Source organism: Eumetopias jubatus, unplaced genomic scaffold (genome assembly GCF_037043125.1).
Source record: "Eumetopias jubatus isolate StellerSeaLion01/CBP00866 unplaced genomic scaffold, mEumJub1_p1.0 scaffold_12, whole genome shotgun sequence".
NCBI lineage: Eukaryota > Metazoa > Chordata > Mammalia > Carnivora > Otariidae > Eumetopias > Eumetopias jubatus.
The window spans coordinates 35,606,147-35,709,712 of NW_028274818.1; the positions used below are offsets into that span (position 1 = coordinate 35,606,147).

Genomic DNA, 103,566 nt, shown 5'->3' on the forward strand with positions numbered 1-103,566 from the left:
TCTTCCTTACATCTTCATGTGTCTTGTTCCTCTATAACATTTACAAGACCCAGTTTAATAGCTTAGTGCCTTTTTTTTTTTTTTTGGCACTCACTATTTCTTCTTTATTTGCTGTTAAAGTAATAAGTGTACGTTCCATTGCACTTGCCTGAGAGTCTTGAACTGGTCTTGGGTTTCCCGCCATCTGGGTTCTGGCTGGCTTGCATTCCCCTTTGATGTTGTAATACTTGTTCATTGAACTTGAGTGTGGGGCTTATAGGGCTTGTTTGCTATTTTTTCCCCCCAAAATGTGCACATTATTTCCTTCAGCTTATTTTTCTGTTTTGTGCTGTTATTTTTAATTGCTTCCGACTGGGAGGTGGGGCCAAGAGTGAGATTTGGCTTGAATTTGGCTTGAATTTGCTATTACTCACATTTCCCCAGAAGCCCCGCACACACTTTCTCTCTGCCTTTGACATACCACTTTTGAAAGGCCGTTGATTCTTGGCATAAGTGGTGTTAAGAGGAAGATGGGCTCTGGGTAGGGATGTTCAAGAATCCAGTCCTGTACAGTCATGAGCTTGGCCATCTGGAAGTCTCTTCTTGCTCAATGAAATGGAGTAAACATTGTCCATTATGAAATCCACCACACAGGCTGCCAGGGACGAATGGGATCCCACCCAAAGCCAATCGCCGCTCTGACAGGGAAATTGGCTAGCACTGCCTGAGACTACTCCAGCCTCCCCCGTCCCTGATGTCACAATTCAGAGGCTGCTGCCTGCCTAGGAGGTTGTAGAAGGCTCTGTAGGTTCTCTCTGTGTGTCCTACAGGGCTCCTCGGGCCAGGACTCTGTCTGATGGCTTTTATGAAAAAATATCTCCCCCCCATTCTGGGGTTCTTCTTGGCCTACTACTACTATTCTGCGAGTGAGGAATTCAGACCAGGTAAGTACGAATGTATCTAATTTTGGAGGAATAGATAAAGAACACAGGGGTGGCTGGAGTATTTCTGAGTATCCAGATGAATTCCTGATCCCCAAAGTTATTGAACAAGAGGAACCCTGAGGTGGGACTGTATTTCTGTGTCTTCCAGACATGGGCTATGGGTAATAGCAGTGTGGGGAGGGGTAATCATGTAGCCAGCAGATTGCCAAATAGTCCATGCTTTATTTGGCACACTCAATGGAAAGCAATTTCAGATTCCCTACAAAAATGAGGGTAATTCCAAAATTTACAGCACAGCCAGATAATTGGGCTCTAAGGAGAGACTGATAAGTGGGAGACAAGAAAGGACTCTGGAGTTGATGACTGAATAGAAGTGAGGGAAAATCCCTGGAATCGCTATGAGCACATATGTTTTGATGACTTTTTTGAGTTTTATTTCAATTGAGTAAAATTGGATAGTCCAGAACTGTCTCGAACTCCAGTGTCTTAGCTGAAGCCTCTGTCTATGGACATTTTTAAGAAGGACAGCAAGAAGGCTTGTTTTGAGCAGTCAAGCTAAGCCTCCCTTTCAGAGCATGTTTATGAAAGACTTGAACCATTTCTTCATTGATTTATGCAGTTTGAGAAAAGTTGATCTGGGCTCATAACCTTTAGACATTGATATAAGTTTGTCCACATCCAGAGTGGAAGGAAGACTGCTGCTGAGTTGGGTATGGTCCTCACTTCCTTTTGGGTTTCACAGAGATGCTCCAAGGAAAGAAAGTGATTGTCACAGGGGCCAGCAAGGGGATCGGAGAACAGATGGCCTATCATCTGGCAAAAATGGGAGCCCACGTGGTGGTGACGGCAAGGTCTAAAGAAACTCTAAAGAAGGTGAGGGTTCTGTGCCCACAGACACATGTACCCCCTCATGTCCCATACACACACCAACACACGGAAGCTGGCACATCCATACACAGATGCAAACACACACACACAGGTTCAAACACCCACAGGAATATAAAAGTACGGCATTTAAGCATTCATCCTATGCGCACACACATCTAATATCTGTATCTATCTGTCTATCCATACTCATAGACATGCCTATGTACACATATTTACACATGGAATCACGGATATATAGATGTGTGCTCGAATACCAAAATTCTGGTACCTACTCATGAATTCATATTCTCATCCCCATTCAGACTCTCAGACACATGCTTTCTCATATACTCAGACTTACAAACCCAAGGATGCAAACATTCACAAACTTAGGGCTACTCACGTGGAAACTAGCATCCATGCCAATAATGAATTCAGGTACATCTATTCACAGAAACTCAGAAGCATGAGTCATGAACTTAAACCCCAGCACAGTGATGATTTCTTTATTTACACCTTACCTGAAATACTTAAGACAGAGGACAAAGATCGTGTCAGGTTGCACTTAGCAACACACACACACACACACACATTCACTGAATTCAAGCTCACGCGCACATATCCCACCATTCTTCTCAAAACAGGGCTGTGAGCAAGTTCTCATTTAAACCCCCATTACTTCTGAGATTGCCCCCAAAGTCTGCAGCCGCTGCTGACGCCATTGCTGCTATGCCCCTGCAGGTGGTATCCCACTGCCTGGAGCTTGGAGCAGCCTCAGCGCACTACATTGCTGGCTCCATGGAGAATGTGACCTTCGCAGAGCAATTTGTTGCCCAAGCTGGGAAGCTCATGGGTGAGGCCGCTTCTCCTGCCTCCTCTTCTGGACTCTGCTCTAAGGGTCCACCAGGGAGCTTTGGGGAGGGGGAGAATGAGAGGAGAGGTAGCCCCCCAGATGGTTTCTCTCAACACAGCCATCTCTTGCAGGGGGACTAGACATGCTCATTCTCAACCACATCACCAACACTTCTATGAATCTATTTAGTGGTGATATCCACCTCGTGCGCAGAAACATGGAAGTCAACTTCCTCAGTTACGTGGTCCTGAGCGTTGCTGCCTTGCCCATGCTGAAGCAGAGCAATGGGAGCATTGTTGTCGTCTCCTCGAAGGCTGGTGAGTGGGGCAGGGAGCAGTATGGAAGGCAGGAGTGGGAGACGTGCCAGGGATGGTGGTGGGGGCTCTGCAGTGAATGTGAATTTTTATCAGTTCCATGCAGAGAAGTAACGCAATATAAACTAGCATTTTAAATGTTCACAGCGAAAAATCAACCAATCAATCTTCCCAGTGATATTAAGCAAAAACTGATTCACAGCTTGCCCCTGTGCATGAAGAGGCAGGCGTAGGAATGTGCAGTTTGAGTGTGTAAACTCAATGAGAAGCATGCATGCCGAGTGAAAGAGACCCTGTTAGAAACAAGTGGGACCATAAGAAATAAGGGGCTGTTCAAGGTAGATGGGCTGCAAGATCCCTGGAAGTAACAGAGAAAGAGCAGTAATTCAGAGTGCCCACGAGAAACTTGGTGGTTTGTGATCTACAAATGGAAGTCTAAAGGGACGTGGAGAGATTGTGGAGATACAGCTCATCCCGATCCTAAGGGAGAGACCTGGTCACGATGGATAAAAATGATTTTGCTTCTGCCATGACCAAAAGCTACAGGCTGGTGAAGTTAGCTGATGCAAAGGTAGAACTGAGAAGTGGAATATTTTAACATACAAGTGTCTGATATGTACGTTAGGCTAAGGCAAAATGAAATGAAGAACAGAAACAAATACACCGTATTAGCAGATCTGCCTAAATTGGGAGTGTTCTCCAAAACCTGAACTTAGTACCTTAAAGTCCTATTGAAACACCAATGGGTAGGGAGAGTGTGTACAGAGATAGATTCATGAAGAGAACACTGTGACCAAGAAAGGTCGTTGACTCTGGATGGTGGTAGTATCAGAAGTTATCACCAATAAAGAGCTAGAGAGTTTCCAGCTAAAACGGGGGATTTGTTTTGTCATGGGTCCAGAGAGATGTCCCACACCTATTTGTTGATTAGTCAGAGGATGTGGCAAACACCGGGATTAAAATCTGCAATCTAAATGTGGTTCTTGGCAATGTAAAAACAAATAACCTGCAGACTTTGTAACTCTTAAGTATTTCACAAACTATTACGAGCTATTACTGTAACTAAGAACACCATCTATGTTGTAAAGAATTCTATTTCCTGGACAGGAAAGGCCTGCATAGTGATGGGATAAAAGGGCAGTGTGTCTGTGCTACCCGCCAAACAGAGTGATTGATATGCATCCCTGTGCTTCCCAGACAACACAGACTCCCTACCCCTCCCCAGACACAGCCTCTCTCCAGGCTGAAAGGAAGGGAGAGCTTCCGGATGCATACTGAGTGGGAGGGTGCTGGGCACATCCCCAATCCATCCTAGGCATTGGCCAAAACCCTCACATCAGTCATGGTGTAGGTGGCTTTAATGATTTAAGTTGATTAAATAATATATCCACTCTAGGTAAAGAGTGTGCTTCATCTTTGGCTAGAGAAACGTAACTTTCTATAATGCACATGGTGTCTTAATGGTCTCAGAAGGAACAAGAATTACTGTAGAAGTCCAAGGGCCTGATGGAAAGTCTGATAACCCCTGCTTCCACACATCTTCTACACCTACCAAAAGTCGCTTCGTAATGTGTGTGGACTCAGAGATGGAAATCTAGTTGAACGACTATCCTTCACATCTGCTGTTTGTATAGCCCAAAGAGTTCAGCCTGTTTGCTTTGAAACATGTCTGTGAACTTGCGAAGTACAGACACTGCTTTCTCTCCCTAGCTGATGAAGTCTTCTGTTCTATGCTATATTTTTTTAAACATTCAGCAAGCACATTCATTAATCCTTCCTCCTTAAAATCTGAATTCCACAAATGTGGGATGCTAATCCTCAAATTGATCCTAAGGTCAGCCAAAGAGTATTGGGATAGATTTTTAATCATTCCTTCCAGGGAATGCATTAAGTCATTTATTGAATTATGGTGATAAGCAATTGTTTTTTATCCCCAGTGCATTTCCAGGTATTGCATTACATAGAAATCCTATACTTTTAATACATTCTTAAAACCTCAGCTTTAAATATGCTTTAGCATCGAGACACTATTGCTGCCTCTGGGAGTTTCCTTACGGTCCACATCTACCCACGTTTAGGGCACCTACTGATCAAGTTTCTATGTATATATAATATCTAGTTACATTGATTAGTCTCCCCTCCTTCCACCACGTGCTAGTTTGGCTATGAGTTGAGCTACTATAACAAACACCCATATTTACACTTATATAAATCAAAATCTATTTTTCTTTCATAAAGCAGCCTGGAGTAAGCAGTCCAAGACTGACAATGGTAGTTCTGTCCCAGGAAGTTGTCCAGGAACCTCTCTGTCTCAGAGCCGTCATCCCTGGGGCGTTACCCTCACCTGTATGTCCAGGATGGTTCATTATTAGCACGAATCAGAATTCTAGCTACAGAAAATGGAGAAAGAAGGATACAACCTGAAAGCTGTAGACTCCTCTTCTGCCACAGCTGGTGGCCGTTGTGGTCTTTATTCAAAGTGGATTTGTGTCCAGCTGAAAACCAGGGGTTCTAGTTCTGTGAAAGACACCGATGTTGATAAACAACTAGGGGTGTCTCCCTCGTCACCCGTGCCAAGACACATATAAGATCAGAGGGCGGTAGTCCCTCCAGGCCACCCCATGTGCCTACTGCACACCATACACTCACACTCCAGACTTGATCTTTCCAGATTCAAGGTCCGTCATACAAACAAAACCCCTTCCATCAGGCAGCAGTGCGGGACACAGTGGGGCAAGGGGAAGTACAGAAAGAGAATGCCTAGATGGTATTTGTGAAACAAATGGAGACAGAGATATTACTACTCCAATGTGACTGGAAAAGAAATCACTTTGAATTGGGCAAAGAACAGTTGAAAACATCTGGAAAAAGTTTATCAGCCATTAATCAAAATGGGTCATCTTGACTTAGGTTCAATTTTCAAAAAAGTAAAGGCCACCGCATTTTCATACCCCTTGGCTCTGTGAACCCTGTAACCAGGGCCCATCACATCAGTCACATGCATGACAGCTGCTTCTCTGCCCCTCGGGACTCCTGGACAAAGCCTGCCATTCTCCCGCCCCCTTCTCTTCTCGGGGACCTCACCTCATATGAAGTCCTTGTGAGTTCTCGCCAGACCCTTTCCTTTTCCTCTTATCCAATACATTTTGGAAAACCTTTAAAATTCTACTTCCTCCCCCTCTCTCTTTTTTAGCTTTATTGGTGATACAGATACTACTAACAATTACAATACAAAGGCTAACCGAACCAGGCCAGCATTAAGTGTAGGGATACTGATTCTTCTGTATCAAGAAAAACGTAAGACATATTTTGAAGTGCAACCGCACATAATAAAATCCTGGGTTTCTTTAAATACTCAAAATGAAAAACTAAAGGAATAAGAGAACCTTGCCGATCACCTCGGAATGCCCAGAGCTCTCTTTCTGAGCTCCATAAGTGTCTCCGGTTACCTATTCATTATTTTCCAAGTCAATTCTCTTTTGAAAAGATCGACTTTCTGTATGTACTTTTTAAAGTCTTATACAAATGTATTCCTTTTCTGGTTTACTCATTTCCAGCATTGCTTCATATATTTTTTTTACATAGACATATAATATTTCAGGCGTATTATGAGATGACTAGCCAGGGGCAAATACCTCATAAGACAATGCTTTTGTGGGAAAACTCAAACCAGTGTATGAAGTCACTTCTTGGACCTTAACCTGTTTGTGGGTTACGGGCTGCCTGTGTGGTCTAAACCTACTTCAAGAATTCAACATTACAAAGAGGGGGGCAAAAAATAAAACAGGTTTCTCAACTACACATATCAACTAACAGGATTTGGAATACCCATAATGGTGTTTTGTATCAAGACAAGAATATACAGATGTTAATCTCATCCCCGCCTTCAGCTCTGCATACCCACTTTTTCCTGAAAGGCAGACAATGCCTCAATGTATGGATATGCCTTAGAGTGCAGTGGGGAGAGGAGGGGCCAAGGTCAAGGTCTTGGATGCAAAGGGGCCTAGGAACTAGAGTAGGAAGGGGTGGTTTATCCCCTCACCCAATTATTTTATATTTTTCTAAGATGAATCTTTGACCTTAAATCCAATAACCTCAGAAGTAATTTTCAGGAACCACACTTTCCAAGGTGAGTGGAAATGTTTATACATGTGAAGAGAGGTATTTATGTAGGCAGGATATAGGTGCTGCTGCAGACTTGGACTATTTTGAGGAGAATGGAGGGGAGACGGGAGAGATGAGGTATGTGCATTTATAGATATGTCCCCTACAGGGTCTGGAAGAAGGCCAAAAAAGAGATTCAAGGAAGAATCAACAACCTGTACATAAAAATTTCAGGAGCCATGGTTTCCTAAATTCAAGAGGTTGTGTTTAGGCAAACCTGAAGGATTGAGACAGAACCTGTTGGACTCATCTTCGGGTTCATTGTTGTACCAGTCCTGCAAAAGGGGCAAGTGGAGATTTGCAAGGGGGAAAGATGACTCCCTACTGAAGACAGTAACAATTTAGTACAGGTTGAGAACAAGATAATGGTATCCATGACAACCATTGGTCCACCTTTTCCCCTTGAAAGGCTGGTTAGAGCTTAAATAATCATGTCTACTTAACCCTGCTAGACTATTGCTTTTGTTCCAGTGCATTTCTTGGTGAAAATAGGAGGGTTCTACCATCATGTCTTTACATTTACTTACCAAGGAGTTTGAGAAGGCTTAGAACAAATACACTCTATTTGCAAATATACAAATAGAAAACTAGATCTTAAGAAAAGAAAAATATAAGACCTGCTGAATCACTATGTTGTACACCTGAAACTAATGTAACATTTTGTGTCAACTATACTTTAATAAACCCGAAAAACAAAAAAAAGTATTTAAAAATGCCAAAATTAGACTCTACGCAGATGCAGTGCTTAAGTTTCGCAATTTGCCTCTTGAATTTTTTTTTAAAGATTTTATTTGACAGAGAGAAAGAGAGCACGAGTCGGGTGGGAGCAGAGGGAGAAGGAAAAGCAAAGCAAACTCCCCGCTGAGCAGGGAGCCCAATGCAGGCTCGCTCCCAGGACCCTTGGATCATGACCTGAGCTAAAGGTAGATGCTTAACCAACTGAACTACCCAGGTGCCCCATACCTCTTGAATTTTCTTAACAAAAAGAAAAAGAAGAGGGTCAGTATATAGATAAGATTCTATTCAAAAGAAGGAGGTACTACAGGAAGCAAATAATATCTGAAATAAATTTCTCATAAAAGACTGTGAAGTACATGCACAAAGTAATGAAAAGACCAATGCCCCCAACAACTTTCTTAAATGTTTCCATAATTTGAAAATTCACACACACACACACACACACACACACACACACACACACTCTATGAATATCTGAAAAAAAAAAGAAAAGTATAAAACTGAAAGTAAAAATCATCCATAACCATGCCAATATTTTGGAAAATTTCTTTCCAGATAGAGATAGAGATATAAAACAATTATTTTCCTATTGCCAGACGTTTAGGTTCCTTTCAGTGTTTTGCTATTTTAGAAATACTGTAATAAATGTCTTCTATGTAAATGTGTGGCTGAGATGATGATTATTTCCTTGATAAATTCTTAGTACTAGATTTACTGGGTGAAATGATAGAAACGTTTTGAAGGCTTTTGGTACATATTTCCAAACTGCTTTAGATAAAAGGAAAAATAAAAGACTAGACTTTTTTTTTAAGATTTTATTTATTTATTTATTTATTTATTTATTTGACAGAGAGAGACACAGTGAGAGAGGGAACACAAGCAGGGGGAGTAAGGGGGAGAAACAGGCTTCCCGCCGAGCAGGGAGCCTGATGTGGGACTAGATCCCAGGACCCTGGGACCATGACCTGAGCCAAAGGCAGACACTTAACGACTGAGCCACCCAAGCACCCCAAAAAGACTAGACTTTTTATTTTTATTTTTTATTTTTTTAATATTTTATTTATTTATTTATTTGAGAGCGAGAATGAGATAGAGCATGAGAGGGGGGAGGGTCAGAGGGTGAAGCAGACTCCCTGCTCAGCAGGGAGCCCGATGCGGGACTCCATCCCAGGACTCCAGGATCATGACCTGAGCCGAAGGCAGTCGCTTAACTAACTGAGCCATCCAGGCACCCACCAAGACTAGACTTTTTAAATATGCAAAAATAAAAACAAATTTAGATGAATATGAGCATCATGCCACGTTCCCACCCTAAGTATAGACATGAGTGTTCCTCTCACACCTACTTTGTAGAGTTCACAGAGTTTTCGACAATTGACAAGTTTGTCGGTACAAGAAAAAGGTGTTTAGTAGTCATAATTTTAATTTCTTTTTTTTATTTGTGACATGGAATGTGAGGTCCCTGTCCCTTTGAGAGCAGTGGTGTTCTATTTTTTTATTCCATGATGTCTTATTTCCTACAGCGGCACATGGCCTATAGTGGATATTTAATAAAAGTCAGGCCAATAGTGAATTAATTACATTTTCATGTGTTTATGGGATATTTATATTTTCTATTCTGTGAATTGTTTTCCCATGCCCCTGCCCGTTGAGATGTTAGCAAAACTTTTCTAATAATAAATACACCTAATTGATTTCATATGCAGCTTCTTGTTGCAAATGTTGACAAAGGCATATCTTTTAAACTCAGCTAAGTATAAAATTACTAAAGTGAAAAGTGAATTTGACATGGTATACATATAGACCTTTAGACGGTTTGAACCAAGGGGAATTCCTGCTGAAATAAGTATTGATTTAAATAAGTAGAGGTCCATTTAAGATATTTCAAGATGAGGAAGGCTTGGGGAGAGAGAGCATAACTTTACATCTGAGAAATTTATTCTATGCATAAATTTGCAAAAGTGTTCGCGAAATAGTCATTCATTTATTCAAAAAAATATGAATCGCGGGTCCACTCTGAGCCACACACAGTGCCAGATGCCAAGGCTATGGCAGGGAACAAGGAAGGCAAGGCAAGGGGGAGTGATGCAAGGGGCATCATTGTGGAGACCCCATTCCAGTGTAAATGATCGTTACATTGTTTATAGTTATTAAAAAACTGAAAGCAATCTGAATATCCATCCCTAGCGATAGGTTTCTAAATTACAGTGAAATGCTATGTAAGTTTTTACACATACTGACTATAAAAATAATATTTGAAAGAAAAGTAATTTAGAGAACAGTATATATAGTATGAACCCAACTGTGTTTAAAGAAAGGGGCTTTTACCTTTCATTTTATAGACTTCAGAGCTGTTTATTACACAATGAGCTTGGGATAATTAGAAAAATTAGAATAGTTTTTTTTAAAACAAAAAGTAAGGGTTTGGGCTCTATATGGTAACTGGAACCAAAATATTTCTCCTCCCATAATGGCGGACTTGGGCGGGGGGAGGGGAGGACAGAGATTGTGCTCAATCTCACAAGTAAACAAGCAAATTCAAGTGACTGAAACTACTGCATTACCAAATTCAAACTACTAAATGCCATGGTGGGAGTGGAGTGTTGATTTTTGTTGTTTTGTTTGGGTGTTTGTTTGCCTACAAAGTTGTCAATTGCTGAGAACTATGTTCCCTCCACAGAGTAGCTGTGAACTGGACACTCTCATATACTCCTGGTGGAGAAGAGTATGTTTTGTTTTGTTTTGTTTTGTTTTAAGTGGTTTCCACCACTGATCTTTAAAAGCCTAGTTCCTCATTGTTCATTCTGTCTAAAGCAATTTGGCAATATGTATCAATAGCCTCTGAAGTGCTTCCATCATTTCATTCAGCAGACATAATGTGGAGAATCTATCAAGATATAACTGTCAATCCAGTCACAGATGTATGTAGGAAAACATTTCCTGGAGGATTTTTTCCAGGTTGTCTACCAATCTGCAAGCAAAGCTACCAACACTGAAAACAGCCCACTGATGTGTGCCTGAAATCGGCCATCACAGCCAACTGAAAGTTCAGGATCCATTGAATGCATAGTCCATTTTATTATACAGGTTTTAAATTATTTGCTATTTCCAGAAAGTTGTCTGGTTCAGGAACTCCCATGTAATAGGTGCATATATTAAATCCTTTATTTCTAGCATTAGAAAAGCAAGTAACATTAAATAAAGATTAAACAATATTTAAAGAATATTATTTTGAAGGGGGGCCAGATCACTGGCCCACATTGGACATACACCTGTCTCAGCCCATCCCTGGGGAGGTAGCTGGCCTTATGGCACCTGTAGCTGAGACACTGCCAGGCAGTCAGGCCAGGCCAGGCTCTCCCAGAGATATCATGGCTCTGCCATACCTGCTTGTCTCAGCACACCTGCTCGCCTTTCTTCTCCCGCCATTAGCCTCTGCTTCATTTGGCACCTGCTTCAACATGGCTGCCACAGCCCTTTCTTCAGCCTAACAGCTCTTGATATACTTTGAACTTCTGCCCCATGGCCAGCCCTCCCAGTCTCTCAATCTCCCAACTCCAAATCCCCCCCTTCCAAAAGAAGAGGTATCTTCTGAATTTCATAAGTCAATCTGGAACCTGGAACCATTAGGACATTCAAATAAATAATGACAATAACAGATTATAACCTGTAAGATACAATAAAAATCCATGATGAAATAAATAAATACATGAACAAATGGGGAGTGGAGAAGGCATTTCCATATAGTGGAAAGCTAAATGAGAAATATTAGGAGGAGTGATGAAATTAGAAATAATTAGTAATAATTTAAAAAAATAGTAATAATTCAGCCAGAAAGCATCAATGGATGCCAAAACTAGTAGGTAAAAGTTTAATAAGAACACGGTATTTATACAGTCTTAAGTGCCACTCTACTCAACAACAGAAAAACAATGATTCAAAAATGAACAAAGGACTTAAATAGACATTTCTCCAAAGAAGACATACAAATGACCAATGGGTATATGAAAAGATGCTCAACATCACTAATTATCCGAGAAATGTTGATCCAAACCACAATGAGATAGCACCTAACAACTGTTGGGGTGGTCATTATCAAAAATAAAAACAAAACAACTAAATAGGGTGATTGGGTGGCTCAGTTGGTTAAGCAACTGCCTTCGGCTCAGGTCATGATCCTGGAGTCCCGGGATCGAGTCCCACATTGGGCTGGCATCTGCTTCTCCCTCTGACCCTCTTCCCTCTCGTGCTCTCTATCTCTCATTCTCTCTCTCTCAAATAAATAAATAAAATCTTAAACTAAATAAAAACAAAAACACCCTACCACCCTACAAAATATTGTAGTAGGTTGAATGGTGACCCTCAAAAAGATGTGTCTATGTCCTAACTCCCTGAACCTGTATTCAGAAAAGTGGTCATTGCAGCTATAATTAAGTTAAGGATTTTGAGATGAGCTCATCTTGGATGACCTGGGTGGGCTCTAAATCCAATGGCAAGTGTCCTTAGACAGAAGAGAAGACATGGACAGAAGGAGAGAGCTGTGTGAAGGGAGAGGCAGAGTTTGGAGTGATATAGCCATGAGGACTGCTGACAGCCACTAGAAGCTAGAGGAAGCAAGGGAGGATTCTCTCTCCCCTAGAACCTTTGGAGGGCATGAAGCCCTGCCAACACCTTGATTTCAGACTTCTGGTCTCCAGAACTGTGAAAGAATAAATTTGTGTTCTCTTAAGGCAGCCAGCTTGTAGTAATTTGTTACGGCAGGTCTAGGAAACCAATAAATTACTTTCCACATTTTGATAGTTGCATTGTGGTTTTGTCTGAGAATGTCCCTCTGTGTAGGAAATGCACACTAACATACTGAGGGCCATGGGACATTGGGTGAGCAATTACCTCAATTACAGCAATTACTCCCAAATGGTTCAGGAAGGGGAAGGGAGAGGTCCTTTGTACTATTCTTCCAACTCTTTAAGTTTGAAATTATTTCAAAAGAAAAAAAAATCCTGGGATCTAGTGACTTGGAAGAGGTATGAGGGTGGATTTTGTGGGGCTTTCTCATGGGGTCCTTGGAGATCTCCTGTAGGAGATGTGCTAATACTTCCTCCAGCTCACTCCTTTTGGCTTCCTCAGCTCCAAGGCTTTGATCAGCCCATCCCCCTTGGCCCAGTCCACCCCACCATCCCTGGGCAGGTAACCCCAGGCCAGCTCCTCTCCACGGGCTCCACATTTGGTTTCTGAGAAGCCTGATGCTTATCGATACACTTGATCCCACAATGCACTCAACTAGTTCCCAAACTCCAGTGGACACTTGCAAAGTCCTCCAAATAATCTTAAAGGCTCTTTTGTGATGGGAATGCAAATGCCTCCTTGACCCCCAGTGGATGAACACACATGATAATGACATCTCTCCTTTCTCCAAGCACAACTATTTAGGCTGGATGTGGGTGATTAGGTAATGCCAGTGGAACTAGTAGGGCCCACCCTTCAACTGTGGGGGCTCTTGAAATCTACTCTTTTATTCTCATCTTGGGAGATGCGTTCATGCTCAGGACAATAGGAGGAACCACATTTCATGGCCTTGTACCTTCACAGAAAAGCTTGTGCCTTGAAAAACCCAGTTAACAGGTTTACCTTACTTATCTCTGCTGCATTTTGCACTGTTTCAACACCACATACTCCTCTTTTGTGTTCAGCCAAACCCCCCCACCCCCCACAGTCCCCCACCTCCCCCACCCCCACCCCCGGCCCCGGGTGTCATGTCCTCTGGCCACCCTGAATGCCTTGTCTCAGTTCTTCATCCCGAAGTCTTTTTTTTTTTTTTTTTAAGATTTTATTTATTTATTTATTTATTTATTTATTTATTTATTTAAGAGAGAGAGAGAGAGAGAGAGAGAGAGAGAGAGAGAATGAGAGAATGAGAGACAGAGAGGGAAGAGGGTCAGAGGGAGAAGCAGACTCCGGGAGCCCGATGTGGGACTCGATCCCGGGACTCCAGGATCATGACCTGAGCCGAAGGCAGTCGCTTAAACAACTGAGCCACCCAGGCGCCCCATCCCGAAGTCTTACTGTGGGTTTCCTTAAGATTCTTTCCATCTTGAGCCCTCTTCCCTTCTCACTCAACATACTCTCTCTGGGCATCGCCATTCATGCCCATTGCTTCAATTACCACTGGGCTGTGGGTTGTCTCACTACTTACAATGACACCCCAGGTTCTCCAAAGCCTGGAGTACAAAAATGGATTTATCTTTAGAACCCAATTCAACCCAAACAACTAAAGAGGTTAGACCCTGAGGGGCCAAGCTCAGGACATTTTTTTAGGAAGAGCTGGATAAAAGGGGCAGAATCCAGGATGAGTTCCCAGCCTCGAAGCCACCAGGGCATGGTGAACCCCAATTTGGGGCTCGCTCAGTAGAAGACGTGGCACATTTGCCTGGGGTCACTCTGAAAGTCTGAAGGCAGGCAGAAATGAAGCTTTTACATCCTGCACACTTTCTTTGGAGCTCTCAATTCAAGCAGTTTAAAATCTGCCTTTGAAATGGAAATACTGTAATTTCAAAATCTCAGCGGGGCAGTTGGGGATGGAGGGTGTGGAGTGGATGAACAAAAGCACTGAGGCCTGCTTTTGACCTCTTCTTCTCCACTAACAAGCTCCAGCACACAGCTAAGCTGCCAGCCCTCTGGCTCTTGCTGTTCCTACAGTGGCGAAGTCCCAGCGTTTCTGGGACAGAGCTAATTGCAAACAGTATGTCCCATTCATCACCAAGTCTGCACTCTTACTTGTCAGACTCCATGTCCCATATTTTGCTTCAGAAAATATGATCGCCAGAGCTCTGTTTCTCTGCGGTCTAAAACTTCCCAGGAGAGAAATGGAGCTGACATAGATCTGTTCTGCTGTGATGACTCCATTCCCCCCGCCACTACCCCCCGTAAACAAAACTTAACCTTGGGCAGAAGCACTCAGGCTTCTACCCCCTCACTTTCATGACAGTTTCATGCAAATTAGTACATTTATTTACTTGTTCATTTGATTTCATTAAGCTCATACTCTGGCATGTTTTCTAACTGGTAGTTGAACAAGTGAATCTTGTGGGCTGCAATCGGAAAACAACTTTATTCGTTCCCGCAGACCCATTTATGGGTTAGCTCATCCCTGAACCTGGATGTGATGGCAGGCAGATGGCAGTGCTCTAGGATCATAAAAGATCCTCTGGCTGCCTCTAGTCTCAAGAAAGGTCTCACTTCAGTAATTAAAACGTCCAGTCACAAGTAATTTCACTAAAGCTTCTCCCCTGATCAAGCTCGAGCCTGCCTCTAGGAAAGAGAGATGGGTTCAGCTTTTCCTCCCGTTCCCTATCTCCTCCTCACTTACCAAGCTCCCTCTAGCCCCTCTTGTTTGAAAGAAAAGAGGGGGGCACAGGGAAGAAGGGAGGTTCAGGATAGGTAAGGCCTTACGTGGCTGGCACCCGGCTAATCTACCACTGAGCTCTAACCACAGCAAATGTTCAAAGCTCATGCTCTCTGAACCCGACTCTTGCATGGGTGTTTTTGTGCGTTCTTTAGGAAGCCCTCTGCTGGAACACTGCTAGTTCTCTTGTGATTTGGGCAGCAGGTGCTTATGTGATGTCTTTCCCTCAGAGGCCCTGGGAGTTCAGTGGGAATACAGGGGGATACACTCACCACTTGGGGCTGTCCTTTGGGACAGGATTGGAAATGACTCTGGGGAAGAAGGGACAAGCGCTAGGACAAAGCCCCTAGGGTGGCGGCAAGCAGAGTTGTGGGCTGGATGGAAGCCTTCCTTCCCTTCTCTATGACACAGTTTGGCACCCGCTCTGTAGTGGCCTTGCCCATTGTAAGCGGAACCTCTCAGGTTGCGTCAAACCCCAGTCCTTGGTGCCCCTCAAACTCCTCGGGACAAGCTCTCCATGAGCTGCCCTTGGAGCTTCTCTCACAAGAACGGACAGGAGGGGAAGGCCCACCCTTTCTCCTTGGAAGGTCACTGAGATGTGGGCTCATTTCCTCCCCCTACTCCATTCCCTCTGGCCTCTGCGCCTTCAGGCCCTTTCTTCCCTCGAGGTGGTTGAGGGTCTACATGCTGCAAACACATTTTTGGTTTTGCGGTTTTTCGGGTTTTTGCTTATCTGTGTTACCACATACTGTGTAAGCACACAGGCAGTCTGGAAGCTCCCTTCAGAAGATGGAGGCATTTGCCAGTTTGCTCTCAGCCTTTGAACCTCGGCTAAAACTAGAGCAGGGGAAGTCAATTTTTAACATCCTGTTACATGTTATTTATTCCATCTTGACCAGGGCCCCTTAACTCACAGAACCTTTCTAAAAAATAAAAATCTGGGTTTTTAGAGGGGCCTTGCCCTTTTCTGTTTTCTGAAACTTCTAATTATATTTTACATATAGCAGAATGCAGAGGTTCCCTCACACAAGCGAAACAGCATTATGTGGGAAAATGTTTAAGAACAGCTCCGTGAATAGAAAACAGACTTGAATGAAACGCGCCAGGGTTGTTTTTGGAATAGCAAGCACCTAGGAGTGTTTCTCCCTTCTTATCTCTTTTTTCTACTTTTTGACATGTTTCAGCTTTTCTTTAGTGAGCCTAGACTGGTTTGCAAAATCCTTTATCTGCAACTCCAAAATCCAAAAAGCTATGGGCTGGGGGTCAGGGTTGGGGTTGGGGGGAGCTCAGAACACTAAGGATTTTTTCCCCATAATTCATTCTCTATAGTTCATTTAACTTGAACTGAAGGGAAGCTACTTAAAGCTTTTATCTCAGTGTGAACTTTCAAATATTTTAGTGCAGAAATAATAATGTGTTTGCTTACAGCATGCCTCCCCAGACTCTACTGGGAGTGTTATGTAATATACAGTATAAACCCCATATCACCTCCTAAAATCCAAAAATAATTCTGAATTCCTTAACACATCAGGCCCTATGGGTTTTGGACAAGTGCTTATTAGCCTATACTTTCAAAGAGGAGAAAATATAATGAACTGTGTTACTATTTTTCTTGTTCTACTAGCTTCTCATTGGAACTAACTCATCCCCACCTCTAGTCTTTGTACAAGCCATCCCCACTTCCCTGGCCCTTCTGTACCTTCTGTCATCAAAGCAGAGTTCACAACCTACCTCCTGAAGGTGAAGTCTGAAGTTTCCTGGCTAGTCCAATATCTTTCTTTACCTAAATATCCAGTTTAGATTTGGGACACATGGTTTCCCAGGTCACACTAGTTTGGGCCTTAAAGAGATACAATAACTCATAATTTAATGATAACTCACCCAGCTGCTATCATAAGACTTCAGCCCCTTCCAAAGACCTTCCCTCCCCCTTTCTTCTGGGAGTTCCTAGATCAGGTTCAATGAGTTTATGTCACCATGCATCTCCTGCGCCCACATCTACCCTCAAAGCCCACCATAAATATGCTTTATGGATAAAGACCTTCAACGCAGCCCTCACCCAAGAATACAGACTAGAAGACTCTGGGAGGGGAATAAACTCAAATCTGCAGGTTCTTTCCATATTTGGGTTTGTTTGTTTTTTTTAAGATTTTATTATTTTTAAGTAATCTCTATACCCAACCTGGGGCTTGAACTTACAACCCTGAGATCAAGAGTTGCGTGTTCTACCAACTGAGTCAGCCAGGTGCCCTATCTCTCCATATTTGAATATGAGAATTACTGGTTTAAAGGTTTGCAGATCAATGGCAGGTCACAAAATCTAAGAGATAAAATTTGGTTATAATGAATGTCAATGACAGTTGCAGTGTACTTCATGCATAGTTTTCATAGTAAAGGTTAAAGAGTTTTCAATAGTCTTTGTCCAATCTTGACCTTTGTCCAATAATTCAGTATTTTTCTTCACCATTTAAAAATATTTTTTTAGGGGCACCTGGGTGGCTCAGTCGGTTCAGTGTCTACCTTCAGCTCAGGTCATGATCCTGCGGTCCTGGAATGGAGCCCTGCATCGGGCTCCCTGCTCAGTAGGGAGTCTGCTTCTCCCTCTCCCTTTGCCCCTCTACCCACTCGTGCTCTCTCTCTCTTTCTCTCTCTCTCAAATAAATAAATAAAATCTTTTAAAAATATTTTTTTAAACCATGCATCTATCTGGTGAATTTTTCAGGAAATTTTCTGCCATGTCCTGCTGTTTCTCTACCTCTCTCCTCTCTTCCTCTTTCCCTTTCTCTCTTCTCTCACCCTCCTCTCTGGAACAAAAAACAAACAAAACACCACCACCAACAAAAATCTCTCCTCTTCTTGTGCAAAACAATTCAAGATCTTTTTTGTGCTTTGACCATAACCTAAGGCATAATTAAAGACAGAAAGTGGGATACACTAAGTTCCCATAGTGGGACAAAAATCACTGCTACAGGAATTCAGACTATAGGTTCACATGGTCTCTTGCTTCTGCATCCCTGTCGCTACCTGGACAGATACATAAAATACCATAAACAATATCTTTATTATCATCTAGAAGGGCATAGTGAGCTGATATGTCAGCCTGGAACCTGTGAATATGACCTTATATGAAAAAAAGGTCTTTACAGATGTAATAAAGGTAAGGATCTCAAAATGAGATCATCTCTGGTTATATAGGTGGGCCTAAATCCAATGGCAAGCATTCTAATAAGAAAAGTAAGACACAGACAAAATTGGAGAAGGCCATGTGAAGATGGAGGCAGAGATTGGAGTGATGCATCGCTAAGCCAAGGAATGCCTAAGACTGGCAGCAGCCATCAGAAGCTTGCAGAGACAAGCAAGAATTCTCCACTTGAGCCTTTGGAGAGAATATGGCCCTGCTGATAGCTTGGTTTTGAACTTATAGTCTCCAGAACTATGAGAGAATAAATTTTTGTCTCCTCAAGCCACCAAGTTTATGGTAATTTTTTATGGCAGCCCTAGGAAACTAACACAAAGGGACTAGTAGTGAGTAGCCCTATGGGTAGCCTCATCTGTCAGCTTAGAAGTGAAAATAATAACACTATTCATAAGTTTTGCCTATTTGGGGGCTTAATTGTCAAGCAGAGAGAATCTTCACCAACTCAGGAATGGCTGGATTTAACACATGGCTTTTGAAAAATACTCAAATGAAGAAGAGTGGCTTCTGACTGAGTGATGTATAGAATTGTTGAATCACTATATTGGACACCTGAAACTAATATAACACTGTACGTTAGCTATACTGGAATTAAAATAAAATAAAATAAAGAACAGTGGCTTCTGGGGTGCCTGAGTGGCTCAGTCGTTAAGCTTCTGCCTTTGGCTCAGGTCATGATCCCAGGGTCCTAGGATCGAGTCCTGCATCAGGCTCCCTGCTCAGCAGGGAGCCTGCTTCTCCCTCTCCCACTCCCCCTGCTTGTGTTTCCTCTCTCGCTGTCTCTCTCTGTCAAATAAATAAATAAAATCCTTAAAAAAAAACAACAATGGCTTCTATTGAGAAAATATCCCTTATTGTTTGAAATTGTGAGCCACTAGAGTCAAATTTGAATCCTGATTTGACTCCTGGTTCTCCTACTCATTAACTATGCAACTTTAGGCAATTATTTAGCCTTGAGACTAGCACATAAGAGCTAAGTAAATGTTAGCTCCTATTTAGCTCCAATTTTTGTGATTATTTTGTTTGCTCTATACGGCTACTTCTCTGTTTGCTTATCCTTTTCCATGGCTGGAAATGGCTACCCCAGTCCCAACCTTACATGACTTTTTAGTTCAAAATCTAACAGCAGCTAATTAGAATCCTTGCATCACTTATTTCAATATCTTGAGAGAGATCATGATGTATGTTCAAGCCATTGTGCATATTGGCTATCACTAGCCTGACCTTCTATGGCTGGGAAGGCAAAATCTTTTTGAAGGGTATGTGTGTAGGAAGGCAATGGTGAGCATTTCCAGAACTCTGAAGCCTTTTAAATTTTATATATTTGAACTTACTTATATATTCTTTCATAATCTATGGCTTTAATTTCATGCTTTAAAAAGTATCTCTTACCTTGAGATCATATGTTGACCCTCATTTTTTTACTTTACTTTCCACATATACTATCTAATATAATTTGAATTTTTTTAAAGATTTTATTTATTTATTTGTCAGAGAGAGAGAGGGAGAGAGCACACGCAGGGAGAGTGGAAGGCAGAGAGAGAGAGAGAAGCAGGCTCCCCACTGAGCAGGGAGCCCAATGCGGGACTCGATCCCAGGACCCTGGGATCATGGCCTGAGCCGAAGGTAGATGCTTAACCGACTGAGCCACCCAGGCGTCCCTAATTTGAATTTTTTTATTAGAAGGGCACTTTTTTTTTAAGACAATATCATTCTTTTTTTTTCCTAAGACAATACCATTCTTTTTTTTTTTTAAGATTTATTTATTTATTTTGAGAGAGAGAGAGAGAGAGAGAGAGAGAGGAGGGCCAGAGGGAGAAGCAGGTTCCTCGCTGAGCAGGGAGCCTGATGCGGGACTCAATCCCGGGACTCCAGGATCATGACCTGAGCCGAAGGCAGTCGCTTAACCAACTGAGCCACCCAGGTGCCCAGAAGGGCACTTTTCTCCAAGTAGCCTCTTTGTCCCAACATAATCTTTTGAATAGCTCATACTTTTTCACCAATTTGAAACATGAATACTAATAACGATCGCACATACTACTTTCTATGTGCCAGAGTTTGCACTAAGTATATTACATGGATTATTTCAGCTTAGTATTATTATCCACATATAACAGTTAAGAAATGGCATACTTGGGATTCACACTCAGGTCATCTAATTGTAGAACTCATACTTTTAACCACTATGCTACTCTTATAAATAATTTGGGTCTATTTTTAGCTTAAATAATAGAAAACATTTTTGACATAACTGGAAGTCCAGATTTAAGGTTGACTTGGCTCGAGCTCAATGTCCCCATGATTCTCTTGGCTCTGCTCCCTTCCATGTGTGACTTCATCCCCAGGCTGATAGTGAGATAGCTACAGTAATTCTAGCCCCCATACCCATGCACAAAAATTCCAGTGGAAGAGAAACAAAATGACTACTTTAAGAAACTCTCCCAGAAGAATAAAGAATTTTCTCAGACTCTCCAACAAAATTCTCCTCAAGACATTGGTCCAAAATGGAGCACATGCTCATTCCTGTGTCAATTATGGGCCAGGAGATTGCATTAAATCAATTATACAAACCCACCCCTAGTGTTAGAGATAGTATCAACTTTCCTTTGGAACATGGGCAGCATAAAAGTAAGAAGGACTATCAGTAACGATTAGGTTCAGCTCTCTAATGCAGAAAACTTAAAATAGAAGTAGATTAAATAAGTTAAAAGGTAAATCAATCTGGAGGTAGGCAGTACCCTGGAAGTAGGGCCAGGATGGATGCTCCATGGTTACCCAGTTTCCCTCCTCTCTCAATGCTCTGCCATTCTCAACATGTGGCTTCTACTTCATGATAATTCTGGAGCCACAGCCATCATATCTACCTTAAGGCACCAAGAAGGAGGAAGGAGTGGAAGGAAGAGACTGATTTCTTCTTTTAAGGACATATCCCAGAAATCACATAATACATTTCTGTTTACAACCCATTGGACAGCATTTAGTCATTTGGCAACATCTGGCTCAAAGAAGCTGAGAAATGTGGACTTTATCCCAGATAATTATTTGTCCAGATCACATCAGAGATTCCACTACTAAAGAAGAAGAGGAAAAGATATATTGAGAGCATGCTAGCAGTCTCCACAACAGGTGGAAACATGAATTCAACTGGGGTTCAGTTACAGGGGAAAAAAGGGGAACTAAATTCTGGTTAGGCAACCAACAGTGTGTCCTGAAGCCCTGATGGAGTCTTTGGTCCAGTCCTAGACTAGTCAACAACCCAGTGGTATCAGATACTCTGGTTGGACATCTTGTGCCACACACACACCCATTCCTGGAACTTGACTGTAGAGTCATTCCAAGCCAAAACTCATGATTGAGCATGGAGGTGGAGTGGTTCCCTAAAGAGATTTGTTTGTATTTTTCTTGAAGAGTTAATACATGAAGAATTGAAGTTCAGATTGAAGATATTAAACTTCTGTTACAAATTGTTTTCTAGTTTATCATGTACCCTTTACCTTTATTTATTTTTTATTTTTTTAAAGATTTTATTTATTTATTTGACAGAGAGAGACACAGCGAGAGAGGGAACACAAGCAGGGGGAGTGGGAGAGGGAGAAGCAGGCTTCCCACCGAGCAGGGAGCCCGATGCGGGGCTCGATCCCAGGATCCTGGGATCACAACCTGAGCTGAAGGCAGACGCTTAACCACTGAGCCACCCAGGCACCCCATACCCTTTACCTTTATAGTGATGTTATTATAGCTATTGCTTTCACATACAGAAGTTTTACATTTTATATCATCAAATATTCTGTGCCTTTACATATTTTTTTTTTACTTTTCTGTTAGAATGATCTTTCATAACCAAGGATCTGATAAATATTCTCCTGTAGTATCTTCTTTCCTGTTGAATTATTTTTTATCAGTCAGAAGATGCATTCTGCTACACATATAACAAAAACTCACTTACAATCACTTAAATAGGGCTTCCTTTTTCTCAGGGAATAAGTTCAGGGTTGGTTTGGTGGACTTACTATATCTTCAAGAATCCAAGCTCACTCCACATTTCTGTGCTATAATCCTTAACATGTAGCTTTTCCTCAAGTTCACAAATGACCACTGCAATTCTAGGCATCACATCTGAAGTACATTTAGGATGAAAGAAGAGAGGCAAAATGTAAAAACTGCATGCCACCTGAATCCACCTATTTCATCAGGAAATTAATATCTTTCCTGGAGACCCCCCTCTGTTAGATTTCTCATTGGCCAGAACTAGATCACTTGGCCACACAAAAGAGCAAGAGAATCTTGAGGAAATAAATATTTTTATCTGAACACACTGCTGTCCTGAGAAAAAATCATATTTTTTTTCCTTTTTCCCTTTTTCCTTTTTGTTAAAAAGAGGGAAATGGATATTGGGTAGACAATAACATCTGCCATACTTTCCATCTAGAATTTTTTGGATATATGATATAGAACGAGGAGCTAATAATTTTTTCCAATGAGTTAACCAACTTTCCCAGCATCTTTATTGAATAAGTCATTTTTTTCCATTGATTTGGCAAGCAACTTCATTTAAGAACTTATAGAGTTTCCAATTCCATTAATGGCAGAGTGGTACCTAACAGATCAGCCGGCCCCAGATCAAACTTTAGACAAAATATAGAAAGCAACCACTGAAAGCACTGGAGAGAAAAAGCAAAAGCTGACAAAAACTGGAGAGTTGTTGACACTTGAAAAGGGGAAAGGGGGAACTGACACTAGGTGAGTTTCCCAGTTTTATAACTTATGCCTAGGGGCAGTCCACAATCAACACCATATCTGGGATAGACATCTGCCATCTTACTACCTTAAAGAACCAGAAAGAAGAGTTTAGGGTTTCTGTAGCAGCCAGAAAGTGGAGGGGGAACATCCTGGAAAGGCAAGAGCCACAGTGGAAGAGTACCAAATTTTATATATAAACTCTAACAGAATCTATTTTTCCCTCGAATTACTCATGGGTAATGTATATACCAAGAAGTCAATTAAGATTAAATAATTCAACAGTGATTTTAGCTGGAACCTACTGCAAGAGACAGAGGGTTTCAGCCAAGTTAAATGCTGACCTGAAAAAAACACAAACAAAAACAAAAATCAATACTCTTTGGAGGAATACGACAGAATCCAGAGACTCTACAATGTATCATTCACAATATCAAGAATACATTGCAAAATTATTCCACATACAAGAATAGGAAATATGACTGATACTCAGGAGGAAAGGCAATCAATGGAGATCAATCTTTAAATGACCCATATTTCAGAATTAGCTGACAAGAATTTTAAAGTAGCAGGCGCCTGGGTGGCTCAGTTGGTTAAGTGACTCCCTTCGGCTCAGGTCATGATCCCAGAGTCCTGGGATCAAGTCCTACATCAGGCTCCCCCCTCAGCGGGGAGCCTGCTTCTCCCTCTAACCCTCTCCCCTCTCATGTTGTTTCTCTCTCTCTTAAATAAATAAATAAATAAATAAATAAATAAATAAAATCTTTCAAAAAAAAAGAATTTTAAAGTAGCTATTATAACTCTTTGCTCAGCAAAGAGTCTAAGGTCTCACGCCCCTTCTAATCCCTCCTCTTGGAAAGGTTATAATGAATAGGTCACCCTATTAGGCATATGTCCACATGTCCTTCCCAAACTGGCTGAGAATTAACCAGAATGATGAAAGTAAGAAAAGCACTTCTAAGCAGAAAAGCAAAGACAAGGATTTCCATTTCCCTTGTATAGAAAGACAATAATAGGTTGCTGTGTTGGCAGAGAGCTCTTGCCAAACCCTAAGATCTCTGCTGTCTTGGGTCAGAGGTAACAGAGTTAGCGGCTGTGGGATTACATGGCTCTTTTGTAGTCCCACTTATTTACCACCCTTACTAAAGTCTAACCAGTCTTTCCTCAGTGAAGCCTTTCCTGCAGCCCACCCCACTTCGCACCCCAGTCTCTTCAAGGGGAGTTTCTTTGATACCTTAATAATCTTTTTTTCTTTCAGAAATTCAACATAGCATGATAATCTCTGTAAGAGTAAAGAGAAACTGTGCCTCAAAGGGTAAAAGGAGTCCATAGGGGTCACAAATCCTACTACAGATAAAGCAAAGATCATCTCTGTAAAAGCTAAAATGGGTCACCTTCTTAACCCATTTCCTTATTATTTAGGGAAAATGGCTAGTCCACTTGTTGCACCCTATTCTGCAAGCAAGTTTGCTCTGGATGGGTTTTTCTCCTCTATCAGGATGGAACATTCAGTGACCAAGGTCAATGTCTCGATCACTCTCTGTATCCTCGGCCTCATAAACACAGGTAAGGTGAAGAGAGTGGAATAAACAGCCTGCAGATGATTGCCTGCCTTACCATTGTGGGTCAAGAAGGCGTTGAACTCCTTGACTCGTGTGTAATGCACTAAAAGCCAGTGAGAACACCAGTCTCCACTTAAGGAAGCACTTCTGTCACTAGGAGAGCCTCTGACTATCCTTTGACACTTCTTTCCATTCTGACCACCAAGGGTGCCAAGTGACACCAGACTCATCACTTAACCCTATTCTGAACCCTTCATATCCTCAAGAACACTCAATGGCCATTACTTTCCTTTTTGAGGCTTATCAAGTACAAGTTTGTTACTCTTAATACCATCACCAGTAATAAGAACTATTGATATCATGAACGCTTTTTTTTTCATAAGTAATCTCCATACCCAATATGGAGCTCAAACTTAAAACCCCAAGATCAAGAGTTGCATGCTGTATTGACTGAGCCAGTCAGGTGCCCCTCATAAACTCTTTGATATGATGCACTGAGGACACAACATCATTTTTGTGATATTCTTGCCAAAAATGCAAAACCTCACTCCAACCATCAGAAAAAAAAATGGACAGAGGCACCTGGCTGGCTCAGTCAGTAGAGCATGAAGACTCTTGATCTTGGGGTTGTAAATTTGAGTCCCAGTTGGGTGCAGAGATTACTTAAAAATAAAATCTTTTTTTTTTAAAAAAAGAGAGAAAAATGGACAAACCTAAACTGACATTCTACAAAACAGTTGATCAATACTCTTCAAAAGTGTTAAGGCCATGAGGGACAAGGAAAGAATGAAGAACTGTCACAGATTGGAGAGAAAATAAGAAGAAATGACTGCTAAGTATACTCCTGGCTAAGATCCTGGAATATAAAAAGGATGTTAGTGCAAAAAATAAGGTCTGTGTTTTAGTTAGTAAAATTGCCCTAATTATATTGTACCTTGACAATTGTACAGTGGTTATGTGTGATGTTATAATTAGGGGAAGCAGGGTGAAGCCTACAAGGAAATATTCTGCACAAGTTTTACAACTTTTCTGTAAGTCCAAATGCAAGTTTATCTAGAATAGGTACAAGAAGAAAACTTTATTGAAAGAGTAATTGAGTACATTGAGTAGTAGTTACAGAACAAGAAAGAAAGACACACAGTGAAACAAGGATAGAAAGAGAAAAAGAAGCTGTGCCAGAAGGATATGGAAATTTGGAAGAGATAAAGTAACTTCCCTTCCAAAATCAAAGTGGTTCGTGTTGACAGAAAGCAAAGGCCTGGATTCTTGTCCATTTCTTCCTTTTACAAATTAGAAAATTGTTGTCATACAGCACTCGGCTTTGCCCACTGACACTTTCCATTAGCTAGTGGGTCTTGATATAACTTCTATCCTCATTCTGCTCCCCCATATGACTCCCTCACCCCCACCAAAATACTCAAGAGAGAAGCATGATTTAAATCTCGCAATCACCTCTAACTGCCTCCCTCCCGCCCCAGATCTTCATCCAGGAAGACAGGGCCCACATTAACTCTAAGCCTCTCTTTGCACAGCAGGCCCTAAATGTACCCAGTCTCCTGAGAGGGCCCGTGGGCCTTGTAGAACAAGTACTGGCAAACAGCCCCTAACAGTTAAGCTGTTACTGTCTGCAGACTTTCCACCTTGTAGACTCTACTGGTCTTGGATAACCCCACTCTTCTCTCATAATTCTACAGACACAGCCATGAAGGCCGTTTCTGGGATACTCAACATCGATGCGTCTCCGAAGGAAGAATGTGCCCTGGAGATCATCAAAGGGGGAGCTCTGCGTCAAGAGGAAGTGTACTATGACAACTCAGTCTGGACAGATCTCCTGCTGGGAAACCCAGGGAGGAAGATCCTGGAATTCTTGTCCTTAAGAAGTTATAGTTTGGACAAATTTATAAACAACTAAGCACTTCCTTAACGTGGGGCATGGTAAGGGAGCTTTGGGACTGTTCTGATATTTATCTGAGCTCCATCCGTGAAGGCATCTCCAAGGAGAGACAAATGGGTGTCCCCAGAGTGTTGTAAGTCACACATCACATCTCATAATTTGAAGGAGTTCCTCTAACACTTGCACAGTGGAAACGTAATTATAATGAATGTCATGAACCACTGCAACCTGCAGTTGTGAAACTGATAGTAACCATAGGTATAATTAAAAGGTAGTTCTATCAAATTTACCTCATATATAATATTATGAGTAATACAATATTAATTATAATAAAGGTCATATCAATGTTGTAAATTCATGGTTAGTAGCTCTAAGTTCATTTCATTCAGTATGGTCCTTTAAAACCATAACCTATATGAGTGAAAATTTTCAGTGTTCATTTCGTATTTTGTGGTCTGAATCTTTTCTCTGTTCTTGAGTTGAAGAAATCACCCTACTCTTCATTTAATGGACATCATGTCCATACCATATTGTATATTTCAGATATTCTATATTATTTTATATTGCTCCTCTGGGAAGGAGGACACCTTGGTGGGTATAAATCACCATGTAAGTGGAAGTCCCTGGGAACTTGAGCCACAGAACAGACACATGTTTATTGCCCTCAGACTGTATCAGGTGTCTCCATTTTACGTGTGAACTCTCAACTGTGTGTTAGAAGCCTGGAGAGAAGGGAATGGAGTTCCATCCTGCCACTTACACATTCCATCAGTTCATTCAACAAACATTTATCAAACAGTTGCCAGGCATCACCTGACTACAACCAAACAGGAAACAGAAATCAGCTATATTAACAACTCAGCAAAGCCCTGTGTTGGTTAGGTCCCCTCCAGGTTATGCTTTAATAAAAAGGGGGTTGTTTACAAAAGTGTGGACAAGGTCATAGGGCAATCACAAAGGATAAGAAAGTATCTTGGGGCTAGTCCCACCTTAGGGACAAAAAGAACGATTATGAGAATCTGGAGATAGAAACTGTTTGGAGAGCATCACAAAACAGGAACTATGACATTCAGTTACGGGATGCCACCAGCCCAGCTAGGACCATGCAGGAGGGATCTGGGGAAATAAACACCCCAGCTTCACTCTCTTCCCTCCCTCCAACTTCTTGCTAATATTTTCTCTTAGCTAACCAGAAGGGCAAGGGAGCAGACTGATATAAACCACACACGTCAGCTTCCTCATAGACAGAAGGGTAGGAAAGAATGGAGAGTGTTCTGGAGGGACAGATGGGATATATCCAGCATGAACTCAACATCCCCAGATGCAGGGCTTCCATGGTAAGAGATACTAGGACACGAGACATGGGCTTGGATGCACAAGGGAAATGTCCTTTTCCCATCGCTTAATCTAAGTGACCAGGCAGCAGAACAGACTGGAATCCATTGAGCCTGCCAACCATCTAGACAAGGAGCTAGATCTGACGGTGAATATGACTGGGCTTTTCTTAGAAAGAGATTCTTCCCAGCCTGCTCAATGCAAGGGAGCAGGAAAGATCTGACTGCACCTGTGTGCAAGAGAATAGATCCAAGATGTGAAGTCAGATTTCTGACCATACAGCACAACACAATGCACACTAGTGCAAAATCAGAGAAGATCACGAAGTGTCTGGGTGCAGGTGATAAACTGTTGTGCTAATCTGTGTGCACGCATCACAAATGGGGCAAGAAGCCAGGTTTGCAACAGGATGAGGGCGTGAGGCTGATCAGGAGGAAAGGAGGTAAACGCTGAGAGAGGAGCATGATCAGATGGCAAATTTATAGCCAGAGTCACCTTCAAATTAGTTTTGCCTTCAGCCTGAACTTTTAGGGTTTTCTTTAGGCTTAAAGACACATTAAGACTTCAGCCTATGTTTAGTATAAATCAGCTGCTCCCTGATTCTGTTCATTTACTGGGGAAAGCAAGAGAGGGTATGTAACAATATTTATGTAACTAATAAACTAAACCTTTGGTCTTTCCAAGGGTGTGTTGGTAAATGTTTAACAACTGGCTCTCCAGAAAAGAGAGAGAGAAAAAAAGAAACATGCTCCGATTTGTAAATGTAAATTTAGTATTACATGCTGTAAGTACTCTCATCCTGGTTGATTTCAAGCCACCAGATCACAGGATCACATTGCTGAATGTGTAACAGAAGAGAAATGCACCAGCAGCTCTCTCAAACCTGTACAGCCTGCTCCAGCACACCGCCCTGACTTTCCCATTCCACATTCTTGACAGAATTAGTTATTCTTAAAGGCCCAGCTCAATGTCTCTCTTCTCCTCCAAGGACTTGAAAGTAATAGGCAGCTTCTTTCTATTGGGGAGGCTGGGGGAACAAGGGCTCCCAAAGACAGGGGATGCTCACATTCTTGAACTCTCAGGGCGTCAGCATTTTGCATGAAGTCAACAGCCTTAACTGTGTTCGAGTCCCGAAATCGACTTCACGTTCACTAGCACTGTATTCCCCTGGGAGTAACAGAAAAACCCACCGACGGTGGCTCAATGAAGTAGAAATTACTTTTCTTCCCCTAACAAAAAGTCTGGGAGGGGCAAACCAGGGCCTCAGGGAGCCAGGCTCCTTCTGTCTTTCCACTCAACTATCCATCCTTCTCCGTGTCACTGTGGAGTCACAAGATAGTGGCTGTAGCTCAGCATCGTCCTACATTTCAGGGAAGGCAAAGGGGAAGGTGAAGGGCAAAGGATGCACACCAGCTGAATCTGCCCCCTGATAAAGAGCAAACTGGGAAGCCCCATCCAAGGACTTCAGCTCACATCCTGAGGGCTAGAGTCATGTTGTGTGACCACCCCTCCCTTCAAGAGAGGTTGAGAAATGGAGATTTCAGCTAAGCCCATTCTAACCCCAGGCAACCAGAAGTGTTTGTCACAAATGTAAATCACGACAGAAACAAAGAAATACACAGTCAGAGCCGAAGGACACCGTTTCTAAGATGCCAGGTTCCTGACCAAGGTGACGGAATCCAGTCCCACTGACCATCTGCAAGGTCTAATTTAGTCCCAGCTCCCGCCCATGCTAAAGAACACCCGAGGCTTCTGCCTCTCCAAACTTCCCTCCGAGAAACTATGATTCCCTCTCCTCAGTTAAGAGTGTAATGGGAGACCCTAGATAAGAGGTAGCAGGGAGCCCCGAGGTGCCCTCAGGGGCAGTGACTCCCCCCATCTGCTGCTCCTGGAGAGGTCCTTCTCAGGGACAGTTAATTCTCACCTTGCCACCACATCTGTTCACACAGGCTGGGCCTTTTTCCTTGGCTGGACTGTGCTAGGCCAGCGTCGCAAACCAACCCCAAGAATCCATGGCAAGCTTCAAAGTTTCTCCAGAGTAGTGGCTGCCAAAACTTTGGATCACATACTTCATTATTAAAAAATGATTAGGCGTATAGATTTCTAACAGATATACAGTTACTATTTATATAATATATGCACGTAATACTAACATAAAGCATAGACAAAAATAGAAATCTTGAAAAGATAAGATAAAAAATAGAAATTGCAACATCTTCTCCCACATCCAGTGGTTCCTCTGACATGCCGCCGAGCACCGAGAACGGCTCTGAGGCTGTGTCAGTGGAAGAAGTCAGCATGTGTGATGCTTCCAGCCAGCCCTTGGTGAGAGCGTCAGCAGGCACCCAGGGGTTCAGGGTGAGCCCGGATTCCCCTCTCGGGGGCCGCATGTAGGATAGCATTCTCTCCCCTCCCCCACCCCGCATTGCCTTCTGTCCAAGGAATTTGCCAAGGACCCACATTCTTCTCCATTAGTGCCTAGTCTCCAGCAATAGGGAACATATGCTAATCAAGTCCCAGAGTCATCCCTTAATTTCTCCAGGGAAGTATGTAAACCAAACTAATTTGCAGTATTAAGGGAACAGAAAAAACACATTGCCCGCCTTGATACAGGGCTCATACTGTCTCACAATGTCTCCAGCAGCTCTGCTTCGCTGTAGCATCTCAGCACTCTTAGATCTCCAACCCATGCCAGAGGGTCACCAGGTCATGGAGAATGTTCAGGAAAATCAGGATATCCTGTACATGCTAGATCCTCACCCCTCAGCAATTCTCAACCTAACTTCTCTTAGTTGTTAGACTTAAAAGTTTTCTAGTTAGACTTAGAATGTGTCTAAATTCTCTAGTTTTTAAGGAGAGGGAGGGGGAAGAGGGATGGGAACCAAGCCAATGTGAAAAGAAAAGGCAGATGAGAAAAGAGAATTTTCCAAAAAGGTCAAACAAGACTGAGGACGCCAATGCCCACAGGCATAAAAACCAGGAGAAGCAGAATTAAGTCTGCAGAGATCAAGAACACATGGAGTGAGGACAAGGAACCTAGAGCAAAAGGTAAAGCCACGGGAAGGGGGATGGGGGCTAGGAAATGAGTTCTTAAAAAAATAGGAAAGCGCCAGATAAACAACCAGCTTGAGTTGCAGAGGCTTTGGAGATTGGAGTTTCTGGGAGGAGGATAAAGAAACAGCAGCCAAAAGGGAGGGCACACTGGCATGTCCCATGACCATGAACCAGAAGGTTTCAAAAGACCCACACCAGTGAGAGCTGAGGTCAGTGGTGTCAGGGTCTCTCTTTGTGCTGTGATTGGCTGCCCTGGGACTGTTGGGTTGACGCGCTTCGGGACCTCACACTGTCCTTGAACAGTCCTGTGGCACCCTGAACTCCGGGTAACGGAGGGCACGAAAAGCTACCCCACCCCAAGCCAAACAGCCAGGCCATCCTAACCAAAGACTTTCCTTTTCACAAGCCTCCGTTTTTGCCGTCGAGGGGGGGCAGCGCCACCCAGTGGCTGACTGTTGGTGGTGTAGACACTTCACCACAATTTCTTCCCACCGCCCCCGGTCGCGCCCACGTCCTGCGAGAGCTACCACCACCTCGGAACTGAGCGCCTTCTCATGAGTCACCACCGCCTAGGGCAGATGAACAGACCTTACTGGAGGCGGGGCGGGAGTCAGGCATCTGGTGGGGCCGCCTGGTCCTAGCAGCAAGGCTAGGCCCTAAACCATTGGCTTTTTAGCTAGATCTGCTCAATAGCGACAGCTAGTGGTCACCCTTAAAAGCAAGGTGCTGTGAGCCTCCCAGGGAAAGAACTGTAAAGGTGAAATGGGGAAATCAAGGCAGATTCTTGGCTGCCACTGGAGGCTAGCATATATCCAAAGCCATCCTTGAGGAAAATGGTACAAAGAAAACCCAATTTTTTTTAAGTGATGTCCAAGGACCTTGGCTACCTCCATACCATATCTCAGGCCACCAGTCCTGCTTTTGATTCTCCAAGGATGAGGAACTGCTGGTCCTCTGAAGGCACCCTTCTGTTCCCATTGGGCCTTTGCCCATGCTATCTCCTCTGCCCTGAATGCTCTTCACTCTCCCTATTGTCTGCTTAACTCCTACCTTTAACTCCTTTAAGACTCAGCTCCACCCAATTGCACTACTGGGTATTTACCCCAAAGATACAAATGTAGGGATCCAAAGGGGTACGTGCACCCCGATGTTTTTAGCAGCAATGTCCACAATAGCCAAACCGTGGAAAGAGCCAAGATGTCCATCGACAGATGAATGGATAAAGAAGATGTGGTATATAGATACAATGGAATATTATGCAGCCATCAAAAGGAATGAGATCTTGCCATTTGCAACGACATGGATGGAACTGGAGGGTGTTATGCTGAGCGAAATAAGTCAATCAGAGAAAGACATGTATCATATGACCTCACTGATATGAGGAATTCTTAATCTCAGGAAACAAACTGAGGGTTGCTGGAGTGGTGGGGGGTGGGAGGGATGGGGTGGCTGGGTGATAGACATTGGGGAGGGTATGTGCTATGGGGAGGGCTGTGAATTGTGCAAGACCGTTGAATCACAGATCTGTACCTCTGAAACAAATGATGCAATATATGTTAAGAAAAAATAAAAGAAGATAGCAGGAGGGGAAGAATGAAGGCAGGGAAATCAGAGGGGGAGACCAAACATGAGAGACGATGGACTCTGAGAAACAAACTGAGGGTTCTAGAGGGGAGGGGGGTGGGGGGATGAGTTAGCCTGGTGATGGGTATTAAAGAGGGCACGTTCTGCATGGAGCACTGGGTGTTATGCACAAACAATGAATCACGGAACACTACATCCAAAACTAATGATGTAATGTATGGTGATTAACTTAACAATAAAACATTTTAAAAAAAGACTCAGCTCCACCATGACCTCCTCTGGGACAAGTGTCTTCCCTTCCACCAAGGCCTATCCTCAATGCTGGGATGGGTGCTCTCCCACCCCTACCCCATGCCTCCATAATTTTCTGTATCTGTCAATCACTTTAGTTCACTAGGCTTTAAATTTACCTTTAAAATTGTCTTATGTAATTACCTGAAGGTATTTATTTTTTTTTACTCAGTGTTGTATCCCTAATACTGAACACAGACCTTAGTATCTATAAGGTATTTGATTAATGTTTGAGAAATAAAGGACTCCTAGACCCTGATACTGGAAAAGGCTTAATCTGGGGACAAAACAACTTCATTTCAAGGAAAAGGTGTAGATGGATCTAAAAGTCATTTCATCAGATTCCAGCCCATTATTCCTTTCCCCACACCACCCTGTTTTTGCCTGTCTACAAACAGCCCGCAGCTCTGCAGCAGGTGGGAGAGCCCCTCACCTCCCAGTAGTTCCCTGGACCTTGCTATCTCCAGCAGTGCCCTAAGCCCTAGCTCTGTTCCTTCCTGCCCACTTCCTGCAAAACGTACTCATCAGAACTAGACTGCTTCTTCATGAAGCTGCTCCAGCATACCCACGCCTGGATTTTATCCTCAAGGAAATAGTTCAAAAGAAGAAAAACACAGAATTGGCTGCTTGAAGATGCTCATTTGCAGTATTATTTGTAAATGTATAAAACTCAGAAATGACAAAAATCTCCATATAAATAAAAATAAATCCCTCCCTATAATCTCCATATGAATCAAATAATCAATTACATTATGCAGAAACTAAGAAGAGTCTCACCACATTGGGACGATTTGTTTTTTCACTTCACTTTATCAGCAAACATAGGAGACTTACTATGTTCAGGCACTATTCTGTTGCATGAATATGAACTCATTTATATCCCCAAGACAGCCCTATGAGTTAGGTGCTATTGTGTGTTCCCATTATTTATTTCAGAACACACTTGCTTCGGTCTGACATAAAATAAAAGTTAAATGGCCTATACGACACTTATTTGAAGGAACACCATGTCAAATGTTTTTCTCCCATATACAGTTGTGTGATACCTATTTGTAAAAGAGCATGGTCACTTGACTTGAGTTGGGTGAGTTTAAAAACTTACATATTTTAACTTTTGCCATAAACATTCCATGGGCGGAGAAGTCACTTATGTTTATTAATTTTTCAAAGTGCTGATTTTAAATGTTTTTTGGCCTCTGGATATACTTATGAAATGGTATCGGATAAAACACACTGTTGCACCAAAACTACTTCATTTTCATGCAACAGTAGGTCCAATCAAGGGTCTGTTTGGTTATAACCACTAATAAGTCACAAGGGCAGATGCTCCAAATTGCAGATATTACTATGACAGTAGTACAGCTAGAATTTATTGAGCACGTCACGAGTGTTATGCCACGAATCCTAAAGTAATCACGTCAAGTAGGTGTGATCATCATTGCCGCCTTGCAGAGGAGGAACCAGAGATGCAAAGATGTTAAGTAACTTACTAAACTGAAACAGGAAGTGAATGGTAAAACCAGGCTTCCAATCCAGGCAGCCCTCCTTCTGAGTGCTCCTGCTGATCTACCGCCCCAGGCTGCAGCTCAGGCAGTATGCTTCAGAGCAGGTGACAGATGTGATACACAAAGTAATTCTGGTATAAGGTTGAAAGTTATCACAGCTCTGAATTAATGATTGCAATTAGAGAAAATTATGATAACTCAGACTCATTTTTCTTATGGCTATTAAATTGTATTTACCAGGGGTTAATAATTATCCTGAGCAATGTCAGCTAGACATGGCTACTATTCGATAATAAGAAAATTATTAAACAGATTGTGGTACATTAACATTATGAAAAGTCATGACAACACTAAAAGGTAAAAATATGAGAAAAAGTAAAAATCTGAAAAAAAATTATGGAAGTAAGTGGAAAAACAAACACATAATTGTAGGTTCACTACACTTGAAATATGTAAAAAGAAAAAAAAGGTGTGCATATAGACAAAAACTAGAAGGGAATGTGAAAAATATGAAACTAATTTGTGTTTATGGAGTAGGATTAAAGTGTTTACTTTTCTACTTTAAAACTTATTTAAAAAATTAACATAAAAAAGGGGCACCTGGGTGGCTCAGTAGGTTAAGCATCGGACTCTTGATCTCAGCTCAGGTCTTGATCTCAAGGTTGTGAGTTCAAGCCCCACACTGGGCTCCACACTGGGTGTGGAACCTACTTTAAAAAATAAATAAATACAAATAAAAAATACAAGTTATTGTAATGGTATCATATTACAATTTTTACAAAGCTGAAAAAAGAAAATCTGAATGCTTTCTGACCCATCTCTCCATCAATCTGTTTTATTAGTCTTCAGAGTGTGCTCCTAAAATGCTCTCTGCACAGCAGGCTGACAGCAATCTGTCAGTGCTTTGGTGAGATCAGTTTTGGTTCAATTTTACTGCATCAATTTAAATATTCTCTGTTATGAACAATAGATTGTTCTGAGTATAAAACAGATCAGAGGGGCGCCTGGGTGGCTCAGTCGTTAAGTGTCTGCCTTCGGCTCAGGTCATGATCCTAGGGTCCTGGGATGGAGCCCCGCATCGGGCTCCCTGTTTGGCGGGAAGCCTTCTTCTCCCTCTCCCACTCCCCCTGCTTGTGTTCCCTCTCTCACTGTATCTCTCTCTGTCAAATAAATAAAATCTTTAAAAAAAAAAAAAACAGATCAGAAAGGAAGGGTGCCTGGCTGGCTCAGTCGGGAGAGCATGCGACTCTTGATCTCAGGGTCATGAGTTTGAGCCCCATGTTGGGTGTAGAGTTTACTTAAAAATTTTTAAAAATTAAAAAAGGTAAGAAAGGTAAGTATAGAAATGGCTCTGGAGGATATTTCAGTTTGGAATATGAGGCCATCTGTGAAATAAGTGAGATAGTTTAACCAAGGCTGTGGCAAGAAATGACAGTTTAAACCAGGAAGGAAAATTGCCAGTTTCAGAAAGAAGATAAGACTATTAAATAAGCTAATTTTACTAGGGAGCAAATATCTCCAGAAATAGAGTGTTAGTGAATACAGTTAGTGTTGTTTCGGCTCTCAGAATTCTTGGTTGAAAGCAAAGGTAATCATCTTACCATTCACATGATCATCAGTGTGGTATCCCATCGAGTGCATCCTAAAAAGGATTTTGATCTTCATACACATTTCTTTCTGATTTTTAATGAAGTCCAAATAGTTGGTCCATAGGAATTCCTATTACAATCTTTCTACTCTGGTGCCCTGAACCACCAGAACCCTCTCATGCATCCATGCCAATAAAAATTTCTTATGCCGCCATAACCTCTCTATCCTCTACTCATTCTCATCTCCATATGTCAGGCTCCGGGATCTTGAGCTCTTGTCGCTCATCCTGGGGGAACATTGTTTGCCTTCAGCTCTAGTGCTTAAGAATCCATCCTCTATGCTTTTCCCTGCCCCACTCCTTGTTCTTTTCCTCCTCAGAGAATGGGGGAAGTAGTAGGCACTGGAGAAGATTGTGACATACTCCCCACATGTTAATAAGTGTTATCACAGCTATTTAAAAGTCTCATTATACCCTTCACGTGTGTCAAGCCTTAGAATTCATAGAAGCCATATTAAGTGGACCACTCAGACAAGGTTTATTGCACCCGCTTACAAAGCTAGTTAACTTGTCCTAATATAGTTCCCTCTCCATCTTCTTATTCTGAACTGCTTGTGAATTTCCTGACAATATCATTTGCAATAGTTTCTTTTTAATGCACAGAAATCAGTTCTTTCTAGTTTTCCCCCAAATTTCCTAGTCAATTGGAATTTTTTTTTAAAGATTTTATTTATTTATTTGACAGAGAGAGACACAGTGAGAGAGGGAACACAAGCAGGGGGAGTGGGAGAGGGAGAAGCGAAGCAGGCTTCCCGCGGAGCAGGGAGCCCGATGCGGGGCTCGATCCCAAGACCCTGGGATCATGACCCGAGCCGAAGGCAGACACTTAACGACTGAGCCACCCAGGCGCCCCTCAATTGGAATTTTTTAATGAGATTCTTTCTGCTATTGCTCCTATCATTCCCTAGCCACCCCCCCATTACCTTTTCACACCCCCTCCCCCGCATTACTTCAGAAAGGAGCAAATTTGGAGCTGGCCTCATTCCAGAATTATGAAAAAGATACCAGGTACTTTGGAAGAGCAGAAACTCTTCACAACTCTTTAGGATTGGGAAGAGGTAACCAGAGGAAAGAAAACCTTTATACAGACAGCTACCTGATATACATGAAAACCTATACTGGGAACGTCTCTTCTAGGTCAGAAAGGTATTTTCCTCCTTACAGAAACTGCAAGGTTTGGATGTGACCTAGAGTCCCATCCTCGTCTACTTTTAGAAGGGGATCTGGATTTGAAACTAACTGAGAGCTCACACCAATCCACTAGCCAGAGACAGGGTGGCTGGGGTGCCCAAAGATGGGAGGAGCTCCTGTGCCCAGCCCCAGAGGCCTCAAGGGCTTAGAGGCCCACTCAGATTGCGCCCGAGAGCAAGAGAGAGGAACTGGGGTGAGCAAGCACTGTGGCTTTGTCTGTTTCCTGTTTCAGCAAGGTTGCTGTGCAAAAAGAAAGTACGAAGAAGGGAAATGCTAAGGGGGCCCAGGACCATGGATTGAGAGCTTGCACTTTACTCAGCTGCTGTCCTGCCCCATCTGAGACCAGAGCCAAGATCTGCCCAGGAGCTGGAATGCTTTCCTGAGCTGCTTGGTTTGGAGCCTGGGACCCAAGGTAACTGAGGAGGAGGATGCTTTTGTGTCCAGGTTAGGCACCTCCGACTCTGGGGTGGGGAAGATGATCTGTCATCCCAGCTTCTCTAGGCTCGAGGGGGAGACACAGAAGCAGGTGCATCAATTTAAGAGTGTTGGGGGTGGGGTAAGCAAGAAAGCATCCTGTGCTGCTTCCTGGAGGCACTAGCCACGGCCCAGGGGCGCAGCTTCGCTGGCTCCTCTGCTCCGTCCATTAGAGTACATTAGGAGTGAATCAGACGAGTTAGGGTCCCAGCTACCCAGTGATGGGCATGAATTAAATGACTTTTTACGGTTGCCTTCAAAGCAGGAGTCCCAAAAACAACAAGCTGCCTTTCCACAGCTTAGGTGCAGGCCCTTCTCCCCTCAGCTCACACTGGGAGCTCTGCATCGGATGGCCCGACCTCTGCGGGAAGCCATCTGCTGCACACAACAGGCAGGAAGCAGGAACCCACTTGGAAAGGCAGCAACAAACCACTGTCAGGTGGGGGCCACACCCTGACCTCTCCCTGTGACAGGACGCCCTGCGCCTGTATCACCTCCTCCCCAAGCTCCACATAGGCCCTGCCACTTTCTGCCAGATGCCAGAAAGCCTGGGCAGTGGTCCAGTGACCTCTCTTTGAACCACACAGGGACCAGTTCCCTATTCGTCTGCAGCCCATCCCTGTCAGTCAGCCATCCCACATGGCTTCTTGTGTTTAAGCAAATCAGACCGGTCAAGACATCCTTGAAAGCTGGATGGGACGCCACTCAGCTGTGTGCACCTAATCCTACGGGGGTGGGGTTGGGGGGTGGGGGTCTGGGAATGCTCCCTTCTGTAAGGAGCCTCTGTACTGCGAGTCCCTGCTTGGGTAACAGGTCCCAGGGTCTGCCCCTCAGGAAGCAGAGCGAGGCTGCCCCATGTGTCTGGGGTCTAGTGCCCTGGCGGCTGTGGCCTGGCAGGGTCTAAGGGGACCTTATCTCGGGCTCTGGCTCCTCCCGGCAGGAAGGTAGGAGGATTCTCCATAATCACAGGCTTTGCCTCCTCTACAAAGCCCTCAGATTCCCTGGAGCCAAACAGGGAGGGGACCCAGCGGCCCATGTTTTAATGGTGGGATGCAGACAGGCTGGACACCGATTCTTCACCCCACCTCTTCTTTGCCTTTCTGCTGGGCCTAATTGTGTCCAGATCACAGAGAAGTCCTTTATCATCATAGCCCACACCCAGAGGTCAGATGAACCAGAGCAGTAAATATGATTTCAACCCACATGTAATAAACAGCAGCCCCTTCAAAGAGAAGAGGGTGGAGGACAGAAGGATGAGGCATTCTTGATCCTGGGGGGCTAGTCTAGCTGGAGGCCTTGGTCTTACAGTGCCAAGTCTTTAAGAGCCAAGATAAGCAAGACGGGGGTAATAATCCTAGTTCAGTATTGTAAAAAGCTAACGTTTATTGTGTGGTATGTGCCAGACGCTTAATGGGCCTTTTTTTTTTTCTTTAATTCTCATAACCTACAGCACACAGCTGAGGTCCCATTTTGTAAATGAAAAAAACTAAGACCTAGAGATGTTTAATAGCTTGTCCGAAAGCACAGAGGTCATAGATGACAGAGCCGGGAGCCAGGGCTCTCTGCCTCCCCCATCAAGGCAGAAGAGCCAGGGGCTGTAGCTTAAGCTACTACAAGGGTAGATTCTAGACATGGAGCTCACCTGTACATAATCCTGAGTCTCCTCCATTCAGTCATTTATAATTCAATATGAATGGGCCTTTTAGATCCTGTTCTGTTTTTAAATAACAGAAGTGGCAGGTGGGAAATCAGGGAACCCTACAGAGTAGGAATGAGGAGAAAAGCCTAAAGAAAGGGGAAAGCTACCCAGGGATGAGATGAGAGAAAAGCATTTACAACTTCATAGTTCCGCCTGGGGTCTGCACTGCCCAAGACCAGAGTATGCCCCTCCACGCCTTGTGCGTCAGGCATTTGAGAGCATGCCTGGCTTGACCTTACAAGACCCCTCTCCTGGAGTGAGACAGCCCCACCCATGACTGACCCCAGGGAATGAGTGGTATGATCAGAGACAGAGTAAGAATCCTGCAGAGAATTCTGGGCTGAGCCAGATGGGCAGAAAATTTCCAAGGAAAGGACAGAGAGGCTGCTACCTGTTGAGTCTGTTTGGCCTATAAATAAACTCAAGGGGCCAGAGCTGCCAATTGCCTGCTGGTCAGTGAAGCTGAAATGCCCTCTCTGACCTATCCAGGAACTGGATTCCCCAGGTGGTGGGTAATGACATTGTAGAACAGAGAGGAGAAGCAGAAGCTGGAAGGGGGAGTCCCTCTTCCTTCATCATCCACTGGGCTTGACTCCAGTGATCAGTGGAAGCAGGGCCGAGAATTTCCAGTGCTCAGAATCTGGCTCAGCCAAGTCCAGCCCCAATTCAGCCAAGCTACCAGAGAGTTCTAGGAGAATAAACAAATTTGCAGAAGGTAGGTGAGGGAGAGTGGGAGAGAGAGGGGGGTGCACAGAGAAGGAAGAAGAGGTTAGAGTCGGGGGTTCTAAGAATAGCACGTAAGACCGTGTAAAGAGGCAGCAAGTATGGCTTGTACACCAAGCCTGGTTCCCTGGGGACTTGTGGTGACTGTTTTCATTTGTTTCATTTTTGTTTATAATAGCCTTATTGAGGTATCATTTGTGTGGTTGCTGGTTTTGATGGCACAATCTCTGTGCTAAGGAGAACAGACCTGGCAGCATACTTAGCCCTAACAGGGAGGAGATTCTAAAGCATGGAACCTTCAGCTTGGAGAGTTATTGAGCTGGAAGCTCTGCAATGGGTTTCGGTCAACACTGGGCAGACGGCAGGTCCTCAGCCAATACTGGTTTGAGTTGATGTGCTCCTGAGGATGAGAGCCCAGTCCTGGGCCAGGAGTGGAAACCAATAGGCCAATGTCAGGATTCCATGACTAGAGGAGTTAGCGTGAGGTTTCCCTCCTAAACCATGCCCAGGACCAGACTCAGAAGCTAGTTACTAAGGACTAAGAAGACAGCAGTGTGTGATGGTCACGGGACTGGCCCCAATTTGGGAGGTCTGGTTATCCTTCCAGGCCTTGAGAAGAATCACTCACCTATCTTAGCATCAACTTGGGCCAAGAGAGCAGTAAAGATGCTGGCTTTCCTTTTAGATTGGAGAACAGGGAGCCAATTTACCTGGTTCTCTAGAAGTCTCCGGAAAATGAACACATCCTTATCTGCCATCCAAAAGGCTATATGGTCATGATGATTTTCATCAATTATTTCTCAGGTTCCCCTGACTTAGAGGCAGGGTGAGGTCAAGGAAAGTCAAGGAAGAAGCGGTAGCCAAAGAGATCTTTCCACTTTGCAGAGGGGGAAACATAGGCCAGAGGAAAGCAAAAGTTAGTATAGACCCTGGACCCAGGAGTCCTGACTCCCAGTTCAACACCATCACCTCATCAGTTTTCAACCCACATGTATGGGACAGTGTGCTATTTCTGCCCCCTGGTCCAGGGAGACAGTCATTTTTCTGCCCATCTCCTGACCCCTCCCCTTCTCCTCCCTCCTGGCATTTGGCAGACCCAGGCAGCTATTCCAGGAACTGGAAGCCAAGCACAACAGGTGCTCAGGAGGTCATCATGATCGGCCCAGACCCCAGGCCTTCCGCTGGCTTGGCCCGGTGGGCTGAGAGCTATGAGGCCAAATGTGAGCGCCGGCAAGAGACCCGTGAGAGCCGCCGCTGCCGCCCCAATGTAACCACTTGCCGCCTGGTGGGGAAGGCACTGAGGATCCAGCAGAGAGAGCAGCTCCAGAGAGCACGGCAACAGGAGTTCTTCAGGAGGAGAAACTTGGAGGTGGAGGAGAAAGGCAAGGCCCAGAGCCCCAGGGCCAAGGAACAAGGTCCCTCTAGGAGGCCAGGCCAGCCACCTGACCTCAAGAAACCCTTGTCTTGGGCCCACAGGATCTCCTCCCCCCAACAGCAGGTGGGTCATGTCAGGGGACACACTGCTCTGGACAGGGGCAGAGGTACAATGGCACGTGAGTGGGCTCAGACTCACTAAAAAGCAATTTAAATTAAGTTCTTGCTTCCTTAGTAATATAGTCTCCTTCCTTAGCCACTCAAACTCATTCAGAGATTTTTGTTGTTTGGGTTTTTGTTTGTTTGTTTAGCTATTTTTTTTGTTTTGCACTTGCTTTTTAAGGAAGAAAAAAATTTTTTAAACAATTCCTTTGCTAATTCCTAGTTATCAGTTCAAATTTGGGCAGTCTATACATACACCATTCAACAAATATTTATGGAGTGCTTACTGTATGCCAGGTACACAGGCCCATCTTCTTGGTGCCCCCTCTCGGGAACACACACACACACAGACACACACACAGAAAAACACACAGACACACAGACACACACAGAGACACAGACACACACACAGACACACACACACAGACACACATACAGAGACACACACACACACAGACACACACAGACACACACACAGACACACACACACACACATAGACACAATCCTCTTCTCTTCTGTGAGGCTATTGTACCCACCTACCTTTTCTCTTTTATTTGGACCATTCCATTTGTACTAGATTCATTCAGCGAAGGTTTTATCTGGTCCAGTAAGCTTTTCCTGGCTTCTCTAGGCCACCTCTGCTCTCTGTGGTCCTAATGAGGTTATAAATCCTCTAAGATTGTGTAATAATACTTAGAGAACCCATCGTTCTGGCCTGGGAAGAAGCAGTGCTGGCATAAATTAGGGTGTGCTGAGATGATCTAAGCCAGCAAACCATCTCTGTCTTCCTATCCATGTTGTGAGCCTGTGGACAGTGGGGATGGGTCCACTGTATTCCCTAGAAGTACCTGGCCTGGTTCCATACCCAGCCTAGAAGTTCAATCTGGGCTTCTTAACTAGTGGATCTGTCATCCACAATAGAAGGTGCTGTTCAGAAAAACGATCCTTGAGCCCGATTGTGAAATAAAACCAACTGTGTACTTTCTATGGCAAGAAGGTTTCTGAATGCTTTTGGTTTAAAAAAAATTTTTTTTAAGGAGAAAAAGAACAAAAATGCATTTAACTAAAGAACTTCATCTAAGCCTATCAGTTATTGAAGTTTTACTGAGATCAAGTCAGTCTGCATGATTGGCTACCACAGGCATTCCTTCGCCTTTTGGTGTTCTGTTACAACCGTAGAATTTTTGAGTATGTATGAAGAAAATATATTAAAAAAAGAGCGGACTAGATGGTGACAACTGCTACTACACCCCTCCCTACACAACCCTGCTCTACATGCTCGTCACACAAAACCTCAGCAGTATTCCAGCCATCACTGAGAGGAAGGAAGCCACCTCTCGGATATGGAAGGGACCTCAGAGACCATCCATGTCACACAGACTCATGACATGGACAGGAGACTGAGACCTCATAGAAAAGGCAGGGTCTGACCCCAGACGCCCTCACTCTCAGACCAGTCCTTTCTCCACAGCACCATGATGGCTGTGTGAGGGGCTGAAACCAAACAAGTTAGACCAGGGATTCTAGAGAAAGTCAGGAGAGACAAGCCCAGCTCCCCCTTTGCCTGGCCTGGGAAGGACCATTCCCACCAGCCAGGACGAGGGAGGGCAGGAGTTTTCAAGGTATGAATGGTACTTTGGTTTTCTGGACCAGAAATTTGATCACTGGTTCATCTCTCTGCAGTCAGCTGGAGAATCATGCTCTAAGAGGCTCTAGGCTTTCAGCATCCCCCACTTGCTTTCCAGGTGTCAGGGACCAGCTCTGAGGTCTTTCCAACCCAGCATCATCCTCCCTCAGGCACCCGGAGGGATCTGGCTGACCGCCCCTTCCAGGCCAGGGACCTTTCACCAAAGGACTCTCCCACCAAAAAGCCACCCCAACAGCACCGTGGTAAGAGCAGAGCCTCCCTCACTCACTGGGGCCTGCAGGCTCAGCTTGCTGGTAGTGGACAGTTCCTGTCTCTTCCCACTTCCTCTTCCATGGGTTCTGAATCCTCTTATCCTCTATCACTCAGGCACTCAGACAAAGGCAAAAACAGCCCAGCCAACAATTAAGAATGATGCCAGTCAGCAAACCAAGTGAGTACCTTCCATGTTCCTGCCCCCAGCTTCCTTACGTACCATCCATTCCTCTCTTCTAAGCTTTGCTTGAACCCTCACCCCATATGTGGAGAAGGAACACAGTGAACTTCCATGTCCACATTAACAGAGAAAGGAACACCTGACCCACCCTTCTGGCTTTTCAGAAGAGATCAGAGAAGGAAACGACCTACCATCTCCTGGTGTGCTTGTTTCTCTGATCCATTGTCATTTCTGTTTTTATTTCTTCTCTTCCCAGTTATGGAGTTGCAGTTCTAGATAAGGTAAGAAAATCCTGACTTTGAAGAGGTTGACTCAGATGGTACCTCAGCTCCTCCAAGCTCTGACATTCTGGAATTCCATGGTAAACACAGCTGAAATGGAGGGGCACCTTCTTCCTGGACGAGCACAGACACGGGGACCTGGAGGAACTCTGTCTGAGCCAAGGAAGAAAATTTACCGGACACAACCTAGTCCTGGCTATGGTTCTGTGTTCCAGGATTTCAGGGGACCCAGAGTCTTCTTGAATATCTTTTTTCTTTCTCTCTAGGAAATCATCCAGCTTTCGGAGTACCTCAAAGTAAGTAACATGTGAACTCTCCTCTCGGTTCCTTCCCCATCCACTCCCTCCTCCTCCAGGTTAATCGTACCTTCTTGCATTTTGCCCCCCAGGAGGCCCTACAAAGGGAGCTGGTTCTAAAACAGAAAATGGTGATTCTCCAAGACCTACTGTCCACTCTAATAAGGGCCTCTGACAGCTCTTGGAAGGTAAGGGAATGAAATCTTTGTTTGAACAAAGCTCGTGGGCTTCTATTCTTCTTTGCATACTATCCCAGCAAAAGAAGGGGTTTTCTCACTACTGAAGAGGTGAGGTAGGAGGTGCTAAGACCTAGACGTCAGACATGTCACAGTAAATATATGGGAAAACTCAGCTAAATCCAGAGTCATTAGCTGGGGTCATACTGCTCCACACCCAGGGAAGACCCAGAACCAAAACTGGCAAGAATTCCCATTTCTCAATTTGTTGGAAGAAAAGAAGGAAGATCCCAATACATTTGCTATTACTGACTGTGGTAAATGTCAACTTTTTTTTGTATGGGATTCACTCCACTATTAACTGGAAGCCATCATGCACCTACTATTCAGCTTTGACATCAATGTCAAAGTGAGAAAGGATTTTAGAGATCATGTAGTCTAAGTTTTCTTATTTCACCAATGAGGAAACTGAGTGTTAGAGAGGTCAAGTGACTTGCCCAAAGTCACATTGCTAGTTAGAGGCAGAACTGGAACTAAAATCCAGACCTCCTTATTTTAGTCCATTCATTCCACAAATATTCATAGATCATGTTCTTTGCATTGAGCCCTGGAAATCATGAGATTAATTAGTCAGGGTTCCTGCTTTTAGAGAGCTTGTGGTTTTGTCAGGGAGATCGATGCCTAAACAATGCAGAGATATGAGAAATGAAATAAGAGAAATGTTTTCAGGATATAATAGTACCGAAGAAGGAAGGAATGACTCAGAGAAGAGGAGAACCAGGGAAATATTTATAATTACATAATTATTTTCCAGACTAATATGGAAGCAGGAACTATATTCTAGGGTGGGGATATAGCACAGGCAAAGACCTAGAGGCGTGATATAGTCTAACATAATGGGTTTCCAACTTTTTAATCTCAACTGCTTCATCCTCTTAAAAAAGTTTATTGAAAACTCCAAAGAACTTTTTATATTTACCGCATTAGGATTTGCCATATTAGAAACGAAAACGGGAATCTTAAAATGTGTATAAATTTTAAAATAACAATAGTAAACCCATTACACGTGAACCTAAAATACATATTTTTATGAAAAATAAGTCTATTTTTCCAAAAAAATAGTGAGGGGTGTAGCACTCTTTTACACTATGGCAAATCTTTCTAAAGTCTGAACAGAAGACAGCTAGATTCTCATATTTCCATCCGTTGTAATACATTGTTTTGATTGAAGCATATGAAGGAAAATCCAGCCTCACACAGATACATAGCTGGGAAAGGAAAGGCCTCATAGAACTTGTAAAAGGGCCTCAGGGACTCCCAGGTGTCCTCGGACCCCACGGTGAAGCCCCCTAAACTATGCTATTCAGGCAGCTACTACCATTGGAGCAAAGAGCACCCCATACAAAGAGAACGCACAACCTCGCAGGCCTTCATGAACATCTAATCCCGCGGTATAGATGGCTTGTATTTAGACAGAGAGATGGGCTGGGAGGGTCTGGAACAAGACCAAGAAGTTTACGGTGATGTAGAAGAGACTTCCTCAGCTCAGTCTTCCTTCCTCACATGTCATTGTACTGGGATTCAGTGTCTATGTTCAGGGCTCCTGATTGTCAAGGAAGTTGTTTTCGTCAGCAGAGCAGGAGCCTGGGACAGACAGCTGTGCATGCCAAGTGGTTTCCGGTGCTGAACTAATTTGAGATCATCTCACTCATTTATTCAGCAGACATTTGATAAGTTTCAGCTATGTGTGGAGCCCCGTGCTACAGGGGCAAAAAGAAGTAGGGCTCTTGCTCTTGAGGAGCTCACATATCAACCAGGAAGAGAGAGACATGTAGTAAATAACCCGCATGCAGCGTGATAAAGCTGTAACAGTGGTTTCTAAAATGGGACGCAGAGGAAAGAGAAGGAAACAATTATTCTGCCTGAAGTGGAACGGAGTAGGCTCCAAAGAAGAGGGACCACTTGAGCTGGGTCGGGAAGGATAAGTCGTTTACCAGTTACAGCGGTAGGAATGATGAGGGGGAAGAAAAAACAGAAAGGAAAGGGTGTTTAAGGTAAAGGAATCAGAATGATTACAGGCCTCTGTGTCACGAACAATTGGGTGTAGCAGAGTTTGGCTGAAATGAAGTGATTGTGGCAGAGGAGTTCCAAAAGTAAGACCAGGAAGGGTCTCTGGAATTATGAAGCTTAAACTTGTTCTATTGGATAGAGGATCTCAAACTTAAGTAACATAGAGACTCTTTCCTAAATGAAAGGCATATGTATCACAGATCCATGAGAATACATGCTATCCTCAGAAACACTGCTCCAGGCTATCAGCAGGGGAGCAATGGGAGGATACTGTATTTGAGTTTGAAGTCGTATACTTAGCAACGTTTGGCCCATCCTCCCAAGGAGCTCCGTCAATAGCGCTCTGGCAGCACGCACACTAAAACAGTTGCGGAAGTGAGTCGAAAATGAATGATCACATCTGTGTTTTGAAATTATCTCTGACAACAATGAGGACTGTGGCTTTGGGTGGGTGTGTAAGTGGCCTGCGGTAACATCCCAGGTAAGGCACACTCAGGGCTCAAGTCATGGCAAGCTTGGCGGGAACGGGAGACATTTCCAAGGTCACCTCTGAAGACAGTTTGACTCCGCAGTGCCCACGCGAGCGGAAGTCCCTCTGGCTGTGGTTTTCTCCCTCCCTTCTTCCCGCCCCTCCCTATACTCACCCTTCTTTTCTTCCTCCTCCCCACCAACCCCCCAGCTTCCTGTTTTTCACAAAAATAGTCAGATTTTTCAGTTAAGAGTTCTTGCTTCCCCCAAAACAAAATTATCCAACCCTCCACCCCTGCCATGGAAGCCTCAACTTCAATGGAAGGACAGCCCCAGACTGTGGTATTGGGAAAACTAATTGGAAGAATGTGACCAAAATAGGGACTGACATTCAGCCCAGTTCAGGCCTTTATTTTTTCCATTTGGCCCCTGTGATTCGAATCTCTAACTTCACATGCAGGGAAGCTCACCACAAACTCTGTGAGAACCCCAAGAATGAGCTCCCTCCATTGCCTCCACCTCAAAGCTGACTCTGGGCCTAATGGAGGGGATGGCGCCTGGGGCACTGTTGAAACTCCAGGGCTGGGTCCAACCTTCAGAGCAGAAACAAGTTGGGCAGTAGTGAAAGCAAGCTGTCAGTGTTGGGCAATACAAAACAGGAGCAGAGCACACTTGGGTTTTAAGTTCTGCAAAGTGGAAACGAGATCTTGAGATGACAGCACAGCGAGGGATTGGCTGCGAGCCCTAAGCAACCTCTGCTAGAACAGAGATGAGCTGTGGGCTGGCGCTTATGGGGTGAGGTGATAGTGTTTCTGGAGAACAGATCAGAGGCTGGGGAAAGCCAAGCAGAAGCCGGAGCTGAAGCCCTCAGACCAGCACCAGGTGTGTATGGCCTCCATCTTGCTCCCTTTTCCAACCGGGGGTACTGTGCTCTCTGAGCCCTGGGCTCCCGGGGGTCAAATGCCAAAAAAAAGGTCCACAGTAGGCTTGTAAAGAGTGCTTCTTCCCACATACTGTACCACTGGGCTTAATGGGGGCTGGGGCTCAGACCAGGAAACTACATGCCCCATTTGCAACAATTTGGCTACAATTTTCTTCCCTGCCTCAGGGAGTCTGGGAAGGTGGAGCTGTGGACAAGAGATTTTTTTCAAGCCCCAGACTTGGGTGGTCCTTCATCCCCACTGAAGGGGCTCTCCTGAACTGTCTTCTATTGCCTCATGAATGGAAAAGTAATCTGGGGTACAGCTAAAATACAAAAACACTTGAGAGAGGCAAAATATTGGATTAAAACCACAATAAGGAAGGAGAAAGGAGCTACCCAAAAAGGGTAGGAGACAGGGGAAAAATGTAAGGATATTGCTTTGGGCTTGTCTGTTTTCTTCTCAAACTACAGCAAGATAAACCTTAAACTCAGTGGGTTTGATTACATTCTGCCATAGCAAGAGTTTAGGCACAAGGAAAATGCAGAGATCTGAACCAGGAAATGGGGGTGCAGAAGGAGTTGATTTCAGGACCCATGGATTAATAGTGAATAGGCCACTCAGGGGAATGCAGCTCTTTTACCAGTTAGTCCAAAACCCAGAACAATGAAAGTCTTTGTCCATCTCTTTTATCTGTCCCAAAGCCCTGGGGCTACTGGAGATGCCAAATCCTGGACTCTCAGCTCTCACACGAGACATTATGAAAAACATTAATAGCAGGAGGCACTTTGAAAAATTATTTTTGGCAAAGCTTTTTGCTTTTGCAAAGCCCAGCTGAGTAATACAGGAAGCAGAAAGGGTGGGGGTGCCCCCTGGCTCCCAGGGTTAGAAGAATCAGCCACACAAGATCAAAACAGGAGCTGTGAGATACCACTTCCTGCCTCCCCCAGGTGCCCTGAAACTCATTGAAGGGGACAGACCTCAAGACAGAGTTCCCTCCTCTGCACCCAGGCCATTGTAGACCAGAAACATTATGAGGGTTCCAAACACCCAAGCCACCTGACTGAAAGGGGATATGGCATCTCAGGCTTGGAGAGAAATGTAATATGTAAACCTCACAAGTGTCTCAAAGGGCCTGGTTGGAAAAAGCCAGAGAAAGGATATGAAAATCAGTTCTTGCTAGAGACCCACAGCCTTTCCTCTGGGAAACCGGCTCTCATTGATGGCACTCTCCCCTCTCCCCAACGCCCTCACATACACAACCTTAAGTCAGACTCAGGACTGGAAGAACAAAACCCTGCCCTGGGAAAAAGGGAGACCACTACAGGTGGAGGAAAGAACAAAGCAGCAAGAAGGTCGTTAGCTACTCAGCTGAAAGACTGAAAAACTGAGAAACAGATAAGGCTCTTCCAGCCTGCCTTTCTCCACCCTCACTCTTGAGATTACCGTCTCTCTTGGAATGTCCAAAATGGCATTAAACCGACCCTGCTTATGAATACATAGAATGTGGCTTTCTGGGAAGCCCTTTTACCACCACCACCACTCCTCACACACACACACACATCCTGCCTTGCTATCTCTCCTCCATTTCCTGCTTTCTTAAAGAATTTCTCATCTTTTTTTTTTTAAAGATTATTTACTTATTTATTTGAGAGAGAGAGAGAGTATGCACGAAAGAGAGCACGAGCAGGGGAAGGGGGAGAGGCAGAGGGAGAAGCAGACTCCCCGCTGAGCAAGGAGCCCAAGGAGCAAGGAGCCCAATGCTGGGCTCGATCCCAGGACCCCGAGATCATGACATGAGCCGAATGGCAGGTACTCAACCAACTGAGCCACCCAGGCGCCCCACTCTCATCTTGAATCCAGTATGTGTGTGTGTGTGTTGAGGGAAGGTGGGGGAGGCAAGGAGGGGAAGAATTAGTTTGTTAGGGCTGCTATAACAAAATACCACAGTCTGGGTGGCTTAACCAAACAGAAATTTATTTTCTCACAATTCTGGAAGCTAGAAGTCTAAAATCAAGGTGTTGACAGGGTTGGTTTCTCCTGAGGCCTCTCTCCCTGGCTTACAGATGGCTGTCTTCTCCTTTGTCTTCACGTGGTGTTTTGTTCTCTTATGACACCAGTCACATCGGATTAGAGCCCACCCTAATGACCTCATTTTAACTTAATTATCTTTTTTTTTTTTAAGAGAGGGAAAGAGATGGGGCGCCTAGGTGGCTTAGTTGTTGGGTGTCTGCCTTCGGCTCAGGTCATGATCCCAGGGTCCTGGGATCGAGCCCCGCATCGGGATCCCTGCCCCGCGGGAGGCCTGCTTCTCCCTCTCCCACTCCCCCTGCTTGTGTTCCCTCTCTCGCTGTGTCTCTCTCTGTCAGATAAATAAATAAAATCTTTAAAAAAAGAAAAACAAGATTAAAAAAAAATAGAGAGGGAAAGAGAAAGAGCGGTGCCGGGGGCAGGGGAGAGAAAGAGAATCTCAAGCTGACTCCATGTTGAGCAGGGAGCCTGACACTGGGCTTGATTCCACAACCCTAAGATCATGACCTGAGCCAAAATCAAGAGCCGGACACTCAACAGACTGAGCCACTAGGTGCCCCTTAACTTAATTATCTCTTTAAAGACCTTATTTCCAAATACAGTCACATTCTGAGGTGCTGGGAGTTAGGATGTTAACATATAAACTTGAGGGGGAGAGGAATGGGGGGGACACAGTTCAGTCCATGACAGGGAAGGGAATGTGGAGACTCCTTTAGTCTTACTGGCCTATACTTTATAAGTAAAGGTCCATGTACAAAATTGAGAAGAGATGAGGAATATAGAAGTGCCTAGACAGACAAGGGAGAGAGGTAAGGAGGAAAGAAAAAGAGAGCTTAGAAGATTTCCTTCAAGTGAACTCCTACTATGATATCCTGAACCACTGGACAGAGAACCTTGAGGTACAGAGAGGACTTGGGGCCAGTCTGATTCTTCCTTCTCCTATTCCAGAGAAAGAGGAAAAGATCCTCTTCTACTCCTTTGTCATCTTTCCTCCTCCCTACCTCCTGAAAGAGTTCAGTTCCACAAACACTGCTTGAGCACAGACCATGTTCTAGGCAGTAAGCTGGAAAAACAGAAGAAAACTCTGCATGCTATATTTTGGCCCAAACTCATTAACTCATCCCATTTGCTCTAGGGCCAGCTTAACGAAGACAAATTGAAAGGCAAACTGAGATCTTTAGAAAACCAGCTGTACACCTGTACCCAGGTAAGCATTCTGGAAGACACTTCTAGCCCAGAAATCTAGAATTGAAGGAGAATGCCTGAACCTCGATCCTACTCTCTAGAAATGATACCTGATAGAGATGAACGCACCCATTCCTACTCACTTGGTTCTGGCTATGCCATTTTCACTTTGGTCCCCAACCCACCCTCTTCTCCCTTTTTCCTGGTGGTCTTCCCTTTGCACCCTGAGAAGGAACCCCAGCATCAAGGACTTTGCCAGCTCCAGGGGAATTTAAGGAATACCTGGAACTGTAGGGAGAGGCCCTAGGTAAAGATTCTCACCACCCAGATAGACCTTCATAGGTCCCAATCTTTGAACAGATAAATTGGATATTATAATAAAGTCCTACAAAATGATTTCCATTCTGTGGGCAACTTTAGTCTAGTAGCAATCTCTGGGAGCAAGTAAAAAAAGGCCATGACTCTTGGCTTTTCTATGGCCTTGTTATCCATCTTCAGTAAACTCTCGATTGGCTTGATCTTGAATTAAGATCAAGAGATAGAAAGAGATAGAAAGAAATCAGCCTTCACACTTGAAAAGTGATGGATTTCTGAAAGTGGTGAGATGTCAGATAAGAGAATGAGGTGAAGCATGTGGAGTTAGGGAGAGAAGATGGACCTGGCTACACAGTTGAGGTCTTATAGGGGAACAGAGTTTATATACAGATTTGCTTATCCACAACTTTTATTTTTTTAGTACAGCCTGTTTTAACTAAATAATGCCAACCATGCTCATAAAATACCAACATATAATCCAGAATGCCAGTCTATTTATTTTCAGTGGGGGGGTAAAGCTGGCCAGCATGAGTAAGTCTGCTAACTGGGGTATACCCATGTATGACCTCAGCCAGTAGCTCCTGGATCTGGCTTCTAATGAAAATTCCAAGAACATAAGACCCACTCACACTTAAATCCAAATTTTCAGATGATTCCAAAGCGAAATGGAAATAATTTCATATTGATCCTTAGATGTGCATTATCTGGACTACTGTTATTCAGTGGGATAACCCAGAGTTGACAGTAAAATCTGCCTGCTTTCTCCAGAATCAAAGGGCAAAAAGATGAAAGGGATAGGGGAGGAAAGACCCTAAGTGAACTTGCAAAGCTGTTCTTTTCTTAATTCCTGAAGCCAAGACAATTTCTTTAAAGCAAATGTATGAATTTAAAAACATTGGGAGTACTGGAGATTGCTCAGATCTCTGAAGATACAAAAATTAAAAAAAAAAAAATGCTCTTTACCCTGAAGGAGTTTACAATCCCATAAGGGACACAGATGAGTCAATAGAGTGGGAAGATAGAGACTTACAGAGGATACTATGTGAACACTAAGAAAAGCTACCTAATCCATAATGAGTTGGGGGATAGGGGTGACTGGTCAAGATTTATCAGAATTTATATGATCCTTGGACTGAACCTTGAGCATGAGTAGAAGTTAACCAGGTGAAAAGGGTAGGTGATGATGCTCTAGGCAGAAGCTATATGGACAAAGGCAAAGGCCAAAATGCACAGTGCTTAGGGGATCTGCAAACAGTTCAGCTTGGGTGGAAGTAGCATAGAATCAAAGTCTGAGCTTATAAGTAGGAGCCATGCCAAGGAATTTGGACCTGATCCTTAGTCACTGAGAGATTTAAACAGGGAGTGACATGATCAGATTTACATTTCAGAAAGTACCCTCTAGCTTCAAGGCTTGAAGATAGAGAAAATATTGCATTGACCCATATAATAGTATTACTGGAGTCTGAACTAAGGAGATAACAGGAAGTATGGAGAAGAGACAGATATGAGCTGTTAAAGAGGTTGATTTGACAACGCTCCATGAACAACTGATTAGGAGAAAGTGAGAGAAATCAAGGATGACTCCCTGGTCTCTGGCTTGGGAGACTGAGTGGGTGATGATGGATGATGCCGGTCACTGAGATAAAAAGCCCGGGTGAAAGGAACAGGTTGAGAAAGATGACTTGGCTTTGGAAATGTTGAATTTGAAGTGTCCTTGGAAGGCCTGGGGCATGCCCAATATGCCTAGAGCACTGTGTTAACCCCGCCTACCTCCCTCATCACCTGGGACCCTCTCCCTCCCCACCTTGAGCCTGGCAGAAGATCCACCAGATTACTGGTATCTCTGCTCTTGGGGCAAGGAGAAAACTCTTTTCCTTTCTGTATCCCAGCTCAGGGGTTGGGACACAGAAGCTCAATATGTGTTTGTTGAATTGCATCAAATTTACAGAAATACTCGCCTTGGGGAATGAAAAAGGTGTTATTGGAGATGGAAGACCAGAAAAACAGCTATGAGCAGAAGGCCAAGGAGTCACTGCAGAAAGTGCTGGAGGAGAAAATGAGCACGGAGCAGCAACTGCAGAGCACACAGGTGCTGGGAGGCTGCGTAATCCTTGGGGCTGGGACCCCAGGGTGGCTTTGGGCAGCATGGGAGCCAGCTGCACAACTCTCTGGAACCCCCAAGGCACCCTCCTCTTGTCTGACCACCCCCTCAGCGGTCCCTGGCTCTGGCCGAGCAGAAGTGTGAAGAGTGGAGGAGCCAGTACAAAGCTCTGAAGGAGGACTGGAGGAAACTGGGAACCCAGCATAGAGAGCTGGAGAGCCAACTCCATGTGCTTCAGTCCAAACTGCAGGTACCAGGCCCTGGGGTGGCGACACGGGGAGAGAAGGCAGGGCTTATGGGATGGGGACAGTGACAGCATGGAGGACAGAAACTGCCGCTGGGATTGGGGATTCCAAAGGCAGCCTGAGAGCATCTGGCTTTCAGTTCCTCACTTACTGCCCACTTTGTACCTAACTCACTGTTTGGGCCCTGAAATCTAATTGTGAGTTCAGCAGGGATGTCTCATGCAAATGAACTAAGTGTTCACCAAACGACACCATCCACATGCAAAGGGCTGGACTGGAATATTCATCAGCCTACTGTCATACTCCAACCCACTCTCTGCACCCCAACCCAGCAGAGCATTCAGCTCAGAAATGCCCACTACTGGCATGGAACAAGTATCACTAACTTAGAGGTTGAATATTGACTAACATCCTGCCAATGTGATTTTTAAGCAATTAATGTAGACCCTTGGCATTCTCAAGGTTTCCATCATTTCCAACTGGTGTTACCTTGTCAAAGCTAACTAATCTCCTAAGCCTCAGTTTCCCCATCTCCAAAAGGAGGCTAATAGTAGTACCTACATCATAGGATTGTTGTAGGATTGAGGTAATCCATTACAAAGCTCGTAGCACAATGCCTGGCACAGACAAGCCTCCCATACATATTAGCTATTTCTCTTCACAGATTTTACTTACTTGGTTTGAAATTTTGAGGACCCACATCAAAAATTTACCTCTATCATTTTCCTGAAGCAAGAACCTGAGTAGCCAAATTAATAGGCTAGCGCATGTGAGTCTTATCAAAGGAGTGAACCCAGCTGACCCGTACAATACAGCCACATGCTCTCATGAAGGCCTTTTTCTTTTGAACCTTAATTTTTTGAGAAAAAATGACCCTACCAAAGGAAAAAAAAAAAAAACTGACAGTGTTAGAACAAGAAGTAAAGACAATGTGAAGACACCTAAAAAAGTGATGGTTTGGTATTCTTTAATTTGGGCCTGACTCAAATGAGTCCCTTGTGAAATATCAAAAAGTCTAACGCACTAAATGTGAGGAATAGAACAGAGGGAAGAAACAAAAAATCCCAGTGTTTCAATTTCCCTAATACTCCTTCTAGCTCTAAAATTCTAGCCTTCCTCTTCCATGGGATCTGTTCCCAACCTCCGTCCCAGCCCTGACCTGCTTCTGTGTCGGGCCCCCCTCCTTATAGGGAGCAGACAGTAGAGACCTACAGATGAACCAGGCTCTGCGACTTCTGGAGAATGAGCACCAGGAACTGCAGGCCAAGATTGAACACCTGCAGGGAGACAGAGACCTGTACAGCTTGGATACCCAGCACCTACAAGGTACTCTTCTCCTCCTGGGAGGCCTCTGGCTGAGCAAGCTGAGAAAGGAAGCTGGGTGGAGGAGAAGGCCTCAGTCTTTGGTTGGTTTGTGATTTCATTTTACCTCGAGGGAAAGGCAGGGCTGCTTTAATCATCCAAGCCTGAAGAGGAATTGTGCTGCGCTAGCGGTTCTGGTAGTGTTGGCTTGCTTTTCCAGCCAGTCCCTCTGAGCCAGGTCACGGCTCCCACTTCAGTCACACGTGGCAAGGCTGCATTTCTAATCTGAAAGGGAAAGGTCAGTTGAAACAGAAGGCACAGGGAAGGTGTCCCATCACAGCCTCTGTGTCAGCCGAGATGACCAAATCATGGGCAAATACAACTCTTGATTCAACCTGATATTGAGGCCGATGACATCCCAGGTACTTGGGATCTGGTTTACCGCTCCAGATCAGGCACGAAGGGAAGAGAGAGGAACTTCCACTTGGCACACATCAGAGGCCATAGATGAGATAGCACCTACTACTAACTCCCCTTCTTGGGTGTTGGGTTCATTAAGTCTTAGGTTCGTCTATTTCAGCTTGCATTATTTCATTTTCAGATCAACTTAAGAGGTCAGAGGAAGAGAAACTCGCCCTAGTGGCCAAAGTACAGCAGCTGCAGAGTAAGCTCCCTTCTAGATTCTCAGAAGTAGCACAGCTGGCTCTTTGGTGTTCCCGGGGCTTATGCCCCTCAAAAGGCATCCAAAGGAGGAGTCTGGGGCCCGGTCTTTGATATCCTCTACCTCTGCATGTTTTCAGACCTTCTTGGAAAGTGAGGTCATTTACACAGCTCTTCACAAGTTAATATTAGCCCTTTTTTTTCTACTTCTTTCCTTCCATGCCAATGACAACCACCCAAATTTCCCCCAGAACTGCCATTTCCCCCAGGTTTTCATATTTTAAAAAACATTGGGCTTTCTAAGGCAGTTATTTTATATATTGACATTCGTTACATACATGAGTATGTCCTATAGACTTCTGTCTTTAGGAATGGTTCAGAAAATCAGCTCACACTACATATGCCTCAGTCCACTTCAAAACTACCTGTTGAGGCCAAGAGGAAAAGGGACTTTTCATTAAAAAGCAGGCAATTGCTTACTAGGAGAACCTGATTTGATTAATAGCTCTGCTGGGTGCCCACCACCTTAAACTCTGACACCTCAACAAGAGAAGTTTCATGCAATGAATATTAAGGGTAAGGCAGCCACCAGCAGACTATGAGCACCTATAGGGCAGGAGCTGAATGGGCAAGGAGTCACTTCAAAAATTGCTTCTATTTATTCCAAGTGCCAGGCACTTTAGATATACACACTGAGGATACAGTGCTGAACAGAACTGACACAGCTCCTTCCCTAATGAAGCTTACATTCTAAGTTAGCTCTACAATAAAGTATGGAGCTTCTATGAACAATTAAGTTATGTGTCAGATAGTAGTAACTGCCATGGAGAAAAATAAAGCAGGTTAAAGGGAAAACAGTTGCTATTTCATACAGGGTCATCTGGGGAAGTCGTTCTTCTAAGGTAACGGTTAAGCAGAGACTTAAAGGTAAAGACACGGTAGGAAGAGATACAAGGACCATGTAGTCATTAACAAAATACCACATACTGGGTGACTTAAAAAACAGAAATTTATTTTGTTCTGGAGGATACAAGTCCAAGGTCAAGGTGTGGGCAGGGCTGATTCCTTCTGAGGGTTCTGAAGACAGGATGTGTTCCAGGCCACTTTCCTTGGCTTGTAGATAGCTTTCTTCTCCCTATGTTTCCTCAGATGTCTTCTATCTAGCTCTGTGTTGAAATTTCCCCTTCTTATAAGGACACCAGTCATATGAGATTAGGGCCCACTCTAATGTTCTAAAATACTTGATTACCTCTGTAAAGAACCTATCTCCAAATAAGGTCACATTCTGAGGTACTAGGGGTTAGGACTTCCTATGAGTTTGGGGGGGAGGGACACAATTCAACCAGTAACAGATGGGAACATCTTAAATAATTAAGGTTTGAAGCAAAGTTCTGAAAAGACACTGTTTGCAGTAGATACACTAGTAAAGACAAGTTCCTTGTGTTTTCCCACAGGTCTGCTCCAGAATCAATCCTTACAGCTTCAAGAACAGGAGAAACTCTTAACAAAGAAAGGTCAGCAAATTTACGTCCACAAATTTTAAGCTAGTGGTCTTTCCTTGCCTGCCTAGAAGCAGGTGATGGACTATATGACCTCTTGGAGTCCCAGGCAGTTCTAAGAGTCTGTTAGGGCAGGGATCCAGGGGAGCGTTTTAAGGACTGATCATTGGCTTTGAGAAACTTTAACCAGTTAGCCTCCTATCCTGAGAAGTATATAAACTGTGAAAAGAATTTCTACTCTCTCTGAAAACCAATGTCTGTGTTGAACATTTCAATAAATTGATTTTGAACTCAGGATTTAATGTCAATTTTTACATTTGACTTTCCAAGTCACACCCAACTCCCCAAGTCCACACCATGTTGCATGCAACAGTCACCTCACTCTTAGCCCTCAAGAGTCTGCTGCCTTAGCTCCCTGAGAAAAATTCATCATGTATGGGGGTTAAAGGGGGAAGTTCCTCACTTATGCACTCCATGTGGTCTTTTGTTTTCTCATCACAATCACTATGTAAAAGATAAGGCAGGAATTATGATACCCACATTGAATGGGCAAGAAAATGAAAGTCTACGGTCATAAGAATTAAGGACACAGCTAAGACAACAATCCAGAATTTCTGACTCCTAGTTCAGTGCTCTCTTCACCAAGACTAAGACTGCCACGTGGCTCAGAAGCCACCTTTAACCACAGGAAGATGAATTCTAGGATAGGACGGCCATTCTCAAGACTGAAATGAGGCCTGAAGGGAGAAAGCGTTAGTTATATTGAAGCAACCAGCAAACCTACTAGAAATACCACAAAAGAAAATGAATTAGTTAAGTATTCTCTAGAACTATATGCCATTAAACAGGACTAGGGATACGAAGAAAAGTAAGATGCCAACCTTGCCTGCAAGTGGCTCGATTTCCAGCTCTGTGTCAAGACTGAGCAGGGTCCCAATGGGAGGAAGTGAGAGAATTCTACTCTATGCAGTCTCGTCAGGGACAGGTCCTCTCTTGTTCCCTCTCCTCCCTTCCCCTCCCTCCAGGGTTCTCTCAGTGATAGGGCCCTCCCTCAGAGGTATGGACCTCACCATCACTGAGAATCTGGCTGCTTTTTTAGATCAGGCTTTGCCTGTGTGGAGTCCAAAGCCCTCCCATAATGAAGTGGAACCTGAGGGTACAGGGAAGGAGAAAGAATGGGATTTCAGAGACCAGCTGCAAAAGAAGACTTTGCAGCTCCAGGCCAAGGAAAAGGAGGTGAGACGGTGACCCTCAAGATAGTGAGGGGATCGGGGTGCCTGGGTGGCTCAGTAGTTAAGCATCTGCCTTCAGCTCAGGTCATGTTCCTAGGGTCCTGGGATCGAGCCCTGCGTCGGGCTTCCTGCTCAGCGGGGAGCCTGTTTCTCCCTCTCCCACTCCCCCTGCTTGTGTTCCCTCTTTTGCTATGTCTCTGTCAAATAAATAAAATCTTTAAAAAAAAAAAAAAGATAGTGACGGGATCATCCCACAATGGTAGGGAAAACTGCTGGGAGGCAGCCAGAGAGCAAAGATTTCAAAGTTTAAATCGTGACTGGATGCCAGCAGGTATTCATCTGCCTTTATGTCTTTGCTTGTGGGATAATTTGTCAATCTTTTCCCTTCTTCATTTATACCAAGGTTTTATCAAATAGTTACCTTTTGTAAAGTCAACCTAAACTCAAACACATTTAATAAACATTATTAACCCCTCAAACTCTGTCCTAGAGTTATCTTAAAACTTTATATATATAGTGTCTTTTAAATAACAAAACTCTTTCCATCTACAGACTCGGAACCATACATATCCCCAGTATTCACATGCAACTCAACTATATCCTGGTGAAGATGCTTGTATTAAGATCACCCGTAGGTCTTTTGTGCTAGAAGAACTTCATTTTTTGGTGCCCCCATTTACAAAACTCTTGCACATTCATAATCACGTGAGACCACTGACATGTATAATATGTAGTATTATAATATGCATTATAATCAATCATTTAAATGAACACATTCCAGACAAACTAGGTAAGACAGTCAAAAGGCAAACTGAAACCCCTGAGAAAGGCTGGGAAGGGAGTATGGTGGTAAAAATTCCAAACGAATGAAGGGGTAACTCACACAGGGCCCTCGCCCTGACCTGCGCTCTGTCCCAGAAGGAAATGGTAGTGATGACATTGGTGGTATTCTCCCCCCAGTGCAGAGAACTGCATTCGGAGTTAGACAACCTCAGTGACGAGTATCTGTCCTGCCTGCGTAAGCTGCAGCACTGTCGAGAAGAGCTGAACCAGAGCCAACAGCCGCCTCCCAGAGTAAGAGGGTCAATTCTCCCGTATCGCCCTGGATGATGGTGGGACGGTTCCTCCTTTGGCCAAATCTTGCAGATAAAAGTTTATCAGCCTGTGCCAACATCTGGCCAGCCTGTTCCATTCAACTTGGTTTATATACTTGACGGTATAGCAAGTGTCAGCAAACACTGGCTTATGCATCCAAGCCTAATTTTCATGGAACTCTAGAGCCTAAAGGGAATTACTATTAGCTAAAGTATGAAGTGGTGTTCTTTTAGCCTATTATGAGCTAGTGGCAAGAGTGAGGAGAGCAAAAGTACTAAGGAATACGAATAGAGAATTATATAATTTTGCTGAGTTATTTTTCATCCTTGATTATTCTTATCAGTACTTAAGTATTTGGCCCTCGCTGGGTATGGTTCCCTAAGCCAGTAATCCTGGCTTAGGGGCCAGTGACGAGCAGTAAAGTGGTTTTATCCCAAAGGAAGTGACCAAGTGAGACAGTGATATAGAAAGCTTTTTCTCCTTTACTGACCCAAGTTTTTCCACTGGGCTAGGATGGGAAGAAGGAAGGTAATTTTTCCCTGTACCTTCTCCAAACAACCCATGGCCTCTTTCTCTCCCCCACCCCCTCCTCACAGAGGCAATGTGGCCGATGGCTCTCGATGCTGATGGTAGTGATTGCTATAGCACTGGCAGTGTTCCTGGCCAACAAGGACAGCCTGATGATCTGAATCACTTGTGACAGCTGCTTGGGTGAAAATCTGAAGCAAGAAACTCAATAAAAAACTCAGCAGATTGACATACTTTGAAGTGTGGGTTTTCCCACCTGAGATTTCTATTTTTTTAACCTACCGTAAAATAAACAAACTTCACCTAACAGTCTCTGTTCCTCAGAACTCTTAGTGTACCCCTGAATGACATGTCACATCACAAACATAAGACATTTGGGCATCCTGGTCTCCTCCCTAGTCCAATTCAGTTGGTGGTATACAAACATGCGGTAAAACCTACCTAGTCCTCTACTTTCTGGCAGACACTACCCACGAGGGCAAGTATATTTACAGCTACCACACAAGAGTATATACTTGTCCTCCACCACCCTTCTCCACAATCTCTTTTCTTCTACCTCCTCTCCAGTGAAAAATCAACAGATATCTCAGCAAAGAGGACTCCCTAGCATAGAAATGGCAAATACATACGACCAATGCCACCACCACTATTCCCATGCCCGCTGCGATGCAGACAACTGATAACAGCATTTTTCCCTAGTGTTCTCAAGATGCTCTGAATTGGTACTTGTGATGCCATCGCTGAGCTACAGCTGATCATTTACTGAGTACCTTCTACATGAGAGAAGAGTGAAAGTCAGAGAGCCACTGCTGGCAGCGTGACTATCTCAGAGGAGATGCTCAGGTCAGCAAAGTCATTCTGAGTCCTACATCGAGTTCTAAGGTCCTTCTCCCAAGTACTTAGAATCTCCCTCAGGGCTGGGAACAAGCTCTCTGGCACACTAAAGGAATAGAGCAAGACTGAGGGATGACCACACAGCCATGAGATCCGGGCAGTGAACACCCGGAGTGGGGTCAGGGCTAAGCAGTTGTCATCTCCCTGGTTCAGATGAAAGGTATACGGAACAGGATAGCCCAGGAGGATCCCAAACACAGTACAGAGATTCCAGTCTGAGGAACGAAGTCTGCTGCAGGAGACTGCCAGGGATAGGTCCCTCTGCAGCCCTTGCAAATGCGTGATGATCTCAGCCACTAGGGCCTTCAAATCCTGAAGCTGGTCCAGGGAGCAAATAGAAGGGTGAGGTTGGGAGCCAGAAACATCCACAAAGGCTATGGTACCAAGCAGCACCTGCTCCAAGTGCAGACATACGTGTTCAGGACTGACAATCAAGCTGTTTTCTCCAATCTCAAGGATGTGAAGTCCCTGGGTCAGGAAGCCCAGGCTCTGCAGTTCCTCCAGATAGCTCTGGAGCTCTGATGCCCCTGCACAACTGCAATCATAGAGCAGAGCTGGCTTCAGTCCCCGGGCCACAGCCAGCACCTCTCCAGCAAGGTGAAGGCAGACAGTTCGGGGTGGGCACCGTCTCTTTCCCATGCCCAGGGTCTGCTGAGCCGCTGCCACCAGCATCTGAGGACTCGGTGCTGACATGGGATCTGGAAGCAACAGCAAGCATGGCCTCCTGACCTAGCTACAGTTCCCTCCCCTGGGCCGCATCTCTGAGCTCCAGACACTTGAGGAAGGGCCTAAAAACAAAGCAGTAGCAGGGGATTATTAACACCAGTCAGTGACATACCAGGAAATCTGCCAACAGCCTTCCCCTAAGTTTTACAACATCTTCCAAAGATCTTATTGTCCCTCCCTCTGCTTTGAAATGCTAACCCAGATCAGACAGAGATGGGATTGACAATGCTGCCTGATTTCTATGGTTGACTTAGTCTCCATTAGTCCCAAATTCATGTGTCTTTCAGGCCTTATGGCTAGGTTTACATTCTCTCTGATTTCTTCTAAATTTTACCTGTTGTAAACTACTTTCTGGGGAAGAGTAGTGGCAGGGCCGTCTTTGGCAAAATTCTGGGCATTTTACCTAAAACTGCCCTTCTGAGGCAGAATTCTAGGTTCCAAACGCCCTCTTTCCACTGCCAACTTTCCCTTATCTTACCGCCAATAGCTGTAAGAATAGCGATCTGATTAATATATACTAGAATATGGACTCAGAACCACTGCACCCTGGGACGTAAAAGTAATTAATAAAATCTGTATAACTGCAGGAGGGCTGTATTTTACTTTTGCCGGCCCCGCCTTCTTCCCCTTCTGGCCGACATCTACGGACCTTCGGAAGATGGGCGCTCATTCCAATCCCCACACCCAGTGCTGAGCACATTATAGTGATTTTTTTCAATGAGTCAGAGGGCTCTCTCTCACACATACTTTCTGCTTCCACTTCCGCCGTAGGTTCGCGGGCTCAGAAGCGTCTTCCCGCTTCCTGTGGGTTGCCGAAAAAACGCCGAAGCCCGTACGCTCCGCCGCAACACTGGAAATCCTTTGCAACGCGCCGCGATCCAGGTGGGCGAAGCCGGCCTACTGCGCATGTCCAACATCGGCCCTCCCGCCGCTTTCCGTGACGTCATCCAGCCCGCTCGCGCGCCTCGCGTTAGGACCTCCCGCCAGGCTGTGCCGGAAGTGTGGGGGCCTGCGGCCCCGCCCCTTCCGGCCAGACGGAAGCCGGGATCTGGGAAAGTAATAGGCTGCGGCTACCCTCACGTAGCTTCCCGTCATGTTACTAAGTCGGGGAAGCCGGAGAAGGGGACACAGCGCAAAACTGTGCTTTGTTTGGGAAAATGCGCTTTCTTCTCCAAATGAAGCTTATCTCGAGGCAAGCGACATGTTTTGCAGAGTGTCCTCACCTGTGAGTGGCCTTACAAAGTTAGTTGTCTATTTACTTTGACCTGCCTAAATCCTGAGTTTGAGAGGGTGAATTCCTAGAGGTGGGTGCACAAATGCTGTCCTGTCCAAGATTTGTCATCTCTAAGTAGGGTGTGAAGGGCATGAGCATTATTCACTCGGAATAAATGTGTGCCAGGCATATTTCTAGGCGCCGGCGATATTACAACGTACAAAATTGACAAAAACCCCACTTTCACGGTGCTCAAGTTCGAGGAATTCAGTTTTCTGACTTCACATGAGAAAGGAGCAGAGAGGCAGAAGCTTTTCAGTCAGGCCAGTAAGAAAGTGTTATTTCACTGAAGGGTTAACACCTCTAAACTGCCAGCTATAGGGTAATTTTTTGAGAAAGCTCATCTGAGGAAATGGCCCAAATGTATTGCTACGTGGGCAGGACAGAGGCAAAGGGAACTGTGGGCTCCTATACTGGAGGTTTCACTCCTGGCTCTACCTTGGTGGTATCTTCAGAAGGTGAAAATAGACAAGTATGGAGTAAAGATGGGGCCAGCCTGGAAGGAGGATCAGTGTGTGGGAGCTCCCAGGCTAACACTGGCTCTTAGCTCAGAGGGAGTCAGAAGCAGAGACGAGAAACTAATTTTAGGATATTTTCCTTCCCAGTATTTATTTTATTGTCCCATGGTCGTTAGCAATAAATCTGTAAAATGAAAGACTTATTTAGTTCATTCATTTATTCTAACAACAAATACAGTTGACCCTTGAACAACGCAGGTGGTAGGAGGTGACCCACACAGTAGAAACCCCGAATATAACTTTTAACTCCCCCAAAACTTTACTAATAGCCTTCTATTGGCCAGAAGCCTTTCCAATAATATAAACAGTGAACACATATTTTTGTTTACAGCAACATTATATACTGTATTCTTACAATAAAGTAATCTAGAGGAAAAAAATGCTAAAAAAAATCAGAAAATACATTTATCATACTGTACTATGCTTATCAAAAAACAATCTGAGTACAAGTGGGCCTATGCAGTTCAAACCTGTGTTGTTCAAGGATCAGTTCTATTTGAGAACATAGTATGTACCAGACACTGGCAACGGAGTCCAAGACAAACAGTCCCTACCTTCAGAGAGTTTGTAGTCACATAGGACACAGATGCTGAGCAATTACAGGGAATTGATTATTTTGAAAAAAGAAGTATAGGATGATAGGGGAACATATACATGTAACCGGAGACCTAATTATATGGGGAAGGAATAAGCCCAGACCCAACACTTGCCCTCCCAATTTACCTATAGTGTTTTGTTTCGTTTAACTTTGAGCTAATCCAGTTTGGCGGGGTGGACAGAGAACAAAAAGAAGAGCTAGTGACACCATCTAATTCCCCTTCCTCTCTTAAACAAGGTGGAGGCAAGAAAGTAGACCACGCCAAGAGAGTGTGTGGTGTAGCCACCAAAGGAAGTAACAGTCTCCAAGAAAGAAAGGGCACCTGGTATCTATCTATCCATCAGGACCAGAGAAGGAACACTGAGGGAGATCAGTGAACAGCCCTGCATGCATTCACCCAGCTTTCTTTTTTTAAAGATGTATTACTATTTGAAAGAGAGAGCGAGCAAGTGAGTGGGGGAGGTCAGGTGGGGAGTGGGCAGAGGAAGAAGGAAAAAGAGAATCTCAAGCAGACTCCCCACTGAGCGTGGAGCCCAATGTGGGGCTCAATGTCATGACCCTGAGGTCATGACCTGAGCTGAAATCAAGAGTCCAACACTTAATCAACTGAACCACCCAAGCGCTCCTCTCCCAGGATTCTGAAAACGATAAAAAAAACATGGAAGAAACTGGGCTCTCTGGTTAAGACTACATAAAACCACTCATCCACTCCTCTGGCATCTTTGTAAACTTTTCATTACAGTCACATACAACAAGTTTGATCCTTCTCGGCCCTTCAGAACAATCTTCATCACCTTTTGCCAGCTCATATTATCTGGGTCCCCATCCAGATGGAGAGCCTGGCTATTAGCCTCACACAGCATGAGGGAAAAGGACTACCCAGATCTAGCAGTTGTCCTCCCAATTTACCTAACAGTGGGTTCTTTTTAACTTTGAGCTGTGCAGTTACAGAGTTAGCCAGACACCAAAACCAAATCCTTCACATTACCCACTCAACAAAATGACCAAAAAATACAAAGTTTCTATACCTTGCGTGTTTCCTGGTCTCTAGAAGCCCAACTTCTGCTCATAGCTACACCTGACATTTACTCAGATTTCTCTTGGTCATACTTTAGTAACAGCAGATCCCATTACGTCCCTTAGAGACCCTAAAACCACAGCTTCAGCATTCTAAGTAAGTCCCACTGCCACCTGTAACTGAACTGAGCTTATAGCTTTCGAAGCTACCTGACTTTTTGGCTAGCTCAACTTCAGTAGCAAGTAGGGGATGGCCTAGTTTAAGGGTAGCACACTAGACATGGGTTTTCTTATAACAGCCTGGCACAGAGAGGCATCAGTATTCAAGAGCATTAGGGGCCTGCAATCAGAGATTAACATCTTGCTTTCCATTTAGGTCTTGGAGTTTAAATTATACTTTTTTTTTTTTTTAAGGTTGGGGGTAGGGCAAAAAGATCAGCAAAAGTTAATAGATAAGACCAGTTTGTGGAAGCCATAGCTACAATGTTCTACACCACTCTTCACCTGAGTAGTCCACACCCAGCTACCTCCACAAGAAGGGAGACAAGCCGGTTTGGGCCAGATGAGCCTTTTACAGAAGAGCACTGCCCCATTCTCCTTCACCCTGAACACCCCCATTTTTTCAAATGCAAAAAATCCAAATGATAGTAAGACTGTAAAAGTTTCCAAACAAGAAGGAACTGTTGCTTTTTTAGTCAGGAGTTTGTCCTAGATGCTCAGCTCTTCCTCAAAGAATTAGAAAAAGAGCTCTATCCTCTCTGAAAGGTACCACTGAGTCATACTCTCATCTACCACACATACAGTGTTATTTGAGTGGTGGCAAGGTAAACACCTGACAACAAACTGTGCAGAATCCCTAGGCCTTCTGTTGACAGATTCCCTTAAGGAGTCCAGTTTATGAGCTTTTACTCCACAGACCAGGTGATTTTCAGACTTTGGCACCTATTTCTATTTAGATATCAAGCTTGGTTCCTAAGCAACCAGCCAGCTCCCCTCCCTCTCACTTACCCCGTTAGGGAGCCAGCTTACTATACTAGCAGAACAGGTCAAACGGAGATCAATCTTGGACAAATCAGTGCTTGAGGGAACTTTAATGAAAGCAAGAAAAAAATGTGGTGCAAGAACAATGCAGAAGGGTTCTGTTCCAGGCAGTTCTGCCTTGTACAAGTAGAATGAAGTCATCAGGTCAGAGTTTTCATTGGCATTATTTCAGGCATTATTCCCACCCCTTCATTTTACATTAATGAATCTGAAGCCTAGAGGTTAAATGACTTGGTGGTTCAAAGTCACACCACTGAAGCAAAGCTGCAGCTAGAACGCTGCTGTCCAAAGTCCCAGGCCCTCTACTACATTATACTAACACTGCGAGGTTAAAAAAGAAAGGGGGAATAAGAAGGGTGATTTTTCCATAAATTAAATCAACTTTAAAAGCCAGGCATATGTGGAGAATTGGAGGCCACTAACAGAAAGAAGAAGTTTAAAAGCTGGTTAAATCTGAGTAATAAAAAATACCAATATGTACAATTCGTAAAAAAGATGGCATTCATGATTACTGGGCTGGCAGGGCAGGGGGTAGTTGCATGCTGGGGGTGGGCTGCATGGGCTGCCAGCTTTCCTGGGTTTGGAGGATGCGGTACAGCTGCTTCAGTTGAGCAACGATGTTATCTTTGATGTCTGGAGTTGAGATCTGCAGGCGGACACTGCCACTGTCAAAGGACCGCGTAAAATCACCAGAAAACATCTCGTAGATCATCCGAGCTACCACTGGAATGACCTGTTTAGGACACAGAGTACACAGGTATCCACTGAAGAGAAGGTATTTTTAAATAGCAGGAGGGACTCAAGATGATAGAAGGGACCAGTGAGGCCCTGGGGAAGCCCCCAACCCTTATGTCTAGGTACAGGGTATATGCCTTCTTCTCTCTGGACCATCCTGCTAAGGTTCACTCTAGCACTTGGTTCAAATGAAGGTGAAGAACCTATATATCTCATCACATCACATGTCTAAATAAACAGCTGCTTATTTAGTAAGACTTTTACCCACATTTCATCTGTTGACTATCTTTTTTACAAATCCAGGGACCAAACCCAAGTGGTCTTGCTGCCACTTACTAGAATAAGGTTACATTCTTAAAAGTAACTCAAAAGGTTTTTCTAAAAGAGCTGGAAAAGACCATATACTGTTAGGTTTCAGCAAGACTCTAATGTCAGTAAGAGAAAGCAAGGTAAAGTCTTCACTAAACCAGTCATCCACTTCGAGGACCCTGTGTGCTCCAGCTTGGTCCTATTTTGATAGGACCTACTTGGTTCTTACAATAAACAAAGCTTGAGTCTGCTATTCTATCTGATGGGAATAAAATGCAGATAGGCTGATGGATCTTTGCTCAGCATAACCCTAGTCCTAGGGGCCAAAGCACTGGTGAAAAGGCAAAGAGTTGTTGACACATCCTTATATCCTCACCTGAACCAAGATGAGTTTTCTTTCCAGGGGTTTCCCATCTGGCCATTCTTCCCCAAAGCATAAGTAGATCTCAAATGGTGGCTGCTTCTCTATCTGTCCTTTCTGGTGGGCAATGAGATCTGTAGAAGGTGGAAGAGCAAGTTTGGTGTACTGGGCCATTCCATATCCACTCAGTAAATACCATCTTCTATGCTGTCTAATATGGTGGTCACTAGCCACATGTGGCTATTACATTTAAATTAATTAAAATTAATTAGTTCCTTAGTCATATGAGTCACATTTATGTGCTCAACTGTCCCATGTGGGCTATTGTGGACAACACAAATAGAGAACACTTTTACCATTTCAGAGGGTTCTATTGGACATCACTAAACTGGACCTGGGGTTCAAATTATACTATAAAATCCACATTTCAGCGTTCTCCCTAAATTTGTCTGCTTGAATTTGCCATTCAGATATTTCCCAAATGAGAAGAGTATGTTTTGCTAATTATGATAAAGTCAACATCCAAAGTTAAGGTGGCATTTGGTGGTAATGACAAGGCTGTCTCCCTCTTCTGCCACTAAAGGAGCCACAGCCAACCTAAAAATAGCTTCCAAGTACATAGCTTTGGAGTGGAATGCCCTTCTTTGTTGCCCAGGCCACTTTCATTTCTCAGACCTAAGGTCCTTGGGGCACCTGGGTGGTTCAATCATTAAGCGTCTGCCTTCCACTCAGGTCATGGTCCCAGGGTCCTGGGATCGAGCCCCACATAGGGCTCCCTGCTTGGCAGGAAGCCTGCTTCTCCCTCTCCCACTCCTCCTGTTTGTGTTCCCTCTCTCACTGTCTTTCTCTCTGTCAAATAAATAAATAAAATCTTAAAAAAAAAAAGAACTAAGCTTCTCTTCTACCTTCACTTCCTCCAGGAGTTTTTTGTTAAGATCTTTGCAGAGCCAGGAGAGGGGGTAGGGAAGGTGGTAAACCTACTTCCGGGAAGTTCCCAACCACCAACCTTCTGAAAAAAGACTTACCACTAAGGAACGTTTCCAGGCAAAATAGTTTGACCTTCTTTTGTCTCTCAATCAGGTTGGGGGCAACAAGTGATGGGGCACATGGCCCAGACCAGTACACCTTACACTGGCACAGCCTGATGGCATAAATGGCATGACCGCTGACCTCCAGGATCAGTCCTCTGTCCATGACGTCTAGCAGCTTACTGGTGAACAGCTTCTGCTTCTCATTGGTGATATGCTCTGGACCTGGGAACTTGACCTGTTCCAGGCTGACAGGACCAAAGAGCTCCTCTTGGTCAGGCATGGGACCCAGGTCCCCATAGAAGAGCCGGCAGCCCTGGGGGTTGCTCACGGTCATGGTCTGCCCATATTCCTTCCCACGGTACTGAAACTTGATGTCCAGGTCAGTCACTGCAAGGTGAGAGAGGTCAGTGAGAGTCCTGCTCTAATACACTGCCTATCTATCCCTGAGACTCATGCCAGTCCATCGAGATCAAGCCACCTTTCAACCAGCATTCAGGAAGTTCACTACCACAGTTACCCTTCCTGCAACAAAGGAAGACATCATCCTATCCCTGGAATATTCACTCAAAAGGCTGCCTTAAAAGCAGACAGTTCAAGGTCCATGTATGCTATCTCTGTTTAATCATTATACCCTAAGGGCTAGAATTTCTCCAAGCAAACTTCTGGGTCAAGTCTCCTCATTTATACTGACTGAGTCTTCTGGGTGCCTGGGTGGCTCAGTCGTTAAGCGTCTGTCTTCGGCTCAGGTCAGGGTCCCAGGGTCCTGGGATCAAACCCCGCATCGGGCTCCCTGCTCGGCGGGAAGCCTGCTCTCCCTCTCCCACTCCTCCTGCTTGTGTTCCTGCTCTCTCTATCTCTGTCTCTGTCAAATAAATAAAATCATTAAAAAAAAAATACTGACTGAGTCTTCACAGTAGTAGGCATTGGAAGAAGCTAAAGACTAAGGTATCTGGTTTCTGTCTCATTTTTGGCTCATTTTTAAAGAAACCAGAATAAGAAAAAAATACCAAGCCATCTTGTCTTTCTGAAATATGACACACATGAGCACACTCTGTGGATCTGTTCTAATAATTTACCATAAAAGGACACAGTTCATGGCAGAGTAAATTTTCACTCATCAAGCCTCAATTAACCCTATAGGTCTTATCAAAGCTATTAGCCTCTTAGACAAAATACTAGCCCTCACATCCCCACCCCCCACCCCAGCCACACTACCACCATGTGTACTGTGAAAGGGAGATGGGGCAGTGACATTGATTCTTCATTGAGATCAATTTGTGTTCAATTCAGAAAGATTTTCTCCCTTCCAAAAGCCCCTCAAAATCCAAGAACCTTCTTGATCAAATCCATGGTCATTAATCTTCCTATCCCTCAACTGGCCTTATGCCCAGATCCCCTAACCAAAGTGATTAAACCAGGCTTTCCACCCACATAAGAGGTGTGTAACCTCGAGCTGCAACTGATCAGAGCATCCCCATGGGCAGATAAATATGAACTAATGTTTCTTTACTTCTTCCCTGATGACTCATTGGCCAGCCAGGAACCAGACACAGAGGCTGCCTACATGGCAAAGAAATGGAGGCAGAAGGTAGGGTGGGGAAGGGACTATAATAGGAGCTGAAGACCCAGCTAGAAACATCAAGTCTCACTTACTTGGGAGAGAGCTGATCCACAGCTCTGGAGAGCTATAGAAGGGCTGTATAGGTGCCTGGGGTACATCTATTTCCAGAGGTTCAGTTTTGGGCCACACTGCTTCAGGGCTGCAGTTGCCCACACTGGCTGGTGCCATGGGAGAACCTAGAACAGAAAGATGTGGGTGAGCAGGCAGGGGGGCACCACATATGTATATCACCTGGTCTGGGGCTCTAAAACGTTAACAAGGTCAACAGATGAGAGTCAAACACTGGACTATGACTCAGTGTGGCAGCCCATCAATGATTCCCACAATTAACACAATAAGAAATACAGTTCCCCTACTTCTACTTCCTAATCGTATTAGTTCTCCCATAAACTCATAGTTCTGAAGATGTGCATTTGCTGAAGATTACCAGACATGTGAGTTTTCTCCGCAGTTAAATTAGAATGAGCATGGATGAAAGGTTCCCTGTTGCAGATTTTCACCCCAGCAATTACATAGGAGTTGACTGTCTTCTATAAAATGAACTCAATTGAATTAGCTGATTAGCTTTGAGTGTTTACAAATTCCATTAAAAACGTACTTTCACATGCACAAAGCATCTGGAAGGATACCCAAAAATATGAAAGGATCGGTTTCTTCCAGGGAAACCGAACAGGGGGCTCAGAGACAGGAAGGAAGGAAAACCCTTCAGTTGATTATCTTTTTGTACCATTACGAATTTTAAACCATATAAGACCAATATTTATTAAAAAGAATGCAATTAAAGCTTTTAAGAAAGAAAATGAAATACCCATCCTATTTTCTTGCTATTCTCAAAGTTGGTTCACTCCAAAGTCTACAGATTTCTCCTCCTAGCCTCACCTCTTAGGCATCTATCCTTCAACAACTCTTCTTCCTCTGCCCCAACAGCTCTGAAATCATAGAAGTTAATGTTTCTTTGACCCTTCGTGCAAAAGTCTGGTTAAATCTATGTACCCATTTTACTTTTTTTTTTTTTTCAAGATTTATTTATTTGAGAAAGAGCAAGTGCACAAATGGGGGAGGGGCAAAGGGAGAGAGAGAGAGTGGATCCTCAAGCAGACCCCCCACTGAGCAGGGAGCCCAACTTGGGGCTCAATCCCAGGACCCTGAGATCATGACCTGAGTGGAAATCAAGAGTTGGACATCCAACCGACTAAGCCACCCAGGCGCCCCTACTTTTTAAATAGATGTCCCACATCTTCCCAAAAAGAATCCAAAGCAACTCCTAACATAAGGCCACACAACATTTGCTTTAGTAAAATATGAACAGAAATAGGAAATCAGGATCCTGGAAATAGGTTGCATCCTTTTTTTTTGTTTTAAAGATTTTATTTATTTATTCGACAGAGAGACAGCACAAGCAGGCAGAGTGGCAGGCAGAGGGAGAGGGAGAAGCAGGCTCTCCGCTGAGCAGGGAGCCGGACGTGGGGCTCGACCCCAGGACCCTGGGATCATGACCTGAGCTGAAGGCAGCCGCTTAACCAACTGAGCCACCCAGGCGCCCCGGTTGCATCCTTTTAAGGGGTGAAAACAACAGAATGAGTCAGCCAAGGATTTGGGAAAGGATCTCATATTTCCAGATAACCAACTCAAATCATTAAGTGGGAATGTAGCATGTGGCAATATTGACCTGAAAGAGCTCAATGTTATTTTTCTTTACTCATCACTTGGTTGTAAAGATATAAATGGTAGGTTAAGTGAAGGAGGGAAGTGGACAGATAATAAGAGTCATTTCCTGATTCTCAAAGGTAAGGGAATCACCTAAAGTAGGGGACTCCAAAATCCCAAAGGAATCATCTTGATAAATTTTCTAAGTGGCACAAGGACCTCATCTGACCCATAGCAGCGTGATGGAACTAGAAACACAGTGACGAGCTTCTCAACTAAATGCATGGCATTAGACTAGGAGCATTTCAGTGAACAGTTCAAGTGAAGACGCTGAAGAGCACTTCACCTTGTGTTTGAGCATCCTCCAAATGTGCGCTGGAAGAGTCAGTACCTGCTCTGTCACAGTGATCTTCCAACCTCTCAGCTCATTTTTCCTAGGAAGCTGAATTCAAAAAGTCCATAAAAGCAAAAAGTCTCTTGCAGATAACTTCTACCAAAGCCTAGTATTAAGAGCTGTAGAAACCACCAGTTTCCCATGACCTAGCCTTAGCAGAGTAGATCCTGCTAAGAAAGTGACACAAAATTTATACCAAGGGAAATAGTGGAAGAGTTTGCCTATAATTCGTCAAAATGATATCTACACTTGGCCTCAAGGAAATCAGTGAAATTTGTAACAACTGATGCTTTGTATGTGGGATTGAGAAGGAATTTGTTTAATTTCTCAGAATTATCTGTAAGATTCAGAAGATGTTCTCTATGCCTGGTAGCTGCCCACTGGGATAACTGGGCCAGCAGAGTTCCCCTGTCTGTGACCCCTACTTGCTAATAGACCAGCAGCTTGGCCACAGGGCCTTGTCACTGCCCCCAGTGCAGCGGGGGCTAAGCGGGGGCCAGTAGTTGTTAAGTCAAAGCCCATTCCATCCTCTTCATTCTTCTGTACCACCTACCACCCCCACTCACCATTGATGTTCAGGAAGGGGAAGGTGTCCTGGATGGGAACATGGTGCTGTGACTGATCAAGCTCATCTTCCTCATCTTCTTCATCTACATCATTATCCTTCTCATCCCAAGGAGCAGATCCAGTGGATCCTAACCGAGAAACAGACACATGATCCCTCGAGTGAGCCACTGGGGTTGCACTGTCATCTTCGCAGCTGCTCCAGTGTATATGCTAGGTACTACCAGTACGGAGGCTCCTGGGGTTCAGTGTGCACCCCTAATGCCCTAGCCAAAAAGAGTGAGAACCAAAGGTATATGAACCTCTGGCTCTCTAACTCCTCCTACTGAGCTCTAATGTAAACTCTCTTCCCCTCCCCTACCCAGGAGCTGCAGACCCTATCCCCTTTCCTAGAAATCTCTTAATTCCCACTTTAAACCTCTTGCCACACCTCAGCATCCCTTTTAAGGACTCAAGGACACCAACTTTTCCCCTTTGTAAGCTTAATGTGAGGACAGACCCTTCTCTCTGGGCAGGGCCTCACTAGATCCATTGGAGGACAAGTCTAAATTTTCCGGTTCTTGGTACTTGCTGAGCATTGGGTAAATAGGAGGATCAGGTGGTATTCTCTTAGGAAAAGTATCCTACAAATTAAATAATCACTCACCCAACATTTACAAAGGGAACTTAATAGCTTTTAAATGTCATGTCAATTGAGTCTTACAATAGTCTTTAAAGTAGGCAGGAAAGATGAGAGCCCAGATTTTACCACTGAAGAAACTGAGGCTCAAAGGTCAAATGACTTGATTCCATGTCCCACAAGGAGCAAAGTGATCAGAGCCAGGTTCAGAACTCAAACCTCCTAAGTTTTAATTCCTCCATCTTTGAAACTACCTGTTTCGAAGCGTTGAGTCTCAAGGGAAGCTCTACCTACAGTAGGACTCTATACTCCCTGTGCTTTCTCATGCTTCAAGCAGTCACGCCAGTAACTATTCCCCTAAATGAACAAGAAGATTTTGCTGACTTTAGATCTTTTGTTCTATGGGTCCTTCCTAGGGAAAGGCTTTCTTGCTTTATAACTAAACTTTGTAAGCGATATTCAAGTCAACTATCTCTTTAAAAGTCCAGCCCAGAACCTGGCTTACTGTCCACCTGTCCCGCCAGCAGCTGGGGCCTCACCTGGGTTAATGATTGATCCCTGAGGCTGCGGGATGTCACACACTTGGTAGATCTTCACCGGGTTCATGGGTACTTCCTTGGTGCCATCGTACATCAGGTTGAATTCCCTGCTCTTGTTGAGAGCACAGCGGAGCTGCGCCTTCCATTTAGCTGGGTCAGGGTCATCCACCCCTTCCTGGTACTTCCCTGTCTCCACAGCCCAGGCCTGAGGAACAGGAAACCGCAGTGAATGCCTGCCGTTGCCCAGAAACACTGCCAAGTGTGTGCACCCTCTCATACACACATGCGTGTACACCCCTGCCTGACTGCCCTGCCATCCGGATCCCCACTTACAGAGCCTGCAGCAAGAAGCACCACCCTCAGGACCAGGCCAGGTAGGGCCTGAGGGAAATTAAGCCATATGCAAACACAAACTTTTGAAAGGAGGAGCCGTATCTCACCTGTTGGTGCCAGCACCACCTGTCAAGAGTGGCTATAATTAGGGTTGGAAATAAAGAAAAGTCTGGAAATCCACATATTTAATTTTTGACTCCCCAAAACTTAACTATCTTACTGGTAGCAGTTGATTAACACGTATTTTGTATTATAGACTATATTCTTACAATAAAGCAAGCTAAAGAAAATCATAAGAAAGAGAAAATATAATTTATAGTACTGTATTTATTGAAAAAAAAAATCTGCACATAAGTAGACTGGTGCAGGGGTGCCTGGCTGGCTCAGTCAGAAAAGCATGCGGCTCTTGATCTCCAGGTCGTGAGTTCGGGCCCCACGTTGGGTGTAGAGATTACTTAAATAAATAAGCTTAAAAAAAATAAAGAAAGAAGTGAACCCATGCAGTTCCAACTCATGTTGTTCAAGCATCCACTGTATACACCACAATGCTAATGGTAACTTTGGATAGCAGGATTTCAGGTAAATTTTTTATTTTGGCTTGTTTTTGGCATTAATTACTTATGTTATAAGACAAAGGGAGCTGGCATGTGATATGAAGAATTTGGCCTTGCTGTTCCCTCCCCAGACATTCTTCAATCTGATGCATAAATAATTGTAGAAAACAAGTGCCCCTAGGAGTAACAGCCTGTACAGGGGCAAGGTAGCGTACTCTGGGAGTTCAGTTGGAGGCGGAGGGCCTCATTCAGGTGGCCCCATGTCTGAGTAAACCCACACCCCCTGCCCTTCCCTAGTTCCTCAAAGTCCCACTTCATTGGAAATACTTTGCTGCAAACACCAGGGGCTGGTGGCATGAGCTAAAACCTTTGGCTCCTCCTTGCTGGTTTTCAGTTTCTGGGTCCCAAAGCATGTATGTTTCTGCTCATGGGATATCCACTCTCCCCCACTGCTAACATATTCTCAGATCTCTGTGCTTCTTCAGGATGTTATGTTCTGACGCAGAAAAGGGGGATGTCATTAGCAGAGTCCTCAAGACCAGGAAGCACACCCCAGCCTGTTCACACAGACAGGGCACGTGTCCAATCCCAACTCCCTGCCTCTGCTTCTGACCTCAAGCTGAAATGGAAATTTTCCACCCCATCCTTTGAGATCTCTGATCTCCCTCAGTCACTCCCCCGTCAGAGCCTGATGATCATGGATTCAAATCCTTCTCTTCTAATTCAGGCTCACTTCTTACCATCTCCTCAGAATTGGGGGCACCTGCATTTGTTTTGCAGTATAGGATGCAGAGGTCTGATAGAGGGGTGCTGCCTGAGATGGCTGTTCTAGAAAAAATACAATTCACTGGGTCCCTCCAGGGGATTCCGATGCCACTGGTACACAGTATCTGAGAAGCACATCTCCAGTTGTGCCTGGTGGTACCTGACTGCTACCTCACCACATTTTACCCTGTTTATTTGATTCCCTGTGGCCACTCCCACTCTAGCCCCACCCAGCTGGCTTGGGCTGTGCTGACTTTGGCACAGGTCTACAGAGTTCCTTGGCTCCCTAAATCCCTTCCCCTCCACGGAGAGCAGCCAGACTAAGCCAAAACCACAGCCCCAGCCTTCTTGCTCACAACACAGCCATTGCTCCTCAGGGCCCACTCAGACGGTGCAGAGGGCCCAAGGCTGATGCGGCAGAGGGTAGTACCCACCACGTGGCAATCATTGTGATTTATAAATGTGACTTACTCAGACCCATTCTGAGCCTTGCTTCTGACACTCAGGTCACTGTGCAGGTCCCTACTCCTCCTCCAGAAATGGAAGTAACCTCTGTATTTTAATGGTAATTCACTAGTCCCTCCCCACACATTATTTCACTCAATTCTCACAACAATCCTGTGAGGCAGGCAAGACTGGTTTCATCCCCATTTTACTGAAGGGGAAGCTAAAGCCCAAAGAGATTACGTGACTTGCTCAAGACCATACATGCCATTGATAGCGGTAGGATTTGAACCAGGTCTTCCAATTCCTCGTCAGAATTGGGTATATGGTAATCGGGAGCAGATAGGCTTGGGTTCAAATTCTGGCCACACCCCTTATTGGCTGCCTGATTTGGGCAAGTTGTTTAGCCCCTTGGAGACTCGACCTCTGCATCTACACATGAGAGTAATACCTCCCTTACAGAGTTGCTGAGAATTAAATGAGATAATGGACAGGGGATACAGAGTAGGCACCCATTTAACGCTAGTGCCCCCCTGTCCCCTTCCCACCCCCACATATCCTACCCAAGGCCTGTCAGAGCTTGGGATCTGTGAAAGCACCCTCACTCTTCTCCTGACTTCCAAGGCCCTCCCTTAGCATTCTGCAAACAGAGATACAGATATAAATAAGACAAGCTTTCTGCAGCCACCTTTTTCTCAAGCCCTGAACACATAGATCACTCTCCTGCGTCGGGCTTTCAGGAACCTACCTCTTCCGCCATGGCGAGCCACCCCCAGCCACCAATGGCAAATCCAGTTTCAAACCAAGGCCACAACCAAAGGCCAACCGGGCCAGGTCAGGCCCATTCCCCTCTCGATGCCAACTTCAGTAATTGGGGCTGGTTTACAGATGTTTTCCCTATCATTTCCATATCATTATTTTTTAAATTAAAAGTGCTCATTTACTGTCTTTCTCAGTGCTCTCAGGCCAATTTTCCCTCTACCTCTTGTATTCTATCTATACCTGATATAATTGAGTTGGGTGGGAAACATCTCTAGGATGGCTCTCCTTTGAGGGGTGAACCCACTTCTTCTGATCCAATCTCAGCAAGAACCTGGGGCCATCAATCTTGAGAGGTCCAGGGTAGGGACTGGATTTCACTTCTGACTTCCAGCTTATAGAGGGAAGAAAAGGCTAAACTCACTTCTCCATGTCGTGGGGATGCAGGAACTAAAGCAACTCATGAGATGGAAGGCTGACCAGCACAGAGAAGTTGGTCTGAAGCAGAGGCACAGGGTCCAGAGTTATAAACCACATAACACCCCTCCCCATGACCAGCTTCCCACCTACTTCTGTCTTAAAGCCAAGCTTTGGCCGCATTAAATTTTGTAAAATGCCATCTGATTAAACCTTGTTTTCATTTAAGTAAAACAACTGTCACATCAGAGCTACTTTTTATTTAGAAAAAATACTTGTATAATCAAAACTTGTACTAAATCGCCATTAATTTTTAAGCAGAGGTTATGGATAGGGCAAGATATTTTAATATCAAAAGAACACCTTCCAGAGGGCCCTCTATGCCCATCCTACAGGCTATGTTAGGAACCTGCTAACACTCAGTAGTTCTGTCCTGGTCTGAAGAGTCATTCCCAGGCCCAAGCACCTCTCTTCATAGCAAGAGCCCTGAGTGAATGAAGAGCAAGAGTCATTTGCTGACCCTAGGGAGCTTTTGGAACAACAACCACACCAATACAATCACTTGCAGTTTAGCCAACTGCCCCTGGGATCTTTTGGGATGTGAATTGAGTACCTTCAACCAATGGGAAAGAATAAACAGACTCAAACATTATAGACGTGCCCCAGCAAGAGAAATTACTATGCCTAAGTTTGGGCACCCCCTTCATAAACATTCTCTCTGATGCATCAGCATTTTGGATCTATTGTATTCCTCATGCCAAAATAGAAAACAGAACAAAACAACAACAACCAAAAAACCCAGAAAGCTCTGACAGAACTGGAAAACATTTTAAGTCAGATGGTGGAAGAAGTCCTTTACCTTGAAAATGGTATTTTCCTCCTCTTGTTGGGGGCTATGCCGGGTAGCATGTTTCCAGGGAATCTGGAAGCGTTTGGAGTCCCTGTGTAGCCAGATGAGCCCAGGGTACAGGCCACTATCCACCTGGGCCACCAGCCAGGGCTTCAGCCGAACTCTGCGGGGGTGGAGGGCCATGATCTGTGGGGGGTTATGGGGGAGGGTAAAGAGTAGGGAGAGCAGGAGAATTAGGCCAGCCTCTGGGAACTTTTCCCAGCCACTGTTCCCGTATGATAGAGCTACAGTTTCATTAGATTACAGCAAAGAAACTAAATATGGGAATAAACTGTGCCAGGTGGGGAAGAAAAGAAAAGAGGTTAAAAGGTTCTTTTGATTCTTATTCCAAAGCCATTTATTCTTCATGTTCTAGCCAAATCAGACTTATCATGTAAGTAGATCACATTTCTTCTATTTAAATCCTGAAGCAGAAAAATTAAAAAAAGATGACATCATCCCTGCTGGAACACAGTCCTTCCTGAAGAACCAAGGGCTTTGAGAAAGAAGTGAAATTGCTCTTTTCAATCTCATCTCAGGAGACGGGAGGGAAAAAAGTTATGGAAACAGCAAAGACAGGGGCAAGAATTTGAAGCACACTTTCTTTTAGACAAGACAACTAAAGGTGATCGGGAATGTTTTAGTTAAGAAATGGCACCATCGTGGTGAGAGAGAAGGAGGCAAGGGGTGGGTCCTGGTTCCAAAGTCCTCACTTACAGAGATGAGCAAGCAGTGTATCCACGGGGATCCGAAGAGCTGGGCCTCAAGTCAGCTCTCCTTGCTCTGGGCCAGCCAAAGACTCTGTACCAAGAAAAAGGGGTCTTGAGTTGGTTATCCACAAGACAATCCAGTGGCTGGGAGAAGTCTTGGGAACAGGGGAGACAGAGGCTCTAAGGACCCTTGTTGCAAAGTCCAGGAACCCCAGAATTATCAAATGCTACGGCTCCTCACCCTAGACTGCTAAAAACAATCATAAGACAAGCTCTGCTCTGCTCAGATGGCCTCCTCCACCTGGGTCTGTTTATCTCCCCACAGAGGCTAAAGTGAACTCATTGGTTGCAGGAGCTGGCCTGGGTAAAGTCTGCAATTGATTCTCATAAAAATACAGGGACATAGCAGATAACATTCGGCAACAGCCAGCACTCACAGCAGGAAACAAAGGCCTGCCCAGATTGGGTGCCTTTAGGAAAAACTGGCCACTAGAGAATTGTTTGCCTGGGATGTTGTGTTTAGATTTTTTTTTGGTGTTCTCCTTTTACTTTGTTTTTACTTAAGGTGAGGCCTGCAAAATCGCATTCACTCAACAAATACGTGTTCATTGGCTACTGTGAATCCAGCACCCTGTGGGTGAGAAAGGGCATCGTTTTCATCAGACTCCCTGAAGAAATCCACACTGGAACTGCTCAAGCCCCACAATGGCCTGAGGAAAGGAAGATAAATAAGTCACCTTCACACCCAGGAAGGTCCCCACCTGGATCACAGTTCAGAAACCAAACCAGTCGAGTCAGCTGAAGGCTCCCACTCACAGGAGCTTAGCTGAGGGGGTGGCCCCTAACACCACTTCCTTCCCCAGCCAGACTCCCAACAGGGAAAACACAAACCCAACTAAGCTTCTGGCACTTTAAGAGCAAGGCAGGACTGGCTCTTACCTGAGCCTTCTGACCCAATTAACAAGTCCTGCAACTGAAACCTTCCCCCTGGGAACACAGCTCAACAGTGGGCAGGTGAGGGTGGCATGCAATATTCAACTGTACCCCCACCCCATCCCACCCCCATGTTCTTGGCTTTGTTTAGGTTGTTTTGTAGGGCAGCAAGTCAAGCCATCAAATGGGGGGGGCAGCATTTACCTTTTAAGGAGGAGAGAGTGCATATTCTCCTAAAGGCAAGTTCTACCTTCTCCTCCTCAGTCCCAGCCTACTGGAAAGGGGATGAAGCAAGGGAAGGACAATAGGGAAATGGGCAGCACATTGGTCAACCTCGTGAGGGACTTTTGAGGATTTCTATTGCAGTACCCATAAGTCTTGTGTCTACGTTTGTCAGACATGTGAAATCCAGTTCTTGATGGACCATGGACTTTGAAGAAAAGGGCTTATACTAGTTGATCAACAGCTTGTCAAGAAAAAATTAAAGTAACCAAGTCAACACAGAGAACTGCACATAGTGATAGGGAAGGAGAAGCAATCTCAGAGATTGATTGTTAAGATCTAGAGTCCTGGGTTCTCAGCATTCTCTCGAGATGGCACTATACATGAGCAACCCCACCCCTGCCTTCATGCCTCACCTGCATCGCTGCTAACCCTCTCTACCTTCTGAAAGCCAGCCAACATCCCCCCCACCTGCCACCCAGTAACTAGAGCTCTAAAAACCGGCAGAGAGGGAAAAGTTGGGAGCAACCAAAATAACAGAGGAAAATGGCTAATTACATATACACAGGCTGTACTATTAAGCAAACCATTAACAATGGGGTGTCTGAAGAATTTTTATTGGATTTGGGGAAATGTTTACAACATGAAGGGAGAAAATACAGCATACAATATTGACTGTATAAGTACTATCTCCATCCTGTAACATAACACGCACTTGCACATACATACATATAATTAAAAAAAGGAAAAGAAATAATACACCAATGTAACAAGACATCCATAATCGTTACCTGGTAATAGGATTATGGGTGAATTTTATACTTGTCTATATACTTCTGTATATGATTCACATTTTCCTACATTTTCCTTTTCAATTTATAATAAAACGAAAAAAAAAAAACAAAAACAAAAAAACCGGGGCGCCTGGGTGGCTCTGTCAGTTAAGCGTCTGCCTTCAGCTCAGGTCATGTTCCCAGGGTCCTGGGATCGAGCCCCGCATCGGGCTCCCTGCTCAACAGGAAGCCTGCCTCTCCCTCTGCCTGCTTCTTCCCCTGCTTGTGCTGTCTCTCTCTCTCTGTCAAATAAATAAATAAATCTTTAAAAAAAATGAAAAAAAACCAACAAGTAGTATTTTTTTAACCACAGGAAGCTAAGGCCTTTCTTGGCCACTGGAAGGTATAAAAGATGATGCCCTTCAGCTGCTGAGACCATGATACCAACGATCCTTCATACCTACATAGGCTTTACAGTTTTTTACATGCACTTTTATTTAATGTGTTTGATTTCATCCTCATGATCTGGAAGTAGTACTATTATCATCCCCATTTTATAGCTGGGTTAACTGAGACACAGAAAAGTGCCTCATCTGGGGCCTGGACCCAACACTCCTGAGTCAGAGTATGCCATAGTACTGAATCCTGCCGCAATACCCTGCCTTCCAAGTCCCTCCTTCTGCACACTAAGAGAGTAAACCAAAATACTGACAAGATCCCAGCAGCATGAAGGGCCAAGGAAGTGGTTAAGGAGGAGACTGGATGATACCCACCCCCAAACACACCTAACTCAGAGTTCTCTTTTCAAAACACTCACATCACTCAAATCTCAATGCCCACAGAACCTTAGCCCAGCTGAACTCAGCCCTGGTATCTCTAGCTGCCATCACAGTGAAATTCAAGGCCTGTGTGTCTTATAGGTATTCACCCAGCCAAAAAACAAAGATGCTAACCCACTCCCCTCACACTGGGCACGGAGCGGGGATACTTTCAACCTCCCCAAGGCACTAACCGTCCTCTCTCACACACCCATTCCAGGGAGCAGGTCCTCTATAAACACCCCCCACTACCACCTCTGCAGCCCCTGCCCAGCCTAGTTTCCAGGGACACCACTACCTCAAAGCTGAGATTCAAGATTGGGCTGCCAATGGTTTGGCTCAGAGTAAAACACACTTGCCAGGTAGTCCCGCTTTTTCCCTTCCCCTGGAGGGAACTGAAGGCCATATTCCAAGTTCCCCAATCTTACCTCTATTTAGTTTAGCCCCGCTTAAGGGTAAATTCTATGCCTCTCACCTTAATTCCCACGCCCTTCCTCCCTGCTGGATAGAAGTTGGGGGCTGGTGAGAAGGAGCTACAGGGTACTGGGTGCTGCTGCCATGCATTATGCACACATCTAACCCTAAACTACTCTCCTGGGTCAGCACCAGCCTTCACCAACTCCTACTCAAGCACCTTCTCCCTCTCCCTTCCCTGGATTCCACTTTTGACATGCACTAGGAAAGTAGGGTTGGGACAGAGATGACCCTTTTACTACAAAGCAGGCTCCCTGTAAAGAGTGGCACCCCGGGTCTCCTTCCCAGTCAGGACTGGGACACTTTCCCCATTTTTCCACACCCACCCTCCATCCCCTTCAGGCAAAGAGGGCCTCACCCCCAGAGCAACCACACCCAGCGCCACCCTCCCCAGCATCAAGCTTGGCTACTTGGAAATCCATGGGTGTCTCCCAGGCCCCAGGTAGGGGCCTGACTGCTAAACAAATTCAAGGAGAAAAAACAAACTAGCTAAAGCTCCTGACCGCCCCATCCCCATTTCCTCAAACACCCACTAGGACCAAAGGCCCGCAGGCCTGGGAAATCCCCTCTTTGGGACACTGCGCCCAGCGAGCTGGTAAGACCGGAGGGGCGGAGGCGCCGTAGCTCTAGCCTATGGTGGGGTGGGTAGGGGCCGAGAGCGGCACACTCCGGTAGGGCAGGGAGGGAAAGGGAGTAGAGAGAAGTGCGGGCTCGGGAGGGGCCCCGTGTTCCAGGACTAGGACCGCCCAGAAGCTACCTAAAGCAGGGCGACAGGCACCCAGCCCCAGAAGGTCTCCCCAAACAAACAGATGTTCTCAAGCAAGGTTCCTAACCGCACAAATTCTGGGGCGGGTGGGTCCCCACCACCCCACCCCCTTCCAAAGCTAGTGTTCAAAAGTTAGCGTCCTCACCTTTTCTCAATCCGGCGACCAGAAGTGGACGTCCCTCCGAACCACGTCCCCAGTTAAGATCACCCGTCGCCACCGCTCTTCTTCACCGGTCGGGTAAGCAACACCTGGCTTTGCGCAGGTAGTCTTGGAGCTCCGCTCCCCGTCCCGCACCGGCCCTTACCTGCCCGACCCAGGTGCGCCGAACTCACGTCACCGCCTCGCCCTGTGGACGCCGCAGTCCCCTCCGCCGTCCGGCCACGCCTCCCAGGCATGGCCACGCCCTCTCGCGTTCAGGATTGGCGGGCTGCGAGAAATAGGATACTCCGTGTTCCTGGGCGGCCCAGCGCCGCCCAGCCCCTTCCCCACCTCACTCTCCGGCTTCTAACCCCCGCTGAGAAAATTCCCAGACTCGCGTCTGGGCCTTACGCCTCGGGGCTGGTGGTCTTGGAAACTGGGAAGTCAGATCTAAAGTGGAGAGGGTGCCTCCCCTTTCCTCTTGTCCCATAGTTGCCCTGCGGTATGGAGACAGTTAACCACAAATAAGGGTTTAGAGATTCTGGGCTGGCCCCACTACCTGTGGGCCTGTTTAAGTGAGTGGGATATGAAAAAGGGACTTAGGACACTCGGTCCCTTGGAGGGAGAAGCCCTATGGCTTCCAGGGCAGGAATTCTGCCTTTATTCTGCCCCTCACCCCAGTGACTGTAAATTACTTGGCTTCTTGGTTTCACTTTTCTCGTCTATTCAAGGATATTTGCTGCCTTTTTCAGTCACTATCCGGTAATGTTTAAAAGCGTGGCCTCTGGAGCTATTAGGATTCAAATCCCAACTGCATCAGTTACTACAGACTTGGGAAAGTTTCTTAAGCTCTCTGGGCCTCAGTTTCTTATCTATACAATGAGGTAAATAATAGTACCCACCTCAAAGCGGTGTTGTGGAGATTCAATAAATTGCTTCATAAAAAGCATTTGGAACAGTACTTTGACACTTACTGAGTGATATATAAATACTTGAAATTTTTGTATAAGGATAAAAAGTATATAGACAGTGCCTCACAGAATGAGGTGACATCTCCTGTTATTACCTGAAATTCAAGGCCAACATGTCCCCTAACAGGTGTTTGATGAGAGTTCCCTCTCCTTTCCCACTACAGTGAACCCCAGTCCTTATAGAGTACATGCTTACAGTGAGCTCTGAACCAGTAAGCTGGCACTGAGCACTGAGCTGGCACAGGTAGGAAGGGGCATAAGCAGGGTACTTAGGTTTTGGAGTTTAAAGCAATGTGTGAGAGACTATGAAGGAGTGCTGTTATGGTTGAATTGTGTCCCCCCCCAAATTCAGATGTTGAAGTCCTACAGCCCCCAATACCTCAGGATCTGACCTTACTTGGACATAGAGTCTTGACAGAGGTGATCGAATTAAAATGAGGTCATTAGGATGGGCCCTAATCAACTATGACTGGGGCCCTTATTTAAAAAAGGGAAATTTGGACATAGAGGCAGACAGACACAGAGGGAAGATGATGTGAAGAGACACAGGGAGAAGACAACCATCTACAAGCCAAGGAGAGAGGCCTGGAACAGACCCTTCCCTCAGAGCCCTCAGAAGGATCCAACCTCAAGGACACCTTGATTTTGGACTTCCAGCCTGCAGAACTGTGAGACAAGACAGTTCTGTTGCTTAAGCTACCCAGACTGTGGCACTTAGTTCCATTAGCCCCGGCGGACTAATACGGGCGTGTTGGAGAACTCCAGATCGGTAATTGTGTGAACTTGATTCTCGGTGCCAGTTCGGCTTAGGGACATATCCAGCAAAGGCCTGGGAACATAGCAAGTCCCCAAGCCTGACTTAGCCAGCTTCTGGTTCAGCCACTGCTGGTGGCCACTCTTCCCTTCATGAGGGGAAGGACTCTTTCATCAACACAGCCAGCTCTTTACTGCTGATGAACTCACTGGACAAGCAGCATCTCCCATTTGGCTCAGGGCTTGGCTCTGGAGACCAAGCAAACAGTCCACTGCAGGTGTGTGTGAGGGGTGGGGGGAAGACCACCAAGGAAGCATCATTTTACAGGGAGCCAAAAGCCCTATGTCATACAAGCATGAGCCCACAAGCAGGCATTCACTTGTGCACTGGCAGAAATCCCCATAACTAAGGTGATATCTTAAAGATTTTCTTTAGAAGACACATACTTTTAAATCAGAAAATTCAAGCTGGGCGGGCCTTTCCAGTCCTCTACTCTGAGGGTAAAACTGGCTTAGAAATGTTTGTTTGACTCACACAGTATTTTAAACACCAGAGGATTTCACATAAACATCCAGATTTTCAGCATCTCTTGAAGAGTCAAATGCTCTGGACAGCCTGGCTCAGCAGTTCCATCCGACATCAGCTGCTCATTTAGATGGAATCCATATTTTAAAGTCAGGACAACCCCATCCTATTGGATTCACTCATTTACTTTAATTACCTGAGCCTGTAGGCATATGAGTTTGCAACTTCTAGTCCAAATACCCCCTTTTCATAGATGAGAAAACTGAGGTCCAAGGAGGTCAAGTGATTTAGTCCAGGTCACGTAGCAAATTAGGCACAAAGCCAAGACTAGAATCCAAATCCAGGGCCCCTTCCACTTGGGCCCTGCTCAGCATCCCAACCACAGTCTATTCTGACTGGTGCTGCACTGGTTGTTAATTATTATTATTTTTTAAAAGATTTTATTTATTTATTTGACACAGAGAGAGAGAGAAAGAGACAGCGAGAGAGGGAATACAAGCAGGAGGAGGGAGTGGGAGAGGGAGAAGCAGGCTTCCTGCAGAGCAGGCTTGATCCCAGGACCCTGGGACCAGGACCCAAGCTGAAGGCAGCTGCTTAACGACTGAGCCACCCAGGCGCCCCTAATTATTATTTTTTTTTAATCACCCATGTATCTAAGCACTGTTGATGCTATGGTGAAGAAAACAAAGTCCCAACTCTGGAGTCACTCTACTGAAGAGTCAACAAAAGGGGATGAAGCAGAAGGAATTGAGGTAGAGATCAGGAAGAACTTCCAGGCTCTTCAAATGATGAGGTCTGGCAATAGTCCACCCTGAAGTCTTCTGTTGCTGGAGATACACCTCATCTGTTTGGTCTGGGGAATAAGAACATCTTGTGAGCCCCTCCAAAGGCTTGGGAGGAGTCAGTTCTCTGTTCTCAAAAGAGCACTCTTAAGATTCAGAGATCCCCAATGTGGCTTGGGCCTGTGATATTCCCATTGTTTTGCCTTCCATCCGCATTCAGGTAAGGCATTGCTGACTCACTGGTGAGTCTGAGTTTCAGGCAGTTAGATGTATGTTTCAACACAGGGGCATTGATGTATAGCTGCAAGGAATCTGGGAATTCCTCTCTCCTGTTCCCAGGCAGTTCTTACTTTGTGAGGACAGGTCTCTTTCACCACCCAGAAGCTTTAACCTCTACAGTATCAATCATATGACAATAAAGCCATGTGACCCAAATCCCACTTGTCTTGGCAGAGCAGAAGGCGTGGCAACTGGGACTGCTCCCAGTGGTTCCGTACAGTGGAGAACTTAGTGTCCCTGGTGTCAGTAATAGCAATAGACTGGGCTACTTGTCAGTGGGGCTGTTGAAGAGGCTGAACAATCCAATTCTGTGCTCTCTCAGAGAAACTCAGACCTTCTAGAAGGCATTTTGGAGCCCATCATGACTACTCCAAATCCTATCCTGATTTATATCTGGCTCCATCCAAGTGTTTCAAGGTCCTGGGGCTATAGATGAGCCTAACACATTGCCTAAACTGCAGCCTGAATTGTTGCCCTTCCTCTGTCCCCTTACCCCCCGTAGAGGCACCCCAGAGTGTGATCCAGTTTCAAGGCTCATGGAGATTTTTACAGTGGAAGCTGCAGCAGAAATAAATTTATAAATGAATCTCACTTTGCAGCCCAGGCAATGAAACTGACTTCAGTTTGGGATTTTAGGTGGATTCCCCACTAAAGCGTTCAGAATTATTAGTTTCTGACTCTCTTTTTATCCTTGAACTGAGCCAAGCACTGGTAAGTGTTCTCAAAGAAGCAAATTTCTTTACCCCAAACTTGGATCTATGGGGAGGAGGAGTAGGGGAAAAACAAGGCCCAGTAAATCTCTTAGAAGTAAGCTGTCTCCCTGGGGTCCTCCCCTCCTTCTCTCTCCCCTTTGCTGCAAATCCCAGAGTCCACTTCCACCTGCCCTGGCGAAAGAAGCTTCCATTGGCCCCGCAGACAAAAGAGCCAAATAAGAAACCACCATGAGTGTGAAGATTCACAGTCCTGATTTTAAATATGCTGCCCTGTCAAGACAGAGCCGTGTCCCGATTTCGACTCCACGGTCAGCACCAAACAACAGATGCTGTGATTATATGCTGTTGTCGATCTGAAAGCTTTCTGAAATTGGTCAAGTGTGAATGGGAGGGATCGTCTCTGCAGTTATCTGCTCTTTGTTTTCTCATGTAAATCACTCTCTGGCCCCAGTCAAGTCCTCCAGAGCCGCAAGGCACAGGCCAGACTGGAACTCTTGTGAGCCAGGAGCTGCTAGCACAGGTCAGGCTTTAGAGTGTAAGAGCAATATAGGGTGACTTATTTTGCAGCATCACTTTGCTGCTGTGTTTAACATAGAAAGAAGGGAGGGAAAGTCCGAGCAGGGAGACTAGTTGGAAGGCCCCTCTCTCACCCTAGCCTGCTTTTCCAACCACATCTCTTACCCTATGGCCCCTAGTTGACTCTTCCCAGAACACACACTGCAGCTGCTGGATGAAGTTGCTTCCACTTCAAATATTAATAATAATACAACTGGAATAATAGCTGCTACTTACTAAGCATCCATAACTCCAATCAAATGTGGTTATCTGGGGATACAGAATCTTATGGAGGACAGCGTGGTTAAGGTGTTGGACTTCTGTCCAATAGGACTGATTGACCAAGTGTGTTTATCTCTCTTCCCTCCTCCGACCATTCTAGTACAACCACAAGGTTAAGAGAGGACAAAAAGCATGGGAGGGGGGATAAGAAGGGATAAAAGATTCCAAAAGAAATATTAGGAGATGAAATATTATTTCAACAGAAACAGGGAGTGGGGACAGCTGATGTTTTGGTTATGAAGCTTTCAGTACCCTTTGATTTTTAAAGCAGATGAACATAATATTTAGGAAAGATATCATCGTCATGTACTTTCAAAGACAAAAGAAAAAGCACGTGGGAGCCAGGAGACCCGAGTGTGAGACCTTTCTTTGGCATTCAGCGACTGCCAAGCTTGTCGTGGCTGCTCTCCGAGCCTGAACCCCTCATTGGAAGGAGCTAAACCAATCCTTCAATCACCTTCTAGTTCTAACAATTCCTAGTTCAGTGATTAAATTCCAGAGGCAGCACTGATGGCCTCAGAAAACCAACCTATGCTTTGGAATTCGTCAAAACTTGTCTCAAATTTCCCTTCTCCCGGTTTCTAGCCGTGTGAACTAGCAGGACCTCAGCTTACCCATCTCCTGCATGAAGGTACTGACTGTTTCACAGGATTGGCAACAAGATCAAATTAAATAAATAAATAAAACAGTAATAGGCCTATCAAATGTTATTTTTCTCCACCATCTTTAAGCAAGGACCTGGCACAGTTCTGGGCACCAGGCATTTGCTTAATAGAAACCTGGAGAATTCAGAAATGAGCTGCTATACATCTATTCTTGGGTCAGGAAGGATACGAAACACTTCATTTCTGTTGATTGGATTAGGGGCCGGGTCCCAGTGTGGATCTCAGAGCCTAGTGAATAATGCCTTTGAGGAGATGTAGCTAGCGAAAGGGCAGACCAGGGAGGGTATAAATGAGAGGTTCTTTGACCAAGCAGCTGCCCCACCTCGCACCCCACCATCCCTCCAGTGTGGGACTTTCTCTTAACACAGTCCACATACCCAGCCTCAACCTAGATCAGCCTCCTACCACTAACCAGTGGTTCTGCGGGAAAGGTGAAGATGACGCCCACGGGGATTTCCACGCTCTTGAGGGGCTCTGGGCTGGCACACTCATTTCCATACTACTAGCTCCCTTCCACGCTAATTTCTCCACATCACCTAAAACTTTAGTTGTATAGTATTCAAAAAGGTCATTCGATCTGGCTCCTGACCCTAAAAACCTACAGCCTGAATCCCACCTCAATTCCTACAGCCTGAACCCCCATTTGTCTGAGCTAAGTCAAGGCCTGAAAGGTGACTGCATGCCATTGAGGGTTAGCCCAGTCAAGGAAGGAAGGGAAGATGTACCTACAAATGTAAGAGTTCAGTGTTGAGCTCATGTAACTCCCGCCAGCAGAACACCAGAGTCAAGAGCAAACAAGGCTCAGGTCTTCCCTAAGACAGACTCAGACCAGAGGCCTGAGCCCATCCCACATGAAAAACACAAGCATCATTCCCTCATTCATCAATCAGTAAATATTTATTGAACACCGACTATATGCCAGATAAATTCCCTGCCCTCATGAAACTTACCACCCCCTATTGTCTTCTTCTATTCGTACTGAAGCCCTCTGTTTAAACTTTCAATTATGCGGCCTTCTGCTATTGTGACTACCTCCTCTCTGCAGCTTCCAGCCCCATTCTAATCTATCCTACAGACCTCTGTGAGCTCTGGTCCATTCATTCTCCTGCTCAAAAACATTCTGTAAGATCCCAAAGTTTATTGAACCAAGAAACTGTATTCACTCATCCAACAGATGTTTATTGTGTATCTAATATGTGCCAGGCTCTGTTCTAGGTTTTGGGGGATACAGCAGTGAGCAAGACAGAAAAGAACTTCTGTTCTCATAGTGCTTATATTTTAGTGGGAGAGACAGACAATAACCAAGATAAATGAGCGAAACAAGTAAAGCATGTTAGTTGGTGTTAAGTTCCAAGAAGAACAACAAGTTAACAGAGATTAAGAAGGGGAGAGGGCAGGGGAGAAGTAAAATTTTACATAGACTAACCAGGGAGAAGATGACATTTGAGTAGAGATCTAAGAAAGTGATGGACGGAGCCCTGTAGATAGCAGAAGGAAGATTGTTCCGGAAGGAGGGTCTGGCAAGTGAAAAGGCCCTGAAATGAGCACATGCTTGCCCATTAAAGGATGGGCAGGGAGGTCAGAATGAAGTTCAGTGGCTGGAACAGAGTGAGGAGCAAGGGGAGAGTGTTGGGATTTGAGGACTGAGAGATAATGACTTTAGCTTTTACTCTGAGGGAGATAGGGAGCCCCTAGGAGCTTTAGAGTGTAAGAGCAATATAGGGTGACTTATTTTGCAGCATCACTTTGCTGCTGTGTTTAACATAGAAAGAAGGGAGGGAAAGGCTAAGCAGGGAGACTAGTTGGAAGGCCCCTCTCTCACCCTAGCCTGCTTTTCCAACCACATCTCTTACCCTATAGCCCCTAGTTGACTCTTCCCAGAACACACACTGCAGCTGCTGGCCTCCCATTCTTGATGAAGTTGCTTCCACTTCAAATATTAATAATAATACAACTGGAATAATAGCTGCTACTTACTAAGCATCCATAACTCCAATCAAATGTGGGTTTTTTTTGAAATATTATCTAATTTCACTCACAGACATTATTTCATTTAATGTTCATATTTTGCCCTATGTATTAGGAAAGCTGAGGCTTTTTACAAAATGCCACCAATTGGAAGGTCCCTGGGCCCAACCATAAGATACAGAACAATTGCTCCCCTTTGGGTCTCTAAGGCAGCTTTTCCATCTTTTAGGGTCTCCAGCCCATGTGACTCTCTGGGAATTTCCTCACCAGAAGTCTGAACAAATAGAGAAATGTTGGAGATGACCCTAAAAAATCAACATCAATTTTCCGAATAGAAAAAATAGACGCAAAAGACATTTTGGGCAAAGAAAATAACATCGCAAATGTTCAGAGGTACCACGTGGGAAGGTCAGGAAACCGCAGTTTGCTGGAGCTTTAGTATTTGTAGGGACGAATCAGTCAGGAAAGAGACGTAGAAGGCCTTGAATGCCGTATCAAAGAGTTGAGCTTTCTCCTCTTTATAGTCATGGAGCGTGGAAAGGTTGTAAGTACACAAACAAACAAAAATATTGTTGAAGCTTGAGCAAGATAAGAGTGTCTGGAAATGCTCTGTGGCGACCTGGAGAGAGAGAATGCTTTCCTTTTATTTTTTATTTATTTATTTTTTAAAGATTTATTTATTTATTTGACAGCGAAAGAGAGAGAGAGAGCGAGAGCAGGAACACAAGCAGGGGGAGTGGGAGAGGGAGAAGCAGGCCTCCCGCTGAGCAGGGAGCCCGATGCAGGACCCCAGGATCATGGCCTGAGCCGAAGGCAGACGCGTAACAAGTGAGCCGCCCAGGCGCCCCGCTTTCCTTTTAAAGAAAGCAGACCCTAAGCTCTGGCTGATGGTTGCCATCCAGGAAAACAGGCCCAGGTTTGCCAGTGGGAAATCTAGATTTTTATGTAAAACTTTTTATATGTTTGCAACACATTTTAAGAAATGTTAATTATGTGAGCCAGATGGAACAGCCCACAGGAGCTGTCATTTGGGGGTTTCTGCCCTGCAGTATAAATGAGCTCTAAGAGGACAGGGACTTTGTCTTGTTCTCAGTGCTTGGCACAGGGCCTGGCACACAGTAAGTGTTCAATACATACTTGTTCGATGCATACATATGGGTTAGTAATTAGTATTCCTACTTAACACTTTAGGAAACTGAGGCTCACCGAGGATAATAGATCACCCAGGAAGTGGCCATACTCTGGTTCAAGATCAAATCTCTGAACTTGAAATGAGACAAAATGACTCACAAGAGAGTCAGATTATGAGTAGAAACGGTTCTTCATCTGACCCTTACACTACCCCCTATACCAGGGCTGTTCCCACTTGTTACCAAAGTCTTGTGCGAGGCTCTGCCTGGTATTAACTCCCCTGGGATACTTCTGATCCTACACTGTGGGACTGTTTTTTCCCTTATTTTGTCAGACCTAGGAATTAGAGATGAGGCAGCCCACACACCACCTGTCCCAGCACAGTGACGTCTGCATGACGTGGGGTGGCTAGCAGCAGTTTCTCCTGGGCCATTCAGATCCAAGGAAGGACCCACCAGGCCTTCACTGGCCAGGTGCCTGGCTGACAAATCCCTTAGCATAGCCAAGTAGCTGCTCTGGTTCACTAGTTACAAAGCATTATCGGCAGAGCTGGGCATGACTGCTGCATAAATAGAAATGGAAGGAGGAAGGAAAATAGTAGAACCAGTGAATGGGGATTTAGGGAGATAAAATACTAGTCTTTGAGGCTTCTAAAATAAGATTCAGGATTTCTTTTTTCTTTTTTTTTTTTTAAGATGCAGGATTTCTAATAAGATCTACTCAGTTGACATAAAATCAATCCTTGCTTCCGCTCTTTCTTCCACTAATCAGACAGTAGGTTAGTCAGTCAATAAACATTTATTGTTCAGTGTCCAACACACTTCTGTAACTGCAGGTAATGATTTGAATGATGCCCATGAGCTGAGTGTGTCACACTCCATTCATATATTCTTGCTCTTTTAATTCATGAAGAAAGGATAAGGAGAGAAGGAAACATTAGCATGTTTTACCCACTATTACAATTCACAGGGGAAAGTTGTTCTTTCCCAATACAATTCTAAGAGTAATTTCCTAAGATTAGCCTTTCTGGAATCTGAAGGAATGGCTGTGGTTCTGTGCCCGGCCCACTGTCCAGGAATCCCCACTGCGGCGTTGCTGGCCCAGCCAGCCAGGTTCATCTTGCCCACATCCATTTTCCTTAAATGGCTTTATTTTCAAGCACATAGGGAGACTTTTTAAAAATTTAGTTTGTAGAAGAGTCTCTTCCCCAAGGTCACTCAGCTGGTCCACGGTGAGTGGGAAGCTGACCCCGCCCCATCTGACTGACTCCATGCCCTTTCCATTAGGTCATGAAGGGGAACCAAAGCTTCGGAATGTTAATCTTGCCCACAGGCCCGAAGTCATATCCCAGGGTGTAGATGTGTGGGACCATCTGTCTGTCCTGGGGGCGTGAAGAAGGCAACATGCTTCGTCCTTGACCCTGACTGACTGAGCCCGGGGCTGGATCTGGAGCTTTCGGGGGCCTGGGAACCTTTCTCAGTGTGTCCAAGTCTGGAGGCCCTGAGAGTTTCGCTCTGTTTCAGAGCAAGCATCGCCACCTCCCAGTTACTATTCTGTGCTGTGGCAAGTGCCGGCTTGTCTTCCCTTCCTGCCCAGCCCGGGAACCCAGCGGCATTTCTAGTTCAGGCCCAGACCCGTCCTGGCAGCCCGGATTCCACTGCCGAGGCTGGAAGCTCCTCTCAGCCCAGTGACCATCTCTCTCTGGTTTTGCTCACAGAGGAATTTCTATTCCTGCTGTTTGGCGAGGTGGGGGTGGGCGGCCACAGATATCTCCCTTAAACCACGGAGCGGTGGAGTGCAGGTCAGGGTGCAGAGAAGCAACGATGGCAGGGAGCGAAGGCAAGCTTTAGACATTCCACTCCTGAGGCTGTTTCATCCCCAAATCCAAGGTAAATAAAGGAGCTGGGGAGGCTGGCCTGCACCCAGCAGCCCAGCCCTGAGTTCTAGCCTGACAGAGAGCTGAAAGGAGGACTTTCTGGCATTCCCACACGGGGGTGGGAAAGAGGCTGGGTCTGGGCAGGTCTGAAGAGCCCTTGTTCCCTGTGGCCCCCGGGCGGGGGGGGGGGGGGACATGCCCCAATTTGCTGACCTCTCTGGTAGCAGTGTATCAGGTAGGAAGCCCAGCCTGTGATTGCTCACGGGCTGTGTGTGGGTGTGTGTAAGCAAATTGTGTAGTGCATTTGTGTGTTTATTGTTTATCTGAAATTCAGATTTATCAGGGTGTTCCGATATAGGGGGGTCAGGGCTCAGGAGAACCAGAGTGAGGCTGACGCTTCCATCCCTCTGCCCCTCCAGTTTCAGTGAGGTGAGGGCCAGTTTCTGGAACATATCCCTGCTTTGACCTGCTCCCCACCCGAACGCAAAAGAAGTCCTTGGGCTTTGGCTTTCCAGGCCAGCTGCTGGTGCCCCAGCCCACATAGCTAGGGCCCCTTCACCTTCAGTTCTGAAACTCCAGAGACTTTCATGTTAAGTGTTAATGTCCCATCCTGGAGCCCCTTTGAAGATGAAAAGCCCTCCTGAGAAGTGAAGGGCTCTGTTGTTGTCATTAACATAATTACAAGCAATTTTTCCCATAGCCCTGTAGAAAACTAGGGGACTTCACTTCTTGTAAGAAATACCTACCCCGCTCTCCCAGGAGACGGCCAACCTCTTCTTATCCAACCCTAAGGTAGATGTCCCTGCCAGCCCCCTTCTCCGTTCCCACCCACCTAGACTTAGACTTGGTTTTGGTTTCTATTTTACCTTTTCAGATGATTCAGCACCATGACAAGGCATCCAGCTCTCTGGGCACAGGAACTGCCACCCTCCCCTGCGATATGTCTGTGCCTACTTTCCTGGGTTGAAAACACCTGGTGAATGGTAAAGCCTTGAGGTGCCATTTTGAGCCTGGACAGGACAGAAGGGATACCAGCTCCTGCCATTCCACCTCTCGAGCCAAATGCCCTGACTACTGGGAGCCAACTCTTCCCTGATTCCAAGAATCAGTTGCTGCTGTGCAGAGTGACCATGTGGGAGGACATATAAGCATTTCTCTCTGGAGGTAACTGGTCACACAATGGTAGCCAGGGCAGCTAAAGGCCATGCCCAGAGGCCCTGTACAGAGTCTGTTGTCTTCATTGTTTCTAGGATTGCATCCTTCTGCTGTCCCCAGGGAGGGGATTGACTCTTCCACAGAAAGAGCCAAAGCGTTTCCTTCCCTAAAGGTTTAGCAGAGAGGAGATACTTAGCATTACTAATTGTGCCAAATTAATCTGTTTGTCATAGGCCAAAGAAGCATCTCTCTCTCTCTCTCTGGAATCCCAGGCCTCTAAACAGCTTCGGGGTTTCCTGCTATACCTCGAGTATGACTCGTATCTGGCCTGTTACATGATCGTCAAAACTTACAGAAACGCCTGATGTGGTTACTGTTGACAGTGCAGCTGCCCAACTGCCCAAGCTGGCCAAAAGTTCAAGAATTTCAGACTGTAGACTGATGATGGCCAATTAATAAGATGTTATAAAATTTCCCTGTCCCCTAAAATCAGTCTTCACTACCTTTGTATTGGTCTTACCCTAGATTCTCTTAGGAAATCACAACAAAGGAGAGTCCTGGACCCCAGAAGAATATGCTCCCAGGACCTGGTCCTTCTGACCTGCTCCTTTCCCCACAATACACATGTGCACACGCATGCATGCACACACACACATATATGCATGTATTCTGGAAGCAGCAGAGCCAACTCCTCCTCACCCTTCCTGTTTCATTCAGTTTAATTTAATAGGAACTTACACTTAAAGAGTAAATATTGCTCAACAACTATAATACCTCATATTATTAGTGACCTAGTCTCTCTGAGATTCAGAGTTACCCAAACACATCAGATGAATTTAGAGCGCCCTAACAGATGCTCAGTGACAGACAGTTGTGACTAGGCTGCTGAAATGACATTCACCATAAGATAGGGGAGAATCTGGGGTGCCTGGGTGGCTCAGTTGGTTAAGCGACTGCCTTCGGCTCAGGTCATGATCCTGGAGTCCCGGGATCGAGTCCCGCATCGGGCTCCCTGCTTGGCGGGGAGTCTGCTTCTCCCTCTGACCCTCTTCCCTCTCGTGCTCTCTATCTCTCATTCTCTCTCTCTCAAATAAGTAAATAAAATCTTAAAAAAAAAAAAGATAGGGGAGAATCTGGACGGGTGTCCAAGGGCCTCAAGCCCATCAGAGGGGAGATCTGACTCTGGGAACAGCACGAGGCTGATGCTGGAGCCTCCTTCCGACCCATCCAGTTGACATTGTGGGACTCTCTGGGGAAATGGGTATCAACTGAAGGCCTGTACCAGTGGGAGCTAGTTCTGGCTTGGCATGCCTGAGTCTGAGTGTAACAAATTGGAGGAGTCAAGGGAGGGGAAAGAGGGGAGGGGAGAGTGTCTGCTCTTGCCCCCAGAACACAGCCAGGCTTCAGCAGTGATTGTTTAACCTGAGTGTGACCTTTGGGCTGTGCCAGCATTGTGGAGAGATTTGGCCAAAACAGGAGGAAAGGTTGTACTTCTGGCTAATGTATGCATGTGGAGGCCTCATGTCTTAGTCTGTTTGGGGTGTTATAACAGAATACCATAACTGGGTGGCTTATAAACAACAGAAATTTGTTTCTCACAGTTCTGAGGCTGGGAAGTCTAAGATCATGGCACTGGCAGATAGGGAGTTTGATGACAACCTGCTTCCTGGTTCTTAGAAGGCCATCGTCTTGCTGTGTTCTCACATTGTGGAAGGGATGAGGGAGCTCTCTGGAGTCCCTTTTGTAAGGGTACAAATTCCATTCATGAGGGCTCCACCTTTATGACCTGATCACTTCCCAGAGGCCCCACTTCCAAATACTATTACCTTGAGGGTTAAGATTTCAACATATGAATTTGGGGGGAAGGACACACACACTCAGTCCGTTGTACTCAGCATCATTGGGATTCCTATATTAAAAGACACTTATTCTTTTTAGTTAAAGGCTGAAGCACAGAGATAACTTTGAAGAATGACTATTCTTCAAATAATATGCCCTACTTGGGAAACAAATGTATCTTCCCTGAGAAAAAAGGGTAGAGTTTTCTTCATTTTAAAATCAGGAATACATAGTTCTCTGACTTCCTTTTCTTTTAATGATTTTCAAGGTCCTTTTGTTTTCTGGAGAGCAAAGACTGATTTCAGGGTATATTCCTGGGTGGTTGAAAAAAATTTCCTCCTTGGATCTCAGCTGCCAATACTCAACCCTTATCCAAACTACTCTCCTCTCCCTTTCCACTGAGACCTGCCTTGTCCCAAGTCACCATCATCCACACCAGCCACCAAAAAGATGGCTGTTACAGTTACTTTAAGACTGGAGGACACAGTGATCCAAACATTCATTGGGCTCCCAAACCCCTAGCCCTGTCTTCGGGGAGAGCTGGAGAAGCTACCAGTTTGCAGAAAAAGGGTAGTATACTCCACGGTGCTCCACACTGAGCTCCAAACAGCTCTGCGATCTGCCCTTATGGAATTTTTAGTGCAAGACTTTATAATAAACTCATGAATGGACATCTTTAGTTACAAATTTTATGTCTAAAATTTTCACTTCTAACCAGGATGAATGCATCAAGAAGAAAGCAGGGAGAGAGCGCCTGGGTGGCTCAGTTGGTTGAGCGACTGCCTTCAGCTCGGGTCATGATCCTGGAGTCCCAGGATCGAGTCCCATATCAGGCTCCCAGCTCAGCAGGGAGTCTGCTTCTCCCTCTGACCCTCTTTCCTCTCGTGCTTTCTATCTCTCATTCTCTCTTTCTCAAATAAATAAAATAAAATCTTTAAAAAAAAAGAAAGCAAAGATAAATAAAATGTACAAGAAGATGCAAGAAATCTTGTTCATGAGAAATGTATAGCTGTTAAATCTCAGAAAGGCTGATGCTTACTGGGGCTTCCCTATTTGAAGAAAAAATCTGCCCCCACCAAATGGAAGGTAAATTATCGCCCAAGGAAAAAGAGTCAGATCACTGAAGCCTACCACACCAGATGTGATGGGCTCCTTGGTTTAGTCTGCAACGTGGGGGCTACACTGGGGAGTGATTTGGTCATAGTCAGATTTGGGAGAACGTAAGAGCCACTGCTATTGATTTGGGTTAATAGGCAATTGGATTTGATTTCATTCAAGACAGTAATTCTTCATTTTTCAAAGAGTAAGACCACAATCTATACTCACAATCTATACTTCTTCTCTCCAAAAGAAAAAAAAAATTCTCATAAATGGTCACATAGATTGGTTGGTGGACCTCAGAAGTGTCACAGTTTTCTTGGGTAACATGACATGTAAAAGACAAATGAGGAAGAAATGCATCACCTTTAAGTCAGGCCATTGCAGGCTGGATTAATCACTCCCCCTTTCTGCTTTCTCAGTGCATGGCTCATACTTTCATAAAGAATTGATCATGTTGTGATGTCACCGAGAATCATGGCTTCTAGCACTGTCTCTTCCCTCTGGACTGTGAGTTCCCTGAGCCCAGGGCTTTTGATTCTTCTGCATGAATGCCCTTGGCACTCATATGGTGCCTGGCACTTGGCACTCATATATGCCTGGAGTGCAGTGGTACACAATCAGTGATTACTCAACAAGCAAATATCCTCCTGGTCCTAGACTGGACCCAGTGGCACATATGAAGTGTAAACTCATTTAGTACTTAACGTGTGATGAAGATTTGAATCTGGATCCATCTGGGTCCAATACCCTCCATCTTCACCTCTTTGTTAATCTACCTTTCCTGAGAAGGATCAGTCAGTAAGTGGAAGAAAATATCCTCCCCCAATGTCTGATCCTTCTCAGTCACTTTGCTGGTTCTTCCTCAACTCCCCAGTCTCTTAAATTTGCGGGGCCCCAGGGCTCAGTTCTCAGGCCTCCTCTCTATATTTATACTAGGTGATCTCATCATGTCTTATTCATATGCTGACCACTCCCAGATGTGCCTGGGCCTCCTGGCATCCGGGACCTCTCCCCTGAAGCCCAGATGTGCACACATCTATGACTACCTCTTGGATCTCTCCCCTTGGGTGTCTAATACTATTCTCAAGCTCATGCGAGTGAAATGATCTTTTTTGTTAGGCAGATGGATGCAGGATCTCTGAGGCTAGAAAGGGAGAACAGAAGAAGTTAACAGCTATAGGGAGCAAGTCCCTTAGGTTAGCCCATGGGATGCCCCCGTGTTGTAACCATGCCCTGCACAGGGACCAGTATGGAGGGTGTGGATTTCTTAAACTGAATTCACCATAGTCTCTACTTAGGATGATTCTATCAGGGACACTTGAGATGCTAGTTTCTTCAACGATATTGAGAAGTAAAAAAAAATGTTAAGAAGTAGAAGGAAGCATTTGGTAAAAATATGAAAAAGTCTCCAAAGTCTTGGTGGGCAGCATGGGTGCCAAACTAACTGTTCAGGGGGGGCATCAAAAAGGGAGATTTAATAGCCTTGTTTCTTAGACCAGATATTATTAGGATTTCTCTAAAGTCCACATCTGATCACGTAACCCCATGGCCCAAAATCCTTTAGTGGCTTCTCACCTCATGTGGGGTTGGGCCTGAACCCCCCGCAGCAAGGAATGCAAGGCCTTCAGTGGACGGCCTTCTCACCAGTTGGCCTCTCCAACCACGTTTCTCTCACCCATCCACCCCAGCAACATGGACTTGCCATTTTCCAAACACATCTTTACACCTTTGCTCATGCTATTCCCTCTCCATGGAATGTTCTCTCCCTACTGTTCACTCAGGAAACCCTGACTTGGTGTATCCTCTGTGCAGCTCCCCATTACCCTCACCCTCCCCTCCACAGAAGAATGAGTTTCTTTATCCTCTGGGCTCCTAGAACCCCTTGTACATCCTTCTAATACAGATCTTATTTTATTTTTTCAAAGCTTTATTTATTTAAGTAATCTCTAAATCCAATGTGGGGCTCAAACTCATTATTATCCTGAGATCAAGAGTCACATGCTCTTCCAAATGAGCCAGCCAGGCACTCCCAAATAGAGATTTCAGCCCATGACGGTGTAATTATTTATTACTTGCTTTTGCCTCCCCAATTAGACTGTGAGATCTTCAAGGGCAAAGCCTGAGGTTGGAGCTTTAAAAATCCTTGATGCTTAGCGTCATGTCTTGAATACAGTGACGATTTAGTAAATGTTTGATAAATTTATGCATGCTGAGCCCTGCCCCAAAATATGAAAAGTAGAATATAATTATGCCAATATTCCACTGGAGGGAGGGCTGTAAAGCTTTGTCCCTTCTAGCACAGCATTTTAGGCTCCATCTCAATCAGATTAGTATAATTTGATAAAATATTTCATTTTTAGGCTTGACCTAATATAAATCAACCTCTGATAAGCCTGAGGGAAACGTATTTCTTAAAAACCACTATATGCCAGGCTCTGGGTTTGACAATGGGTACTTGTTATGGGTCCAGATGAACAGAAAGTGTAGGAACTAGATATATTAATATTTTACTTTTCTATGTTATGTAGAGTGTACTGAAGTGCATTACGAAGCTTTCCTTTCCTCAGAGTTTTGTTTTCTAAAACATGCTGCACCTTGAAAATGTATTGCCCCACACACAATAAATGCCGTGGATCCGATGACTATACAGCTTCCTAATTTCTTGTTGTCCTATATCTCTCATATCCTGTCTTGAACACACACACACACACACACACACACACACACACACACACACACACGCTGTTCATGAAGTCAGTTGAAACAACTCATCCAGCCAAAGATCTAGAATCTAGATCAATTTGGAATTCAATCCTCATGTTCAATGAAAGTGACCGACTGATGAATGCTCAAGGGCACCCCATCCTATCTACCTCAGCCTCAAAACAACAGTCCTGGCTGCTTCCTTGGCATTAGCATTTATGGGTTCGGCATTTATCCCAGCGTATTGCAATAATTTGCATACTTGTCCACACCTAAACAAGACTGCAAACTCCTTTAAGAGGCCAGCATGGGTCTTATTCTTTCTTCTGGCCTCAGCTGCTAGCATAACACCTGGCACACAGTGTTTAGTATATGCATTTTTTAATGAATAAATAGAATCATTTCATTATAACGGTAGTGAGATACTGATTTCTACCAGCATTCTCAGGGAGGGGCTGGATTGCTTTAGGGTGTATAGAGACACGTGTGTATATGTATGGTGGGGGAGCTGTTCTTGGGTGTAAGAAATGGTCTGACCTCTGGAGGAGAGGAGACAAATGCGTGGGGGTGCATATAAGAACCTTCCCCAGAACTCTCCCAAATCAGTAGCTGAGGAGTCCAAACTTCCATTATTAGAGAGTCATACCTTTGGGTTACATATGGCTCCCTGTCAACGTATCTTGAACCCATGTGACCTTGTTATTACGTAAGTTATCACATTAGTTTCAGAACTCAAATATCTTCAATATCTGATCTGTAGCTTCAAGTTGTACACCCCCCCACACATCCCCATCCCCACCCTCCCCAAACTTCCCCCTCTGCTGAGAATCTGAGATAGACTCCTGCCAACATTCTGTAGTTTGCATTATAAAGTGTTTTGTTTATTCATCTTTTCAAACGTATAGCTATACATCAAATAAGCTCTTTCAAACCATATACACCATAATATTTGCAAGGGATGAAAACACATCAATGTTTTGGGCATGATTCAGGGCATGAGTTCATAATGATACTAAAAACAAAACAAAATTTTTGATTGATCACCATTAGAAGATAGCGAATGCAACCTCTAGTGAATTGGTGAATTAATGAACTTAGACATTAGGCACCAGTGGCTGGTAACATCATAAATAAAAATAAAATAAAAATAAAATAAATAAAATAAAATAAAAATAAAATACTTCCTGTAGGAAGTACAAAATACCAACTATAATGAAATCTGATCAAAGTTCTAGATCCAGCAAACTATTCACAAGAAATATAGAGAAGAGCAGACGACATTAAACCATCAAAGTGTAAAGAAAACAAAGGTGACATTTATTAAACAATGAGAAATTTGAACACCAAATTAGATACATGATGTTATTAAATAATTTATCATTTTTTAGGTGAAATAATGCCACTGTGGCTATTTTCAAGAAAAAATCCTTATCTTGTCAAAATGTGTACTAAAATATGTACAGATGAAATCATATGATGTTTGGGATTTGTTTCAAAAATAATGTGGGGCTGAGGGAGGTCACGGGCAATGCGCGGGTGTATTTGTGAAACAAGATGGCTTTGTGTTGGCAATTGCTGAAGCTGAGTAATGGATACATGGGAGTACATTATTCCATTTTGTCTACTTCTGTATTTCTTGACATTTTCCAAAGAAAGTTTTTCTCTTTTAAATTATTAATACTTCCTTATTATTCTGATATTCTTGTCCTAAGGGACAGCCATTTCGCTCCCATCTTTTGAGATCATTATCCTAGGGAATCTCCAGGGAATTGCAAATACCCTGGGAAAAGTTACATTAATTAATTAATATCTCTGCACACTAGTTAAACGATTATTTCCTGGGCTGTCTTTACTCCTGAAAATATTGAGTGCCTGAGGATAAAAGTAGAAGAAAACCTTGGAGGAGGGAAAAGTAAGGGCTGGGTGTGAGAAAAAGAAAGGAACAACAAATTTGGCCTTCATTACAGTTTTCCCAGGGCCTTCACTATTTGGCACATGCATCTTCTTTGTGTGGGTTTTACTAAGAGAACTTTCACTGGAGGCATGAAAAAAATGTTTAAATTCTGGATTCTCAGGTTAAAATTTTACACAGGGTTCCCTTTTGTGTTGTTAAAGGCTGATATAAATATTTTTTAGGAGAAGAAGTACTCTTTTTTCATTGTCTAGTGAGCCAATGATGAGACCGCTGGGGTGGGGCTAAGGCATAGTTTTGCCTGAGCCTGAGAACCATCTAGACTTGTCCACAAGACTACAAGGATGTGGAAACCAGGAAAGAATAAGTAGTCATCTCAAGTGCTCAAGAGTATGGCATTTTACAGAAGATCTCTGGAAGAACACCAAGAAACTGGTTGCCTCTGGGGAGAGAAGCTGGAGCACTTGGGACACGGTGGGAGGAAAAATAAAGTATGACTTTATTGTTACAGCCAGATTATACTGTGGTTAGTGCCTTAAAATATATGATGACATTTTGCAAACAGCCTTTTGTTGACATAAATTAACCTTTTATCTTGAAATAGACGAAGACGGATGTGTGTTTGTGTATGGTTTCCTTGGCTGGGCCAGGTGCTGACACCACCGGCTATTTGCATATTTTCTTGACAGTCCTTCCCCTGCATGCCCTACCCCACCCCAAGCTCCCAGAATCTAGTTAGGAACAGTAGATGGTCGCTAGAAACAACAAGAATAGGATTCGAGTAGTTCTAGTGTAACTTCTCCACGGGTGACATGGCATTGGTCAAAGCTCAAATTTTCCCACAGAAGCACCCCTAATAGCAGAGCCAAGGGAACACTCACTTTGAGGGCTCCTGTTTTACCTTAAATGTTCAGATGAATTCTGCAATCTATGATTTAGCACTTTGTTTTTATAGAACATGATATTAAGTTATTATTAGGGGAAAAAAGTTGCTGCGTTTATCCCGTGGGCTCAAGAAGACCCACACACCTGTGCATGTCCCTGAAATACTGAGTCTAGTTTTGTTTTGTGCTTTCTCCTCTTTATGTGTTGAGGTTATTATTTTGGTACATTAAAATTCACCAATTTTATTTTATTTTTAAAAAGATTTTATTTATTTATTTGACAGAGAGATAAAGAACACAAGCAGGTGGAGCAGCAGAGGGTGAGGGAGAAGCAGGCTCTCTGCTAAGCAGAGAGCCTGACCTGGGGCTCCATCCCAGGACCTTGGGATCATGACCTGAGTGGAAGGCAGAC

At 44.7% G+C, this 103,566-nt stretch overlaps 4 protein-coding genes across 7 annotated transcripts; 2 read left to right on the forward strand and 2 right to left on the reverse strand.

Moving 5' to 3' along the window:
• The first annotated feature begins 820 nt into the window (after positions 1–820).
• On the forward strand, positions 821–26,668 carry HSD11B1 (hydroxysteroid 11-beta dehydrogenase 1). The gene is made up of 6 exons (XM_028125839.2): positions 821–923; positions 1,666–1,796; positions 2,532–2,643; positions 2,775–2,960; positions 24,617–24,760; positions 26,451–26,668. Exons 1-6 carry the CDS (start codon positions 836–838, stop codon positions 26,666–26,668), a joined length of 879 nt encoding a protein of 292 aa, XP_027981640.1. The 5' UTR covers positions 821–835.
• Positions 26,669–37,423: 10,755 nt separating this feature from the next.
• Positions 37,424–60,485, forward strand: TRAF3IP3 (TRAF3 interacting protein 3). Of its 2 annotated transcripts, XM_028125846.1 has the most exons (16): positions 37,424–37,670; positions 41,249–41,652; positions 43,437–43,581; positions 43,706–43,769; positions 44,029–44,053; positions 44,320–44,349; positions 44,442–44,537; positions 51,150–51,221; positions 53,463–53,603; positions 53,728–53,865; positions 55,051–55,186; positions 55,764–55,826; positions 57,277–57,336; positions 58,421–58,557; positions 59,514–59,627; positions 60,245–60,485. In XM_028125846.1, exons 2-16 carry the CDS (start codon positions 41,308–41,310, stop codon positions 60,335–60,337), a joined length of 1,659 nt encoding a protein of 552 aa, XP_027981647.1. In that variant the 5' UTR covers positions 37,424–37,670; positions 41,249–41,307; the 3' UTR covers positions 60,338–60,485. The 2 variants fall into 2 exon arrangements, with proteins under 2 accessions (XP_027981647.1, XP_027981648.1); XM_028125847.1 differs by lacking the exon at positions 55,764–55,826.
• CUNH1orf74 (chromosome unknown C1orf74 homolog) lies at positions 56,810–62,743 on the reverse strand. Of its 2 annotated transcripts, XM_088016840.1 has the most exons (3): positions 62,540–62,743; positions 61,800–61,858; positions 56,810–61,605 (listed from the first exon to the last, which is right to left on the reverse strand). In XM_088016840.1, the coding sequence occupies exons 1-3, from the start codon at positions 62,741–62,743 to the stop codon at positions 60,972–60,974; spliced, it is 897 nt and encodes a 298-aa protein (XP_087872966.1). In that variant the 3' UTR covers positions 56,810–60,971. The 2 variants fall into 2 exon arrangements, with proteins under 2 accessions (XP_087872966.1, XP_027981650.1); XM_028125849.2 differs by lacking the exon at positions 62,540–62,743 and adding an exon at positions 62,446–62,537 and having other exon boundaries at positions 56,810–61,858.
• A 981-nt stretch (positions 62,744–63,724) lies between these two features.
• Positions 63,725–83,281, reverse strand: IRF6 (interferon regulatory factor 6). Of its 2 annotated transcripts, XM_028125844.2 has the most exons (9): positions 83,066–83,281; positions 78,942–79,025; positions 78,195–78,371; positions 74,064–74,268; positions 72,908–73,036; positions 70,333–70,476; positions 68,674–69,066; positions 67,664–67,782; positions 63,725–66,976 (listed from the first exon to the last, which is right to left on the reverse strand). In XM_028125844.2, the coding sequence occupies exons 3-9, from the start codon at positions 78,366–78,368 to the stop codon at positions 66,752–66,754; spliced, it is 1,389 nt and encodes a 462-aa protein (XP_027981645.1). In that variant the 5' UTR covers positions 78,369–78,371; positions 78,942–79,025; positions 83,066–83,281; the 3' UTR covers positions 63,725–66,751. The 2 variants fall into 2 exon arrangements, with proteins under 2 accessions (XP_027981645.1, XP_027981646.1); XM_028125845.2 differs by lacking the exon at positions 78,942–79,025.
• Between the last annotated feature and the right edge of the window lie 20,285 nt (positions 83,282–103,566).

What these genes read in the sequence shown, in the direction of transcription:
- IRF6 (XM_028125845.2), bottom strand. Translation starts at nt 78,368, where the DNA reads ATGGCCCTCCACCCCCGCAGAGTTCGGCTGAAGCCCTGGCTGGTGGCC. An exon ending in GTGGATCAGCTCTCTCCCAA is followed by an intron (nt 69,067 to 70,332) that starts GTAAGTGAGACT and finishes CTCACCTTGCAG; the next exon opens with TGACTGACCTGGACATCAAG. An exon ending in CCTGGAAACGTTCCTTAGTG is followed by an intron (nt 67,783 to 68,673) that starts GTAAGTCTTTTT and finishes CACCTTCTACAG; the next exon opens with ATCTCATTGCCCACCAGAAA.
- TRAF3IP3 (XM_028125846.1), top strand. Translation starts at nt 41,308, where the DNA reads ATGATCGGCCCAGACCCCAGGCCTTCCGCTGGCTTGGCCCGGTGGGCT. An exon ending in TCTCCTCCCCCCAACAGCAG is followed by an intron (nt 41,653 to 43,436) that starts GTGGGTCATGTC and finishes CTTGCTTTCCAG; the next exon opens with GTGTCAGGGACCAGCTCTGA. An exon ending in GCCACCCCAACAGCACCGTG is followed by an intron (nt 43,582 to 43,705) that starts GTAAGAGCAGAG and finishes TCTATCACTCAG; the next exon opens with GCACTCAGACAAAGGCAAAA.
- HSD11B1 (XM_028125839.2), top strand. Translation starts at nt 836, where the DNA reads ATGGCTTTTATGAAAAAATATCTCCCCCCCATTCTGGGGTTCTTCTTG. An exon ending in TGTCGTCTCCTCGAAGGCTG is followed by an intron (nt 2,961 to 24,616) that starts GTGAGTGGGGCA and finishes CTTATTATTTAG; the next exon opens with GGAAAATGGCTAGTCCACTT. An exon ending in CCTCGGCCTCATAAACACAG is followed by an intron (nt 24,761 to 26,450) that starts GTAAGGTGAAGA and finishes ATAATTCTACAG; the next exon opens with ACACAGCCATGAAGGCCGTT.
- CUNH1orf74 (XM_088016840.1), bottom strand. Translation starts at nt 62,743, where the DNA reads ATGACGTCACGGAAAGCGGCGGGAGGGCCGATGTTGGACATGCGCAGT. An exon ending in GAAGTGGAAGCAGAAAGTAT is followed by an intron (nt 61,859 to 62,539) that starts GTGTGAGAGAGA and finishes CTTTGTTTTTAG; the next exon opens with GCCCTTCCTCAAGTGTCTGG. An exon ending in GGGGAGGGAACTGTAGCTAG is followed by an intron (nt 61,606 to 61,799) that starts GTCAGGAGGCCA and finishes CTATGATTGCAG; the next exon opens with TTGTGCAGGGGCATCAGAGC.